Genomic DNA, 144,179 nt, shown 5'->3' with positions numbered 1-144,179 from the left:
CCCATTCTTGCATAATCAATGCTTGGAGTTTGTCAGAATTTGTGGGTTTTTGTTTGTACACTTGAGGATTGACCGCTGGAAAAGGCATTGTTCGTCACAAACTGTTCCTGGATGGTTGGGAGAAGTTGCTCTCTGAGGATGTGTTGGTACCATTCTTTATTCCTGGCTGTGTTCTTAGGCAAAATTGTGAGCGAGCCCACTCCCTTGGCTGAGAAGCAACACAACACATGAATGGTTTCAGGATGCTTTACTGTTGGCATGACACAGGACTGATGGTAGTGCTCACCTTGTCTTCTCCGGACAAGCTTTTTTCCGGATGCCCCAAACAATCGTAAAGGGGATTCATCAGTGAAAACGACTTTACCCCCGTCCTCAGCAGTCCAATCCCTGTACCTTTTGCAGTATATCAGTCTGTCCCTGATGTTTTTCCTGGAGAGAAGTGGCTTCTTTGATGCCCTTCTTGACACCAGGCCATCCTCCAAAAGTTTTCGCCTCACTGTGCGTGAAGATGCACTCACACCTGCCTGCTGCCATTCCTGAGCAAGCTGTACTGGTGGTGCCCCGATCCCACAGCTGAATCAACTTTAGGAGACGGTCCTGGCGCTTGCTGGACTTTTTTTGGGTGCCCTGAAGCCTTCTTCACAACAATTGAACCTCCTTGAACTTCTTATTAATGAGCCGATAAATGGTTGATTTAGGTGCAATCTTACTGGCAGAAATATTCTTGCCTGTGAAGCCCTTTTTGTGCAAAGCAATGATGACGGCACATGTTTCCTTGCAGGTGACCATATTTGACAGAGGAAGAACAATGATTCCAAGCACCACCCGCCTTTTGAAGCTTCCAGTATGTTATTCAAACTCAATCAGCATGACAGAGTGATTTCCAGCCTTGTACTTGTCAACACTCACACCTGTGTTAACGAGAGAATCACTGACGTGATGTCAGCTGGTCCTTTTGTGGCAGGGCTGAAATATAGTGGAAATGTTTTTTGGGGATTCAGTTAATTTGCATGGGAAAGAGGGACTTTGCAATTCATCTGATCACTCTTCATAACATTCTGCAGTATATGCAAATTGCCATCATACAAACTGAGGCAGCAGACTTTGTGAAAATTCATATTTGTGCCATTCTCAAAACTTTTGGCCATGACTGTGCAGTATGATGTGATCAGGTTTGTCTGTCTGACATTCCAGGTGGCGGTATTGAGTCAGTCATGTAAGGTCCGCAACAGTGGAGGAAGATCCCAGACCATTCTCCAGCTAAATACTGCCAGCAACAATAGGAGTCAGATTCACATAACCTCTGAAGATCATGAGCTGGAGAAATTCAGGTATATCCCTAAATAATTAATTTAGGATCCCTTGAATATGATTGATCACATAATTAACTTTTCTTTCACATCTTTCCGTCTAACAGTGCAACATACAGAAATCAACATTGTTTCAACAGTCATCCTCAACATAAGCTTTTTTTGAAGATCCTTACCTCTTTGGTCAAGAACAGACTGTGCAGGTAGTCTCATGTGGTATCAACAATTTTTGTGCAGCTGATGAAGGTCTTGAAAGTTGCTCAGTTGTGTGTGTACTTCCTTTGTAGTGACTGGGTCGACCATGCACCACCTGAGTCTGTCCTTAGAGTACTCATCTGTCTACGATTGCTCGTAAGAGAACCACTTTATCAGGTAAAATGAATGATGTGCCTTTTCTTCCTTCAACTTCATATGATGTAAAATAGATATGACTCGTGCTGCCTTTCTCTTTTGACTTGTTGACAAAACCTGACAAGCAAGCAGGACAATTCAACACTCTGATTTCAGGTATCTTTTTAATTCTCGTCATACCCTGTCTTTTCAGAGAGTTTTTCATCAACTCCAAGGTGTTGATCTTCTCGCAAGGGTAAATGTACTTTAAATCTATTTTCAAAAACATTCTAGTCTGACAGTCCTGTGTTGCTTTTTATAGCTGTCACTTTCTATCCCTTTCCCTCCTCTTTTAGTACATGGAGTTGGTGTACAGCAGTTATCTGGGGTGTGGAGAGCAGACATTTGCCATGGAGAAGTTGGTCACCATGATGTGTGAGTTATCAAATCCCCCCAAAAAGTAGCCTGTATTTCCCTCAATGTCCTTCCTTATTGTCCCTTGTCTCTTCATTCCCGAATAGATATGCTTCAGAAACTGTCTGCAGTGGAGGACCAAAGGCAGTGGGTTATTGAGAGTGGCGCTCATAAGGTAAACAACTGTACAAATGTCACTGCCTCATACAATGTACTGTAGGATTGTGTTAAATGAAGAACTGTACTCCTAACTGACTGTTAGTCCAATGTCTGTTCCCCATTACTTGTGGATAGGTTTTTGTTTTTTTCTGTCTTGGAAAGTAGTAACTAATGAGCATATAATGATGTAAGATTTCATGCTCATGCTCAGACCCTGGTAAAGCTCCTATCAACACGTGACAGCAGTGTATTACTAGGTGCCCTCCTAGCACTCACCTCATTGGCTGAGAGGTAACTTCTCTTATAAAGGGACCTTGGGACATCATGCATACCTTTAGTAAAAGTATACACTGTAGCCAACACTTAAATACATCACTTGATCTATCCCCTAGTTCAGAATGCAAGAAGACGATAGGAGAGTTGTCAATCGTGGAGAATCTTCTTGTGATACTACAAGATTATGACTTACTGTCCAAAAGGTACAGTACCTACCTCCCTCGTCAGTTACACTCTATGCGTTCATCTTTGCACAACAAAGTTGCCTCAAAATAACAGTTTGCCTTACACCCCCCATCAACAGCATGACTATATCACTGGCAATAACATGCATCTTCCAATGTCTTGCTTTGATATGTGTTTTGCATATCCATTTTTCTTTGTGTCCCTTTCAGGATGAGTGCAGAGTTGCTGCGGCTGCTTTCCCCGGTGTGGCAGGTGCGGGAGCAGGTGAGGGAGTGCGAGGGCCTGCCGGTGCTGCTCAGCCTGCTGCACGGGGAGCACCTGAAGCTGCTGTGGAGCATAGTGTGGGTCCTGGTCCAGCTGTGTGAGGAGCCAGACACCAGCGCCGAGATACGCACCTGGGGAGGGGTGCAACAGTTGCTCCACATCCTCGACAGGTGAGAGGCTACCTGGATAGACTAAAGAAGTATCATACAAGTTCATGGAGAGCATAGACTACTCAGGAGTTCACTGGGTCAAATGCAGTATATTGGGTGAGGCCTAGGTTAGTGCATATTATGACCTTGAGAAAATTGTGATTATGGGAAAATGGTATGCAACCTCTGGTTAAGCTAATATAGTATTGTCAAGAGTTACTCGAGAGTTTAGTGGGTCAAAGACAGTGGTTGAAACATTGGTTAATGATTATTATGACCATGAGGAAATTCAGATGATGAGAAAGTGGTATGCAACCCAGACCCGTAGGGTTCCGTAATGTACTGTATGCTGTCTGTTCCAGTGAGCGGGCGTACGTTTCGGACCGCTCCTCTATCGAGGCCCTCTGCAGCGCTAATGCAGCGGGACGCATCCAGAGACAGCACGTCAGTGAGGAGCTCAGTCCACAGGAGGATGTGGACGACACCATGTCTCTACAGTCAGGTAGGAACATACACTGGACATGTTGGATATTTAGACTATAGATCATATAGATTGATCTACGTTCAACATGATCTTGTGTAAATGTCTGTCTTTATTGCAGCATGCTGTGCGGCTCTGACTGAGCTCGTTTTGGATGACACCACGGCACATCAGGTGGTTCAGGTAAGGGCGCCTAGCCACAAACAGAAACAGAGTGTTGGCTTACATGAGAACAATCAATGAACTGGACAATATATAGGACTATGATATTGATTCAGAATTGTGTTAGTGGAAAGGGCATTTTTGAAATGCATTCTCTTTGCTTCGTCAGGAGAATGGGGTCTATGTAATTGCGAAATTGATTCTGCCACAAAGCTTTCGCAATGGACCAAAAGCAATATCCCTACAGGTATTACACATTACATAATGGTGTAATTACAATTATCATGTCATGTTTGTCCTTATATTACAATGACAGTCATTATGTTATTGTTGATGTTGACAGTGCTATGCATTTCGGACCCTACGTTTCCTCTTCAGCATGGAATGTAACCGACATCTATTTAAAAGGTAATGACATAAGACATTGTTTCTTAAAGTCAATGTACATATTTTTGTCTTTCAGAAAATGTATTTAAAAAAATATATATATTTTTCAGGCTCTTTCCTACAGATTTATTTGAGCTGTTCATTGATGTTGGACATTATGTGAGAGACATCACTGTCTATGAAGCACTTCAAGCAAAAGTTTCTCTCTACACTGTGAGAACTGCTATACTGTAAAAACGTCTATACGTAACATATAGGTAACTGCCAAAATAAAGGAAACACCAACATATAGTGTCTTAAAAGGGTGTTGGGCCACCAGGAGCCAAAACAGCTTCAATGCATCTTGGCATAGATTCTACAAGTGTCTGGAACTCTATTGTGGAAGCACCTGCTTTCAATATAGTTTTTATACCTCATTTACTCAAGTGTTTTCCATTATTTTGTACGTTCAAGGGCCCTGTCCTGTCTCCTTTTAGATTGTAATGTAAAGCCCCGTATAATCAGAATAATGATTCATTTACTATTTTCATGAACTATTCTCTGCCGTCATTACTACTCTACTCCACTCTGTGAAGATTGTTTACTGGCGTGTTGGCTTACATTTAGCAGGAGGAATTGGACAGCCTGAGGGAGAATATTGAGACTGTCGACCACAACCGCCCTCCTCTGAGAGTGATCAATGGCTACTCCATACTGGACCATCTAGGCACTGGGGCATTCGGCAGTGTGTTCAAGGTAGAGCCTCCCACTGAGCCATTCATCAGTGCCAACCTTAATGTGCCTGTATGAGTGGACACATGACAATTACAATGTGGTTGCGATGTGGTTACAATGTGGTTGTGATTGATGTGGCATGTCTGATTGTGCTTTGATTTCAAGGACTCATGATCACTAGAATTTTGCTACCTCTACATGCTTGAGTTTGAATTTGTACCATTTGGCATGACTATGGAGTGGTTTTAGTGCCAAAAGAAATTGAATCCGAAGTGTATTTTGGCACTAATATCACTCTACACATGTCTTTAACATTCTTTCTGGTATATTTTCTACCTGTTTGGTTTTGATTGTTGTGTGCGGTTGTGCTGAGAGGTGAGGAAACAGAGTGGTCAGAACCTTCTGGCTCTGAAGGAAGTGAATCTCCACAACCCTGCCTTCGGTAAAGATAAGAAATCCAGAGACAGCAACGTGGAGAAGATAGTGTCTGAGCTCACCATCATTAAGGAACAGGTTAGCATTGGTTTACTATCGGCCAGATACAGTAGTTTATGTCTCACACGTTGCTTTTGTTTGTTGATATTCTACCATGTGGTTATATATAATATTACCTACAACACACCAGTCAGTACCTCTTTTTGAATGATGAGCACTCATGCTTTTTTTTCTCTGTTCCCTGAAGATGATCCATCCAAATGTTGTGAAATATTACAAGACATTCTTGAAAGGTAAGTATCAGACACACACCACTATTTTTTAAATTTAATTTCTGTATTTTTTATTTAACATTTATTTAACTTAGGCAAGTCAGTTAAGAACAAATTGTTTTTTATAATGAGGGCCTACCAAAAGGCCTCCTGTGGGGACGGTGGCCTGGGATTAAAAATACAAATAAATACAATATAAATATAGGACAAAACACACATCACAACAAGAGAGACAACACTACATAAAGAGAGACCTAAGATGACAACATAGCAAGGCAGCAACACATGACAACACAGCATGGTAGCAACACAACATGGTAGCAGAGCAAAACACGGTACAAACATTATTGGGCACGGACAACAGCACAAAGGGCAAGAAGGTAGAGACAACAATACATCACACAAAGCATCGAGTTAACATTATTAAGATATCAGCTTTTGAAATGGCTATGAACACTGTTTCAGGTGACAGGCTATACATTGTCATGGAGTTGATAGAAGGTGTTCCCCTCTGGGACCATTTCAACTCTCTGAAAGAGAAGGAGCAGCAATTCACAGAGGAGAGACTTTGGAACATATTCATCCAGGTAAGTATCGGCCTCCATTGCTTTGCACTGACAACAAAGCTACTGTAACTGTGAATTCTCTCTTGGATAATTGCTATGAATGAATGAATGAATCGTTCAATGCCATGATGTTGTTTACTAAAGAATGCATATCCCTGTTTTTTTTTTCTCCCGATGAAATTCCTCAGATGTGTCTGGCTTTAAGGTACCTGCACAAGGAGAAGAGGATCGTCCACCGAGATCTCACTCCTAATAACGTCATGCTGGGAGAGAGGGACAAAGTCACTATCAGTCAGTCAATCACAGTTGTCCTTTTCATGCTCTATTTCTCTCCCCTCATGGCATCTTCTACTAAAACCAGAGGCACACGTAAACATGAATGAGTCCTTCCGCAAACCACTTACCATTCGTTTTACGTACATCATGTCATTATGCCTGAGGGTATACGTGTCGGTAAAACATTTGACCTGAATCCATTTCAGCTGACTTTGGGCTGGCTAAACAGAAACAGGAGAACAGCAAGCTAACATCAGTGGTTGGGACCATACTGTACTCCTGGTGAGTTATGTGTATAGTTGTTACTCATACTCGGGGGAGATTTCAGGTAGATCTGTCCTGATGATGAAGTAGGTCGTTTCTTAAGGTACGACTGCCTTTATCAAGCTTCATTACTGACACTCCAATATCATTTGAATGATCTCTACAACTACCATTTTGCGTGTGTGTGTGTGTGTGTGTGTGTATAGTCCAGAGATAGTGAAGAGTGAGCCATATGGGGAGAAGGCTGATGTCTGGGCTAGCGGATGTATCCTCTACCAGATGGCCACACTGAGGCCTCCATTCTACAGCAGCAACATGCTCTCCCTCGCCACCAAGGTAACATGCAAACGCACATATGCACACACACTACTCACATAGGTTCTCTATGTATCTAGGGCTATTGTTGCTAAACTGTGGTTTGTGTTAGTAGATTGTGGAGGCAGTCTATGAACCAGTGGAGGAAGGCATTTTCTCAGAGAGAGTCACAGACATGATTAAATGGTAAGTATAAATATAGTATAAAAGTATTCAAATATGATGAAGTTAATTCATTTATGTTTCACTTAAAGATCTTTGATGTGGATAGCAAAGAGCTCCCATTGTATCACACAAATCAATGATGGACAATGCTTGATAAGATGCTACATTATCTGATTACTACCTAAATAACTCCCATAATACCCCTCAGCTGCCTGACAACAGACGCAGACTTGCGTCCAGACATTGTGGAAGTCAGCTCCAAGATCTCTGACATCATGATGAGGTTCATGGACAGTTTGTATACTTCCCAGAATGCTTTGGAGAGGAGGGCAGAGCGAGACAGGAAGCGAGCACAGAAGTACTTCCTGGAGAGCCATCGGGGCAGGGTCAGCTGCTGCCACTCCTCTAAAGACCAGGAGAAAACCAGTACTAGGACTGACTCTGATGAGTCCATGGTACCATATTCCTCTTTAGGCCACAGCTCAAATCAAAGCAAAAAAATACCCAGCCAAGGTAAATCTTTCTTGGATTATATGGCGATAATTAATGTTTCTCATAACATTTGCTACCGTCTTGATTATGATCTATGTGTTTATATAGATAATGTCTCAGATAAAGATCTAGATCCCTCTCATACCAACATCTCCACTGTCTCGGGGTATAAAGACGCTGGTGAGCACTTGAATCCAAAATGCTCACTTGAATTTAGATCATTCAATTACTAGGAGTATTTCCAAGTGTAATGTTTGGATTGGAATCAATGTATGTTTTTTTATTGTTAAAGGGCCGATACAGAGTAGTGTCAGTGCTTCTGTGGTAGATGAACCAAAATTAGCTGGGTGAGTCTATATACGATCATACTCTGATATATTAAATGTTGTTGAATGTTACCCATATCATCATTTCATCTGAAGAGTGCCTGTACTGTTTGTGTCATGACAACAGTTTGTCAGTCAAGTGATAAAATAACCATCCTGTTTTCCTCAGTGGTGAGTTTGCTGTTCCGAAGCCAAAACCTCGACCAGGTAAATTGGATCATTTTGAAGGATGTTCTTCTTTCCTCCTTCAACTTTGGTTAAGTGGGTTCAACTCAACTGATAAACATGTGGGTTTCATAGTGTCAGCAGGAATCTGTGTGTCTCAGAGGAAGGTTCGGCAGATCGATGATCCCGTCCAAAGACTCCTGGTACAACTGCATAAGATCATTTACATCACTCAGGTAAGTCTATATGTACTTTAGATTTTTATTTGATTTAGAGTTCCGGTAATAATAATGAGAGCTATGTACCAGTTGGTTGGTGTATACAGTATGTCTAGCTAGACATTTGAGCCATTATACTTTAAATCGTACTGTTTCTAACCATTTTATGTTCAGCTTCCCCCAGCTCTTCAGCACAGTGTCAAACGGCGGGCGATTGAGAGATTCAAAAAGTCCCTGTTCCACTACGAAAGCAGTCCCTACTATCTCAAGGTGGAGCTTAACAAGGTAAGTACAAGACACCAGGAACTTACAGCAACGTTAGAGCGGTCTGCCTCAACTATGGATTTGCGCTGCGGTAGTCAGCGTGGCATTGTAAGCCTATATACCAGTCTAGTTCATCTAACAGGTCAAACCCGTATGTGTTGTTCTCCATTTTGTTTCCAGCTGCTTCAGGGGTCTCCAGAGCTAATGGAGTCAGGCTCTGCCAGCTCAGACTGGTTGTCTCTGGTCCAGTCTTTTGGAGGAGACCATCTAGGTGCTGCCAAGCAAGCAGGGTTGGGTAGGTTACTTTCTAAATGTAATCCGTTACAGTTACTAGTTACCTGTCCCAAATTGTAATCGGTAACGTAATCTGATTACATTCGGTTAATTTTAGATTACTTTCCCCTTAAGAGGCATTAGAAGAAGGCAAAAATGTATGTTACCAATTGAACAACGTCTATTGCAGGATAAATCAATGTTAAAGTTTACATAGCTGGCCATATTGTTACATTTTACTCTATGGGTTGGTTATGTAGGCTTCTTCTAACCCATCGCTCTCTAGTACATATAATAATACCATTAAATTATATCTTTACATTAAAAACCAAAGTCTATCAGAGTTCCAGTCATTCCAATAAATGTTTTACACCCTGGATCTTCAAAAATAGGACATGGAAATGTGGAAGTATAGATTAGCCAAATTGTTTTACCTGAGCGTGACCCCAAAACTAACGACTTATTAGCCAGCCCCACTCTGTTGTTTATGATTTATGATTGTTATCATGGTGGACTGATTGGGCTGATTGATTCGAGTTGAAAAGTAAATTCTGCTCTCATGGAATGGCATGTTTTGAGAACTACTGGAAAGTGCTATTTACATGTGAAAAAGGAATGCCATATGCTACATTTGCTATAGGCCTATTGTTTACCTTTTTGTTTGTGACACTTTGATATCTTGATAATATGCAGCTGCTTAAATCCACAGATGAAACAATAACAAAATGGTCGCCCTGCCTCTTTTGGTAAAAACCACTCTCAGATTAATAGACAGAGCTATGGATCCATAGACTGACCATCCATGATATCAAGAATATTGTTTTAACCATGTTATGAGACCATACAGTGTTTGTTTATAAACATTGGAGTAAAACAAGATTATATTTTGGGTTCTCATGGAGTGTGACAGTTGAACTTAAGCTCATGAGGTATTTATACGTTTTTTCACTGGCTGTCCACTGGTTTCAAAAATAATGAATGATGGGCATCTTCCTAAATTCAAACATTATTGGGTTCAAATACACATTTAGGTTTGTGAACAGCCATCCACAACAACCACAATCCGTACGGCACAAATAGCTAAATGAGAGAGCAGCAGTGTGATTCACATCAATGCGCGATGTAGATAACAACAATAGTAAGTGATATCCGTATCCACGTAGATGACACAACTACTGTCATCCTTTCCTTCAAGTTGGATAATCTTTGGATGCCGACAGCAGTCGCACCATTGGAAAACATAGCTTGGACTGTAACCTACAAAAGCTTATTCCTGCTCTTTTCCCGCGATCCATCAAACACATTTGGCGTGTCATCATAGTGTTCTCTGAGTTGTGGTCAGACTCGCTCAGGTGGAACAAACTTAAACGTCATTGAGAAAACAGAGAAGTGTCAAATATTTTTTTTCTCACAAACATCCTTTCTGAATTTAAAAGTAATCCTTCAAGTAATTATCTAGTTTTTCCAAAGTATTTGTAATCTGATTAATCTTTTTGCTGGTAACGGATTAGTTACTTTATTTTATTCCGTACATTTCTCCCTAACCTCATTACTACCCTAACCTCAGTGCTAGTGCATACTTGTTAACGTAGTGTCACGATCATTATAATGAGTGGACCAAGATGCAGCGTGGTATGGTTCAATCCTCTTTATTTTGAAGAGAAACTCAAAGAAAACAATAAATCATGAAACGTGACGCTACAATAGTGCTCACAGGCAACTATACATAGTCAAGATCCCACAAAGGGGAAATGGCTGCCTAAATATGATCCCCAATCAGAGACAACAATAAACAGCTGCCTCTGATTGGGAACCAGACCAGGCCAACATAGAAATATAATCACCTAGATGACCCACCCTAGTCACACCCTGACCTAACCAACAGAGAATTAAAAGCTCTCTATGGTCAGGGTGTGACACGTAGCAACCTAACAGAATACTGAGCCAAGAACCAAAGCTACGTGATGAATGTTGTGTTCTCATGTTGTCTCCCATGGGGGTTGCTATAACCCTTGTCTAGGTGTTTAGAAGCCTAAAATGTAACTTTTTGCTACAGGTGATATGGAAAATGGTGATCTCAAGGAGGGAATTAGCTATGAGCAGATGCAGGTTAATATCAGTTTTTTTTATTGTATAGAAATAAATACAATAGGATAGCCTGTTGTAGTTGACATATTTCTAGACATGTGGATGTCTATGTCTGGCTGAAACTGTGAATCTGGTTAGGAAATATGAATGCTATAAGTGATCTTTCATTTCAGGCCATTATAGAGGAGGTTCTGGAGGAGAATGGATACTACAACGCAATGAGGATTGACCAGGGTGCAACAGGGACAAACAAGTGACCTTCATCCTTAGAAATCATATCTTCATTGACATGCTAGTGTTTTCCAGTCACACTCGAAATGGGCTAGCACTACATTTCTTTGAGAGGCTGATAACCTTGAGAAGGAAGTAGATCAATGATACACAGTCTGCATAAAGGGGAAGTGTTTCACGACAGGCTCAAACAGACAAATAGTACTGATTTCGGATCAAAGAAAGCAGTCATACGTCTTCAACACATATGCAGATTAGACTATTTATGGCCTATGGAGTTTTTCCTCTTTGAGTTTGCACTGAGCTAATGTACTCATGCATTGATCATATGTACAAATCTATACAGATTCTAGGGTCTTTCTCAGTGTTGTGTGAAGTTTGTGTGGTTATTTTGTGATCTCTCTCTCTCTCTCTCAGGTTACACTTTCTTTAACTCTAAGTAGACTCAGGATAGGGATATTACTGCTTTATCTCTGGTATTGTCTGACCTGCATCAGATGGCATGTTCCTAATGTCGCTATACACTGACTTGTTTGTTGTTGTTGTTGTTGAGGACATTTGCACAGTTAAATAGTCTACTTCCAGATGATATTCTATGTTAAATGTTATTAATTGTACATTTTCATTTGTTTCTAAACAGCTATGCTTTGAGGAAATCTCAGGTGAAGCGAGATGCACTTTCTACCTATGTTTAACTTTCTTCAGACAGGTATCCATGTCCTCAGGTGTGTTAATAGAAACTATTGCATGTATTTCCATTACATGGGAAATAAATCTATTGCTGTGGAGAATTCTGTTTGTATGTCTGGCTTTAGATTATTCAATTAAATGTATTTATAAAGCCCTTCTTACATCTGCTGATGTCACAAAGTGCCGTACAGAAACCCAGCCTAAAACCCCAAACAGCAAGCAATGCAGGTGTAGAAGCACGGTGACTAGGAAAAACTCCCTAGAAAGGTCCGAACCAAGGAAAACCTAGAAAGGAATCAGGCTATGAGGGTGGCCAGTCCCCTTCTGGCTGTGCCGGGTGGAGATTATAACAGAACATGGCAAAGATGTTCAAATGTTCATAGATGACCAGCAGTGTCAAATAATAATAATCACATTGGTTGTCGAGGGTGCAACAAGTCAGCACCTCAGTAGTAAATGTCAGTTGGCTTTTCATAGCTGAACATTCAGAGTATCTCTACCGCTCCTGCTGTCTCTAGTGAGTTGAAAACAGCAGGTCTGGGACAGGTAGCACATCCAGTGAACAGGTCAGGGTTCCATAGCCGCAGGCAGAACAGTAAAAACTGGAGCAGCAGCGCGTCCAGTTGGACTGGGGACAGCAAGGAGTCATCTGGCCAGGTAGCCCTGAGGCATTTTCACAGGACATCGGATAAGACAGGAGAAATACTCCAGATATAACAGACTGACCCTAGCCCCCGACACATAAACTACTGCAGCATAAATACTGGAAGATGAGACAGGAGGGGTCGGGAGACACTGTGGCCCCATCCGACGATACCCCCGGACAGGGCCAAACAGGCAGGATATAACCCCACCCACTTTGCCAAAGCACAGCCCCCACACCACTAGAGGAATATCTTCAACCACCAACTTACCATCCTGAGACAAGGCCGAGTATAGCCCGCAAAGATCTCTGCCACGGCACAACCCATGGGGGGGCGCCAACCCGGAAAAGAAGATCACGTCAGTCACTCAACCCACTCAAGTGACGCGCCCCTCCTAGGAACGGCATGGAAGAGCACCAGTAAGCCAGTGACTCTAGCCCCTCTAGCCCCTGTAATAGGGTTAGAGGCAGAGAATCCCAGAGGAGAGATGGGAACAGGCCAGGCAGAGACAGCAAGGGAGGTTTGTTTGCTCCAGTACCTTTCCGTTAACCTTCACACTCCTGGGCCAGACTACACTCAATCATAGGACCTATTGACGAGATGAGTCTTCATTAAAGACTTAAAGGTTGGGACCTGCCTCTAGTCTTACTGGTCTCCCTGGAGGGGCGTCACATGGGTACTGATGTGGTCATCAGCCCAATCCATAAAAATGGAGCTCTATGGTGTGGGGGCTGTGGAGAAAGCCCTGCCTCCAGCTGTTTGCTTAGAAATTCTAGGGACAGTAAGGAGGCCTGCATCTTGTGACCATAGCGTGCGTGTAGGTATGACCTGGCAGGACCAAATCGGAGAGATAGGTTATAATAGGAGCAAGCCCATGTAATGCTTTGTAGGTGAGCAGTAAAACCTTGAAATCAGCCCTTGCCTTAACAGGAAGCCAGTGTAGAGAGGCTAGCACTGGAATAATATGATTTTTTTTAAATGGTTCTAGTCAAGATTCTAGCAGCCGTGTTTAGCACTAACTGAAGTTTATTTGGTGCCGGTTCCCCTCTTTCCACTGGGATTCTCTGCCTCTAACCCTATTACAGGGGCCACTGGCTTACTGGGGCTCTCTCAAATGTACAGCGTCCCTGGAGGGGTTTCGTCATCCTGTGAAAACAATGGGTTGATTCACTGATGTGGTCATCCTGTCTTTCCCGACAGATAAGATCTAAACTAGGCCAGAACTTGTCCGTGTAGACCAATTTGGGTTTCCAATTTCTCCAAAAGAATGGATTTTGCCGTGACGGAGATCTTTGTGGGCTATAAAAGGTCTCAGCCTTGTCTCAGGATGGGGTAAGTCGGAGTTTGTCTTCAAAAAGGCCTTTTAATTTAAAAATTGAGCCCTAGGACCATGCCTCAGGACTACCTGACATATTTATTATGTTCAACATATGAGGGCCAAGCACAGGAAGCAGCTCTTTCAGTAGTTTAGTTGGAATAGGGTCCAGTATGCAGCTTGAAGGTTTAGAGGCCATGATTATTTTCATCAATGTGTCAAGAGATATAGTACAAAACAACTTGTCTCCCTTGATCCTAGGTCTTGTGCAGACTCGGGACAACTGAGCTTTGGAGCTCTGAAGTGAAAGCCATCCTCTCTTGGGGAATGCTGCTTTTTAGTTAGCTTTGCGACAGTATCAAAAATACATTTTGGATTGTTCTTATTTTCCTCAATTAAATTGGAAAAATAGGATGATCGAGCAGCAGTGAGGGCTCTTCAATACTGCGCAGTACTATCCTTCCAAGCTAGTCGGTAGACTTCCAGTTTGGTGTAGCGCCAATTCCGTTCCAATTTTCTGGAAGCTTGCTTCAGAACTCGGATATTTTCTGTATACCAGGGAGCTAGTTTCTTATGACAAATGTTTTTTGTTTTTAGGGGTGCGACTGCATCTATGGTATTGCTCAAGGTTAAATTGAGTTCCTCAGTTAGGTGGTTAACTGATTTTTGTACTCTGACGTCCTTGGATAGGCGGAGGGAGTCTGGAAGGGCATCTAGGAGTCTTTGGGTTGTCAGAGAATTATTAGCACGGCTTTTGATGATCCTTGGTTGGTCTGAGCAGATTATTTGTTGCGATTCCAAACGTAAAAAAATGGTGGTCCAATAGTCCACGATTATGAGGAAAAACATTGAGCTCCACAACATTTATTCCACGGGACAAAACTAGGTCCAGAGTATGACTGTGGCAGTGAGTATGTCCAGAGACATGTTGGACAAAACCCACTGAGTCGATGATGGCTCCAAAAACCTTTTGGAATGGGTATTAAAGTCACCAAAAATGTTAATATTATCTGCCATGACTACAAGGTCCGATAGGAATTCAGGGAACTCAGTGAAGAACGCTGTATATGGCCCAGGAGGCCTGTAAAACAGTAGCTATAAAAAGTGATTGAGTAGGCTGCATAGATTTCATGACTAGAAGCTCAAAAGACGAAATCATTGTTTTTTGGTTGTTGTAAATTGAAATTTGCTATCATAAATGTTAGCAACACCTCCGCCTTTGCGGGATGCTCGGGGGATATGGTCACTGGTGTAACCAGGAGGTGAGGCCTCATTTAACACAGTAAATTCATCAGGCTTAAGCTATGTTTCAGTCAGGCCAATAACATCAAGATTGTGATCAGTGATGAGTTCATTGACTATAACTGCCTTGGAAGTGAGGGATCTAACATTAAGTAGCCCTATTTGGAGATGTGAGGTATCACAATCTTTTTCAATAATGACAAGAATGGAGGAGGTCTTTATTCCAGTGAGATTGCTAAGGCGAACACCGCCATGTTTAGTTTTGCCCAACCTAGGTCGAGGCACAGACATGGTCTCAATGGGAATAGCTGAGCTGACTACACTGACTGTGCTAGTGGCAGACTCCACTAAGCTGGCAGGCTGGCTAACAGCCTGCTACCTGGCCTGCACCCTATCCTATTGTGGAGCTAGGGGAGTTAGAGCCCTGTCTATTTCGTAGATAAGATGAGAGCAACCCTCCAGCTAGGATGGAGTCCGTCACTCCTCAACAGGCCAGGCTTGGTCCTGTTTGTGGGTGAGTCCCAGAAAGAGAGCCAATTATCTACAAATTCTATCTTTTGGGAGGGGCAGAAAACAGTTTTCAATCAGCAATTGAGTTGTGAGACTCTGCTGTAGAGCTCATCACTCCCCCTAAATGGGAGGGGGCCAGAGACAATTACTCGACGCCGACACATCTTTCTAGCTGATTTACACGCTGAAGCTGTTGCGCCACTCTTGAATCTTTGATATTATTGTGTTTATACAGTAGTTTTTCCACTGAGGCAATGAGTGTAATTCTCAACAAAGACCACAGGGGGGCAGTATCAGCCTTTGTATGGAGCACTTGGTTGTGTAAATATTTTTTTGTTTTTGTTTAAATGAGTCAGACACACCTAGGGTATATATAGTTTCAAGACTTTAATAGACCAATAACTATCTGAAATATGATCATAATCAATATCACAAAAAAAGCACCATGCCGTTCACCATAGAGATAAACATAACCATACAACGGTATGTAGAATACATGTTGACATGGTGAGAGTAATAGCACTTACTTAACAAAGCCAATCATGCAAGACTTGAAATAATGGAAACGGGAAGCCCCTTACTTTAGAATAGGAAACCTGTTTTAAAATCTCTCGTACATTTGTGACACACACACACCTAGTAATGACCTCTGAAAAATGCATTGTCATGCCCTTGCCCCTGTGTCGCACCACAATGGAATGTCTAGTCGCAATTCACGCGAATTCCACTCCCGTCCGTATAGAAAGGCTCTGTGTGAGGTTAATACGTTAAGCTACTCTCTAGTACTGCAATGCACTGTATGTATTCAAACCATCTTCTAAACACCTTATGATACTGACCAACACACAGGCTCGTCCTGTTATATCTCCAGTCACATCCAGTTATGAGTATTCTCTTTTTCTCTTTGTATGTACATCACAACTAAGTACTGCAGCATGATTCTATTTACAATTCCCTTTATATATTCAACTCTGAATACACTGTTTTCACTGGTATTGTTCACGTTTGACCATCCTCATCATTTCCTTTCCGGGACATCCCATTGGAGGTATATATTTTCTTTCTCGTAAGGTTTTCAAGCAATCAGGCCAGTGTCTATGTACTGTGTGGACATGGTGTGTGTGTGTGTGTGGGTGTGATGTTCTTGTCTGCTCTCTGCTCCTCCTCTGACTGCTTCTGCAGGTTCTCCATCTCCTCCAGCATCTCCTGGATAAGAGGAGGCATGGAACCTGGGATCTCCATCTTCAACGTCACCACGCGCTCAGCTCCTGTGTAATTGGAAGGGAAAATGTCAATGACACTTTATAGAGTGTTCGAAGTGTCTCTTAACTATATCGCTTAACCTTAACACTTCCATCAGAGGCAGATTTCCTTTCTTTTCCCTATTTAACCTCCACCCTGCATGTCTGAAGGGGTTTTACACTGACTAGACTTGTTGTCCACACTGACCTCCACAGGTCACCCGATTTTCTACTTTTCTCTTTACTCTACATCCTTAAATTAGCCTTGGATGTGGTTGGATGTTCACTGGTGTTGTAAAATCACAGTATGCCATAACACCTGGTTATAACAGTCATGAAGCCAAGCCAAGAGGTTTGTAGTTCAGGCCAAAGTAAGTGACATGGCCAATAGGGAGTTGACCTCTAACCTTTGGCGCTGATGCTGCGCAGGTCGGTTATCTTCATGAGGACCTTGGGGAACATGAGGGGCATGCTGGGCCGGCGTTTACGGGAGTAGATCTTCAAGGCCTCCAGTAAGGGCTCTTGCAGGACCTCCACCTTAGACGGCTCCTCCAGGTCCTGGCGGTCTGACACAGGAGAAACATTGTCCGTGTTACACCGACACATCATTCATCTGCTAATTCAGCTCATCTATTTTGTTTGTGTGACTCCTCTACGTGGCCTATATGTATCGATAAACAAAAACGACAATGCGGTTCATTTATTGGAGTAAATACTAAAAGTACATTCATTCATAAAATAACAAAAAAGATTGTTTTATATGGAACGTGAACTTTCTGCCTGTACTGAAGCTATGGCTAGTTGCAGTACCTCCAGACACCAGGCAGATGGCGCTGAGTAGGCCACTTTCTGTGTCATCCATCTCCAAGGGCAGCAGCTGCCCGGCGAAGGTGAACACCTGGTCTGTGAGCGGGCCAAAGCCAGCGTTGTGGATCTGTGTACGGGTCAAGGTCAGCCCGTCTGAGAAGGTCATAGTGTCCTGGTCAGGTGTGTACCTCGTACAGATCCGTAGAATCTACAGGAGACAGAGGGGACATGAGGGGTAGTACAGAAAGTATAGAAAGAGACAGTATACTCAGTATAGAAAAAGGTAATGGTGAGATGCATGTTCAAGAAGAGGGGGATGGAAATTAAAATACTAAACGACATGAAAGACAGTTCAGGCAAAGAGAAAAAGAGAGCGAAAGAGAGAGAGGGAAGTATAGAGGTAAAACACATACCTATATGGAGTCTGCATAAGAAAAAATAGAGAGAGAGATCAGGTTGAAAGAGATAGAGATAGACATACCAGGTAGAGAAAGATGGAGATCAGGTCGAGAGAGATTGAGAAAGAGATAGGGATCAGGTCAAGAGAGAGAGAGAGAGACAGAGAGAAAGAGATAGACAGATCAGGTTGAAAGAGATAAAGAGATATGAAGAGCAGGTCAAAAGAGATAGAAAAAGAGAGACAGATTATGTCGAGAGAGAAATAGAGAAAGAGGGATCCGGTAGAGAGAGATAGAGAAAGAGATAAAGGGATCAGGTAGAGAGAGATAGAGAAAGACATAGCGTGATCAGGTAGAGAGAGATAGAGAAAGAGATAGACAGATAAGGTCGAGAGAGAGATAGAGAAAGACAGAGGGATCAGGTAGAGAGAGATAGAGAAAGAGATAGACAGATCAGGTCGAGAGAGAGATAGATCAGGTAGTGAGTGTCATGACGTTGGCCTGGGGGGTAGGTTTATGACAGTCATAAATACCTCTTCCCCCCTTTTTCCTCTCTCTACCCTACTGAGGTTACATTTGCAAAACCCTTGGTTAACATAGAGTTTCTGAGAACGTCAGAAGGTGGGGGGAAATTAACTATATTCTGGTAATCCGACCAATGGAACATATGCGGTGGTACTTAATATGATGTCAGTTCGGTTGCCATCTGAGTTGGTTGTCATCAATGATCAGATGACATAAACTCTACAGTGGAAAGTCTACACATCAGAGTTATCGGATTCACATGGAATTGTTGTTCAATTTAAATGTTTGAATATGAAATTATTTGTGATGGGATGAAATGTGATGTTAGCTTCTAAAATGAGAGATTTGGGTTTTCATAAGATAGGGCTGCTCAGTCAGTGGCCCGCCCCTGTGAAGGGATATGGGCTATAAAACTTTTCAAACACGTCCTCCTCTCCCTTCCTATATAAGCCCTTGACAACAATATAACTTCCTGTTCTTAGGATGTAGGACGACGGTCCTATGTTAGAATGGTTCAGATAATAACTACAGAACGAAGCCAACATCAGCGTGAGTTTTGGTTGCGAATGGTATGAACTTTGAACTCTTATTCACTACCAAAGTGATACCTCCTAGCCGTTGAGTTAGCAACAGCAGATGCAACGAGGGTTAGGAAGGAACAGACAGAGTATCCCGTCTATCACCGAATGACGTTTCTACAATGTATCCAATTGACAACCAGAGACATTCTTCAAAGGACTCTTTGGCAACACGGCCTTCCATCTACCACCAACCTACCAAAGCGCAGCTCAGAGTAAATATTTATTGCATTTTCCTTTTCCAAATGGGCGGTAATTTAGAAAGCATAAGATACTGCATTTACGATAGCACAGCTTCTTCCCTTTGTTCCTCAGTCTTCCCGCTCTTTCACTCAAACCCAGCCACTTTTATTTTGTGTAACCAGCTGTCATATCTGTTCCGCCCGCTAGGGACATTTTCCTTTATGATGTCATTTGTAATCAAGTTATGATTTAATTATGTATATGTGTAATTCTGTGTGATTACTTAGGTGTTTAGTAAATAAATAATGAAACCCAATTTTGTATTGCTGATTCAACTTGTGAGCCAGGGTTTGTGCAGATAACCAAGAATTTACAACTTTCAGGTGAGACTGAATTAAGGTGAGGATTAATGTTGACTGCTATTGATGTAAAATATTACTAGATCTTTTAAGAGTTTATTCGGAAGATAACAACTCTATATGTTATTTTGCGGTGCCGACTCTCTAGTTAATTACATTTACATGATTAGCTCAATCAGGTAATAGTAATTACAGAGAAATTAATTCATATAGTAAATTATATTACTTAATCCGGCATAGCCAAAGACACGACAAGAGAGATAGAGAAAGAGATAGACAGATCAGGTCGAGAGAGATAGAGGGATCAGGTCGAGAGAGATAGAGGGATCAGGTAGAGAGAGATAGAGAAAGAAATAGAGGGATCATGTCACGAGAGAGATAGAGGGATCAGGTAGAGAGAGATAGAGAGAAAGATCAGGGAGAGAGAGATATAGAAAGAGAGAGGGATCATGTAGAGTGAGATAGAGAGAGATAGACAGATCAGGTTGAGAGAGATACAGATAGAGGGATCAGATAGAGAGAGATAGAGATCAATCTGCACAGTAATTATCCCTGCACGCCTCATTAGAAACCACCTCAGTAATGTAAAATAAACAGGATAACGCTTTGATTTCAGATTAAAGAGTTCCCATCGAGAAAATAAAGCCATGAGTGAATCACCATGGTGCAGCTAGTGAGAATCTACCAACCTTTGATGGTGCACAGAGTTGACAATGAAAACCAGAAGATATCGGGAGATGAAAGAGAATAAAACATGCCTTCAGCGGTAACACTCTGTCTGAACCCACCACCACTGTGTCTGTCTTCAGCATAAACGTATGCTGAGACAATGGAACAGCAGATCCATAGTGTCTGCACCAAACAGCACACTGTGGCAGAACCCTTCTAACACCACACAGCCCAGTTGATGAGGTGCGAGATGTGCTTTGGAGATGTGGACGTACACACACATATATATCCTCTCACGCATACAGTATATACACACAAACGTACAGTACACACACACACACACACACACACACACACACACACACACACACACACACACACACACACACACACACACACACACACACACACACACACACACCGCTCACCAGAATGTCCAGACAGGCCGCTTTGAGGAGGGTGATCTGGTCAGTTATAGTCAGGCCGGTGAAGCCAGGAACCCGTTTGGCAAACTCCACAACCTTGATGATACATTTGGTGGCCAGCTCACTGAACTTATCCCACAGCCCCAGGTCCAACTGGATCCTAGTGTCTGAGCTTGAGTTCTACAGAGAGAGGGGGGGGGTAAAGGAGAGATGAGAGATAGAGAATAGGGGGGATAGATAGAGGGAGGGAGAGAGAGAGAAGGGGGGCAGAGAGAGGAGGGGAAGGGTAAAGGAGAGATGAGAGATAGAGAATAGGGGGATAGATAGAGGGATAGAGAGAGGGAGGGGGCAGAGAGAGGAGGGGAAGGGTAAAGGAGAGATGAGAGATAGAGAGAGGGAGAGAGGAGGGGACGGGTAAAGGAGAGATGAGAGATAGAGAGAGGGAGAGAGGAGGGGAAGGGTAAAGGAGAGATGGGAGATAGAGAATAGGGGGGATAGATAGAGGGAGGGAGAGAGAAGGGGGTGGGCAGAGAGAGAGGAATGGGATGAAGAGAGAAAATCACGAGAAAACAAAAAGAGAATTACTTGACACATTGGAAAGAATTTACAAAAACAAATGCGCAAACTAGAATGCTATTTGGCCCTAAACAGAGAGTGCACAGTGGCAGAATTCCTGACCACTGTGACTGACCAAAAATGAAGGCAATCTTTGACTATGTACAGACTCAGTGAGCATAGCCTTGCTATTGAGAAAGGCTGCCGAAGGCAGACCTCGCTCTCAAGAGAAGACAGGCTAAGTGCACACTGCCAACCAAATGAGGTGGAAACTGAGCTGCACTTCCTGACCTCCTGCCCAATGTATGACCATATTAGAGACACATTTTTACCTCAGATTACACAGACCCACATAGAACTCAAAAACAAATCAAATGTTGATAAACTCCCATATGTGTTGGGTGAAATACCACCGTGTGCCATCACAGCAGCAAGATGTATGACCTGTTGCCACAAGAAAACGGATAGAACAAACACCATTGTAAATACAACCTATATTTACATTGATTTATTTTCCCTTTTGTACATTTAACTGTTTGCATATCATTACAACACTGTATATAGACATATTATGACATTTCAAATGTCTTTATTATTTTGGAACTTTGTGAGTGTAATGTTTACTGTTCATTTTTTATTGTTTATTTCACTTTTGTTTATTGTCTATTTCACTTGCTCCGGCAATGTAAACATACGTTTCCCATGCCAATAAATTGAATTGAAAAGAAAGACAGGAAAATAAATATATATATATAATATATATATATATATATATCTATCTATCTATCTATCTATCTATCTATCTATCTATCTATCTATCTATCTATATATATATATATATATATATATAGAGAGAGAGAGAGAGAGAGAGAGAGAGAGAGAGAGAGAGAGAGAGAGAGCAATTAGTTCCGAGTATTATCTCAACAATACAACCAGTATGATTCATTTCGATGAATGGACTTCGGTCCAGGGATAGTGCTTCTGAGCGTCAACAGAGACAGGCTTAAATGGAACACTATCCATGACGCATGTCATTTGTATCTATGGTGCCAACCCGGCAGTGGCTGATACTCACTGTAGTGTATTTGCCCAACTGGCAGAGGGAAGGGAATGTCTCTTTATGAGCCCTACAGATATTCTCCACTACACCGCCCAGTTCCGCTGTCAGCTCATATGTCTCGATGATGGTCATCTTGGGAGTCTCCTTCTTCTCCTTCTTCTTGCTCCGGTCATTCCTGACAGCTGGGAAGAGAGGATGAAACATGAACGGAGATAACTCCAGAAGAAAATGAAAATGAAATTGAATTGGTTGCAATAGCTAAGTTGGTTGGATCGTGGCGCTTGTAACACAATACCTCTGGTGTGATTTCCCTTGTGGGCAACACCTGCAGAATATATAGTAGGTGTTAACAGCAAAGAGTCTGTTAAATGACCATATTTCTTCTAAACAAGCCGTGCACATTTACCAATGAGTGTGTAAGTCATGTAAAAAAAATAATCACGTTGCCTTCCAACTGATCTATAAATCACATCAACGTACTTCGACCATTGGTTTTCAACACAGGCCACTCGTTTCACTGAGATGGATCTCAGGGAGAGATACATCTTTATGCACCTGGTCTCCTCAGACAAGACGCACGCCTCGGACAGATCTGTGCAGTCAATGGATAATCTACTCTAGTCTGCCCTACTTCCTGCAATCACTGTGTAAACCCTTCACTCTGGGCTGCATTTACACACCAATCAGTGACAGCGGCAGACGATGGAGCAGCAGCAGTAGTAGTAGCCGTTACATACTAGCCACATGGCCACAAGGCTGATACATGTGCTGATGGATTTATGTAATGCTGACATGCTGGGTAGAAGGGATGAATGACATTCAGAATAGCAGGCATCCATCACCATGACACCATCCCCCTACCCACAACAGAGATTGTATCTGGGTCAGTGCTCCTTCTAGGAAATGGTGTTTGAAGTGCTGTCATGTGTTGGACAGCGGAGGTGGAATTCATTTTCTTAGAAAACGTTCGGACAGCAGAAGCATTGACATGATTAGACAGGTTTTTAGGTACAGTGCCTTCAGAAACCTTTCACACCCTTTGACATTTTCCACATTTTGTTGAGTTAAAACGAACTCTGTGTGCAATAATGGTGTTTGACATGATTTTTTGAATGACTACCCCATCTCTTTACCCAACACATTACAATTATCTGTAAGGTCCCTTAGTCGAGCACTGAATTTCAAGCACAGATTCAACCACAAAGACCAGGGAGGTTTTCCAATGCCTTGCAAAGGGAACCTATTGGGAGATGGGTAAAAACAAAAAGAAGCAGACATTGAATATCCCTTTGAGCATAGTGAAGTTATGCATTACACTTTGGATGAATCAATACACCCAGTCACTGCAAAGATACAGGCGTCCTTGACGGAGTTGACGGAGAGGAAGGAAAGCGCTCAGGGATTTCACCGTGAAGCTTATGGGGATTTTAAACCAGGTACAGAGTTAAATGGCGCTGCTTGGAGAAAACTGAGGATGGATCAACAACATTGTAGTTACTCCAAAATACTAACCTAAATGACGGAGTCAAAAGAAGGAAGCCTGTACAGAATACAAATATTTCAAAACAGTCTCTAAGAGCTTTGCAAACCTGGACTGTACAATATTTTCACATTATTTTTTAAATTCTTCAAGCTCTGTCAAGTTGGATGTTGATCATTGTCAGACAGACATTTTCAAGTCTTGCCATAGATCTTCAAGCCAATTTAAGTCAAATTACCCAGAAAGACTCTGTAATCGCTGCCAAAGGTGATTCTAACATGTATTGACACTGGGGGTTGAATACTTATCTAATCAAAATATATGAGCGTTTTATTTTCCATTAAGTTAAAAAATATATCTATAATTTTTCTTCCACTTCAACATTTCACTGTATTTTGTGTAGATCGTTGACAAAAAAGGGACATTTAAAGGTGCACTATGCAGAACTCTAATAATAAATTTCAGTTTATGTGACAAAATAAGATAGTATAGCATAGAGAATCATTGTACCATCTAAACCACTGTGAAATATATTTTCCCATGACCCAAAATATTTTTTGTTCAGCTGTCTGATGCTGGTGTACAAAACGAAAGTAAAAGACAAACAAACAAAACTTAAGAACGGGACGCATAGAAATAGCACACATAGAACAGATCTACCACTCTTAGAATTGATTTCAAGTGGAATGATAGATCTAGAACCCATATTTCTATGTGAATTTGGTTGGCTCGCCCAAAAGTTACATATTGTCACAATCAATTTTAATCCCAATTTGTATCACACCAAAACGTGGAAAAAGTCAAGGGGTGTGAACACTTTCTGAAGGCACTGAGTATTTTGGGTAAGAGTTTTATGAAAAAATGTGGGAATGTTGCATAGCAGTGTTTTGCAGTTTTGGCGTATATCACAGAGGAGTTGGACGTTGTTTAGAAATGTTGCTCTTCAGTGGTTGAATGGAGACACTCTGAAATATTATTGACACTTACACTCCTTGGACATGCCCGCGGCGAAGCACCTCTGTAGCCGGCAGTACTGACAGCGGTTCCTGGTGATCTTATTGATGATGCAGTTACTGTCCCGGTGGCACGTGTAAACCATGTTCTTCTGGACACTTCTACGGAAGAAACCCTGGGAGGCACCAACGGAAAGAATAATATGTTTTCAACAGAGAAGACATCTCCCTTGTATTTTCAGCTACCAGCAGTTAACATTCTACAGACGTCTGAAAGGAGCTCGAATGACTTTGGAGGTGGTAGTGTTATTACATCACCCTCCGAATACATATATCCTTCTAAAATGAGGACGTTATAAAGGGACACTTCGGGAATTTTGGTATCCACGATTTCATCTGACTCTGGGGATGTAGGTAAAGGGCCTCATTGCCAAAATCCCCAAGTATCCCTTTAACATCAACATGTGTTTTCCATATGCAAAGAAGAAGAAAAAAAACTTGTAAATACCTCATACCTAATGAATGACTGTTATCACACAATCACAATGACATTAGAGGAAGAAAAAAAACACAGGCCAAATGGAACCGGAATCATGTCGTGAAACACATCAATAGTGTAGGGTGGAGCAGGGTAACGCCACACGTGTTGTGTCTGACGCCTGTCCATAGTCAGTCGATAGTATTGACTGGTGCTGTGTGATCCCGACACATGAGCTGTTTTATCAGGGCCAAGATTCAGGCCCTTTAGTGATACTCGTGTTTGCTCTGGGTAAACACGGCAGTCAAACAGTTCCTAGTGGTCTTGAGTCTACTCTTTAGGGTTAAATACAGTAGGTTGAGTAACGTTACATAGTTATATTGTAATTTGGGGTTACTTCTGGATCCCAGGCCCCCGTCCCCGCAGGAGGCCTTTTGCCTTTTGGTAGGCCGTCATTGTAAATAAGAATTTGTTCTTAGCTGACTTGCCTAGTTTTATAAAGGTTAAGTAAAAATGTAAATATATCTATACACTTTATTTCTTTTAGAGTTAAAAAATATTATATATTTTTTTTTTACATTTGAACATCTAAATAGATATGCCAGGTCAGATCGGCACGTGTATCAACAGACACCAACTGATATTTCTAAAGTATGCCATTTCCACTTTCGACCTGCTACGGTTGAGAAGACGAACAATCGACAAATCTCTTTCATGCTGCTCCAGGGGCAGGTTTGTGAAGGTGATGAGAGAGATGAGCTCCATGCTCACTTTCTGCACTAAACAGTCAGCGAGACGACTCTGTAACTAACGCCACTTCTCATCTCTAACACAGATGTGATCTCACACTTAATCTATAATTAGGACCATTGCCTTTCATCTTGTTCTGAAAGACGCTGAGGAGAGAATGTCATCTGTAGTCATGGTCTCCTCCACGCTCTTGGTCTTGTTCACTGTGCTGCCCATCAATTATTTACCTTCTCTTTGTGGAGCCTTCTGTTGCCCGAGCGTTCAGCGAAAGCGGAGGGCCAATCGGCCTAACTTTCATGAACAATTGTGTTACACCTACTCACTATAGCTCACTGCCAAGGACCATCAAAGAGTGGTAGAGGGGGGGACATTTAAGAACCCCAGAGAATAGTGAGAATTGTGTGTGTGTGTGTGTGTGTGTGTGTGTGTGCGTGCGTGCGTGTGTGTGTGTGTGTGTGTGTGTGTGTGTGTGTGTGTGTGTGTGTGTGTGTGTGTGTGTGTGTGTGTGTGTGTGTGTGTGTGTGTGTGTGTGTGTGCGCGTGTGTGTGTGTGTGTGTGGTGCTTGTTGCAGTTCCTGGCTTTACATATCCATTATCCATATCACAGGTAATTCGATCTGGGATTGAACTCCAAAGTAGAAATGAACATGGTGAACACGTTGAAACCGCTGATGAAAAAAAGGTGGAATTATGCCTCATTTGAGCAGTCAGATGTGTTTCTTGGGTTATGTACATGATCAGTCTGGCCCCTTACCTTACAGCCCTCACAAGCACTGACGCCATAGTGGTAGCCTGAAGACTTGTCTTGGCACACAAAGCAGGGTTTGTAGGTGCGAGGAGGGGGCGGAGGTGAGAGAGGACTGGCGAACAGGTCCTCTGAGCTGGAGCTCTGGGATTCCACAGCTGCTGACACACAGGAGGGATAAAGGGGGAGAGGGAGAGAGGGAGGGAGGAAGGAAGAGAGGGAGAGAGGGATGATGAGGCACTGGGAAGAAAGACAGGCACTGAGTGTTGGGAGTGAGATGAGGGCTGCCACTGTATAAACTCTGAAATGGCCTCCTTTCCTTATTGTCTTTCTATCATAAGCTGTGTCTGAGTTTTCATCATTTTTCTGTCACTTTAATTCGCAAAATTCTCTAACGTGAAGACAAGGAGGAGAGAAAAGTAATATTCGGACAAAGCTGGGAGAAGGAGAAAATTCCAATGCAGCTGCTGGAAATGCAGTCATACAACAAATTTATGTAGCTTCATGTTCTTCAAACAGTAATGTGATGAAGTAAAACAGTATTAAATCCCTAAAAACTGTTGAAATGTCAAACATATTGGATTATGTCTTTGGTCCTCTTCTTTTATTCGAGGACCAATAGTTATTTCTATGGTCAGTAAACATTCTGCAAAGCGACTACGCAACATAGCGTTCAATCTTTCTTCTTTTTTTTTTACCAAACAGAAAATTACTTGGGCATCTTTCATCGGAGAACAAGTACTAATTTTCTATGGCCAGTAAACATTGTACTGAGTGACTCAGCAGTAGAACTATCTCTATGGAAATTGTTTCACAAATGTAATGTAGATGAGTTGAAAACATATGTAATGTCAGCCCATGGTTCCAAGTCCACTTGTGTTCCCAAGGACATGTTGAGGCCTTGTGTTGATCGGCGTATCTGACTGAGATAATGTTCCGCTATTCTTTTAAGATTGCTGTGTTGTCCTTTTCACAGAGAGTGCAAGGGTGAAGAAGAGGCAAGATACAGTCATACTATTCCAATGCCATAGACTTTGTGGGAAAATGACGACAGCAGACACTCTTAAGACATCTCTTCAGTTTTATAGAGAGTCTCCACTGCCACAGGGCAAGCATCCCCGCTGGCTTCTTATTGCCTCCACTGCCACAGGGCAAGCATCCCCGCTGGCTTCTTATCGCCTCCACTGCCACAGGGCAAGCATCCCCGCTGGCTTCTTATCGCCTCCACTGCCACATGGCAATCATCACTGCTGGCTTCTTATCGCCTCCACTGCCACAGGGCAAGCATCCCCGCTGGCTTCTTATCGCCTCCACTGCCACAGGGCAATCATCCCCGCTGGCTTCTTATCGCCTCCACTGCCACAGGGCAAGCATCCCCGCTGGCTTCTTATCGCCTCCACTGCCACAGGGCAAGCATCCCTGCTGGCTTCTTATCGCCTCCACTGCCACAGGGCAATCATCCCCGCATCGCCTCCACTGCCACAGGGCAAGCATCCCCACTGGCTTCTTATCGCCTCCACTGCCACAGGGCAAGCATCCCTGCTGGCTTCTTATCGCCTCCACTGCCACAGGGCAAGCATCCCCGCTGGCTTCTTATTGCCTCCACTGCCACAGGGCAAGCATCCCTGCTGGCTTCTTATCGCCTCCACTGCCACCGGGCAAGCATCCCTGCTGGCTTCTTATCGCCTCCACTGCCACAGGGCAAGCATCCCCGCTGGCTTCTTATCGCCTCCACTGCCACAGGGCAAGCATCCCTGCTGGCTTCTTATTGCCTCCACTGCCACAGGGCAAGCATCCCTGCTGGCTTCTTATCGCCACCACTGCCACAGGGCAAGCATCCCCGCTGGTTTCTTATTGCCTCCACTGCCACAGGGCAAGCATCCCTGCTGGCTTCTTATCGCCTCCACTGCCACAGGGCAAGCATCCCTGCTGGCTTCTTATCGCCTCCACTGCCACAGGGCAAGCATCCCCGCTGGCTTCTTATTGCCTCCACTGCCACAGGGCAAGCATCCCTGCTGGCTTCTTATCGCCTCCACTGCCACAGGGCAAGCATCCCTGCTGGCTTCTTATCGCCTCCACTGCCACAGGGCAAGCATCCCCGCTGGCTTCTTATCGCCTCCACTGCCACAGGGCAAGCATCCCTGCTGGCTTCTTATCGCCTCCACCGTTAAAGCACACAGGGCCAGTGACAGATAACTTAAAAAAGCCAAATTGAGGGGACACAAATAGAAAAAGTTCTTATATCCATCCCCTTGAACCCATGACCTCCAGTTGAACCTACCCTCGCCGGGTCAAACAAGAGAACACACCCATTAGCAAGTATTCTCTCCACTGCAAAACAATGGCGGAGGATGCCACAAGATCAACTGACTGAGGATGAAGCAGTGGAATATTAAGCTAGACCAAGTGGTTTGGAATGGGGAGGGAGGCGCTCACCAACATTTAAGAGAAAAACTGGTAAAGAGTAAGGTTTTAAGATGTGTGCCACGATCTGCTTCCACTATGTCAAAGGAAAGTCACTTTCTCTGCACGCTATCACAATACTATCACAATGCTATCACAATACTATCACAATGCTGTCACACTCTCAACTGAGGTCTTTTGGGGGACTTTTGGGGCTAGATGTTGAAAGTAAAGGCAATCTGTGGTGAGGAAATGTCTGTGGTTCTGAGTAGGCTACTCAACATGTAAACAGGAACAATAATTATAGTTATTAGGCTCATACAACATTAATGTGCTTATAAAATAGCCTAAGTGATGCATAAGGTAAATATATTATTAGGCTTTGCTTGCAGAGTTTCCCAACAACTACTATGCTGTGAGGGAGACAAGCCAAGCAGTCTGGGTCTCGTCTGACCTCCTGTTGGTGACCGTCCAACGAACCCTCGGTGACCGTCCTGACCACTGACCACATTGGCTGGGCTTCGGTCGACATGCTCCTCCATCTCAAAACACTGAGCGCTGCCAGAGAAGGTCTAATGTTGTAACAGGCTTTGGTGCTGCCTTCAATACGCCTTTGATATGGCATATAATTTATAGGGAACATAAATGTCCTGTGAAGCCCTTGAGGTTGACTGTCAGAAGCAGACTGGTGTTGGGCTAAATGAAAACCTCAGAAGAAACAGCTAGATCAACCAACAGATAGAGGAAACCAAAGGTATCTGAATGGAATTTGACATCCTAATCTGATCTGCAAATATCAAAAACAAGTTGAGGAAATGAGCTCCCGAGTGGCGCAGGGGCCTAAGGCACTGCTTCTCAGTGCTAGAGGCGTCACTACAGACCCTGGTTCGGATCCTGGCTGTATCACAACTGGCCGTGATTAGGAGTCCCATAGGGTGTGGCAGATTTGGCCCAGCGTCGTACGGGTTTGGCCGGGGTAGGCCGTCATTGTAAGTAAGAATTTGTTCTTGACTGACACGCCTAGTTAAACAAAGAATAGAATCAAGAGGAACAGTGAGTGTGGTAGGTGACAACAGAGGTGTGTAGAGTCAAATAAGAGTGCAGATTTTATGGCCAATTCATTATCAATGGGTTCACAGTAATAATCCATGTATTATTGATTTAGGATAACAAGTAAGTATACTGATTGATTGTACAACGGTGAATTCATTCCATAAACAAGGAGGTAGGCTTACGAATACTAAATAAATGCAATCAATAGTTGCAGCAAAGCAAACAATGTGCACATGTAAAATAACAATATTGACCCTATTCCAAAGCTTTAAAGACACAATCTGTCATTCCCTTTTCAGCCAAATGGCAGCCCTGTCACTTGGTTTGCTATAAAGCTGAGGGATCGGGCTGTAGAAAAGTAACCACAGTCCAATTATCAATGAAGCTATGGATGCAAGGACTAACAGTTATATCAACATTATAGTTTGAAACATATTTTGAAGCTATATATCGTTTACAAAGGCATTATTTACAAACGTAAAAGTAAAAAAAATAAACCTTATATTTTGTGTTATAGTGGTGTAATACACTTGTACTAAATGCATTAGGCATTTGTAAGTTATTCTTCAAGATTCAATGGGTATCATTAACTGAAATTACCATAAAAAACAGTAATATTGAAGATTGCGCCTTTAACATAAACTTTCATGTGTAGGCCTACATAAATGCTGTTGTGTGTTATTTTTTAGTTTAAGCTTGATTTTACTGTGCGGGCATATATATTGAATTTGATGTAAGCCCTATATCTGAAATCATATTATAATTTTTGTTCATTTGAACTAGATATATGACATCAATTACATATTCAGAAAGATTTATGAAGAAATGCCTTCGAACTACAGCCTCTGAAAAAAAAGATGGTAGCCTGCATTCAACATGACCTAAATAAATATGTTTACATTGTCTTTGGATTAAATATGCAATGATGACACAGGACTGCACAGGGAACAGTTCAGGCTACAATGTACGAACAATTGACGCAAGGAATAGGCTATATTATAAACAGTGCATCAAATGTGTGAGAAGAAGATACAACTGGATGTATCATGTCAAGTCCCACGTTCAGTATTTCCTGGTGTAACATGATCACAACAAATATTTCGATTTAGTGTAGAGTAAAACAGTTGGCAAGTGAGGGATAATTACTTCAATCCTCAAATAGACCAAATAAAAATAAAGCTTCACCTACATTGCGCGATCCGATGAATTTGCCAATCCGTTTCTGTTAGTCCAGTGAAGCATGCGGTTACAGATGGTTCCTGGAGCATATAAGGACTTGCAGTATAGACGTCCAGCGTTTCTCCTGGACCAATTGCGAGAAAATCCATATAGTCAAACATGTTTTTTTAATAACATAGGCGTAAGGCCGAGTCCTTATCAAGATGCGTCAGGATCTAATGACATGTAAAAATGGAACCAATGGAATGCAACTGTCCTTAATTCGCACACCCGAGTGGGATTCTGTTTTCCCTCTCAGTCAAGCGTATGATGGACATTTTTGTTAAAAGTTTGGAAATTGACCAAAATTATATTTTATTAATTTGAGTCGATGCAAAAAAAAAATTCTGCAGCTGTATGCGGGAGAAGATTTCCATCGACGCATTTATCAAAAAATATTTGCGTCCATCTCGCGCAGGGAGCATAGTAAAATAGCCCGTCCTTGTGAAAACCCGTTAAAACAGAATAGTAGGCTATTTTACATAACAACGTTTGTTTTGGAGTTCTTAGCTCCCATTTATTGACGAATGGGTTACGCTTTCTCTACACAACCACTTCATACTAGTTATGTCACAGGGACCGATTGAATTACCTAATATATGCTGGTGAACTTTCCATGAACCTTTTTGGCGGCCGCTAACCTTCAAATGACCCAACCACTGTCTGACATCACCAAGTACAAGGATTCCCTCACCAGACGTGATGGACGTCAATATTTTGTGCGCGCTTGGGTAGAATGTTGGGTAGAATGTTAGGTCAGATGGTGGTACAAATACAGTGTGCGAGCAAGTTGTAGGATTCTGACTTTCTTCTTTGATTTCACACTTATAACTGACAATAGAAATTACATGTATTTTATACGTCTGATAAGATAGAACACAATGAAATAGAACAGAACAGAAACTAATCAAATAAAATAGATACTTGGAAAAACATACTTTTCAAAATGTAAGCTATCTAGCAACCATCTGCAATCATCTACATCTCAGCCTGTGAATAAGTGGAAGTTAGGCTGTCTTTCATATCTGGAAAGTAGGCCTAATATTAATGACCTAGGCCCTACTCTTTTCTCCACAGTAAAGCCAATATTGTCATCTATACCTAAAAATGGAACTACAATGTAAATCTTGGGTGGGTGAGATAGATAAGCAGTTCAAATAATGTACAGTGTTATAACAAAGACTTCAAAGGCTTTTCTCTAAGCTCTCACATCAGCAGGAAATATATGATAAGACAATGATAGAGCTTTGAGCTAAAGATAGCGATGGAATGAAATAGAAAGGAAAGGTCTGTATAGGTATGTTGATTCTAATTTGAAACATGTAGAATTCCTCTGCTTTAAGTAAAACCTAAAATAACAAGGCATTCTCAGATAAGGAACCTTAAAGCCCCAGTCTGTAAGATTTCCATTCATTTAAACTGAAGAATTATACCCCTTGATTTCAAAGGACAGATATGACACATTAAACAGTTCAATGAGAGGAGCATAACTGCCTTTCCTAACCAAGAAGACTGCACACCTTTGGCAAAACCGTAACATTATTATGCATCTCACAGTGTGTGACTTTAAAGCTGATTTGCGTAGTTGTTTTGAACTTTTTAAATATATTTCCCTGACAATGTGTGTTTTTTTAATGCAAAAAGGTGGTTAAAGCAAATTTAGAACCTGTAACTGTCAGAAAAGGCCACTTCAACTGTCGCTTTTAAAGGGACGCTCGGAATTCAATAAAATGTCAGGAGTCTAAAATTAAACTAATAAGGAGGATGTCACAGTATTAGCATTTTGTTACCTAAACTACCATGTCTCTGGAAAATCGATACTCTTTCGCTTCCGTTTTTCTTAATCCATGTCTTCTTCCATTTCTCATTCCTGACATAAGGAAGACAAAATCACTGAGAAAGAGCACCATAATTAAATTTAGTGCAGGAGAGATAAAGTAGGCCATCAAGATGGGAGGGGGGGGGGGGTCTGATAAATTTCAACATAACAGCACCAACTGCTGCGTACATCAACTGGAGATGAAACCAAAGAAAGAAGGAGGAGTGGGGGATTAAGTCAGAAATATCAACTGGGAATGTATATAAACCTAATGGGGGGGTTGACTGAGAGAATAAATATTAAAATATTAGAATGAGTTTTTTACACGGTAAATACACTTAATAGTTTCCCTCAATGCCACTGCTAACCCCATTCACAGGACCATAGCTCCAGTGTTAAAGGAAGCTAATTACCCAGTATCTCCCACACTCCAGGGAGGAGGGGTCATTCAGAGGACAGGCATGCAGAGCATTCCTGCAGCCTGCTGGCCCCCATCACCCAGCCCAGGCAGCCTCACTCCCTCTCCCTTTACAGTATCTCTCTTTCTCTCTCTCTCTCTCTCTCGAAGTTTCAAGTTTCCCTTTATTTTACCAGGTAAATTGACTGAGAACATATCTTTTACAGCAACAACTGGGCTCCCGACTGTCGCAGTGGTCTAAGGCATTGCATCTCAGTGCAAAAGGCGTCACTACAGTCCCTAGTTTGAATCCAGGCTGTATCACATCCGGCCGTGATTGGGAGTCCCATAGGGCGGCACACAATTGGCCCAGCGTCGTCCAGGTTTGACCGGGGTAGGCCATCATTGTAAATAAGAATTTATTCTTAACTGACTTGCCTAGTTAAATAAAAAATAATTAAAAAAATAATAAAATAACCTGGGGAAGAGTTACAGTGGGAGGAGAGGGGATGGAGCCAATTGGAAGCTGGGGATGGTTAGGTGGCAATGTTGGTATGAGGACCAGATTGGGAATTTAGCCAGGACACCAGGGTTAACACCCCTACTCTTACAGTAAGTGCCATGGGATCTTTAATGACCTCAGAGAGTCAGGACACCAGGGTTAACACCCCTACTCTTACAGTAAGTGCCATGGGATCTTTAATGACCTCAGAGAGTCAGGACACCAGGGTTAACACCCCTACTCTTACAGTAAGTGCCATGGGATCTTTATTGACAACAGATTCAGGACACCAGGGTTAACACCCCTACTCTTACAGTAAGTGCCATGGGATCTTTAATGACCTCAGAGAGTCAGGACACCAGTTAACACCCCTACTCTTACAGTAAGTGCCATGGGATCTTTAATGACCAGAGGGACACCAGGGTTAACACCCCTACTCTTACAGTAAGTGCCATGGGATCTTTAATGACCTCAGAGAGTCAGGACACCAGGGTTAACACCCCTACTCTTACAGTAAGTGCCATGGGATCTTTAATGACCTCAGAGAGTCAGGACACCAGGGTTAACACCCCTACTCTTACAGTAAGTGCCATGGGATCTTTATTGACAACAGATTCAGGACACCCGTTTTAACGTCCCATCCGAAAGACAGCACCTGCCCTATGGCATTGTATGTGACAATAAAACATCTATTATTTGTATATTTTTAAATTAGACCTGAAGAAACAGTGCCCCCTACTGGACCTCCAACACCAATTCCAGCAGCATCTGGTCTCCCATCCAGGGAAAGTCTCAGGACGGACCCTGCTTAGCTTCAGAGACCAACAGTGGGATGCAGGGTGGTATGCTGCTGGTATGTACTCCCTCGCTTTCAATCTGTTAATTTCCATCATACATCCCCATTCACTCTCTTTCTCTGTAAAAAATGTTTCAGTGCCACTGAACCACGGACATGGTACAGGACCTGAGCTCTGTCTGTCTGTTGGTCATTCAGACTACCCGTCGGTCTGCCTGTCTGTTCATCTATTCATCACTTATATATTAAAATGCCATATGTTTTTGTGTCATGTTATCTACCAATGGATGAACGTAAAAAAACAAATGTAATTTCTTTCTACCAAGATAAGCACTGTCTTCCCACGCATGTGAAATTTCATCTCAAAGGAGTGCAGTAGTGCAGATTACTAGCAAATCCGCACTGATTAGATAAGGATGCCCTAATATGGGAAGCAGCTTTCTATACCTTAACACCATAGTTCGATTGTCACAATGCACCCTCCCCCAGTGCTACTCAGATCCCAGTGAAACGTTGATACCACAGTACATTTATTTGTGATGAATCAGTTATTATTGTTGTATAACTATGGTCTTGTATATGGCACTGTGACTGTCCTCTTTCTCTTCCCACATTATCCAATATATCTGTTCCAATTACACAAACTCATTACCCACATAAACTACATCATCAATGAACTAGTATAATTGACTAAATATTGGCATGTTATTGCTGTTCAACATCAGACTACATTACACCCATCCAGTGGCGATTTTAGCATGTAAATCTTGGTGGGGCAAACTCAAAAGCCACTACACAACACGACACTAAACAATACATTAATTGCACTATAACGGCGACAAGCGGTGCCCACAAACTGTTAGGGCCTACATATAGCTGTCCCAACAGCAGAGCTTTCTCTCCAGCACAATGGAGTGAATCCTTACCACTGCTACACCTGGCTATCAGCGGAGCCTTGTCTGGCAGTGGAACAATTCATTCAGCCTCATTTACTGCCTTTTTCAAAAACATAGCTGATATGGCTGACTTAAACAAATGTGGTTTCTACTGACAATCGGGATGTACAACCTATGGCATAAGGGAACGATGATGGGATAAGAGGCATTCCGTAATTCTGATTAAGACATTAATGAGCGAGCTAAGACTATAACTGTGTGTTCAGCACTTTTGAAATGTACAGCGACAGAATGCAGAACATGGGCTGCTCTTAAAGTATTTTCCCTGTACACCAAGTCAGAACCGTAGGATAAATAAAGGGGGCATATAAGAAGACAATGAAAACTCGTACAATGTTAGATGATGATATTTCTCAAAAACAGGTTATAGGCTACATGTGCACCACTGAGTCAGAACAGTAACGTTAGGCGAAATTAAGAGGTGAAAATAGACCAAATTATTAGGATGAGACACATGGGCAACTAACAGTTTACTACATAACATACACTTAGTATTACTTTCTTATGTACAGTATATATATCTTCCTGGCATATTACATCATTTATGCAACAGCATATAAGACATGGACTCACCTTGTTGTGCTGTGCTCACTTGAACAGGAAGGTGGTGCGGTGGTCCAATTCCGAGTTGGATGACCGTTCAAAATGTATTTTAGCAGTCTGAGCTCGTTTATTCCCGACTTCCCAATTGCAATGCTTGCGGTTAGCCACTGTCACGATTCCTTCCAAACCACTCATTGTTGAATTTGCGATTTCAACTTGTTGTGTAATGTTTATGGCCGATGAGCACTGATACGTTTTATCTATCATTTCTCTTCATCATTTCTCTTCATATGACAAGGATTAAAAAGGATTTGCCAATAGATTGTCGACTTGATTCATGATGATGACTACCAGCTAAGACTTTGAAAGTAAGATGTTGACATGATCAGTCCAATCAAAGCTACTGTACATTTGATTTGACATCATTTTATCTGTGGCCAATGACCTTGAGCCTTCTTGGAAGGGCACTTGTAATATAACTCTATGGCAGGACCCAAAGGGCTGAAATTGTGGATGTCTACCCTTACTAAGGACTTAAACTTCGCGATGACATAGTGTTGAGTGACAGAACACTGAGCCAATCATGGCACAATGCTCCTATACTCAGCAAAAAAAGAAATGTCCCTTTTTCAGGACCCTGTCTTTCAAAGATAATTTGTAAAAATCTAAATAACTTCACAGATCTTCATTGTAAAGGGTTTAAACACTGTTTCCCATGCTTGTTCAATGAACCATAAACAATTAATGAACATGCACCTGTGGAACGGTCGTTAAGTCACTAACAGCTTACAGATGGTAGGCAATTAAGGTCACAGTTATGAAAACTTAGGACACTAAAGAGGCCTTTCTACTGACTCTGAAAAACACCAAAAGAAAGACGGCCCCTGCTCATCTGCGTAAACTTGCCTTAGGCATGCTGCAAGGAGGCATGAGGACTGTAGATGTGGCCAGGGCAATAAATTGCAACATCCGTACTGTGAGACGCCTAAGACAGGGAGACAGGACGGACAGCTGTTCGTCCTCGCAGTGGCAGACCACGTGTAACAACACCTGCAGAGGATCGGTACATCCGTACATCACACCTGCGGGACAGGTACAGGATGGCAACAACAACAGCCCGAGTTACACCAGGAATGCACAATCCCTCCATCAGTGCTACACTGTCCACAATAGGCTGAGAGAGGCTGGACTGAGGGCTTGTAGGCCTGTTGTAAGGCAGGTCCTCACCAGACAGGACTGGCAAAAATTGCTCTTCACTGACGAGTCGCGGTTTTGTCTCACCAGGGGTGATGGTCGGAATGAGCATTACACCGAGGCCTGTACTCTGGAGCGGGAGCGATTTGGAGGTGGAGGGTCCGGCATGATCTGGGGAGGTGTGTCACAGCATCATCGAACTGAACTTGTTGTCATTGCAGGCAATCTCAATACGGTGCGTTACAGGGAAGACATCCTCCTCCCTCATTTGGTACCCTTCCAGCAGGCTCATCTTAACATGACCCTCCAGCATGACAATGCCACCAGCCATACTGCTCATCCTGTGCGTGATTTCCTGCAAGACAGGAATGTCAGTGTTCTGCCATGGCCAGTGAAGAGCCCGGATCTCCCACTGAGCACATCTGGGACCTGTTGGATCGGAGGGTGAGGGCTAGGGTCATTCCCCCCCATAAATGTCCGGGAACTTGCAGGTGCCTTGGTGGAAGAGTGGGGTAACATCTCACAGCAAGAACTGCCAAATCTAGTGCAGTCCATGAGGAGGAGATGCACTGCAGTACTTAATGCAGCTGGTGGCCACACCAGATAGTGACTGTTACTTTGATTTTGATCCCCCCTTTGTTCAGGGACACATTATTCAATTTCTGTTAGTCACATGTCTGTTGAACTTGTTCAGTTTATCTCTCAGTTGTTGAATCTTGTTATGTTCATACAAATATTTACACATGTTAAGTTTGCTGAAAATAAACCCAGTTGACAATGAGAGGACGTTTCTTTTTTTTGCTGAGTTTATTTTCTGATGGCTTACTCCACCACCACAGAAAGCACTGAGCTAGGCTAAAACACCTGCATATTAGAACTGTCTTACTCAATAAAACATGTTTGTATGGGGCTTTATGTTAACTCAATGATATGCTGTATATATTTGTTTACATTGTTTGCAAACTGATATGTGACACGTATTAATGCCAAAATACATGCAATAACATGCAAGCTCAAAGAAATATATATATTTATATATGTTATTATTATTTTTGCTAAAAATGTGGGGCTCAAAATGTGAGGCTCTGTTGGACTCTGCCCCACTTGCCCTGAATGATGGTTCGTAGCACCCATCCCATTCCAAAGCCTAGGGAATATCCTTGTAGCTTAGTTCTGGAAGGAATGACAGATACTCTTCTTCCCACCCTTAAAAAGGGAAGAATTGGAAAAGATATACTACGAGTGAAGGCAACATTTTCTTTAACATTAGCTTTGCTTTTTAGCTGTTTACAGCCTGTTGTTAGCCCTCACTCAGCTCATCACATCTTTAAAGAGTTATTTATTGGAGTTATATATCTTTTATACGGGCTGTTACACAACCAGCAACATGATGATAGGGACAAAGTGGCTTTAAAACTGCCGACGTTCAATCAAACTCTTTTGAAATGGGTGTTTGATTTTCTAAAGGGAAAGTGTCAGGCCTATTAAGAAGCAAACAAAGGAAAACCACCTTCTTGATTGATGTATGGTTGCCATGGTTATTCAAAATGGGGCATCTATGGCCAATGGGGATTGAGGACATCCATACTGTCTCTGTTTTGGGACCATGTTGTAACTAATCTATGTGGAATTAAGACTGGAAGCTGACATTCATCTGCGCTTGCCCCATATTTGTAAAAGACAATTAATTCAGTTGTAGGATCTAAATTTGACTGGTATTGCCACGGCAAAATAATTCTGCAGCAACTGGATTTGAGCGTTTAGTCCATAATGTTGGTTGATGGGTGGTTAGGCTATTAGTAACCAAAAAAGTGCAATACTGTTAATATAACCATGTGTTAGTGCAGGTTTTCAGTGAATTTATGTAAATTATGAAGCCCATCTGCATTTCCTGTGGTGCAGGAAAGTAAAAAACTGATCAAATGAAGATCCTTCACCAGTAGATAGATGAGTTGCATGGATTATACCATGGGTCATGTGACACAGAACAGAGTATTCAAAGGATGACACAATTGTTTCATTGAAAATGGCTGAGCTATATTAACATTGTCCAAAATTGTAATGAACCAGAAACATTTAAAAAAAAAAAAACATTTACTCAAAATATTAAGTATCTTCAAAACAGCTGAACAAACTACATAATTGCTTACACAAATTATTAAATGCAACACAAATTAACAACAATTTGCAGATTACACTTGAGAAACCACTGCGCACATCAATTTTAGTATTTTGATTTTGTTACCAAACCTCTGCACACATTTTGCTTGTTTTATGTATACAGTGAGAAAAACATCATACTCTTACTGTAAAACGAACAATAAAATGAAATTCCTTAAATGTCACACTAGGACATTCAAACCCACCACAATCCTCTCAAGTCCCAATACAATGTATAATTTCCATAGTGGAAACCATTCCACAGTTGCTGTTGATTTGACGGAACCGTATGTGTATGGCTCTGACCATCATAGCAGACAAAGGATTTTAGATCACAACAGGGCACATCATTCCAGTCTCTACTATCCCCATTTTCCTCTCTGTCGTTACACAGTGCTGATCGCTATGCTTATTATTCGGTTGACCGGTCCACCAGTTTAGAAACCTTGTATCTTTCTCACCAGTGCTATTAGCCAATGACCATGTCCAGTTGGTAATGTTATCATACAGTCCTATCCAGGCCAAGTCAGTATAATCAGCTGTAATGTTATTCAGTGGAGACATATCCCACATGTTGTCTATGGTGGCCAGGTCAATATACTTCTCTCTGCTGTAGCTCTGTGCTTAGGCCAAGGTCAATGGTTATTTCCTCTTTTAGTGATAATTAAAATGTAGAAGCGTCTCATTGTAATATTTTGGGGCGTGGTTTGTTCACAGCTCTTTTTGTGCGACCGTGAGTGAGTGTCATTCCAGTTGATCTAATCTGTTGTTTTATGCTAGTACATGTTATTTATGACTACGTTCAGTGACGGTGTCTCCTGAAATATTCATGTATGGCCTTGTGCCATTTGAGAACGGTTGACTTTCCAGAGCGAGCACACCCGATTCAACTTGTTAATTAACACAATATTAAAACCTACAGAAGTTTTACAATATAATATGGCTATTAAACCAGAATAAAAACCCTATCTGCTTCTACAAAGAACCTTAAAGGTTCTATAAATAACCATAAAAAGGGTTCTATATACAGTTGAAGTCGGAAGTTTACAAACACCTTAGCCAAATGCATGTAAACTCAGTTTTTCACAATTCCTGACATTTAATCCTAGTACAAATTCCCTGTTTCAGGTCAGTTAGGATCACCACTTTATTTTAAGAATGTGAAATGTCAGAATAATAGGAGAGAGAATTATTTATTTCAGCTTTAATTTCTTTCATCACATTCCTAGTGGGTCAGAAGTTTACATACACTCAATTAGTATTTGGTAGCATTGCCTTTAAAATTGTTTAACTTGGGTCAAACGTTTCGGGTAGCCTTCTACAAGCTTCCCACAATAAGTTGGGTGAATTATGGCCCATTCCTCCTGACAGAGCTGGTGTAACTGAGTCAGGTTTGTAGGCCTCCTTGCTCGCACATGCTTTTTCAGTTCTGCCCACAACATTTCTATGGGATTGAGGTCAGGGCTTTGTGATGGCCACTCCAATACCTTGACTTTGTTGTCCTTAAGCCATTTTGCCACAACTTTGGAAGTATGCTTGGGGTCATTGTCCATATGGAAGACACATTTGCGACCAATCTTTAACTTCCTGACTGATGTCTTGAGATGTTGTTTCAATATATCCACATACCTTCCCCCCCTCATGATGCCATCTATTTTGTGAAATGCACCAGTCCCTCCTGCAGCAAAGCACCCCCACAATATGATGCTTCCACCCCTGTGCTTCACGGTTGGGATGGTGTTCTTCGGCTTGCAAGCCTCCCCCTTTTTCCTCCAAACATATAGATGGTCATTATGGCCAAACAGTTCCATTTTGTTTCATCAGACCAGAGGACATTTCTCCAAAAAGTACGATCTTTGTCCCCGTGTGCAGTTGCAAACCGTAGTCTGGCTTTTTATGGCGGTTTTGGAGTAGTGGCTTCTTCCTTGCTGAGCGGTCCGATGTCGCGATAGGACTGGTTTTACTGTGGATATAGATACTTTTGTACCTGTTTCCTCCAGCATCTTCACAAGGCTTTGCTGTTGTTCTGGGATTGATTTGTACGTTCATCTCTAGGAGACAGAATGCATCTCCTTCCTGAGCGGTATGATGGCTGCGTGGTCCCATGGTGTTTATACTTGTGTACTATTGTTTGTGCAGATGAATGTGATACCTTTAGGTGTTTGGAAATAGCTCCCAAGGATGAACCAGACTTGTGGAGGTCTACTATTTATTTTCTGAGGTCTTGGCTGATTTATTTTGATTTCCCCATGATGTCAAGCAAAGAGGCACTGAGTTTGAAGGTAGGCCTTGAAATACATCCACAGGTACACCTCCAATTGACTCAAATGATGTCAATTAGCCTATCAGAAGCTTCTAAAGCCATGACAACATTTTTGTCTGTCTGTAAACAATTGTTGGAAAAATGACTTGTGTCATGAACACAATAGATGTCTTAAATGACTTGCCAAAACTATAGTTCGTTAACAAGAAATTTGTGAAGTGGTTGAAAAACGAGTTTTAATGACTCCAACCTAAGTGTATGTAAACTTCCGGCTTCAACTGTTGCCCCAAAAAGTGTTAGACCCATAGCGGAACCCTTTTTTGGTGCTTTAAAGAACCTTTATTATGTTTCTTTATAGAACCATAGAAGCAGGTTCTTTATAGCACCATACAGGTTCCATTGAGAATCTGATGAATATGGTACTTTATAGAACCTTCAAAAAATGTTCCATATAGCACCAAAATGGATTCCGTTTGGTGACAAGCTAAAGAACCCTTGTTAGGCACTTTATAGAACCATTTGTTTTTAGTGTGTAGAAGGTGAGGTGAGGTTATTGCAGGTCACGTCAGGTCAGGGGTAGTCTCTTCCTCCAGCCGGCTCTAGCAATTAGCCTGGGGACGAGGTTTAGTTCAGTTTATTAGGACACTCAGTAGCTACTCTTCCTGGGGTCCACATAAAACTCACAAATACATGAAAAAGTACAGAACTGTTATAGACAAGAACAACATAAGATATTACTTTATTTTAAGACACCAACAAAATACTATTTACACACTATTCATATATAAATATTTATATTCTTAGATACAATTTAGTTAAATTAGATCTTTAGAAGAGGAGAGGTTCTGTGATACAATATGTTTTTTTAATCAGATGTATTTGCTTTTTGCAGTAACTTCTGGTTGCAGAATATTCCATGCTGACATGGCTCTGTACATAACTGAGCGACGCATTAAGTCTGTTTTTGGTTGGGTACCAGACAGGTGAGGTGAGGAATGAGGATGGGTGGAGTGCATTATGGGAAAGCATTGTTAGAAGAGTTCTTTGAAAACCAGCATTCTACATAGTGCCAAATAAGGGTTATTTGTCTTGTAACCATAGCAGATCCTTTTTGTGCTATGTATAACCTTTTTTTAAAGGTTCTATGAAGAACTTTGTTCATTTAGTATTTAGCAGGATCTCCATTAGCTGCCGCCAAGGCAGCAGCTAACCTTCCTGGGATCCCAACAGGGTTAAAACAGTTACAGCTCAACAAAACACAACAACCGCCATATATAAAACAATACATCATACAATACAGTATTACTCTCTTATTACACATTTACAATATAAAATCCACAATACCACAATAGAATGCATGTTAGAGTGTGAGTGCGTTTGTGTGTGTGTGTGTGTGTGTGTGTGTGTGTGTGTGTGTGTGTGTCTTCACAGTCCACGTTGTGCCGTGAGGTGTTGTTTGATCTGTTTTTACTGCTCACATGAGTTACTTTATGAGGAAGAGAGTTCCATGTAGTCATGGCTCTATGTAGTACTGTGTGTTTCCCAGAGTCTTTTTCGGACTTGGGGGGCTGTGAAGAGACCCCTGGTGGCATGTCTTGTGGGGTATGTATGGGTGTCTGAGCTGTGTGTTAGCTGTTTGAACATGTGCTTTCAACATGTCAATGCCTCTCACAAAGACAAGTCGTGATGCAGTCAATGTCTCCTCTACTTTGTGCCGGGAGAGATTGACATGCATGTTATTGATATTTAGCCTTGTACATTTAAGGGCCAGTCATGCTGCTCTGTTCTAGGTCAACTGTAATTTGCCTGTGTTCTTCTTTGTGGCACTTCACCATGCAACTACAATGTTTCAAGATACTTTGAGGTTGTAACATACATTGTTTTAGCCCAATAATGCCAATGCCGGTATTTGTTTTTCTTTAAGTAACCCTTTAATTCAACAGTGGTGAGGGGAAACTCTAGGAAGGCCTGTATGTCCATGATCTAGCTAGCTGGTACTGGACAACTATTCAGGACACCAAACAAATGAAAAACCAAAGTCAACCAATAGCGCTCTAGAATTTGGTAGACCTTTACACTAAAAACTGTATGGAGTCTTTCAGCACTTGCCTTTTGTTTGATCAGACAGTGTTTGTTTAATCTTTATTTGATAAGGCAAGTCAATTAAGTACACATTCATACTTACAATGGCAGCCTGACTGACGGTGTGTGTGTGGGGGGGGGGTCTGGCGTAATGGTTGGCCTCCCAGACTCCGAAACACATACAGTGCCTTGCGAAAGTATTCGGCCCCCTTGAACTTTGCGACCCTTTGCCACATTTCAGGCTTCAAACATAAAGATATAAAACTGTATTTTTTTGTGAAGAATCAACAACAAGTGGGACACAATCATGAAGTGGAACGACATTTATTGGATATTTCAAACTTTTTTAACAAATCAAAAACTGAAAAATTGGGCGTGCAAAATTATTCAGCCCCTTTACTTTCAGAGATGCAGTCAAGAGGCCCATGATCACTCTGGATGAACTGCAGAGATCTACAGCTGAGGTGGGAGACTCTGTCCATAGGACAACAATCAGTCGTATATTGCACAAATCTGGCCTTTATGGAATAGTGGCAAGAAGAAAGCCATTTCTGAAAGATATCCATAAAAAGTGTTGTTTAAAGTTTGCCACAAGCCACCTGGGAGACACACCAAACATGTGGAAGAAGGTGCTCTGGTCAGATTAAACCAAAATTGAACTTTTTGGCAACAATGCAAAACGTTATGTTTGGCGTAAAAGCAACACAGCGCATCACCCTGACCACACCATCCCCACTGTCAAACATGGTGGTGGCAGCATCATGGTTTGGGCCTGCTTTTTTCAGCAGGGACAGGGAAGATGGTTAAAATTGATGGGAAGATGGATGGAGCCAAATACAGGACCATTCTGGAAGAAAACCTGATGGAGTCTGCAAAAGACCTGAGACTGGGACGGAGATTTGTCTTCCAACAAGACAATGATCCAAAACATAAAGCAAAATCTACAATGGAATGGTTCAAAAATAAACATATCCAGGTGTTAGAAGTCCAGACCTGAATCCAATCGAGAATCTGTGGAAAGAACTGAAAACTGCTGTTCACAAATGCTCTCCATCCAACCTCACTGAGCTCGAGCTGTTTTGCAAGGAGGAATGGGAAAAAATTTCAGTCTCTCGATGTGCAAAACTGATAGAGACATACCCCAAGCAACTTACAGCTGTAATCGCAGCAAAAGGTGGCGCTACAAAGTATTAACTTAAGGGGGCTGAATAATTTTGCACAATTTTTCAGTTTTTGATTTGTTAAAAAAGTTTGAAATATCCAATAGAAGTCGTTCCACTTCATGATTGTGTCCCACTTGTTGTTGATTCTTCACAAAAAAATACAGTTTTATATCTTTATGTTTGAAGCCTGAAATGTGGCAAAAGGTCGCAAAGTTCAAGGGGGCCGAATACTTTCGCAAGGCACTGTATATCCTCGGCGACTTGGGTATGAATTCCATCTCAGCTCTTCCTGTCTCCCTTCTACATTCTAACTATCACTGTCCATAAAACTAAACAAATATTAAATATAAAAAAAATATTTATGCTCAATATTGCTTCTTCATTTTAATGCAAGGTCTTACATCCATTAAGATACAAGCTATAACTTATTCATAAATCAGAACTGTATTGAATTGAGTGTACTTTGCTACTTACACCCAGGCATCCGTTAACCTGGCGAGCGTATAAACCAGCTACAAAGACTCCACTTCTGTCGGTCTCTGGGCAGCTCCTCTGCTGAAATAAACATCTGCACATTTCTACACTGTATTAAAATCAGTTTCCACCATGGAAATAGTGGTACGACATAAAAATGTGGACAGCGCGCCCTTGTGGAGGAACCCTAGTCATTGCATTTCAGGTCCACATTTTGGTTACAGAGTTGGGTGGTCACTTTAAGTGAGGGTTGTTAAACTCATTCCATAGAGGGCCTAGTGTCTGCAGGTTTTTGGTTCTTTCTTTCAATTAAGCCCTAGACAAATAGATGTGTAGAGTTCCTTACTAATTAGTGACCTTAATTCATCAATCACCCGCAGACACTCGGCCCTCCTTGGAATGAGTTTGACACCTGTGCTTTAAGCCACTTAATTGGACCTGATTTGTAATATGGAAAATCACTGTACAATACAGTACCCCCTACAAATGATATCGCAATGTAACTAACCACAAACCTACAGTTCTTAATGCTTTACCCCTCATAGACGCTCATATTAGATCACCAAATGAGTTCAAACATATTGCACACAAAAAACTCAAGACCGTAAATCATTTGACTTGTATTTATTTATACTACTTATATATATATATATATATATGATAGATATAGCATAACTATTTATTTACAAACTGTAATCTTGTCCGTAAAAGGAGACAAATACAGACATTCCCAAAAAAACAACAGATGGGAAACAATATCAGTTTTAAAAGTCAGTGCTGTGCTGAAATGCCAGGAGGTAAAGTCAAAACCACCCAGTAACTCCTCACTGTGAGGAAGGTGGGGAATCAGTGAAGGAACACTTTAGTATCATCGTGTTCACATCATGCACACATGATGTGGGTTTGTGGTGGCATGTGAGATTTTGGAGGTTGACAGTCCACAACACAATGTGCAAAGTTGTGTTGCTGAAAAAGTGTACTATCAACAAGTCCCCAGAAGGAGGTGTGGTAGAGGCAGCTGAGACAAAGACAGGCAAAAAATAAAATATTCAAAATATTCAGACAAATGAAATACCCTATGTACACAAAGGATAGTAAACATGACAATCCAGTTGAACAATTCAAAAATAAAGAAATTACTCCTTCCTCGGAGGGTTGGGAGCGACAACGTCAAGTTGTTCACCTAAGGATAGCCATGCAATTGCAGCAATTATCTGATTAATCAAGCATCATTTTTGATATAGATGTTTACATTGAGTCTTGAGGGCTTTTATCAAACATATTGGGTCGAAAACAGTGACCAATTGATATTGCGCGTCGTTTGAAACATCCAAAAGACAGCATAATCATCACATTCACATTGCTCATGAGCAATACACTTTGGAATTAAACGGCTTCAACAAACAAAACCAAGTAGTTCTGCACTTCATCATTTCCAGGACCAAGGTCTCCCCTCGGTCCTGGTATAGGAGTGGCAGAGGAAGTCAGTCCTGGTTTTATAGTGTGGAAGGAGGGTATTCGGAGTCAGATTAGCCCTATTGTGAGTGCCCCACTACGAGTGCACTTTGAAGGATAGCAGTTCTTCAGAGTGTATGTTGTTAAGGGAGCGCAGCTCGGGCAGCTTCAGCAGCAGCTTGGTGAAAGTGGTAGTCTCGTTGGCGTGGTTCGTCATGATCAGACTCCGCAGCGCTCGGATCAGCGTGTCCTGCAGCGCCTCCACTGACTTCAAGTCCTGGATCCCCGAACGATCTGATCACAGAACAGAGCATAAGAACAGTCAGTATCAAAGAAGGCTTTAATTTTAATCGTACACATAAGTATTGTGTGTTAACACCAGTGGTTGAATGGTATGTACAGGACTGCGATTTAAATGGCACTTTTGACCAACGTAGTGCACTATATAGGTAATAGGGTGCCATTTTAGACACAGAACCATAATACAGTCAGCTAACCAGCCAACCAGTCAGACAGAGGACAGCCAGCCAGCTAGAAGACAGCCAGCCAACCAGTCAGCTAGAGGACAGCCAGCCAGCCAACCAGTGTGTTTACAATTACAGTGTGTTAAAAAGGACACTGTGTTTTACAAGGACACTGTGTTTTACAAGGACACTGTTTACAGGGACAGTGTTATTTACCGGCGGAGACAAGGACGACAGCAATGAAGAGGCTCATCTCATCCTTGTCCAGCTGCAAGCGGCCAGCTTCTCGCTGAAGTCACACATGGAGGTGAGCAGCTGCCCGGCCCGCAGCGAGCGCAGCAGCTCCAAGCTGTAACACTTCCCCGTCAGGAAGGTCACGGTGCGCTCGGCCACGTCGAACAGAGAAGCGAAGCGCACCATAAGCACCTGGAGAGAGAGGTGGGAGAGAGGGTGTGTTAGAACAGGGGTTTATGGTGACTAGCACCGGGCAACATACTGGCAGAATTCAACAGTGATAATGCAGAGAATTCAATGTTGAGTTCAAATACACTGATACTCTGTCATAACATATCTACAGACTGTAATATATTTAGCCAATTCAACACTCAGAGTTAAAGAGAGTGCAATGTTCAGTTGGAACACGACAGCCAGAAAATATCTATTTTTGGTATGAGAGAGTCCGGGGATTCTTACCTCAAATGTTCCGTTTTTGAGTAGGCTGACTTGGTCGTACTCGGAGAGGTCTCGGAAGCCCGGGATCCTCTTGGCAAACCCCACCACCTCGTGCACGGCCGGGATGAAACTCAGGGAGAACTCCTCCCAGATCTCCTGGCTGTGCTGGCTGGGGTCCACATAGAGACGAGGAGTGACCTGGGGTGACAAGAGTCGAGAACAGGGCCCCCAGTTATGGAAAACAGAATACTGGAGTAATAATGCAGAAGAAACTAAATGGAAGGGATTTAGAGGATAGGCCTTTTTAGGTCTTTTCCATGTGTGCTTTAGGCATGGTTATGGGGTAATTTCAGGTGTGCAGTATACAATGCATTTCTGCTGTAACATTTTGTAAAGAGACCTTCAATCCCCTCAATGTTTCAACGAAGGCTAATTAAATGATAAACGGACACTCACCATGTTTGTCTTGTGGTCCTGTAGGCTGTTTGATGGTCTACTGTAACCATTGGAGACGGTCTGTATGTCGTGCATTATGTTGTGGCTCCTGTGATGGAGGCTGTAGGAATCTTCTGGCATTCTACCACTGGGGGCGCCGTTTAGCTGCGCAGGCTGCCGCTGGTAAACAACTCTCTCTTCCCGGTAGGGACCGTTGGTGACGTGTTGATGGCTGTTGCAACTAGGTTGGTAACCCCTGGCATCGTCGTGGCAGCGTTTCCAGCTCTCCTGCAGATCCTCCATGCGGCTGTCTCTCCTGTCTTTTACAGTTTCCCTGGCGACCGGCGAAGGTGACTCCTCCGGTTCCTCTTTGATAGACTGTTGCTGCTCACGGCGGTACGTGAATGTGCCCTGTTGACACACCCTGGAAGGAGGAACCTCGTCATCGCCACTATCCGATGAACAGGAAGAGGCGGAGCTAGAGCTGGTCTCCATGGACTCTTGAGCGGAACAGGGTGAGGAAGGGTTGGAGCCTGATGAAGACGAGATAGAGGAGGAAGAAGAGGCGGATGAAGAGGAGCTGCCGTCATTGGGGAGCCCTTCCATGGGGCAGGGTGGACTCTGGGTGCCGTGGAGCATACTGTGGAGCTGGCTGTTGTTGTTCATCATCATGTTGTTCATGGCGTTCTGCATCTCCAGCAGCATGCGCTGCTTCTCTCTCTTTGGGATGCGGCCAAACCTAACAGCTGGAGAAGGAAATCAAATATAACACACATGAGTACCTATATCACTAATATGGGCTCAGATATCCCTACAGTCAGTCAATCCATCCAACTTGTAAAAGGAAACCCCTCACACCATTAACCATTGTATTTCCCTATGGGAAAAATGCCGTTATTATTTTCTATGTACATTTAAAAGTGTAGACTCACAGTCTCTAGACATGCCCACAGCCAGACACTTCTTGAAGCGGCATTGCTGACAGCGGTTCCTGTTGATCCTTATGACGGTGCAGTTCTCCATCTTCAGGCACTTCTTATACCGGATGCTATGCTGGATGCTCCTCCTGAAGAAACCCTGAGAACAATCACAGAGAACATTGTTTGTGCGCGGTTATTACCTAGTTAAAACACGAACGACACTGTCAAAACACTTACAGAGCCATTGAACAACATGAATGAAACCTTGGACTGGCAGTGTGGCATTCCGTAAGAAGCAGTCAGGACTAGTCTTACCTTACAGCCCTCACAGGCGTGGACGCCATAGTGGAACCCCGAGGCCACGTCGCCGCACACCTTACACAACAACACCATGCCGTTGATCTCTGTAAGGAGAAACGCACAGCAATGTTACTACTAATGCACACCTCTCTAACCAATGTGCTATTCCACCTGTACACGATGATGACTCATGTAGACTTGAGAATACGAAATGCACCTATTACCTGGATTAGTGTGGCAACTCATACAATGCATTTTCTATCCTTTGTCATTCTGAATAAATCTAGTATCCTTGCCATACTGAATGTATTTCCAGGGCTGAAATGCACTCACTGGTGATGCTGCTCTTGGTGGAGGTGGATCGCCCAGTCTTGTCTGTGCCGTGGCTACGTGGGTGCTTGGCTGTGGTAGTGCTGGCGATGTCCACCATGATTCCTACTGCCCGGCTTGGCAGTGAGGGATGAGGCGGAGCGGAGCACAGGTAGCCACTGCTGCAGCTGTCACTCAAACAGCACTCCGGGCTGGAGGCAGAGCCAGAAGAGATGTAGGCTATTACACCACCTGAGGGGAGAAGGGGAAAAAAGACAAAAGGTTAGTGGAATATAAGTCAAATATACGTCATATCAAAAACATAATATTGACGTCATAATCTTGATGTCGTAATATTTTGTTACAACTAAGAGGGACACAAAATACTAATAATGTTTTTACCCCATTGTAAGTCAGAGTAAGGTTATAATAGTGATGGAAACTAGGTCAAAGGTAAATAATAAACCATATATAAACATAATATAAGCCATACAATCTGATAAAACATCTGCCTGTTTGCCCTTGCCACACCCAATAAAGAGCAGGACTTATGCCAGACCGTTTCCCCCCTTCGTTCATTCATCCTGGTGTTTGACCTGTTTTTACTACCTCATTCAGGTGGCATTTGAATAACACAACTGTTACATAACAAGTTGGCTCTATGGGTGTGTACAGTTATACCAAAAAGTACAGCAAAGCCTGCAGTCCAAGTCAGGGTCATACATGTCACCACTATTGAAGAAAACGTTTGAACAAAAACACTAATAATCACAAAAATACTTGATTTAAAGAGTTTTGGGCACAGGGTGATAAGATGTGTTACATGATACCCCGAAACCTAATCAAAATCGCAAATATCTTCCATTTGACCTAAATTACTTAATGGTGTACCTTCAAAACATGACACTTTGCAGTGTAATGTGAAAACTAATGTGTTTCTGGAATCATTTGTATGCACTTTAACATTTATTTTCCATCTAGGTTGGGGTTGGGTTTCTAAGTTCTTCTATACTATATTATATTAAATAATACTGCCATATACAAAACAAAAGAGCAGTAACTGCACTCTTGGTCAAAAACGTGTTGACATTTTTTATACATTAAATACATGGTTTATCATTTGGACAAAATGTGTTTCAGATAAAATGGGATGTCATGTTTGCAGTAGTTGGAAAAAGTTAGTGAAGCCAAGGAAAAAAGCAGTAAATGCATTCGCTCACCTCATTTATTGCTTTTAAAAAAAAAAACCTTGAATCACTAAGCTTTGGGCTGCAGTTACTGTGGTTTAACATGGCATTATTTATTGTTGTTTGTTGAAACAAGTATCAAACTATATGACACTGACAGCCACATACAAATAAATGTATGAACACAAGTTTGTGTTAAAAAGAAACGGTAATTCCAGTGGGAGTACCAAGCAAGAAGGCAGTAACTGCCATCAGGGTCAATTTCAAGATAGGGCTGATTTCAAGGTTTTACTGCTAACCTACAACGCATTTCATGGGCTTGCTCGTACCTATCTTTCCGATTTGGTCCTGCTGTACATACCTACACGTATGCTACGGTCACAAGACGCAGGCCACCTTACTGTCCCTAGAATTTCTAAGCAAACAGAGGCAGGGCTTTCTCCTTTAGAGCTCCATTTTTATGGAATGGTCTATCTATCCATGTGAAAGATGCAGACTCGGTCTCGACATTTAAGTCTTTATTGAAGACGCATCTCTTCAGTAGGTCCTATGATTGAGTGTAGTTTAGCCCAGGAGTGTGAAGGTGAACAGAAAGGCACTGGAGCAATGAGCCACCCTTGCTGTCTCTGCCTGGCCGGTTCCCCTCTCTCCACTGGGATTATCTGCCTCTAACTCTATTCTCTATTACAGGGGCTGAGTCACTGGCTTACTGGTTCTCTTCCATGCCGTCCCTAGGAGGGGTGCGTCACTTGAGTGGGTTGAGTCACCAACGTGATCTTCCTGTACAGGTTGGTGGCCCCCCTTGGGTTCGTGCCGTGGAGATCTTCGTGGGCTATACTCGGCCTTGTCTCAGGATAGTAAGTTGGTGGTTGAAGATATCCCTCTAGTGGTGTGGGGGCTGTGCTTTGGCAAAGTGGGTGGGGTTACATCCTGCCTGTTTGGCCTTGTCCGGGGGTATCGTCGGACGGGGCCACAGTGTCTCCCGACCCCTCCTGTCTCAGCCTCCAGTATTTATGCTGCAATAGTTTGTGTCGGGGGGCTAGGGTCAGTCTGTATATCTGGAGTATTTATCCTGCCTGTGAGAATTTAAGTATGCTCTCTCTAATTTTCTCTCTCTTTATTTCTTTCTCTTGGAGGACTTGAACCCTAGGACCATGCCTCAGGGCTACCTGGCCAGATGACTCCTTGCTGTCCCCAGTCCACCTGGTTGTGCTGCTGCTCCAGTTTCAACTGTTCTGCCTACGGCTATGGAACCTTGACCTGTTCACCGGACGTGCTACCTTGTGCCAGACCTACTGTTTTCAACTCACTAGAGACAGCAGGATTGGTAGAGATACTCTGAATGCTTGGCTATGAAAAGCCAACTGACATTTACTCCTGAGGTGCTGACTTGTTGCACCCTCTACAACCACTGTGATTATTATTATTTGACCCTGCTGGTCACCTATGAACATTTGAACATCTTGGCCATGTTCTGTTATAATCTCCATCCGGCACAGCCAGAAGAGGACTAGCCACACCTCATAGCCTGGATTCTCTCTAGGTTTCTTCCTGGGTTCCGGCCTTTCTAGGGAGTTTTTCCTAGCCACCGTGCTTCTACACCTGCATTGCTTGCTGTTTGGGGTTTTAGGCTGTGTCACGCCCTGACCTTAGTATTCTTTGTTTTCTTTATTGTTTTGGTTAAGTCAGGGTGTGACATGGGTGATGTATGTGTTTTTGTACTGTCTAGGGGTTTTGTAGGTTTATGGGGTCGTTTACTATCTAGATGTTTATGTTTGTCTATGGTTGCCTAGATTGGTTCTCAATTAGAGGCAGCTGTTTATCGTTGTCTCTAATTGGGGACCATATTTAGGCGGCCATCTTCTTTGGGTATTTCGTGGGTTATTGTCTATGTCTAGTTGCCTGTGTATGCACATTTATAGTATAGCGTCACGGTCGTTTTGTTATTTTGTATAGTTTGTTTAAGTGTTCTTCATTAAATATAGAAGATGTATTCATATCACGCTGCGCCTTGGTCTCCTCTTTACGACGAACGTGACAGGCTGGGTTTCTGTTCAGCACTTCGTGACATCAGCTGATGTAAGAAGGGCTTTATAAATAAATGTGATTGATATGAATACAAAATAAATATCTCCAATGATCTGACTACAATTAATTTGTCTCGACAATTAAACGCTGATGTCATTTTTCAACGTTTCCATTTATGAGCAATTACTGCTATTTTGCTTGAAAGGGCAGAATAATATTGTCTTTTAGTTTCTGTCAAAAGCAAAGTTATTCTTGTAGTCATTTGGTGTTAAATCACATTATTCCATAAGAATTTTGACATTATTAAACCAAATGCTTAAATATGGGCTAAATTAACCCAGCTTGGAAAATAATTCACCTGTTGCTTGGTGTCCAGAACGCTCAGACACAAAATCAACATAAATTAATATATTATACTATACTATGTAGCCCTAAATGTAGTTAATGCTCTCGAAGACATGGCCATGATTACCTAACCAGCTATGACAATTCGCTTCCAAAACCCACCCACATGTGGACCTGTCATGTCTAAGAGAGCAAATCTAGGTCACCAAAATTGTTTCCTTCAGTTTCACGTGGACCTGCATACAGCCCTCGAGCTTGGACCCAGAGCAGAATTATGCAATGATTGCGTCACAGCCTATTCTCGGCCAATGAGCAGTGAGAGTCGAGAAGCATTGGCACATGGCTAGGCAGCTTGGTCCATGTGAGGTGAAGCAAAGCAGAACATTGTAGTGTCAAAACAAAAAACCCCGGAGCACAGTTGCATTCCTAATCAACATACATGGCTTGACAATAAGCAGACCAGAAAATCTAAATAATCTATTAGGTTTCTAATTGTGGTCCATATATAACTTGTAAAAATCACACAACTAAATAAAATGTGAACAGATATTAGCCAGATTTTACTAGCTATTTCTAGAACAGATGCTTAGAACGACACATTAATTATTGACAGCAACAGTAACACCAGATTTGTAACAAAGTAACACATTTGCAACAAAGTAACTGGTCAATGTAGCGAGAGGTGGACACTTTAAATTACATGACAAGATGCATTGTAACATTGTAATAGCATGGATAATAAAGCCGGTCTTACCAGGCTTGATTGAGCCCATGTCTGCAGGCACCTCGATTCTGAGAATCTTTAGAGAAAGCAACCTATGCTGACTAAATGTCTTGTCAATAACTCGCCTGTTTCACAATGTCAACTGGATGTTTTCTGTAAGGATTGCAAGGTGCTATTATCCTTAGTAGCACAGCGGTGAAACTCAAATTCAAAGCGTCGGTCATCTAAAACTCAACACTGTTTCTTATTTTAATCTCAACTACATTACTGTAGTAAATATTCGTGGCATTAATATAATTATCTGCACTCCACTGTCAGTATCCTGAACAAAACAAATTCTGCTCTTCTTTCAGGCAAAATGTTCCCGCGACTTTTCAATGGCATCTAATACAACCCGAATAGTTTTTGTATATTTAAAGATCTGTAACAAGAGGAGAAACGCTGGACGAACTCCCTTGTTGGATGACTATTCTGTACGATGACTCTTCTGTACTCAATGTTCTAAATAGTGTGTTAACCATGTGACCCAGTTGTCAGCCACTCCCACTTGCGTGGGCGCTTGAAAGTCACTTTAACCCAGTGACACACTTTTACAGACCAGAGGCAAACTTAAAGGCTCAGTGCAATCAAAAACGTGAATTGCCTGTGTTATACACACAAACATTGTATATCCACACTATGAGCATGGAATAATACTGTGAAAATGATAATGCCCTTTTAGTGTAAGAGCTGTTTGAAAAGACCACCTGACATTTCAGCCTGTTTTGGTGGGATAGACGTTTGGCCTGCCTGGTGACATCACCAGGCGGTAAATTAGTTAATATACAAATAAGAGTTTCAAATCTCGCCAATAACAACTAGTTTTCCATTTTCATCTCCCCACTTAGACCACACCTAAACAGTCCTAGCAAAATTACTGCTTGAGAAATTGCGATTTTCTGAGAAGTTGTTTGTTTTTCATTTGTAATGGACAAAAACAATCTCAGTAAGGTACTTAATTGTTACCCAGAAATGATTTGATAGAGACAAACCAATAATGGCTGCATTGGACCTTTAACACAATGATAAACATAATTGTGACTGCTCCAAGCCAATCTCTGGACTGCTCTCACATTGACTGCCTCGCAATAACGTGAATCCATAGGCAGTGCATTGTGATATATCCATTGGATTACATTGAGGTTGTACAGAAGGAATGCAACATGTAGTTCAGAAATATAACTGAAACACTATACAAACTCATAACTGTACATAGTGGGTCTACTATTAAGGTCTTATGTCAATAATTAACAATATGCTAGAAAGCTTTGTCCCTATTGGAAAGTTACAATCTGTGTGTGTACAAATTTGAGCACTGATGTCATTAACATTAAAAAGCCTGTATCATTCCTATCATAGACCTACTGCTCTAGTAGTTAAGTACCACACTGCAGGTAAAAGTCTGTCAACCTCAAATACCAGATGTATTTTGACAGGCAAGAGCTCATTTGATTAAAGTCATGTGGCTTATACTACTGATGAGTGAGTGTACTTGGACTTTAAATGACTGTCTAGGGTCCATGTGAGACGGAAATATATATGTTGTTATTATTGGAATTACTTGCATTAGTGGTAATATTTTGGTAAATATACATTTTTATGTATATTCATGCAGCTTAAAATCATTGTCCAAAAGAGCATCTAAAACACTGTCCAACAGAGATAGCTTCTATTACGTCCATTTTGAACAAAAATAATAAATACAAAACCTAGAGTTATTCCTAATCAGATATTGCCATACCTGTTATTCATTTCATGGTTTAAACCTCAGGGCCCAAGTTAGTGTAGTTTCCTTCAAATCATTTCACGTCCATTTAGAACAGCTGTCCTTTGTAAAGGGTAAAACAGACACTTATTGGACTGCTGCAAAGCCACATTGGCATGTTGTAAATACAGTGCATTCGGAAAGTATTCAGACCCCTTCACTTTTTCAACATTGTTACATTACAGCCTTATTCTATAATGGATTTTTTTTTGAAATCCTCAAATCTACACACAATACCCCATAATGACAATGTGAAAACAGGTTAAATTCTTGCAAATTTATACAAAAGAAAAAACAAATACCTAAGTATTCAGTCCCTTTTCTATGACTCAAGTGCATCCTGTTGCCATTGATCATCCTTGAGATAATTCTACAACCTGTGAGTCCACCTGTAATAAATTAAATTGATTGGACATGATTTGGAAAGGCACACACCTGTCTATACAAAAGATCCCACAGTTGACAGTGCATGTCAGAGCAAAAACCAAGCCATGAGGTCGAAGGAATTGTCTGACGAGGTCCGAGACAGGATTGTGTCAAGGCACAGATCTGGGGAAGGGTACCAAAAAATGTCTGCAGCATTGAAGGTCCCCAAGAACACAGTGGACTCCATCATTCTTAAATGTAATTAGATTGGAACCACCAAGACTCTTCCTAGAGCTGGCCCGCCCGGCCAAACTGAGCAATCTGGGGAGAAGGGCCTTGGTCAGGTAGGTGACCAAGAGCCCGATTGTCACTGACAGAGTTCCAGAGATCCTCTGTGGAGCTGGTTGTTCTTCTGGAATGTTCTCCAATCTGCAGCACTCCAGCAATAAGTACTTTATGGTAGAGTGGCCAGACAGAAACCACTCCTGAGTAAAAGGCACATGACAGCCCGCTTGGAGTATGCCAAAAGGATCCTGAAGGACTCTCAGACCATGACAAACAAGATTCTCTGGTCTAATGAAACCAAGATTGAACTCTTTGGCCTGAATGCCAAGCTTTACGTCTGGAGGAAACCTGGCTCCCTATGGTGAAGCATGGTGGTGGGAGCATCATGCTGTGGGGATGTTTTTCAGGGGCAAGGACTGGGAGACTAGTCAGGATTGAGGGAAAGATGAGCGGCACAAAGTAGAGAGGTCCTTGATGAAAACCTGCTCAGGACCTCACACTGGGTTGAAAGTTCCCCTAACAGGACAACTCTAAGAAAACAGCCAAGACAATGCAGGAGTGGCTTCAGAACAGGTCTCTGAATGTCCTTCAGTTGCCCAGCCAGAGCCCGGACTTGAACCCGATCGAACATCTCTGGAGAGACCTGAAAATAGCTGTGCAGTGATGCTCCCCATCCAATCTGACTGAGATTGAGAGGATCTGCAGAGAATGGGAGAAACTCCCCATAAACATGTGCCAAGCTTGTAGCGTCATACCCAAGAAGAACCGAGGCTGTAATCACTGCCAAAAGGTACTTCAACAAAGTACTGAGTAAAGGGTCTCAATACTGATATGTGTTTTATTTTTTTAAAGTTTTAAATGTCTAGAAACCTGTTTTTACTTTGACAATATGGGGTATTATGTATAGATCGATGAGGGTGGGGAAAAAAACATTGTAATCCATTTTAGAATAAGGCTGTAACTTAACAAAATGGGGGAAAAGTCAAGGGGGTCTGAAGACTTTCTGAATGCACTGTAGTAGAGGCAATTTATCACAAATCCTTCATCTGACCATAACCAAGCACCCTCGACATGTATATGAGCTTGCACTGTTCCTTTAGCACCAAATTCCATTGGTTTTTCAAATGAGAGGTTATTGCAAAATAACATGGTAAACGCTATTTGAAGTATAAGCATGGACAACAGAACTGTGTAAAAAAGTACTTCGATTTGTAGCTATTGTGGTACAACTGTACTGTAATTCCATATTAAAAGTTGAATTGGCAAAAGGTGAAATCCATGTTTTTATGGTACTGTTTATGCATTATATTTGAGGGATAGCCTACTAAATTTCAGGAGATTAGCTAAGCAGTGGAGAATCCCACAGAGTAATAAAATAGATGACATTACATATTGTTTCATAGTTTTTCTTTATTTTCATATTTGCACAGATCACTTAATCAGGAACCCCAAAAAATATACCAGACAATAAAGTACTAAAAATCTGAAATAGAAATCCCCCCCCCCCACACGGCTGTGCTCTATGGGCCTATGTGGCGTACCGCTTCGTCCACTGTTTGGCTGTTCTATCATGCTCGGCTCTGTTTGTCGTGTACTGGGTGGCGATGCTTCCAACCAGGGGATCAGCTGAAAGTGAAAAACAACATGAGGGAAATAACAGTTAGAGGGTGGTGAATTTTGAAACAATTACTCTGCTACAAGTGATGAATTCTAAGTCTTTTATAACTACTTATGAGTTATGCCAACTTAGTGGTATCATAAGGAATTATAAATGCAATATAAAGGCATTGTGTGTGGGCCTTAAAGTGATACCCATAATAAAAAGTAATCCACATCTGAGCACAAAATTACACCAAAGAAATGGACCGGTATCTGTTATTTTCCATGTTACCTGCAGATTTAATTTGACCCTTCTCAGGAGTCATGAATACTAATATTTGTTCTGGTATCATATTTCCAGTCTGGGACAGGTGCAGATCTGAAGAGAAACAAGTAAAAGGGGACAAAAGCCTGTTAGGCTCCCTGATGGATATCTTACCTGGGTTACAGTCTGTGAGCAGAGAGCAGATGGACAGCAGGACCTTGGAGATGGTGAGGGCGGGGCTCCAGTTGTCCTTCAGGATGTCCAGACAGATCACCCCCTGACTGTTGATGTTACAGTGGTAGATCCTCGTCCGAAACGTTACCTTGAGGAAAAACAAAAGTAGAAAATGTACATGCTATAGGCATATTTAACATATCAAGGCTAGAGACTATATCAAAATCTATACTGAACATAAATATAAAAGCAACATGTAAGGGGTGAAATAAAAGATCCCAGACATTCTCCACAGGCACAAAAGCTTATTTTGTTGATAATCAATCCACCTGACAGGTGTGGCATATCAAGAAGCTGACTAAACAGCATGATCATTATTACACAGGTGCACCTTGTGCTGGGGACAATAAAAGGCTTATAAAATTTGCAGTTGTCACAATACCACAAATACGTTTTGAGGGAGTGTGCAATTGGCATACTGACTGCAGGAATGTTCACCAGAGCTGTTGCCAGAGAATTGAATGGTAATTTCTCTACCATAAACTGTATCCAACGTCGTTTTAGAGAATTTGGTAGTACGTCCAACCGGGCCTCACAACCACAGACCACATGTAACGATGCCAGCCCAGGGCCACCACATCCTGCTTCTTAAAAATAAAACATGTACTTAACCACTCGGGAGCCCTGTGGGATCATCTGAGACTAGCCACCAGGACAGCTGATGAAACTGAGAAGTATCTCTAATGAGGCCCTTTGTGGGGAAAAACTTATTCCGATTGGCTGCGCCCCTGCCAGGTCATGTGAAATTCATAGATTTAAGCTCTAATGATTTTATTTCAATTGACTGATTTCCTTACATGAACTGTAACTCACTAAAATCATTGAAGTTGTTGCATGTTGAGTTTATATTTTTGTTCAGTATAACTATTTATTAAAGTGGATCAACATTTATTGGGGCAGAAGACAAAGCATGTAGGGCCCGGGATGATACCAGTATTGCAATACTTGTTAGTATCGTGGCAAGGAAACAAAACACGAAGCAGATTTTTACTTCTTGAGGAAAACAGCTCTAATGTTGGAAACAAACATTATGTTGTCCTCCAGAGTCACATGTATTTATTTTCCATGCTATATCACACAACATTTTACATACAGCAGGTTTATTGGTTACATTTTCTGTTTTGTAATCAAGATATTACGATCTTGCCTCATCGCTGCAACTCTCTAACGGGCTCGGGAGAGGTGAAGGTCGAGTCATGCGTCCTCCGAAACATGACCCACCAAACCTCGCTTCTTAACACCCGCCTACTTAACTGGGAAGCCAGACGCACCAACGTGTCGCAAGGAAACACCATTCAACTGACAACTGAGTGTCAGCCTGCAGGCACACTGCCTGCCACAAGGAATTGCTGGAGTGCGATGAGCCAAGTGGAGGTGTCAAATGCCCTCTGTTGGTTAATGAGAGTACTTCAACATGTTAACAGGGAAATCCTGGCAAAACGCAGGGATTGTAAATACTGTACATATGCTGTCTGCTGTGTTCTAGAAACACATCCTCATTTCACCATTCTCAAAAAGAAATTCCATATTGTAATGAAATTGTCAACTGTGACAAAACAATCCAAAGATAATAGAATTTCATTTGAGCACATTTTTATGAAACGTTTGGATTTTTTTTTAGCACGTGGAATTAAACTAGCACACTAATTAGTGAGCTAACTAGACAAGCTACAAGCTGTATTTCAAATTGGATATTTAGTTAGTGTTGTTATGGATGAAATTGCATAGGCTACCTTACGGTCCCTTCTCTGGCAATGACCCGACTCGCTCACACACACACAAAACAGAGGCACACATGTAAATAGCTCTCTAGCATCTGGAAAGCAAGTTTCGTTTTTTGTTTTCTTTTTTGCTGTGGTGGCAACAATTTAGCAGCAGCACAATATAATAAACACTGATCATCGCCGGTTGCATTTTTTGCTGTGTATACCCTGAAGAACACGAAAATGAACACAAAGTAAATCTGTCCCATTTATTGCAAAGGACTAAACCAAGATGACTGTTTTATAGTGTAGAGGGTAAAAAGTGACTGGTAGCTGACGATTGCCCAGTACCTTGGGTGGTTTGAAGGGGTAGTCAGGTGTGAAGGCGATGTCGAGGAAAAAGACCCCTCCCTCGTAAACAGAGCCCGGTGGTCCCAGGATGGTTGACCTCCACTCGTAAATGTTGTCTCCTTTTGGACCAGCGCTGGAATTAAATGAGATAAAGTTACAGATTATGTTATACTATTAGGCTGGCCACAGATCTGTACTTTAGCCAACTCCTTTGTCATTACCCACCTGGAAAACCAAAGGAGAACAGTCTCCCTAATTGGTGTTAACTGGACCATGTTCTTTGTTATTGTTATGGCTCAGGTCACTTGTGTGTGTACTTCGTCTCATTGCCACAAGGGACAAATACCTTAAAGCATTCTCCTCACCCGTTTCGATAAAAAGCTGAGGGATAGGGCTAGAGAAATGTAACCACTTAAATTCATAGACCATCCATGATTTAAAAAAATTTGTTTTAACCATGTTTTGAGGCTATATAGTGCTTGTTAACATTTACTTTGTTTACAAACGGAGAGAAACAAGCTTATATATTATTTATTTTTTGGGGGGTGGGGGTTATGATGGGGTACAACAGTTGAACTAATATATATATATATATATATATATATATATATCCCATTTAGCAGACGCTTTTGTCCAAAGCGACTTACAAGTCGGCTGGGGCCACTACTTTTACATATGGGTGGCCCCAGCGGGAATCGAACCCACGACGCTTGGCGTTGCAAGCGCCATTCTCTACCGACTGAGCCACACAGGACCCAACTAAGCTCATAAGGTTATAGAATAAGTTATGGGTACATTTATTTAATTTATAAGTCCTAAAATGGATGAATCGATTGTCCTTTTAAAGCTTACTGCACCTGCAAAAAACTTGTCTGAAACTGTTTAGAGCCTATTATCCCTTGGTTTGGTACCCACTTGGTGAACACACAGCTTTATATTGCTTGAGAGAACAGTACATTCTCTTTCAAGCTTCAACGAAGCCTCCATTCGCAACCAATCCCTGATGACGTGCCTCGGTATTGCGACCTATATTGACTTCCTCAGAGCAGATCAGCCTTCATCCTTGGTACATGCTGAACACGTAGTGGAAATTATCTAGAGTGATGACTACAAGGCTGATCCAACAATGTGGGAGATGTAAAATTATGCTTCATGTAGACTTCTAAACACCACCAGCAGTCAAAACACTGATCAAAATAGGTGCAGCTTTATTTTATCAGCATATGGGACAACATGAGAAATCAGAAAGTAACGCAATCCTTTATGAATAAGTGGTAAAATAATTATTGTTTGGAGAGTCGCCTGTAGGTATTGACCTTGGCAATACGCAAAACACTGGGGGCGGATTGGAAAAGAGAAGATGAGCTCAAATAAAACCAACCTGCAGTTTGGCGGAGGGTCCAGCGTGATATCTGCCAGCTCTTTCTGAATCCTGCAGAAACAAACATGCCTTCAGATCAATCATTGATTGCCCAGCCATACCTTACACATCTTTGTTTTCTCAGCCATGAACTTCCAAAGGTAAAGAAATGGCACAGATATTGTGGTCCAATACAGTGAGGCTAGAATAATTTTAAACAAATAAAGTACAAAGAACATTTTAGTGCTCGCTACAATCATCTAGGAGATTAACCCACCCCTCTGACTAAATGTCACATTGTTGGTGTTGTGAGACAACCAGCCAATATTTAATGAGGTTTGGGTGTGTTACCTCTTTGCGCTGGTGGATAGCAGCTTGGAGGTCTTGCTCATACTGGCTTTGCTCTCCCTTTTCTTGCAAGGTGTGTCCTTCGGTTTGTTTTGATTGGAGGAGGAAGAAGACGAAGAGCTGGTGCTGACACACGAATCCTTATCCGACATACCGGTTTGGACAAGAAATTAGAAGGAACCTACAATGCGATTGTGATGCAGCAGTTGAAGAAAAAAAGCAGTAGCTTTGACAAATGAAATTGCTTTCAAGCCATTGCAAAATTAAGTAACGTTACAGTTATGACAGAGCACCTGACATTCTAGGAAAAATGGCTACCTCAACATAGCTTGCTGAGATGACCTAAAAACAAGCCACTTCAACACAGCTATGACTGGAAGTGACTTTTTCGTAGTAGGTTAGGAGAATTAACATATCTGGTTAGGAGAAATAGGTTACGGTTAGGAAAAGGTTTAGTAAAAATGCTCTCCTAACTTGCTAGGAAGACTTACTTCCGGTCGTAGCTGTATCGAAGTGGCATGTTTTTGGGGAGTCCCTAGGCTTAGCGGCGATGCCAACAACCTGATGCATCTGGTTTACGGGGATACAGCTTATTCAACCTAGCTTCCTTTTCTGCTGAAAACTCGATGTGGGAAGTGCACTCAGGTGTTTTCTTTTACACCTGCTACGTTAGGTTATGGCAGAGGTTTCCAACAATTTTCAGTTACTGTACCACCGACGGAATTTTGCTCTGCCCAGAGTACCCCCTCATGTACATTTCACCAGTAGGCCTACAGTCTCATGAGTCTTCAAGTACCCTCTGTGGATAGGCCAAGCATCCCTGGTTGGGAACCACTGGGTTAGGGAGTCCCATACAGCTTGCTGATTGGCTAGTGCTCAGTTGAAATAAAGGTAATTGGCTAGTTGCCACCCACATCTGACAATAATGTTGTGATTATGGACGGTTGAGCAAACAATGTTTGACAGCCCTGATATGGCAAGCCTCCATTATTCCCCAAATGTAATAGATCATGAATGATGTGAAATTGTAGATAACTTACCGTCAGCTAATACTAAAGGCGACCAGAAGGAACAAATGGTGGTGAACAACAGCTTGTTAGTTAGTCTTTGTGGCCAACCATTTGATGGGAACATTCTCGGGCCTTCTTCACAGTAATTAATGTTAGCTTCCTAGCTAATATCTCTGGTCTGGAGTTACTTGCTATGGCCTCTTCGCTCCTGGAGTCCTGAAACGTTAAGACAATGATCTAACACATTAATTTGCGTGTAAATTACAGGTCTCCTGGAGCAAGGAGGCTATAGCAGTTTGCTAGCGAGTTCTCCTACAGTAGTTTACGTTTGCAACTGCTTGTGCCAAGTCAAGCTGGTTGGACTAGGTTTGGTTAACTAAGTGGACATTAACAGCTGGCTAGCATAACCATCTAGCTAGCTAGTTAACGCTAGTCACAAACGTCCGACCTGCTGATTTTCTCGCCCCCCGTTATTAGCCGACCGTTTGACTGCCCAGACCTTAGCCAACGTTAAGCTAGAAAGTTCGGAAAAATACTGTAGTTACACCAACGTTTACGCCCACCTCAACCTTTCAACATTCTGAGATATTTAACTTAGCTAACGTTAGTTGGCAAACAAGGTTACACCATAGTGAAACTAGTTTAGTTACTAACGTTACTAGCTTGAGCTAGCTAACGTTAATATTTATTTCCTGAGCAAGGCAGTGTCACCACAAATGTGTCTGTTGAGTCGTTAACTAGCCGTCTTTTCCAATACAAAACAAGTTGAATACACTCAGATAACTTCAATATATTTTATAACTCATGAGGCATATTCAATATTAAAAGTAACGTCAGCCAAGTAGCAAATCACCTCCTTTGTGTCTGGATCTCTCCACTGCCTGTGCTCGTGCAAATCGCCTTCTGTGGAACGGAAGTGCCGCGGGTGCAGTGGATTCATATCGCGCACTCACAATAATGAAGGCAAATCGGCGCACAGGGATCATTCAACATTAGGTCTTCGTAGACTGATCTGACATTTTGATATCAAACATTAAACAAAAGATGCACGAAAAAGCAATGTCGGATGAGGGCCAAAATAAAATTTGGAGCATCACTGAATATGGTGTCACCAAGTCAAGATGAAAGAGAGGTTCGTCTATGGTTCATGCCCACCTCTAACCTAGACCTGTGATGCAGTTTCTTCTGCTGTCGTCTATCTGACCCTGGTTTCACTGATTCCCTTGGTTTCCCAGTTCATTATATGCTCAGGCACAGGTGTGTGTGTCAGTCATGAGGCAGAAGGCTGATAGGTCCAGATATTAACATCTTAACACCTGTCACAGAGGGTTCACAGTTACAGAAGAGTATCTCACAAGCCAACCAGTGTTTTATTGGGTGCTTCATTAATACAAGTCATAACAAACCACCCTGCCATGCCAGAGTAGCCAGTAAATGTACAAGTCCTGCCTCTTTCACAAGCAGACCTATATTTCTGTGGTCTGCCTCAAAAGCGTTTGAAAAAATACATACAGTACAAACAAAACCAGAAAGCGTAGAAGAGCATGACATGTCATTTGATGCAAATCTTCATCCTGTTCCATGCAGATACCATTGATGACTGGAATAGGAAATTAAAAAATACACAAGAACCTAGAGTAAAGTAAAAAGAGTATATAATCTGCATTTTGTTCCTGAAGCCACTATGAAAACAAGGATACATACTGTATAGTTGAGGGACAATGCTTATTAGAATAATTGTCTTTTTTCAATACATTAATTCCAACATTCAGATATTGGAAAATAAAATCCCAATCTACTCTTTGTATAAAAAAAGAAGCTTTCAAGTCAACAAGGAACAAAGGACAGTTCTTTACAAAGAAAAGGTAGATACAAAGTTTGGGGGGGGGGGGGATTACAGGTATAACATTGCACTTAGTGAGTGTGCTTTGAAAGGCTGGGGAGAGAGGTAGAGAAGTACAGTGGGGGTGGGGGGGGAGGACAGTGGAAAAGTCAGACGGGGATCTATGTGGCGTATCTCTTCGTCCACTGCTTGGCTATTCTGTCATGTTCCGTTCTGTTTGTCAGGTATTGTGTGGCAATGCTCCCCACCAGAGGGTCCGCTGCAATGACCAAAAAAAAGGATGCAGATCAGATCATGCATTAATGAATAGCATTTCACCGGTGTATGTTTCTTTTGAGTTTAGAGCATATTATTATTATATTACATATATTATTGTATTAAAATATGAATAAGATCATTTAAATTCCATCAACAGGTTCAACAGCAACAGAGCTACTGTCCCTGGGGAAGGGAATGCTGGAACACCACTAGAAGAGCTGCAGACAGTTATCAAAGTATGAAACATTATCACCATCTCTGTGTGTAGATGTTTCCTGCTGAGAGTTTACATTATCTACACACAGAGATGGTGATAATCCTTCATGCTGTGAGTCTACATTATCTACACAGAGATGGTGATAATTCGTCATGCGGTGAGTTTACACTACCGCCATCTGTGTGTGTAGATAGTGTCAACTCAAATGTAATTTAAAATCAGTCATGAATTACCAACTGAAATGAGAACACTGCAGCTCATGATGTGGACATTGACAGGTCTCTTACCTGGGTTACAGTCTGTGAGCAGAGAGCAGATGGACAGCAGCACCTTGGAGATGGTGAGGGCGGGGCTCCAGTTGTCCTTCAGGATGTCCAGACAGATCACCCCCTGACTGTTGATGTTACAGTGGTAGATCCTCGTCCGAAATGTTACCTGGCGATTACAGGAAAAGAAAGCATTTATAGTTTAGAAACATGCTTCAGCGACAATACTGGCAGTGGAATAGTCTAAATTGGACAAAATAAAAATGTAAGAAACAGAATTATGTAATTTCTTTGTTGAGAAGATGGTGACAACCCTTATAACACAGCTGCAGAGTTTTGATATACCATAAAAAATACCAGAATTTTAATTTGCCTTCTAATTTCCTTAGGATTTGATATAGCCAACAGGGGGCAGCATGGTGCATTTATCAATATGCAGAAAACCTTTATAAATGTCATGAAATTCCCAAGAAAAAAACCCCCATGCCTATCTCTAATCTCACTATAACCATTACATATTAGTTTGAGAGGAAAACAATCATTCCTATAAGACTTTCACAGGGAATCAAATAATGGGTCAAAATTACTTTATTTGGTTTCATATGTGCTTTGGTCAAACCTTTGTACAACAAAACATCCACAATTACGTCCCTGTTAAGTTTACTACCGTGTTTCTGATTGACAGCGAGTCAGACCTAAATAGATGTCAGACACCTGACACCGGCCCAGTACTCCAATCACCAACATCTGGACAGACTGACCCTGACCTTGCAGAGGAAACTTCTAATGAGCCTTGGCATTTTGAACACACCGAGAATAAGACATGATAAATAACCCCACAATGGTGCACTCTCTGCCCCACTAACCCTAACAACCAAATCTTATACTTCCAATCTGTCCAACAAGCTTGAAAAAAAGCTCTGGTAAGAGTCTACAGTATACAGAAAAAGTCCAATGGAGCATGTATTGTGCGCTACAGTGACGGAAGAACTGGCTACAGATCACAGTGGGACAAAACACTTGAGCCCTCTGGCTACACTGAGCAGAGCTTGAGCCTGTGGATTTGTTTGAGTCTGCTGTCAAACAGTAGAGCCGGTTCTTACACAGCTCAGAGAGAAACAGATACAAAAAGAGAGAATGAAAGAATGGGGGGAGGAAACAGACAAAATGAGAGAGAGAGTCAGAACTCAAAATGAAAGCAAGTGAGAGGAAAATTGGGTTCTAAGAAGCACAAAGAGATATCCAAAAGCACATTTCATACACTTGATAATGACATCCACTCAACAACCAAAAATACTCCACAGGGTACATTTCATGAAAAGGCTAATAAAGAATGAATTGAAAATATGGACAGTGAACTGGTAAAGGCTTGAAGGAGCACACCAGATTTCCAGAAAATCATGTTAGCTGTTGAAATTACATTAAAGCAAGAGTTTTCCACAGAGGAAGAGAGCAGCACAATGGCACTAAAGCTATAAAACATTTGTGGTCAGTGTGGCAAGGGGTGCTGACCTTGGGTGGTTTGAAGGGGTAGTCGGGTGTGAAGGCGATGTCCAGGAAAAAGACCCCTCCCTCGTAAACAGAGCCCGGTGGTCCCAGGATGGTTGACCTCCACTCATAGATGTTGTCTCCTTTGGGGCCGGCGCTGAAACAGAAACATGTCAATATGTTTAGCAACTCGGGGCATTGGAATTGACAACCAGCTACTGACAGGGTAGCCTAAAGTAGACAAAGTCTGAGTCCAAGTGAGCAAGAGAGTGAGGAGGAAATGCTTGTTTCTGACAAGTTAAAGAAGCAGAGATTGGAGATTCTCAGTCTGCTCTTTTTAGCCCGAGGTTTAGTTCTGTTCAATGATTATCACTCAAGCCATCTAGGTTGTGCTGCCAAAGCAAATCTGAAACATTATTAAACCACCCCAAAATGTGCAACATTCAATGGCTAATATCACCATCCATCCATTGAAATAAACAGTTTGTCAGTTGGATTGAGGAATCTCATTTCACAAATAGAGAACAATAAAACAAATGGTCAATTCATACACAAAAATATAATTGTCTCTTGAAGGTCCTTTATTAGATGAGTAGTTATGTTGAATGGGGTGAGGGTCGCATCTGTTGGATAGTCTGGTAATTAATGTAATTTCCATATTAAGTCTCCACCCTCCCCCAACAGAAGACTGTCTGGAACACCGACCAGATCTGAAAGCCCAGGACAATGAGGAATTCCTCAGATTTCATGGCATTTCTGTACATGAACTTTAACATCGACTAAACCCACAGGCGTACACAAATGACTACACACACAGACGACTGCTCACAGACACTTACACATACTTAGAGATTGGGAGCAGGTTTGCAGTGGCACAGAAAATGCTTGACTATCAAAGTCACCAATAGCTTTGCTCATGTTGACAAGCTCCAATAATCTGTGACTGATGTTTCCAAATGGCTATGTCAGAATGAAATGACTAGCAAGTTATGCTTTCTCCGCAACATAATGACCTCAAATAGCACAACTTGAGTATCAAACAAGTGTCTGGCTCAATGCATGCCCATGAGAATGGATCAGTCTCCACAAATAGAATGAAAGGACTAGACACTTCCTCTTTCCTGTAGTGTCAACACATGCAGATTTCACTTATCTTGTTCGAAGCCTTCTTTAATTAGTTCATTATGATCCATTCTTCTCCAGGGACTTGAATATTTTTCAATAGCTGTTTTGTGCCCATAAGAGCAATGCGAATCTGGACTTATCTTGATGAGGCACAAAGGAAATCTGTTTTATACTGGTATGATTTGGAAATTACCTAAGCATAGCATCTGGAGACCATGTTGGGCAATATTCAGTGTCAGTGCATTGCAACAGGCCAGATGTGGCCTATTAATAGCTAGCTGTAAAAAATCTAAGAAATATTCTGATGTTGCTTAGGTGGGTGAGGTAACCCCTGCACTGTTCATGGAGAAAATCAGTTGCAACCAGACAGGGAGAACTGTTTTTATGTGGGTGGGGGAATAAGTTATTTACTCATCAACACATCCCTGCACCAGAGGTAATCAGCAGAATTAATGTGTCATGTTCATAAGGCCCGAAACGGAAGAAAGATAAGTAAAATGGGAAGGTTGTATGTGCAATTATCCAATGAGAACTCCTTGTTTTCATTTTCCGTTGAAAATGGTTTTGCCACAGCGTGCCATTTTGAACACCACACTTTGGCTGTAGGCAATTTCCTTTTCAATACTTACGGAAAAATGCAAATTTAATCAAGCGTCTACATTCAACATGATTCAAGGTGAAAAACTCAATGTAGCTTGATGCAATATAAAAATATATATTTTTCCTCCCACTGTGCCAGATGTGTGATCCTTTTCAAAGCAGCACAGATACAGGGACTCTTTCATGTCCTTTGAGGCCAATCACTTTTGAGCTCAGAAGAGATAGATGAGACGGCATGGCAGAGGATCCACTCTACACAACCTCTGTGTAGATCTGACAACACACGGACCTCTGGGTAAAGGCTAGGTCAATAGTTTAAAGTACATGCCACGACTGGAGGTTGCCCGGCAACCCCCACCCCACCAGCAGCAGGGGTTGTGGTGCTTTGTGACGGCTGCCTGAGCGCTGGCTGGGCATTCAGGACTTGACTGACAGTCTCTCATTAGACCAGTGGAGTGGGAGAGCAGGGGAGCACGGTCGAGGCCACAGCATCGGACTGAGACGGCGAGAGGCTGTCTAGGTTTAGGATATCGACTGAATCAGCATCCTGAATGGCTGTGAGGGAAAGGGAGATACTGCTCATCCTTACATCCTGCTTTGGTCATGGGATGAATAGGGATGTTTTATAGCAGATCCTATTCACCTAGCAAGGGGTATGATCATTACTGAGCAACTTTAAAATGCACAATGATTGTAATGCTAGTCAGAGGATTGCAATTTAGGATGCTTAAACATTTATAGGAAAATAAAGTGCCTGCTCAAAATCTTACGTCAAGTCGCTAGACGTTAGGAGACTGACAATGCACCCAAAATATCTGTTTTTGTCAGTAGCATAATCTAACCCCAGACAGTACTTTCACTGCACCTAGGCCTATAGCTGAATACTGCGATTTCGCAACAGTAATAGAGCTCTCCTCGCTCTACTATGGGAAAACTCTTAATTAATGCAGACATATCTAGTTAAGTTCAATACACATGACATTAAACATGAATTCGCTACGGTTTGCAATAATATCCTCTGTGTGACTTGAGAGTTATAATAAATCTGTTGTACATCGGTAGATTTCTTTGAGTCACTGAGTATTTGGGTAATTTCTTCCAAGAATCTGGGATACATTAGTGTGCGGGTGTCCGTGAGAATCTACCACTAGCCATCCTCTGCGATTACGCTCATGTGGGAATGGCTCCAACAGCTGGAGTGCTGCCTCTGCAACAGAATGCAACCAAACAGAATCCCCAAATAAAACCCTTCAGGCCCGATTTACTCTGCTTTCAAACCGCTGTGGAACTCACTTATCTTGATCGAATCCAAATAAAAAAACAATGCCAAGCTAAAACATGTCATGCTCGTCAGTTAGCTAGGTATGGTCAATTCCTTTTTAACATGATACAACACGTATCTGATGTGTTATCCTTTGACCATGCAATATTCTAAATGGAATAATACACTGGCAAATCTGGCATACATATGGAAACTGTCAATTCACGGAAGATGGCTATTCATATGACCGCAGACACCAAACCACTGACAAGATCGTCTACATGATGTTGAACGACGACATGGACAAACCACATACATATCATAATGAACCATGTTCATTTCATGTATGCTCTTACATGCACAGAGGACAAAGAATCTATTCTGAAATACGTCTCATTACTGCCTTCATCTTGTTCGACCCCAGAAAGAGGACCTGCTGCCAAGGCAGCAGCTAATGGGGATCCATAATAAATACAAATGACGCCATTACAATATAAAATATGCTAGGCTTGCTGACACAAAGAAACCCTTAGAAAATGTCATTTTTATGGCGGCCGTGTACTGCACGCCTTCTCAATGTATACACCGTTACACACACACACCAAAGTTGTAGTTACTAGAAACTATCCATGTAACAAGCTGTGATCCACAAAGTAACGGAGACCAGACATAATTTCCATATATTATTGAATAGCCTTTCCTTGCAGTGGCTGTGAGAGACTAGTGCACCCTGTGCCCCATTTACCTTGGTCAATATTACATGATTCCAGACAATCTAGAGATTGTGCCAACATGCCATAACCTTTATCATATGGTATGGCGATTACAGTAATCTCTGGCAAATCGGCGACCTTCCCTCCCCGGGCTATCGCCAGCTCTGGTAGAATCAACAGCTCTGGTAATTCTCCCTGACATTAGGGAAGAGGTTGAGTTGACAAGCTGATGCAGACAGGTGATCAGCCTGTGTCATTTATCTTACTCATGATGACAGAGACAAGCCCATGACAGTGTTCTACCGCTGCGGACCTCAGTTACAGGTAACATTGCTTGATTGCGTGTGAAAATCCCTCAACTCAGACCATTCTGGGAAGGCCCATGCCTCTCACTTTCAATATTTATGGAATTTAGTGGGGTGTTTTCTGGCAAGCACTCGCTGTGTGTAGGAGTGTGTCTGTTCAGCAGAATGTCTAAAATGTTCTCTCTATTCCACCTTTGACATCCGCTGTGCAGCCAGAGACAAGAGAGCACAAAAGGTTATGGGAGTGTAATTTATTCCTCATCTTATTAGCTTGTTGACACAAGCTAATAACGGCAGAAGACAGACAGAATCAAGCACAGAGACAGAAACTATGCCAGCATTTGTAGTTCAGTTCAAGGTCAAACAAACTGTCAATGGGTACAAAATAATAATTCAAATATATGTTGCCAGAATCCAAAGTATCAACAACCATATTAAAATCAAAAATGAAAAGGCATTTGGGAACATGTTCATGTGTTGAGTTGTTAACATACAAGGCCAGGGAACCTTATGGATGTAGAGTTTAGAGAATGTACCTTCTTTTGCAGGACCAATTGAACATGTGCTTGGTGCAAGCGGCCCAATCCTCCAGAACTACAATTCCTTAAAATAATTGAGCAAAAACCTTTTACACTTCAAGCTGTTCAGGATGTTGCTGTATAAAAATGGTCTCAAAATTGACCGCCACAGCAAAGGTGTTATATAAAAGACTAACGGAACCCGTAATTGAATGTGATTCAGTCTTTTTAATGCTGCCATGTGCAAATAGAGCTATTATATTAATTATTCACCATTCCAGTTCATTTCCCTTAGGCACTTTTCTTTACTAATGGCATAGCCATTCAGTTAAGATCTTCTGTTCCATTGGTGCGGCGGCTGTGGCGGTTATCAGAAAGGGAACTTAATGAAGCAATCTTCGTTTCCCCTGACCGTGAAAGCAAAGCCCTGACAACCAATTACCATGTAGCTCAGCAGCAGAGGTGACACCTCCCTCCCCGGCCTTTCGTCTTTATTTGCACAAATGACATGGTTTGTTTTTAAATCAAGCCTTTTTATTGTTCCTCCTTACTATGAATACTGTAATTATTTGCCTGTGATTTATCCTGAAACAAGCATTTATGGCAGAAATGGTTGAATATGTGCACGGTTTCCTCGAGTCCAAGTGAACCACATACCAATATTTACCCCTAACAGACCATTTCACATGCTGGTTCAATCAATTTAAACTACCTTCCATTTGGTCTTGATGAGAATGTGTACTTCGGAAGGTACTTCAGATACTTTTATGACATCAATAGGTAATCAAATATTTTCTATTCCCATTCCTCCATTCTAATTTCTGAAGATTTTTCTGAAAAACAGGGACTTTGGTAGGTAAGCATTATCTCCTCTCAGCATTGCTGGTGGGTCCCTGAAGCAAGCTTCTTATGCATTGCAAATGTTTGTCTCAGGACTCAATAAATAATGTAGAGCATATATCATTATCATAATACACAGGCTTCGCATACATTAATGACTCAAAAATGATGAGTCATTAAAATGTTTTTTTTAAATCACTTAATCCACAGAGTTTGTGTGTACTGAACTGAAGTATGTCACAACAAACAAAAGAGGCCATACTTGAAGCAGCTACATCAGAAAAGCACTGCTGCTCTCACTCCAAACCCTTAACCATTCAGCCACGACCAGAGTATTTTTCAGTACACATAACCCCCCCACAAAGCTTCAGTACCCGGGGCAGTTGCTTGGCCTTGTGGCCAAGGAAATGGACTCGTTACCAGAAGGTTACTGGCAGAGATGAGTGGTGCGGTGTTATTTGTTGGTGAAGCACGATATGTAGCCTGGCTCCCATCTCTATTCAGCTGTTACATTCCACTCCTTCGGCAATTCTATCATTAAAGAGCTTGAGAAGATCAAAGGATTTGATCCAGATTCGTTAACCCTCACAGCTATCATCCAATCACAGCGTTTATGCAAATGCAACTGATAGCAAAAGGTTCCAATTTACTTCATAAATTTGATTGGAAACATTCTAACATTGGGTATTCTGATGAAATACATTTCATTGTAAACATAAACATTGGGTGTTGGAAGAACAGAGGATTCCCCATTTAATGTATTTTTACCACCAGCCAATGTGATCACATAACATCAGAGAAGCTGAACAACAACACAAACGCAACATGCAACAATTTCAAAGATTTTACTGAGTTACAGTAAGGAAATCAGTCAATATAAATTAATTAGACCCAAATCTATGGATTTCACATGTTGGTCACAGATACCTTAAAAAAAAAAGTAGGGGCGTGGATCATAAAACCAGTTAGTATCTGGTGTGACCATTATTTCCCATTTCTCCTTCACATAGACTTGATCAGGCTGTTGATTGTGGCCTGTGGAATGTTGTCCCACTCCCCATCAATGGCTGTGCGAAGTTGCTGGATATTGGCAGTAACTGGAACACGCTGTCGTACACGTTGATCCAGAGCATCCAAAACATGCTCTATGGGTGCCATTACTGGTGGGTATGCAGGCCATGGAAGAACTGGGTCATTTTCAGCTTCCAGGAATTGTATACAGATCTTTGCAGCATGGGGTCATACATTATCATGCTCAAACGACAGCGGATGAATGCCACAACAATGGGCATCAGGATCTCATCACAGTATCTCTATGCACTCAAATTGCAATCGATAAAATGTAATTGTGTTCATTGTCTGTAGTTTATGACTGTCCATACCATAACCCCACAGCCACCATGGGGCATTCTATTCACAATGCGGACATCAGCAAATCACTCACCCATAAGACCGGTACATTTGAAACCGGGATTCATCCACCAAGAGCACACTTTTTCAACATGCCAGTGGCCATTGAAGGTGAGCATTTGCCCACTGAAGTCGGTTACGACACCGAACTGCAGTCAGGTCAAGACCCTGTTGAGGACAACGAGCACACAAATGAGCTTCCCGAGGTGGTTTCTGAAAGTTACTGCAGAAATGGTTTGGTTGTGCAACCCCACAGTTTCATCAATGTCCAAGGTGATTCGCCTCAGACCATCCAGCAGGTAAAGAAGCTGAATGTGGAGGTCCTGGGCTGGCGTGGTTACACGTGGTCTGCGGTTGTTGTGAGGCAGTTGGACATATTCTCAAAAATGACATTGAGGCAACTTATGGTAGAGAAATTAACATTAAATTATCTTGCAACAGCTCTGGTTGACATTCCTGCAGTCAGCATGCCAATTGCACGCATCTGTGGCATTGTGTTGTGCGACAAAACTGCACATTTTAGAGTGGCCTTTTATAGTCTCCAGTACAAGGTGCACCTGTGTAATGAAAATTTTGTTTAATCAACTTCTTGATATGCCACACCTATAAGGTCAATGGATTATCTTGACAAGGAGAAATGCTCACTAACAGGGATATAAACACATTTGTGCACAAAATTTGGGAGAAACATGTTTTTAGTGCGCATGAAACATTCCCGGGATCTTTAATTTCAGCTCATGAAACCAACACTTTACATGTTGCGTTTATATTTTTGTGAAGTATGTTTTTTAATTACTCAAAATAAGTTACCAAAATATATATTTCTACTTCTGGAAAACGCATTGGGCTAGGCTACTGGTTCGGGAGTTATAAGAGACATACAGAGAGGATGGAAGAGAGAGGTCAGTGGAGATGCCAACAGAGATGCATGCATTGCACAAAAATTGAACAGTGAAGACAGAGAAGTTAGAAGTTAATTCACAGGCTGGGGCATTAACAGTGGTGGGGAAAAAAGTACCCAATTGTCATACTTGAGTAAACGTAAAAGATACCTTAATAGAAAATTACTCAAGTAAAAGTCACCAAGTAAAACACTACTTGAGTACAAATCTAAAAGTATTGGGTTTCAAACTTAAGCATAAAAAATAAAAGTATTCATAATGTTTTATTCCTTATTTTGAGCAAACCAGATGCCACCATTTTTTAAATTTTATTTACTGATAGCCGGGGCGGGGGGACGACGACGACACACTACAACACTCAGACATCATTTACAAACAACGTTTGTGTGCAGTGAGTCCGTCAGATCAGAGGCAGTAGTGATGACTAGGGATGTTCTCTTGATAAGTGCATGAATTTGACAAATTTTCCTGTCCTGCTAAGCATTCAAAAATGTAACGAGTACTTTTGGGTGTCAGGGAAAATGTATGGAGTAAAAATACATTATTTTCTTGAAATAAAAGTAAAAGCTGTCAGAAATGTAAATAGTAAACTAAAGTAGAGATACTTAAGTATTTTTACTTAATTACTTTACAAAACTAGGCATTAATCTACCATTTGTATTCTAGTCTACATATTAGGCCTTGCCTATTGTAGTGAATTTAGGTGATGTGATGAAACGTTGTTGCCCTTTGCTTAAACATGAATAGAATGGGCTGGTAATTTGACTAGTAAATTCATGGGTACACTCGCAATGGCCGTCTGGTGTTGTGATGCAATAATTTCCATAGTAATGTAGAATGTTCATTCAAATGACGTTAACTGATGATGCTCATGCATTGGAATATAATTTTGGCTCTCTCAGTTGAGTTAAATCAATAAATCACAGCACATATTGATGGGCTCTAGGGATTCAAACTGACCCTCATTAAAACCAGTCAACAACCGGTTACATTTTTTTATAAACAATAAAATGACTGACCAACAGAAAATATTATCAGAAATTTGTATACAATGACGAGATGCTTATGTTTCTGCCCTAACAATGGTAGTCGACCCAAGGCGGGAAGGTAGTCGACTAGCTTAGGCCCAAAATAAGCCCATAGAAACGCAATGGGCTTATTTTGGACACTTCGCCTCTTCCTCTCTGATACTATGTAAGCATACAAGGACCGGACATGTTTCATTAAGCGCATGGAAACATGCAGCAATAGCAAGCCTAAGGCTATATATAGCCTATTATTGAACATGCAACTCATGTAATGAAGCAGCTAACAAAACATCCTTTTCAAACATTTGCCCAACTGCAATTAGCGGAAAACAGTTCTAAACTGTGCACTTAATGCGAGCAGTTCCATATGTGACAGATGAAAATATCAGGTAGAAACTTAGAAAGAGGGGGAATCTAATAGCAACTACTATGATGGGTTGCTAAAATGACTAGGATTGTGTTTTTGGCTTCTGGACAACGATATAAAGTTTATATGAAAACCAATTTTATCTGTCGGCCTCGTTGCCTAGTCAATGCCATTTTACCTGCTGTTGTTATGCTAGCTGATTAGCTGTTGTTTCACCCACTGTTTTAGCTAGCTTTCCAAGTTCAACACCTGTGATTACTGTATGCCTCGCTGTATGTCTCTCTCAATTGTCAATATGCCTTGTATACTGTTGCTCAGGTTAGTTATCATTGTTTTAGTTCACAATGGAGCCCCTTGTCCCACTCCTCATACCCCTGATACCTCCTTTGTCCCACCTCCCACATATGCGGTGACCTCACCCATTACAACCAGCATGTCTAGAGATAAAACCTCTCTCATCATCACCCAGTGCCTGGGCTTACCTCCGCCGTACCCGCACCCCACCATACCCCTGTCTGCACATTATGCCCTGAATATATTCTACCATGCACAGATACCTGCTCCTCTTATTCTCTGTCCCCAACGCTCTAGGCGACCAGTTTTGATAGCCTTTAGCCGCACCCTCATACTACTCCTTCTCTGTTCCGCGGGTGATGTGGAGGTAAACCCAGGCCCTGCATGTCCCCAGGCACCCTCATTTGTTGACTTCTGTGATCGAAAAAGCCTTGGTTTCATGCATGTCAACATCAGAAGCCTTCTCCCTAAGTTTGTTTTACTCACTGCTTTAGCACACTCTGCTAACCCTGATGTCCTTGCCGTGTCTGAATCCTGGCTCAGGAAGGCCACCAAAAATTCAGAGATTTCCATACCCAACTATAACATCTTCCGTCAAGATAGAACTGCCAAAGGGGGAGGAGTTGCAGTCTACTGCAGAGATAGCCTGCAAAGTAATGTCATACTTTCCAGGTCCATACCCAAACAGTTCGAACTACTAATTCTGAAAATTACTCTCTCCAGAAATAAGTCGCTCAGTTGCCGCCTGCTACCGACCCCCCTCAGCTCCCAGCTGTGCCCTGGACACCATTTGTGAATTGATTGCCCCCCACCTAGCTTCAGAGTTTGTTCTGTTAGGTGACCTAAACTGGGATATGCTTAACACCCCGGCAGTCCTACAATCTAAGCTAGATGCCCTCAATCTCACACAAATCATCAAGGAACCCACCAGGTACAACACTAACTCTGTAAGCAAGGGCACCCTCATAGACGTCATCCTGACCAACTGGCCCTCCAAATACACCTCCGCTGTCTTCAATCAGGATCTCAGCAACCACTGCCTCATTGCTTGTATCCGCTATGGTGCCGCAGTCAAACGACCACCCCTCATCACTGTCAAACGCTCCCTAAAACACTTCTGTGAGCAGGCCTTTCTAATCGACCTGGCCCGGGTACCCTGGAAGGACATTGACCTCATCCCGTCAGTTGAGGATGCCTGGTCATTCTTTAAGAGTAACTTTCTCACCATTTTAGATAAGCATGCTCCGTTCAAAAAAATGCAGAACTAAGAACAGATACAGCCCTTGGTTCACTCCAGACCTGACTGCCCTCGACCAGCACAAAAACATCCTGTGGCGGACTGCAATAGCATCGAACAGTCCCCGCGATATGCAACTGTTCAGGGAAGTCAGGAACCAATACACGCAGTCCGTCAGGAAAGCTAAGGCCAGCTTCTTCAGGCAGAAGTTTGCATCCTGTAGCTCCAACTCCAAAAAGTTCTGGGACACTGTGAAGTCCATGGAGAACAAGAGCACCTCCTCCCAGCTGCCCACTGCACTGAGGCTAGGGAACACGGTCACCACCGACAAATCCATGATTATTGAAAACTTCAACAAGCATTACTAACGGCTGGCCATGCCTTCCGCCTGGCTACTCCAACCTCGACCAACAGCTCCGGCCCCCCCGCAGCTCCTCGCCCAAGCCTCTCCAGGTTCTCCTTTACCCAAATCCAGATAGCAGATGTTCTGAAAGAGCTGCAAAACCTGGACCCGTCTAAATCAGCTGGGCTTGACAATCTGGACCCTCTATTTCTGAAACTATCCGCCGCCATTGTCGCAACCCCTATTACCAGCCTGTTCAACCTCTCTTTCATATCGTCTGAGATCCCCAAGGATTGGAAAGCTGCCGCAGTCATCCCCCTCTTCAAAGGGGGAGACACCCTGGACCCAAACTGTTACAGACCTATATCCATTCTGCCTTGCCTATCTAAGGTCTTCGAAAGCCAAGTCAACAAACAGGTCACTGACCATCTCGAATCCCACCGTACCTTCTCCGCTATGCAATCTGGTTTCCGAGCCGGTCACGGGTGCACCTCAGCCACACTCAAGGTACTAAACGACATCATAACCGCCATCGATAAAAGACAGTACTGTGCAGCCGTCTTCATCGACCTCGCCAAGGCTTTCGACTCTGTCAATCACCATATTCTTATCGGCAGACTCAGTAGCCTCGGTTTTTCGGATGACTGCCTTGCCTGGTTCACCAATTACTTTGCAGACAGAGTTCAGTGTGTCAAATCGGAGGGCATGCTGTCCGGTCCTCTGGCAGTCTCTATGGGGGTGCCACAGGGTTCAATTCTCGGGCCGACTCTTTTCTCTGTATATATCAATGATGTTGCTCTTGCTGCGGGCGATTCCCTGATCCACCTCTACGCAGACGACACCATTCTATATACTTTCGGCCCGTCATTGGACACTGTGCTATCTAACCTCCAAACGAGCTTCAATGCCATACAACACTCCTTCCGTGGCCTCCAACTGCTCTTAAACGCTAGTAAAACCAAATGCATGCTTTTCAACCGATCGCTGCCTGCACCCGCATGCCCGACTAGCATCACCACACTGGATGGTTCCGACCTTGAATATGTGGACACCTATAAGTACCTAGGTCTCTGGCTAGACTGCAAACTCTCCTTCCAGACCCATATCAAACATCTCCAATCGAAAATCAAATCAAGAGTCGGCTTTCTATTCCGTAACAAAGCCTCCTTCACTCACGCTGCCAAGCTTACCGTAGTAAAACTGACTATCCTACTGATCCTCGACTTTGGCGATGTCATCTACAAAATTGCTTCCAACACTCTTCTCAGCAAACTGGATGCAGTTTATCACAGTGCCATCCGTTTTGTCACTAAAGCACCTTATACTACCCACCACTGCGACTTGTATGCTCTAGTCGGCTGGCCCTCGCTACATATTCGTCGCAAGACCCACTGGCTCCAGGTCGTCTACAAGGCCATGCTAGGTAAAGCTCCGCCTTATCTCAGTTCACTGGTCACGATGGCAACACCCATCCGTAGCACGCGCTCCAGCAGGTGTATCTCACTGATCATCCCTAAAGCCAACACCTCATTCGGCCGCCTTTCGTTCCAGTACTCTGCTGCCTGTGGCTGGAACGAATTGCAAAAATCGCTGAAGTTGGAGACCTTTATCTCCCTCACCAACTTCAAACATCAGCTATCTGAGCAGCTAACCGATCGCTGCAGCTGTACATAATCTATTGGTAAATAGCCCACTCATTTTCACCTACCTCATCCCCACAGTTTTTATTTATTTACTTTTCTGCTCTTTTGCACACCAATATCTCTACCTGTACATGATCATTTATCAATCCAGTGTTAATCTGCAATATTGTAATTATTCGCCTACCTCCTCATGCCTTTTGCACACATTGTATATAGACTCTCCTTTTTTTCTACTGTATTATTGACTTGTTAATTGTTTACTCCATGTGTAACTCTGTGTTGTCTGTTCACACTGCTATGCTTTATCTTGGCCAGGTCGCAGTTGTAAATGAGAACTTGTTCTCAACTAGCCTACCAGGTTAAATAAAGGTGGAAAAAAATATAAAAAAATAAAAAAAATAGAACAAGAGATAAATGCTGGTTAATGGCATGAGGAAGTCTATAAAATAATTGCCTCCACGGCTTGATTTTCACATGCCTCATTATTTGAAGTAATGTAAAACGTTCAGGTTTCAAACAATTATACCACCTCAAGCTCACATGGCAAAGTAGTGGGTGACCTTTGATAGTCAACGGTAGGCAGGCTATAACATATGCGTCCGAATTACGAGTTGAGATTGAGAAATAAAAATAGCTACTTTTCATTTAATCGTGGCCACCAAAGTTATCACGCGATTGCATTTGGAATTGTTATTTGTGCCGCAATGACTGCGCTTACAAAAGCAGGTTTCACTCCAGTAGCCTACAGGCTTTTGAGGAGAAACTCTTACGCTGTCTGATAGGTGGTTGGCTGTTCCGCTCCTCAAACTAGGCTCTGTATGCTGTGCGCGTGTGATAAACTGCATGACGATTTACGAAAATACACACGCACCAATTAAAATTACACAAAATTATGCAAATCCACCTATAGACCAATAAGCATGACGGGTCAAATGTATTTTCCGGCAGCTAGCCAACTAACAGTTAACATCCCTAAAGTGTTCAATTCCTGCTTTTACCCTAGGGGTACACTTGCAATGGCCGCCAGTCTTCCCATGCAATCATTGATTTGAATGGGGATGCCTGTTCTATTCATTCTATTTCTATGGCAGCACATGCAGTCCGGAGCCGGGAACGGAGAAAATGTGGAAAGGAAAAATGTGCCCCCCCAAACAAATATATAAATTTATTTTTGTTTTATTACAGAGACCGCGTCATTTGGCTGGCCAATTACCAGCATCCAAAATTCCATGACTGTCACAGCCTTATCGGTATCCTGTATTACCTCATTAAAACGTTTTTCCAGCTGATTAAATATTTTAGGCCTAAGCCACATTTGTGCCAACATGGCAGAAGTTATTATTCATTTACATACGTTCTCAGGTTATTACTCATCTAATAATGACACTTAATTTACAAGTTGTCACCACCAGAAATCTCAGTCGATTATGATGAACACATTGTACATTTGTGTCTGTACAATAGAAATAACTGAGATGGTAAAATAGAGCCTAATTCCTCTTGGAACGAACGGTCTATTGTTTGTAATTCGTTGAAACCCATTAAACTTTGAGATGGTATCCCTGCCAAAATGGTAATGGAATCGAAGAGCAACTGTTTACTTTGGAGTTATTTGTTCCTTTGTCAATATTTCACTGTTTGCTTACTGTGGATTACCATCCTGTCCGTCTCAATGTCCTGAACAGCTTCGGTGAACCAATTGTGTAATGGCTAGACTTCACCATAGAGTGGCCACGTGATGTGTCACACTTGCTGTCCCCTAGAAAACATTAATAACATTTGGGACAAATGTTTGTGGGAAGCGCTGCACAAACGAGGACATTGAGAATCCAATGATACGCATGAATCAAGACAGGCGGAGTTAGCTTTCAAACAAGTGCCTTGGTGAAGGGCAATAAGGATACATTAACATGAGATGATGTCTGAGGTCTGGAACAGAGCATGCTACCTTTAGTCACAAAACAACATGACCCCACTTCATTAGAACATGCCTAGTTCAACAGATGCTATACTATTGTCAATAGCAGATGAGGTGAAACATTTGAAATCATGTACTGCATGTACAGGTGTAGGATCTCAGTTTGACCTATATTGTCACAGCAAAATAATCCTGCTGCAAAAGGATTTGAACGTTTAGTACATAATGTTGCTTGATGAGTGGTTAGGCTATTAGCTGGCCAAAAGTAGGCTACATGAAAAAGTGCAATACTGTTAATATAACCATGTGTTCGTTTATGTAAATCAATTCTCAGCAACAAAAGACTGATCAAATTAAGATCCTGTATTTGTACTAGGGTTTAATATGTTCCCTGTATTTTACAAAATGTTCCATCCCAAGATTAAATCACTTTTCTCCCGAGTAACCCGGAATTTCCCGCCAAAAGTAGAAGTATCATTATAAAGCATATAAATATGTCTGGATTTGATTAAAGCTTAAAAATTCAAACCTGATGCTACCTGAGCCAGATGATGAGCTCTACATTAAACATATTTTAGGAGCCCTAACCCCAAAAAGCACCAATGATTGTGCCGTTATCCAATAGGTGTACATATGATAGGCTGCAGCACATTACGCACGACAGAAAAACATAAAAGCCCATAGATGTTTGCTCTCTTGGGTAAACAAATGAAACAAGCTCCAGTAATCTTGGACTGTATTACTGTACTGTATTATATGGACTGGAACTATGCACCTCGTTCGAACCATGAAGCTGGGAGAGAACACGCAATGTTGGTGGAAGACATGCACGCAGAAACCCCAAAATAAAATAAAACAAATCCCACCCCAGACATTGGTCATGATAGTGAAACTGATCAGCGATGTGTTTATGTTGTAATGCCATGGATGTTTATCACTAAACCACCAAAACACACCAGGCCACACCCACATTGTAAAAACCAAACCCAGACATTATGATAGGGAATTTGATCATTGATGTTTATGTTGTAATCCTACAGATGTTGGGCCATCAGGACATGCCAGTTTTACACTAAAAGGATTTTGATTTTGAAATATAATAGGGTCCATTTACAATTTGTATAATTAGCCGTGCTTGACTGGGATGAAAGAATGCAGGCGCTGTCTTTTCCCAAGTTGGTCCATTAGACGTTTTTCATCTAAAATCACAAAATGACATTATGCTATTGAGACCTCCGATTGTTCTCCGTTAAGGGTTTATACACTTTTAACCAAATTTCCATTACTATAGCCTACATGAAAAAGTAAGCATTATTGACTGGAAGGCAGCCGTGTCTGATCCCATGTTGACCTACCATATCCTGCCGTTGTGCCCATGATCAAGGCGCTTAACCCCTCACAAAGTAGAACTCCACTGTCAGTCAAGTTGTCAACACGTGGTCAACCTTTCTTCTGGAGAGCTCCTGGGTGTGCAGGCTTGGCTTTTGATTCAGCCCTGAACCACCCAAGTCTACTTATCAAGATCATGTTGAGCAGTCGATGTGGCATTTAGGCCTGGGCTTGAACAAAAAGCCTGCACACCCAGTAGCTATCCTGGAGGATGGTTGCCAATATTTCAACATTACAAACCAATATCTTTGTCATCTAACTAGACATGTTTATATTCGGCTAAAATATTAATGTTTCAGGGGAGATAGATGCACATTATTTGTCGCAATTATATGGCTACTGTTAAATAGAGGGCAATTCCAGCAGTTTTATTTTAGGCTATCCACAGTGCCTGTGGAAAGGCAACAATGACAATAAAGCTTAGTTAGTTAACTTGCGAGATAGCCAATTTAAAACATAACTGCTACAAGTTATGTAATATGTCTGTCATGTTATACCTGCTGCTGGAATCTCTATCCTTGGGAAACGGCCCACTCGCACTGGCATACACACACTGAAGGGTCATTCCAATGATGGTTGATATGTCGATTTTTAAGTGAGTGATTGATAATATTTAAACGCGTGCCTTGAGGAATTACATTAACAAAACATTCTGAAACAAATTTTCATGACCTTACAAACCCTCATTTGATCATTTGGAGCAGCGCATGTGCATTTATGTCGGCGCATTTTCAATCTGCGCAATCTCAAAACAGCCCACTGTCACCCAGAGATTCACAGACAAGCAGCAAATAAACTTGAACAAAGCAGAATCAGAAAGGAATGCCCATTCTCCATTGCTATTCAATGCAGATCCCGCAGTCATTCCACTTTGATTAGCCTCGATGTGTGAATCTGGGCCAGCGATAGGATACTTTGTTTTAAAGAGGAGCTGGTATGCAATTCCTCCAAAAATGACAGGTGCATGTACATTGCTCCGTACAGCCCCAGCCCAAGTCAAGCACTGATCATTTGTAAACTGATGCATTAGCCTACCTTTCATAATATTTCCCCTAATGTTGTATTACCTTCTCTTTCACGCTCAATTGTTCCTTTATTCCTTCGTCACTCTCAACAGTTAAATGAAATACGCTTGGTTCTCCCCTCATCATCATTGTAATGACATGCTTGAACAATGACTAAGATGCAGACGGCGTTCGCTTCTCTTCACAAACATAGAATGGTTATGAAGAAATAACCGCTAAAGCCTATCGCCATCAAGAGTGCTCTTTCTCCTTTTAAACTCCCCAGAAGTTATTTTGGCTGCTGTATTTAACTTTCAGCAAAACAAGCTATTCTAGTCTAGCTTTTCGTGGGGCTCCACAAAAGCTAAGGAGAAGCCATTGGAGAGCTAATACTCCATTGAATGTATTACCTAAAAGAGGCAGGCTATGACATCATATACCGTGCCTTGCAAAAGTATTCATCACCCTTGGCGTTTTTCGCATTTGGTTGCCTTACAACCTGTAATTTAAATGGATTTTATTTGTATTTCATGTACATACACAAAATAGTCCAAATTGGTGAAGGTAAAAAAAAAAAAAAACAGAAAAGAGGTGCCTGCATATGTATTCACCCCATTTGAAATGAAGCCCCTAAATAAGACCTGGTGCAACCAATTACCTTCAGAAGTCACTTAATTAGTTAAATAAAGTCAACCTGTGTGCAAAGTATATATATATACACTTGTCACTCACCTTTCAGAACAAATTAGGCCCCAGAGTCTGCAACACCACTAAGCAGGGGGCACCACAAAGCCCAAGGAGCTCTCCAAACAGGTCAGGGTGGGGTTATAAATAATATGAAACTTTGAACATTCCACTGAGCAGCATTAAAACCATTATTTAAAAAATGGAAAGAATATGGCACCACAACAAACCTGCCAAGAGAGGGCCACCCACCAAAACTCACAGACCAGGCAAGGAGGGCATTAATCAGAGAGGCAACAAAGAGGCCAAAGATAACCTTAAAGGATCTGCAAAGCTCCACAGCGGAGATTGGAGTATCTGTCCATAGGACCATTTTAAGGCATACACTCTACAGAGCTGGGCTTTATGGAAGAGTAGCCAGAAAAAAAGCCATTGCTTAAAGAAAAAAATAAGCAAACGCTTTTGGTGTGTGCCAAAAGGCATGTTTTTATTTTTATTTTACCCTTATTTAACCAGGCAAGTCAGTTAAGAACAAATTTTTATTTTCAATGACAGCCTAGGAACAGTGGGTTAACTGCCTGTTCAGGGGCAGAATGACAGATTTGTACATTGTCAGCTCGGGGGTTTGAACTTGCAACCTTCCGGTTACTAGACCAACGCTCTAACCACTAGGCTACCCTGCCGCCCCAGGGAAACTGTGGGAAACTCTCCAAACATATGGAAAAAGGTGCTCTGGTCAGATGAGACTAAAATTGAGCTTTTTGGCCATCAAGGAGAACACTATGTCTGGCACAAACCCAACACCTCCCATCACCCTGAGAACACATCCCCACAGTGAAGCATGGTGGTGATAGCATGTTGTAGAGATGTTTTTCATCAGTAGGGACTGGGAAACTGGTCAGAATTGAAGGAATGGATGGCACTAAATACAGGGAAATTCTTGTGGGAATCCAGAGATTTGAGACTGGGACGGAGGTTCACCTTCCAGCAGGACAATTACCCTAAGCATACTGCTAAAGCAACACTTGAGTGGTTTAAGGGGAAACATTTAAATGTCTTGGAATGGCCTAGTCAAAGCCCAGACCTCAATCCAATTGAGCATCTGTGGTGTGACTTAAAGATTGCTGTACACCAGCGGAACCCATCCAACTTGAAGGAGCTGGAACAGTTTTGTTTTGAAGAATGGGCAAAAATCCCAGTGGCTAGATGTGCCAAGTTTATGGAGACATACCCCAATAGACTTGTAAGGCAACAAAATAGAAAAATGCCAAGGAGGTGAATACTTTCCCAAGCCACTGAATATAATGTGATCTCAAAGTATTGGGAGAGTGACATTTTTGTTTTGCTTTGCCTCATTACTCCAGCACTCTCTATTTGAAATTAACAATGACTATGAGGTTAAAATGCAGACTGTCAGCTTTAATTTGAGGGTATTTTCATTCATATTGGGTGACCCATTTAGAGACTACAGCACTTTTGTACACCAGGTAAAAAAAATAAAAAAATATGTCATGACATTTTTCGGTGACAAAACCAAATATGCTAGACAAGGTGAGATCTTTTGTGTCTGTAAAATGAATTGTGCGACAAATGTCGGTGGAAATGCTTTTCTGCTCAAAAATTGATATAAACCTTCATATCGACGTAAACTTGGAGTAATGCGATGACGTGTGGTACTCCCACTACGACTTGTTGGGAAAGCATGCAATTTATTAGGCTACAGATGGCTGATGAAATAAATTATGATGAACTTCACATGGTGGTGAAAGTGCAAGGTAATGAGCTTGATGATCCTTTCCAATAAACGTCTAGGGTCTTATTCTGGTGACATGATGATCACTGCTTGGCTGCGGTTTGAAAAATAAAATGATCTTGCCCCTTTGTCTATAATAATCTCACCATGTCTATACAGTGCGTTCGGAAACTATTCAGACCCCTTCACTTTTTTCACATTCTTATGTTAGCACCTTATACTAAAACTGATAAAATACCCCCCCTCATTCTGCACACAATACCCCATAATGATGAAGCAAAAACAGGTTTTTAGAAATGTTTGTAAATGTATTACAAATGAAAAACAGAAATAGCTTATTTACATTAGTATTCAGACCCTTTACCATGAGACTTGAAATTGAGTTCAGGTGCATCCTGTTTCCATTGATCATCCTTGAGAGGTTTCTACAACATGATTAGAGTCCACCTGTGGTAAATTCAATTGATTGGACATGATTTGGAAAGACGCACACCTGTCTATATAAGGTCCCACAGTTGGCAGTGCATGTCAGTGCAAAAATCAAGCCATGAGGTCGAAGGAATTGTCCGTAGAGGCCCGAGACAGGATTGTGCCGAGGCACAGATCTGGGGAAGGGTACCAAAAAATGTCTGCAGCATTGAAGGTCCCCAAGAACACAGTGGCCTCCACCATTCTTAAATGGAAGATGTTTGGAACCACCAAGACTCTTCCTAGAGCTGGCCTCCCGGCCAAACTGAGGAGTCGGGGGAGAAGGGCCTAGGCCAGGGAGGTGACCAAGGACCCGATTGTCACGCTGACAGAGCTCCATAGTTCCTCTGTGGAGATAGAACCTTCCAGAAAGAAAACCATCTCTGCAGCACTCCACCAATCAAGCCTATATGGTAGAGTGGCCAGACAGATGCTACTCCTCAGTAAAAGGCAGATAACAGCTTGCTTGGAGTTTGCCAAAAAGGCACCTAAAAGACCCTCTCAGACCATGAGAAACTAGATTCTCTGGATTGAAGAAACCAAGATTGAACTCTTGGCCTGAATGGCAAGCGTCACGTCTGGAGGAAACCTGGCACCATCCCTACAGTAAAGCTTGTTGGTGGCAGCAGCATAATGCTGTGGGGATGTTTTTCAGTGGCAGGGACTAGGAGACAAGTCAAGAGAGGGAAAGATGAACGGAGCTAAGTACAGAGCGATCCTTGATGAAAACCTGCACATTTACAGACGTATTCTGCCCCTTTACTCAGTACGTTGTTGAAGTACATTTGGCAGTGATTATTTATATTATACACACACACACACACACACACACACACACACATTTGCAAAACAAACAAAAAAGTTTTGCTTCGTCATTATGGGGTATTGTGTGTAGATCGATGAGGGGGGGGGGGAATGATTTAGTCAATAGCATACAGATAGCGATGTTGGCTAGAGCGCACCTCTAGAGAAAACCATCAAAGTTAAATGCAATTATTATTATTTTTTTGTACATGGGAATTTCACTGTAAAATGTTTTTTTTTTTATGTGCACTAAGTCACTATGCACAGCCTTTTATCTGAAATAAGTCAATTTGATGGAAACTAATCTCTGGTGGGAAATTGCACATATTGCTTTTATGATTTTCTTTTGAATATTTGCATGAAAACTTGTCACCAATTGGAAAGAAACTCAGCTATTGTCCCAATACTTTTGGAGCTCACTGTAGATATCAATTGAGAACAGGATTATTTATGTTGGATTCAATTTGAATGGAACCCTAACCCTAGGCTATTAATCTTTACAATAAAAAAATAAAAGTGACCCCCAAAAGCCTGATGGAGATGTGTAAATTAGACAATCAGATATTAGGTCTAATATTTACTGTAGAACAGGTTATGTATGAGACGCATGGTCTGTCCCTACCCTGAGCATTGACGATTGATCATGCAGATAGCAGAACAGAGAAAGCCGTAGAGAATACAGATTTAGACATTGCATATCATTTAAAGGAGCTGCATCTGATGTCTGCATTGGTCGTGCAGCATTTAGGGTGATAAGTCCTATGCAGAAGTCAGGCATTCATACTTCTTGCGCTTCGTGGAGCAGCGCAGAGCTGTTGTGAAGGAATTGAGTTTGTTTTATTACAGGACCTCCCGCCAACCAACCATGTCAATGCAGAGCTATACGGGGCCCTCCGCATTGTTACACCATTTGGCCGGCGCACAGAGATGCAGTAAGGAGCTCAATGGCCTCTGGCATGTCTCTGGGGGCTCCGCAATTGCGTCACACCATCCATATGGCGTCTCCGACCACATTTTCGGATCAAGCATAAATTAGCTTTTAGGCCGTAGCTATGGATACGGAGTCTTCGCCCATGCCCCGCTCCAGCAAACCCTCTTTCTCAAAGCTAAGGAGCCTGATCATGTTTTGCGCATGTGTTATTTTACACAAACATTTGTTTTTCTAACGTAGCTGTTCACACTACCCCCTCCCTTGATGTTTCGCTCTTTACTCACCCTCTTCTTAGCCATGTTGATGTAGCCCGTCTCTACCTCATATTTCTGAACAGTTGAAATAAAAACCCTGCTGCGATTTGAACAAACATTCGAAAACATATATGATGAAGGCTATAACCTTCTGTCTGTCGGAACGGATATTGCAGTTGCACAAGCAGGAAGCAGTCCCTATACTTTGGAAAAAAACTATCAGCGCTGTGTGTGACGATGGCTAATCTTTAACTGCTGCCATATTGTAGTTCCTGTCTGCCTCCTGGTGACTTTAGCATTGTTTCCACTGCAGTCATTAAGCTGTGGCACTGAGGCCACGGCAAAGAAATATGGAAAATGAAAAAAAAGATTCTACCGAGGTGCACTTTGAACATGATAGAACAGTCCTCTGCAAACAAAAAATGTAATGAATAAAAAATGTCAGACAACCCCATAGTAGAATGGTTTCTATTTACCTAGTCGGCTTGTTGTTGTGTGTTCTATGCAAGATAAATATTCCTCTCGAGGCACATTCAAATTATGGGGAAACATGCATTTTGACAAGTAGTCAATGCACAACAATTCTTGCAATAGCTGGGAAAAGAGCAGCTTTAATGGCATTTGTTAAATAGAGGGGGATCCCAGCCTTCCATTCCTACTTGTATTTCTCAACTTATAAATATGCAAACTGCACCATTTAAAAAAAGTTCAGCACATGAATGCTAAATGTAACTCTGGTAATAATAATAATAATAATAATAATGTTTGGGGAGTGACTGTGTGATAATGGTGATAATGCTTTTTGCTAATAGCATACCTGATAATATGGACATTCCCTCACAACATTTCCCCCCCACTTCACATTTTTGCAGAGGAAACACTGCAGCTTAGCCAATATCCACAATGATGAAAAAATAACATGAAATTGCTAATTAGACTGCGTGTCGGTGTCTTGCTGCGTTCCACCTCTGGGAAGCCGAGCATGTATCTGGACCGGTGAAAATAGTCTGACAATGGGAGAGTTTGTTTATGCTGATATCATGGCGTGACTAACTAGCTGCATGCAACTCAGCAGATAACTGGCTAGCCTGACTGTTGGTGTCGTGCTCGCCTGACAGTTGTGTACAACATGAAGTTTGTAGGCTACACCAGTGACCAGACAAAGGCGATCAAGGGGGGGGAGTGGCAGCGGAGCACCCAGCACAGCAACTACGTAGGAAGCGGAGTGGCTACATTCAAAATTATCTTGCACATGGGCAGAAATATCTGTATTTTTAGCCTGGGCAAATTGGGATACAGAAACTCTGTATCCATAACCACTGTATAATTTAACAGTTCTATTTCACATCATGCTGTTCATTCATTATAATTGATCACAGTTATTTATCCCGGGAAACGGGAGTGGGTTTGAACGGGAAATCCTGATAACTTGGTTCCTGTTATTAAACCCTAATATGTAAACATACAGTATTTTGCACTACTGGGAAACAACCATTATCAGAAGGTCATGAACAGGCTGCATGAGAACAAATGTCGTAAACCATCAACGATCTACACAAATTCGCAAATAAATGTTCTGTTCCAGAGTCTTTCTCAAATCTTGGTTCAAATCTGTTCAGAAAATGATCAAGTTATTTCACAAAATAAGAATTTGTTCTTAAACTAGTTAAATAAAGGTAAATTAAAAAAATCATTGAAAATAAGAATTTGTTCTTAACCGACTTGCCTAGTTAAATAAAGGTAAATTAAAAAATAAAAGTCCCCTGGTAAAGCCTGTGAAAAATGGCTCTGAGTTTGTCACTCCCACAGAACCCCAGAGGGACCCAACGCAACAGTAATAAGCAGCAGTCACTCAGTCACAGTAGTGGAGATGATCCCATCGTTTAAAGGGGGATGGAGATAAGTGTGGGTATTATTGGTCCACAATGTCATGTTATAAATCCTGCTGAGTGCAGACACTTCCTATTGGGCCTGTCTGCCTGACATCATCAAAAAGTGACACGGTTTGGTTTGGGCATCTTTAAGGGCATTACATCATGCCATTTGGATTCAGAGGCCAGCAGAAGCTATTTGTGCTGAAGACTGACAGTGTTAATCAACCAAATTAGTGTGCATCTGGCCTCAAGAGAGACATGTCCAGTGCTACAGTAGGCTATACATCAATGGCAACATTCAGTCAGAATAAATGCTATTCTGTTCCAGACCCCTTTCATTGTTTCATCACATAAACATTGCTGTTTGCAATACTTGAAATATCTACAGCAATACTTGAAATATCTGACAGAGAAATCACAATGCCCAAAGCCTATTTGGTTAAAACTGGTTTCACATCACCACCCTGGACGGTTCTGACCTAGAATATGTGGACAACTATAAATACCTAGGTGCCTGGCTAGACTGTAAACTCTCCTTTCAGACTCATATCACACATCTCCAATCCAAAATCAAATCTAGAATCGGCTTTCTATTTCGCAAAAAAGCCTCCTTCACTCACGCTGCCAAACTTACCCTAGTAAAACTGACTATCCTACAGATCTGACTTCGGTGATCTCATCTACAAAATAGCTTCCAATACTCTACTCAGCAAACTGGATGCAGTCTATCACAGTGCTATCCGTTTTGTTACCGAACCACCTTATATCACCCACCACTGTGACCTGTATGCTCTAGTCAGCTGGCCCTCGCTACATATTCGTCGCCAGACCCACTGGCTCCAGGTCATCTATAAGTCTATGCTAGGTAAAGCTCCGCCTTATCTCAGTTCACGGTTCACGATAACAACACCCACCCGTAGCACACGTTCCAGCAGGTATATCTCACTGATCATCCCCAAAGCAAACACCTCATTTGGCCGCCTTTTCTTCCAGTTCTCTGCTGTCAGTGACTGGAACGAATTGCAGCTGAAGCTGGAGACTTATATTTCCCTCACCAACTTTAAACATCAGCTATCTGAGCAGCTAACCGATCGCTGCAGCTGTACATAGTCCATCTGTAAATAGCCCACCCAATCTACCTCTCTCATCACCATACTGTTTTTATTTACTTTTCTGCTCTGTTACACACCAGTAGCTCTTTTGCACACCAGTATCTCTACTTGCACATCACACATCATCATTTATCACTCCAGTGTTAATCTGCTCAATTGTAACTCTTCGCTGCTTTGGCCTATTTATTGCCTAACTCCTCATGCTTTTTGGACACACTGTATATAGACTTAATTTTTTTCTACTGTGACTTGTTTGTGTTATTGGCTTGTTCATTGTTTATTCCATGTTATTCCATGTGTAACTCATTGTTGTTGTCTGTGTCACACTGCTTTGCTTTATCTTGGCCAGGTCGCAGTTGTAAATGAGAATTTGTTCTCAACTAGCCTACCCGGTTAAATAAAGGTGAAATAAAAAATTTAATAAAAAAAACTTGTTTGATGAGTGACAATGACAAGGTGAGAGAGCTGTCACAATAATGACAGTAAACTGGAGCTGGGAATAACATCGTACTGCCCTCGTGTTCACATGCTGAAAAAACCCACAAAAAACAGGCTCCAAAACGCTTGGAACAAATACAATTTCTAACAAATATTTAGTAACAGCACTGATAAAAGACAATGTCATATCATGGATGCTTAGGACTGTTATAAAGCAGAGTACTAGAAAGTGATTAGACAGTAGCCAACGACACATCAACCATTACTTTCAACCTTCTACGATCACCTCATGATTCAATTTGCAGGCCATCTCCAGAGATGTTCTTTTACAGGATGATAAGGCTGGGAGACTCTCCCCTGCTTAAACAAAGGGGATGTCTGACTGCAGGCCTCTCAGTGGGGTGAGCGACGAGAGGAAATAAATCTGCCGGCCCCGGCTCTGTGTGTAATGTGCCGAGCGAGGTGATCTTTTCAATACAACACACACTGTCTTCTGAAGGGGCCAATAGACAGTGACACCACTTGCAGTGTGAAATAAAATGAATAACCTTTGAGACTAACTTGGTCGGTAGTGAGCGATGCGTAAGGCAGAAATGATGACATTGACTTTGTCAAGCCTCTTTCATGCAAAGCAAAAAGTTTTTTAGCCCTTATCGACGTTCACTTTTTAAAAAGTGTGTGTGGGGGTGATCTACTAAGCTTAAATATGGAATAATTTTAAGATGGTCATACCATGGATCATTTAGCTATTTGATTTGTAATTTTAGGAACCCTTGAGGCACCAAATATATCCCTAAAATTTATTTGATAATATATTGAATTTGACCCTAACTACCAGAAACCATAGAAATACACTGTATAACACATTCATAAATGGCAAAAAATCTTACGGAATAAGGTCCAAGCGTCTGTCCTATATCTAGGAGATATAAGAAAGCTCAGGAAATATTTTAGTTGGACACATATTTAAACCCTTATTTTTGTTTTCACTAAACTACCTCCATTCATTTGTATGGGTTAGCGTCAGACAAGTCCCACGATAGAACCAAACCTTCGTAGAACAAAACCGCTTTTGTGAGAAGACCGATTTTCTGGATGCCTCATGGTCTGACAAACAATGCTATAGCTCGGCCACCCTCTACCGCAGATACGGAAGAACATCAATAGACTCTTAAGGATTATTGAAATTGTCTGTTATACATATTCTATAACCCTAATAAGACCATTATAACAGTGGAAGAACATTTTAATTAGGATGTGTTATAAAAGTCATTTTATTTTAGTTGTTATTGGGGCTGGGACGATACCAGTATCGCGATACTCATTAGTATCGTGGCAAGGAAACAAAACACAAATGGGATTGAACTTCTTTAGGAAAACAGCCCTGATGTTGAAATTTAGTCACATGTATTTACTTTCAAGCTATAGCACATAATATTTTACATACAGCAGTTTTTTTTTTTAAAGGACCAAAGAGTCTGGTCTGCTTCGTTTTTTCATTTTTTTGTGCAGAAAAACATATTATTGCTATACTGGTATCGTCCCGGCCCTAGTTGTTATGGGATTAGCATGAATATGCAGCCCCGGGATACACAGAGAGGATAATCTTTAAAACACCTAATTGTTTTCCAGACAACTAGTTATTTTTATGGCTGCGTACATTTCTGTTAGTGATTGTTTTACTTTAAAATTATGCCGCCTTTAATCACTCTGCCTATGTAGCCCCAAGCAAAATAATTTCCAACGTGACAACCTCATTTTTCAAAGTCCAATTTAACAAATTATTTGAAGTACTTGAGTAAAGAGCCAATACTCAATATCTCGTTTACCCTTCAGTAACTACATTTTGAATTAGAATGAAAAGGTTACATATATATATATATATATACACATATACACACACACACACACAAACACATATATATATATATTCACCATTTCAGCAAGGGTGTTACATGAAACTCAGTTAAAGTGATAAGTTCAAAGCACCACACACACAACTGTCTGTTTAGCACTGGATGAGTCAGTCAGGGCCATCTCTCTTTGCCGTTTTATCAGGTGCATATAAAATGAACACAACCAATCTAAAATGGCCAAAAAGCAGCAGTTGCCTTGTGCCTGGCCTCCATTTTCTCTGGTAATTTGCATTTGAATGCTGAGACTGAGGTAATTACCGTGCTGTTATAAACAGGGGAGGATAATCAATGACAACGTCACTTTGTGTTCTTTAAGTTAATAAGGCCTCTGCACAACATCCCCCAGGGATGCCTTTTGTCATCCAGCGGCTGATGCACGTGGTCGGTCTGCCACTCGCTAGCTGGCCGCCATATCTCTCCCTTTAAGGACAGGCAGCACAACACAATAACCATTGTCACAAACAGACAATCAAAACTTTTTAAAATCACATGTTCTCTTTTAAAATTTAAACTGAAATCGTATGATCTAAAATGGTACGTTTCCTATACGGTTACATCTACATTTAAGTCATTTAGCAGACGCTCTTATCCAGAGCGACTTACAAATTGGTGAATTCACCTTCTGACATCCAGTGGAACAGCCACTTTACAATAGTGCAATAGAACAAACTATAGATAGAACAAACTATAGAAATGTTGTGAAAAGTGCTAGCGTAAATCACTCTTCCGTGTATGATTAACATCTTTATCATAACAAGGATATACCACTGTAATACCTGGCCGCCTATGTAAAACCAGAAAGACTGAAGTCCATCCTTCATTCTTAGAACCAACAATCCTTAACAGAAATACAGTATATCCTGAAATCCCAAGGCCACAACATGAGCAAGGTGAATACACATAAATGCTGGTAGAGAGCAATCTTTCCTTACCTGCAGTTTGGAGGTGGGTCAAGTGTAATTTCTGCAAGTTCTTTCTGAATCCTGAAAAACAATGATACTCTGTTTTAATCTTTGCGGCAATGAATATCTCTAATCACATAACTGAAAGAGCTCCCAGAATGCATTTGACCCCATGTGATAATGAAATGCACAAATATCATGTTGTTAATAAATCCATAGAACATGATGATACAGGTAGACCAGACCACAAATTGCAGTCATGAGTTAACATATAAAAATCTCAATTTACCAAAGGCAATCAAGGCAATCCATTGTAGGCTTACTATGTCTAGGGTTGGGCCGAAATATGATTCAATCAAAAATTGTGATATTTGACATTGACGATATATTGTGACATGCCAGACGATATCGTGATGTGCAAGACTAGAAAACTGTGCAGTTATATCAGTTTGGCTGTATCAATGTGTTTAAAATGTCTAAATAAATTAACTAAGCCCCCCCCCACAAAATAAATGCTAAGGTTATTTAATGAGAATGTCACTATATTGTAAATATGCACAAACATTATACAGTCTGAAATTATTTAGTAATTAATGGCGCAAAACTATTATATCAGATATCACGATATTTAGATTAGCATATCGTATAAGAGGTCTCCCCAAATATCACCCAACTCTAATGGTGTCACACAGTGCCATACTGTTGTTAAACTGACTTTTCCATGAGGAAGCAGCATCAGGCACATTACAAACATGATGAGGCAACCTCTGTTTATCAGCGTGTGTGTGTTATTACAATAGGCCTGTACAAATGTCAACATCTCTCAATTACTCTTTCAAATTCAACCCTGCAGCAGTCACCTGCGGAGGGAAGGGTTAATAACATCATATAAACATCTTCGTATAAAAAGGATGACATGTAATGATTCACACACAACAGTGCAATTTAACCCATCAGTCATAATGTTGTGTCACATCCATCTGTGTTGAACCAGGCATGGGGGAAAACGCCATGGAAACATATTATACCATCACTGACATAACTGCAGCCCATTTAATCAACAGAGACCTGTGGTGTCCAGTGTTGCGGTCGTAACACTAAAACCCTGGGTTTGAGCACAGCGGACTGTCTTATAAGTGTGCTACACATCAGGAAGATGTTCCAAATATCAGGGGTAGTTATAAAAAAGTGCTGTTGTCTCAGCCAATCCCTGGCTCGGCTGGTTGCATAATTCTATCATCACCTCGCATCAATCTGTGTTTCCACTGGCAAGACTAGGTGGGCGGAAGTGGGAATGCTGTTTGTGACAACACTAACCACACAGATATGTGTGATGAATGAAAGTATGGTCATCATCGTTACGGCTCAGGCCACCTGACCTTGTTAAGGAAAGCGCTATGAAAATGCTATAACCAAGGATAACCAGGGCAAGTCCAGACTGCTTCCTGGTCCGCTCTTATCATCACACGGCCAGGAAAGACTCAAGGGCATAGTCATCATAGTAATCTGCCTGTCAGATGAATGACAGGCATTACAGTGTCATGATGCGATAGATGCAACAGGGTGACCTTTCATTGCATATGTTGTATGGATTAAATCTAATGGATATATTAATAGCATGAGTGTGACTATAATACTAATGTCCATTGGACCGGTTAGTGTTATATACAATGAGCCTACAAAACGTTAGGAACACCTGCTCTGTCCATGACAGACTGACCAGGTAAATCCAGGTGAAAGCTATGATCCCTTATTGATGTCACTTGTTAAATACACTTCAATCAGCATAGATGAAGGGGAGGAGACCGGTTAAAGAAAGATTTTTAAGCCTTGAGACAATTGAGACATGGATTGTGTACCATTCAGACAGTGAATGGGCAAGACAAAAGATTTTAAGTGCCTTTGAACGGGGTATGGTAGTAGGTGCCAGGCACACCGGCTTGAGTGCATCAAGAAATGCAACGTTGCTGGGTTTTTCACACTCAACAGTTTCTTAGGTGTATCAAGAATGGTCCACCACCCAAAGGACATCCAGCTTGACAACTGTGGGAAGCACTGGTGTCAACATGGGCCAGCATCCCTGTGGAATGCTTTCCACACCTTGTACAGTCCATGCCCTGTCGAATTGAGGCTGTTCTGGGGGCAAAAGGGTTGCAACTCAATATCAGGATGGTGTTACTAATGTTTTGTACACTCAGTGTAACGCACCACCCTGAGGATAGGAAGGTGCTCAAACTTGCCCCACTTAAATACCACTGAACTGAGCCAGATTCAAGGTTTACCTCTTGGCACTGGTTGAGAGTTTGGCAGCTGTTTTACTGGAGATCTTGGTCTCCTTCTTTTTGGGCTGCGCTTGTTCCCGCTCCTGTTCTGGGGGCACTGATGATTCTCTTTGTTCGATATCCGAGCTCCCCCCACTGGTGCTGGGGCTGTCGTCCGGTCTCTGCACCTCACTGGACATCCTGGCCCTGGGAAACAGACACCAAACAGCACAGCTTTATCTTTCATTATGTTTTTTATGCAAAATAAACAAGTGGTGTAACGGTATGTTAGCCTTCCCAGGCCTTTTCAAATAAATTACTTTGGGGGGACTGCCAGGGTTCCAAGGTTGCACAGTCTATCATTTTATTAGTCATTGTGCTGTTTTGCAGGTTAAGATTAAGATGCCATTGTGCCCTTGAGCAAGGCACTTTGGTCAGTTGACTGTATTGGTTAATTGCACACAAGGTCCAACCGAAATTTGATTTCCGCTTTTAACCCAACCCCTCCGAAAGACACACATACAGGTTTTTGGGGGGAGAGGTGTGGGGGGCTGCCACACTGGGCGCCCAGGGTGCTGTTGTTGTGGGGGTTAAATGCCTTGCTCAAGGGCACAACAGCAGGCAATGGCATCTAGGATTTGATACCAGCAACACACCGGTTGCCAGCTCACTTCCCGCCGGACCCCAGATACAAACTGGTAACCCCCAGTTTCTGGCTCATCTCTCTAACCACACAACAGCAGTTACCTGCCTCCATGGTGTGGTTGAGTACAACAGAATACTTGATTGCCCTAGCAGGGAGACATTTTCTCAACGGGGTAATTATATAGGTCTCATCAATATTTCGACAAACTACTAAGATCTCAAACTCATTCATGAAGATCCAATATTACTGTGTTAACAAACCACCTACACATTTTTGTAGTATGAAAGAACAATGCGTTTAAGATGTCTTGACTGGAAGAGTCAAGTGTCACAGGCCTACTGATAATATAGTCGTATGTAAAACAATTCATTCAATATCACCACATGAACCTTTTGAGTAGTTGACCACATCGATTGATTGAACATAAACCGAAAGAGACACTAGCCGATAAAACTCAACTAATCAGGGAGTTGAGTTCAGTAGGCTAAAGAGACACTAGAACAGTAGGCCTGTGCCTCGACAAAGGGCATCAGATGACTGAGATATCGCCTTAGGCTTTGATGACAATAATGTGAGGTAAGTTTTTTTTATCTGTCACGGTCAGTGATATCGGTTTATATTGTTTCGAATAAAAGCCTGGGGAATAGGATTTAACGTTACGGTGAAAGATGCAACCCGTTAGTAGTGCTTTACCACCATCTTTCCCCGGGGTGTTATGATAAGGACATCAACGCTATTTGTGTATCCACTCGCCTAACATGTATCAACTTGCAAAACAGGTGTGAGCTGGCAACGTTGGGGAAATTATACCAATTCTGAAAATTGATAGTTAGATTTATCAAATATGACGCGCATGGTGACTATGGGCCTCAATAAATAGGACACAACAATGTATCACTTTCTTCTGTCGTTGTTTCGGACCCAGCTGAGCAATTGGTCAAACACAATTTGAAAGCCTCCCCCGGTCGACTGAAAAGAAAATAAACAAATAGCATGTGCCCGCGACACAAATAAGGCTGTCAAAAAAACAATGCATAACAAACATCAATAACACTGCAGGGGAAAAAAGTAACACCCGCTGTGTCATGTTCTGCCATGGGGAATTTAAATGAAGAGGCCTGCGCGTTTAAAACTCGGAAAAATATGCAGAGAACATCACGTATTAGAGATTCTTCGACATGGCATCAAGGGCTCGTCAAGGCCAGTCGACGCGAGGGCCAAATGAACAGCTTGGAAATGTGTGAATCCAACGTTTCTCAAGTGTCCACAATAAGCTTTGAGCTGCTCAGGCACAAAGAGAGGCACGTCCCACACCCCCTCATCGGAAAATGCCACTTTCACGGGACATTTACTTAGTTTCTGTACACATACCATGGACAGTAACATGCGTGCAAAAATATTACCTGGCAGCTGACCGTCGATGCAGTATTTAGAATTAAAATCCCAGGTGAAAAGTATATCCACACACACGACCGTCTGCTCGCACTCGTGTCCTTGCTATTTAACTGAAGGTAGCAACCGAAAAACGATTACAGAAAACTGAAGAAGCCGGACCGCCTCCACGCGCGCTCTCATATTGCGCGCGCCGCTCGTGCACGTATGATGGTCCCAGTCGCCCGAGATGAAACAAATCTGTATGCTTTATCACAAAACAGTTGTAATATTCAAAACAGCAAATGTAGAATTGAACTTGTCAAACTACTCAATGTTAGATGTCGGCTATTTGAAAATGATGGACCCTGCAGGTCGAATGAGCAAGGTAGGCTATGACAACGTGAGTGTACTAAAGGGAAACTCAACAAGGCATGGCATAACACCCTGGGCTGGGTTTTCCAAAAGCATCTTAGCACTAAGATCATCTTAATTCTATTGAAACTAAATGGACGAAAGATGATCAGTGGGTCTCTTCAGTGGGTCATATGATTGAGTGTGGTCTGGCCCAGGAGTGGGAAGGTGAACGGAAAGGCTCTGGAGCAACGAACCACCCTTGCTGTCTCTGCCTGGCCGGTTCCCCTCTTTCCACTGGGATTCTCTGCCTCTAACCCTGTTACAGGGGCTGAGTCACTGGCTTACTGGGGCTCTCTCATACCGCCCCTGGGAGGTGTGTGTCACCTGAGTGGGTTGAGTCACTGATGTGATCATCCTGTCTTGGTTGGCCCCCCTCCCCCCCTTGGGTTGTGCCGTGGCGGAGATCTTTGTGGGCTATACTCAGCCTTGTCTCAGGATGGTAAGTTGGTGGTTGAAGATATCCCTCTAGTGGTGTGGGGGCTGTGCTTTGGCAACCTGGGTGGGGTTATATCCTTCCTGTTTGGCCCTGTCCGGGGGTGTCCTCGGATGGGGCCACAGTGTCTCCTGACCCCTCCTGTCTCAGCCTCCAGTATTTATGCTGCAGTAGTTTATGTGTCGGGGGGCTAGGGTCAGTTTGTTATATCTGGAGTACTTCTCCTGTCCTATTCGGTGTCCTGTGTGAATTTAAGTGTGCTCTCTCTAATTCTCTCTTTCTCTCTTTCTTTCTCTCTCTCCGAGGACTTGAGCCCTAGGACCATGCCTCAGGACTACCTGACATGATGACTCCTTGCTGTCCCCAGTCCACCGGACCGTGCCAAACAGTTTCAACTGTTCTGCCTTATTATTATTGGACCATGCTGGTCATTTATGAACATCTGAACATCTTGGCCATGTTCTGTTATAATCTCCAGCCGGCACAGCCAGAAGAGGACTGGCCACCCCACATAGTCTGGTTCCTCTCTAGGTTTCTTCCTATATTTTGGCCTTTCTAGGGAGTTTTTCCTAGCCACCATGCTTATACACCTGCATTGCTTGCTGTTTGGGGTTTTTGGCTGGGTTTCTGTACAGCACTTTGAGATATCAGCTGATGTAGGAAGGGCTATATAAATACATTTGATTTGATTTTAGTGTTATGATGCTTTTGGGAAACCCAGACTTGCTCCATGCATAGTTGTCCATGGGCAACATAACTTAAGTGTAATGGGATGAATAGTGTATGTGTATATCAGTGGAGGCTCCTCAGAGGAGGAAGGGCAGGAACATCCTCCTCATTGAATTTCAAAATAAATAAATAGTAAAACTATACTAAATATATTCACATCACAAAATAATTTATTAAAACACACTGTTTTGCAATGAATGTCAACAGTAGCTTCAGCAGCACTCTGTAGGGTAGCACCATGGTGTAGGCGGAGGACAGCAAGTTTCCGTCCTCCTCTGGGTACATAGACTTCAATACAAAACCTAGGAGGCTCATGGTTCTCACCCCCTTCCATAGATTTACATAGTAATTATGACAACTTCTGGAGTACGTCCTCAAACCTATCAGAGTTTTTACAGCATGAACTGACATGTTGTCCACTTAATCAAAGGATCAAAGAGTGAATCTAGTACTGAAAGCATAAGCTACAGCTAGCTCGCACTGCAGTGCAAAAAAATGTGCTGAGTAGTTGACTCAAAGAAAGAAATTACAATAGTTTAACAGTTTTGAACAAATTAATTTCTTCCAAAATTAAGGAGAAGTTAGAGAGAGAGTGAGCGAGAGAGAGAGTGAGCTAACTATATTTTGTAGTATATCACTTTTACTTACTGAGCTAGTGTAGAATGCAGCTAGTTAGTTTAGCCTACTCAAACAGAAAGTGATCCTATGTTATCTATGGCTATCCAACATTGGAACTCTTCCAAGTCAAGGTAAGCTTTTGTTTTTATAAATGTATTGCCGCCGGGTAACTGCTAAACTGCTTGCTGCTGACTGTACACTGTACTGCATGATTGTAGCTGGTTTACTAACACAATTTAAATTCAATGTGTCTAGTGCAGGCCTGAATCACTTTATTGAATATATCTATTGTTCCCTGGACGGCAGATAGATGGCAGTATAGCGCAGCTGTTGAACAGAAAGGCCGAAATAGAACATTTACCAAAATAGAATGCAACTGCTCAGCTACAGCGAGCTAACGTTCCAAGAGATGGACAGACGAGTATTTTTTTGTACTGCATGATGGGACTAGCTCACTTTGTCTTATTTGCCAGAAGGCAGTCAATTGTTTTAAACGAGCAAATTTAGAGCAACATTTCCAGTCACACCATGCCCACTTTGACTAAACATATCTGCCACATAGCAACTTCAGAAACAACAAAATAGCGCAACTCAAAGGACAGCTCATAGGACAACAACAAATGATGGACAGATCTAGCACTGTTGCAGAGAAAACGAGAGGCCTTTTGGATTACCCTTCAACATATGAGATTGCTTGGATACTCGCGAGAAATAAGAAGGCCTTCACAGATGCGGAGATTGTCAAATAATGTTTTTTTTTGCCGAAATATTGTATGCTGATTTCACAAATAAGGAAGCTATTTTAAAGCAAATTAACGCATAGAAGACATTGGCGAGGACACCGGTAAGCAACTGATTACTGACATATACGTGGCTCCGTGTTTTACTATTGCGCTTGACAAAAGCACTGATGTAAGTGACATTGCCCAATTTTATGTTTGGGTCCGCTTCCCTCAAAACGAGTCGTTCAGAGAGGAACTTTTATGTTTACTGCCCCTTCAGGGACAAACATGAGGAGAGTATTTTCTGAAAGTCCTTGTTACATTTTTTGCTGATAATTATATTGACTGGCATCTGTGTGCACTGACGGCGCACCAAACATGCGAGGGAAGAAGAAGGGACTCAAAGGCCGGTTGAGAAAGAGAGAGGATTCATAGGCCGGTTGAGAAAGAGAGAGGATTCATAGGCCGGTTGAGAAAGAGAGAGGATTCATAGGCCGGTTGAGAAAGAGAGAGGATTCATAGGCCGGTTGAGAAAGAGAGAGGATTCATAGGCCGGTTGAGAAAGAGAGAGGATTCATAGGCCGGTTGAGAAAGAGAGAGGATTCATAGGCCTGATAAGAAAGAGACAGGATATTCCCGAATTTGTTACATTTCATTGTATCATTAATCAGGAAGCAATTGTGACTAAACTCAAAGACTGTAAACTTACAGAATGTGATGCAGCAAGTCATGCGCGTGGTGAACATTACTGTTGCGAAGCACTGAATCACCGTCAATTCCGCGAGTTGCTGGAGGAATACCAGACAGAATACTGCGACTTAATATTTCACAATGAGGTGAGGTGGCTGTCTTGTGGCAGAGTTTGGAAAGATTTCTCTCCCTCAAATCCTTGAATTTGTTGCAAGCAAGGGGAGAGAGGAGCCAGAGCTGGATGATCAACAGTGGATATTAATTAAAACTGGCTTTTTTAACTGACGTGACCTGCCACCCGAACACGGTGAATCTCCAGCTCCAAGGGAAAGCTAAAACTCCAGGCAAAATGCTGCGTGTGGTCACAGCATTTCAAAATAAAATCACCACACTGTTCATACCTGATAGACAGTTTGTTCATTTCCCAAAACTCAGTCACCACATCCAACCCAGACATACTGCAACATTTTAGATATGATGCATTTGTGCGTGTGTTGGAAGAGTTTAAGTTGGAGTTTGAGTCAAGATTCAAGGATATCATGGAGTACAAGGAGATTTTCAACTTCATTGAGAACCCCTTTCATGTGCCAGTGTCATCTCTGACCCCAGTCATCACAGCCCGGTGTCCTGACCACGCTGGATTAGAAAGTGAGATAGTGAAGCTGCAGGCAAATGACACATTGCAAGGTGAACTAAGATCAGGTGTTACCTATTTCTGGAGCCTTGTGTCAGACACAGAGTATCCACTTCTGAAGCAGTGTGTGTAAAAGATGACATCCTTTTTTGTCAGCTCATATTCATGTGAAGCAGCATTTTCAACAATGTACATTGTGAAACAAAAACAGAGAAACAGACTGACCAATGCACACCTGGATTGCCTCACTGGGATAGCAACAACAGACTTTACATTTAGAATGTTTTCAGTCAAGGAGAAGAAGGGGACATTTTTGCTCATCCAACTACTGAGGTAACCCTTAAATGGGTCTTATACATGTGAGGTAGCCTATTTGATGTGTGTATGTACAGTTGAAGTCGGAAGTTTACATACACCTTAGCCAAATACATTTCAACTCAGTTTTTCACAATTCCTGTCATTTAATCCAAGTAAAAATTCCCTGTTTTAGGTCAGTTAGGATCACCACTTTATTTTAAGAATGTGAAATGTCAGAGAGAATAGTAGAGATAATGATTTATTTCAGCTTTTATTTCTTTCATCACATTCCCAGTGGGTCAGAAGTTTAAATACACTCAATTAGTATTTGGTAGCATTGCCTTTAAATGGTTTAACTTGGGTCAAACGTTTCATTGGGCCAATTCTGTTGAGAAAAAAAACTTCAACGGAAGCAAACTGAACAAAACAGGGATAAACATACCTGAATTTGTCCAGTAGAATCTCGCTTGCAACTGTTGGACTAATGATTATACCCTAGATCAGCTAAATGGATGCAAGAGTGTGCAAGGCGTTATCGGATGTGTCACTCAACTTGATTACAAAGAATGATCTCTCCATGTGCACCTACATTATAAACTGTCATTCATAGGCTAGGTTGTAGCAACCTTGTGATGGGTACAAGGGAAGTTGTATCCTCAACCTATCGATTTTTACATTGAGCTGGGTGAATGGAATATGAATGACAGTCGTCCAATATGATGTAATAGAAGCAAGGCCATGTTCTTTCAAATGTTTATGGTTTGAATTCAAGCAAAGTCTTTCCATGCAAAAATAGTCCAATACAACACACACTGTCATACAGGGTAAGCTTCAAATAATTCACGGCAGCCCTCCCATGCAACGCCTCCATGTTCCTCCCTCATTGAATGTTTATGAATTCCAATATTCATTCTAATGAAGGCCTTTTGGATTACCCTTCACAGCCATTAGATCAACATAACAATAGCCTTCGTGCCGTGGAAGGTCCTGACAGCAACCTACGGGCCAGCGTGTGAATAGAGTTGGCTGCAGCACAAGCACTTCCTGAGTCTCCCCCTGAAAGGGCTCAAGGTCAGCTCTGCACTGTGCTGAGGGCCTTTGTGATGGAAATTGCAGTGTATAAGTTTAAACCCAGAACAAGTGGGAACTTGGTCTTCCATGTTCCTCAGGTCCAATCTCCTCCCCGAAACCAATGGAGAAGGAATGCTGAATGCTCCTGGGGCAGTTCACTGTTAGGGCCTACTAGGCTTGTCTTCAGATTGGCTGGCTCTTGAGTTCGTGGCTGGTGCGTTTTTGTGTGCGTTGAGCAGTTGAGTGGAGTGGAGTGGCATTAGATTCAACAAATTCAACACAGATGTTGTGCTGCTTGAGAGAAACTCATTCAATTAGGTCCATCTGGGCAAATGTGTCAATGGATTGGATGGGGTGTAAGTAGTATTTAACGACTAAAACTGTTGAGCAAATGTAGGCTAGGCCTATTTGGAAGTAGAATCAAAATGTGATATATTGAATTGTAGTTTGTTATAGGCTACAGGTCCACTGATAACACAAACACTAAATTAAATAAAAACAACATAATATCTTTATAGAGAGTTATTAAAGCGACAACATATTCAACATAGCATTAGCTACAGCATATTCAATACCTTCCGCAGCCAAGCATGAGGAATAAGTAAGTATTGTGTCATCAATTGTCCAAGATTTGACCTGAGAGCTGCCTCAATTAAGCACTATGCATATGGGTGTATTATAAATGCTTTATGTTGATGGTGCGCACGTCAGTTGTTATCCAACATTTCTATGTTGAATCTATATGAAGGCCCTATCCCATGGCAGACACAGTGATCAGATCCTGGCTGACATAAAAGGCATTGAAATGGCTCAGCATCCTGAGATTCAGGGTGTATTAATCCTTGGCTGGTGTTGAACACTGGCTATGACACCTGCCACTTGGGCCTAATCAACTCTCCTCTCTTGCACTTTCTCGCTGTCTTTTGTACTGTTCTCCTCATGCCTGTCTATCCCCATGTTATTCTGTGGTCTGATGCCACACTGACATCCGTGTCATTTTAATGTCATGGTGATGACAAGGGGAGAGGAGGTCAGGGGGGTCTGTCTGTCTGTCTGTCTGTCTGTCTGTCTGTCTGTCTGTCTGTCTGTCTGTCTGCTACTCCTCCATCCCAGAGACTGGCAGCAATTCAGGCTGAGAGACACTGATTGGACAGGGGCAACACTGGGACAGGAAGCCAGGGACATGCCAAGGTCACTCAAGCACACATCATCTTCTTCTCTCAGAGGGTGACTATAAATAGGAGCTTCGAGGCGTTTCTATTATCAAAGGACCTGTAAGCAGATAGTCCAAGGTGTTTTGGTGTTTTGTTTATTGATTATAATCAGGGGTTGAATTTGGACTCCACCAGAAATCTATTCAATGGCATCTGTTTTGACCATCCAAAGGAAATTAAATGTAGTCTTATTATCTTATTATGGGAACCCAGACCAAGAGTAAAGTGTTTTGAGAGTCTCCTTTAACTCTTATAGAAGGGAATGACATGACTATTATCCACATGTTGATTGATCAATTCTCCTATAGTATTACAATGCCAACATTGGTCTTACAGATTCAGCACTTTTGTTCACATCAGGCACCACTATAACCCTATTTGACCTAATCCTAATCCTGATTAAGTCAGTGTAGATAGATTCTCGTTCTTGTTCAGGAGATTGACTGAAGCCGGGGGTTTAGTCCTATACCTGACCAGTAAGCCTGCAGACATCACAGCCTTCTCATTTCAGAGTTGGCTGCTCCTGTTGTGAGAGCCACAAAGAATTCCTTTCAAAAAAACTTTCACCAAGCACTCCTACCCTATCACACCCAAGCCCACTGAAACCAAGAAGAGCCTCTCCGAGACAGACTTGAAACTTTTCCAATAATCACATAAGGCCTTGGACTGTGTAGAAATCATCCAAGTGTGCAAGAGTGCTCTTTTGTGGTTGTCTTGTCCTATTTCAGGGCGAATTGTGTGAAACCAATTCTCTTCTCAGCCACAAAATGGAGCTGGACACCTGCCAGTTTGTTCCTTTTGCACTCAGCTCTTAAGACTGATTGCCTCTGTTCAGAAGAAGAAAAACAATCGACAAACATTTTCAGGGGTTTGTACTTGTGTATCTGACCCAATACATATTTTTGGTTGCTTTTCTATTATCTAAGCATCAATCCAACCATGGGAATTCCATAAAACACTTCTTATCTCTAATGAGGTTTAGCACAACAAAAATGTGCATCATTCAAGGCATCCATACTTTGAACTGTCCAATAATCTTGATTTTAGATATCCACAATTATTATTGAATGTTAAATGAGCAGCTAAATCTATGTATGGACATTTCCATCTAAAAGGACCCATGAGCACCAACATGTGAAGTACATAGGAGTATATCAAATTGGGTGTCAAATGAAAGGGTAGAGTATATTTTTGGGAAATGAAAGCATACAGTGCCTTCGGAAAGTACTCAGACCCCTTGACCTTTTTCACATTTTGTTACATTACAGCCTTATTCTAAAATTGATTTATTTCTTATCCTCATTAATCTACACACAATACCCATGAAAACAGTGTTTTAGAAATGATTGCAAATGTATTAAACATTTAAAACAGAAATACCTTATTCAGACCTGAAATTGAGCTCAGGTGCATCCTGTATCCATTGATCATCCATGAGATGTTTCTACAACTTGATTGGAGACCACCTGTGGTAAATTTGATTGATTGGACATGATTTGGAAAGGCACACACCTGTCTATATAAGGTCCCACAGTTGACAGTGCATCTCAGAGCAAAAACCAAGCCATGAGGTTGTAGGAATTGTCCGTAGAGCTCTGAGACAGGATTGTGTCGAGGCACAAATCTGGGGAAAGGTACCAAAACATTTCTGCAGAGTTGAAGGTCCCCAAGAACACAGTGGCCTCCATCATTCTTAAATGGAAGAAGTTTGGAACCACCAAGACTCTTCTTAGAGCTGGCCGCCCGGCCAAACTTAGCAATCGGGGGAGAAGGTAGTGCACTGGGCCTATACTAGTCCTGTATTAGCGGACCAATGTAGCCGTCTGAAGAGTGGGCAAAACATTATTTTATGCGCCCACATCAGCAGCTGGCAGCATATAATGTACAACTTGGCAGTGGTCACATATCAATCACTAACTATTCAAACACAACCAACAGTGTTTTGTTTTGGAATGACAACCACACAAATTACTAATACAATCACAGCTGATTGGTGCAGTGTATGTTGGTCAGAATCCAAAGAGTTCAAGTTCCCATTGGCACTGACACGGTTTCGGTTCCTCCAAAGAAAGGAGAGAGAAATGTTGAAATAGAACACCTGTTCCACAATCTTTTAAGTGATAACAGGGTATCAAATGTAAAGATGCATCAATATGGATTTGCTACGGAACGTAAATATTACTGTATGTATTGATAATGGAATCAGTTCTCAATAAATGGTCCTTAATAAATGATCGAAATGCACGATAGGACATTAACTCTATTCCTTGAAAAGCAGAGTATTGGTTTTCCGGGACCTTGTGGCAGTCGTACGGGTGGAAATGTTGCAGGATGCAGGCAGGATCAGCCACAGTAGTTATGCTTTCATTTGTTGAAAATTAGGGTCCATAGATGCAATTGGCAATATGATTGAATTTTTTTACGTGTATTTATATACTTCTCAATTTGACATAGATTTTGGAAATAAAATGCAGAGAGCAGGCATACCTGTCTATACCATAAGACTCAGGTTGGGGTATACCAGGTTCATGTCAGCCACAATTTCCAAGATGAATCTGCCAAAGAGAACCCCAAACAGGGATTTACATTCCACTAGCCTTTCCCTGGGACATACACACACACGAATAATCTAACAATTTCACAACAACTACCTTATACCTTAGAATATGTGGACAATTACAAATACCTAGGTGTCTGGTTAGACTGTAAACTCTCCTTCCAGACTCACATTAAGCATCTCCAATCCAAAATTAAATTGAGAATCGGCTTCCTATATCGCAACAAAGCATCCTTCACTCATGCTGCCAAACATACCCTAGTAAAACTGACTATCCTACCGATCCTTCGGCGATGTCATTTACAAAATAGCCTCCAACACTCTACTCAGCAAATTGGATGCAGTCTATCACAGTGCCATCCGTTTTGTCACCAAAGCCACATATACTACCCACCACTGTGACCTGTATGCTCTCGTTGGCTGGCCCTCGCTTCATATCCGTTGCCAAACCCACTGGCTCCAGGTAATCTATAAGTCGTTGCTAGGTAAAATCTGCCTTATCTCAGCTCACTGGTCACCATAGCAGCAACCACCCACAGCACACGCTCCAGCAGGTGATCACTGATCACCCCCAAAGCCAATTCCTCCTTCGGCAGCCTTTCCTTCATGTTCTCTGCTGCCAATGACTGGAACAAACTGCAAAAATCACTGAAGCTGGAGACTCATATCACCCTCACTAGCTTTAAGCACTAGCTGTCAGAGCAGCTCACAGATCACTGCACCTGTACATAGACAATCGGTAAATAGCCCATCTATCTACCTACCTCATCCCCAAACTGGTATTTATTTATTTATTTTGCTCCTTTGGACCCCAGTATCTCTAACTTAAAACTTCCCACCTTCTCCACTACTGTCCCATCAATGTGGATGGGGGGTGCTCTCTCTGCTGTTTCCTGAAGTCCACGTTCATCTCCTTTGTGTTGTTGACTTTGAGGTTATTTTCCTGACACCACACTCCGAGGGCCCTCACCTCCTCCCTGTAGGCCGTCTCGTTGTTGGTAATCACACCTACCTAGTGTCGTCTGCAAACTTGATGATTGAGTTGGAGGCGTGCAAAGCCACGCAGTCATGGGTGAACAGGGAGTACAGGAGAGGGCTGAGAACACACCCTTGTGGGACCCCAGTTTTGAGGATCAGCAGGGTGGAGATGTTGTTTCCTACCCTCACCACCTGGGGGCAGCCCGTCAGAAATTCCAGGACCCAGTTGCACAGGGCGTGGTCGAGACCCAGGGTCTTAATCACGAGTTTGGAGGTTACTATGGTGTTAATTGCTGAGCTGTAATCAATGTTTTTATTTTATTTTTTATTTAACCAGGCAAGTCAGTTAAGAACAAATTCTTATTTTCAATGACGGCCTAGGAACACTAGGAACAGTTAACTGCCTGTTCAGGGGCAGAACGACAGATTTGTACCTTGTCAGCTCGGGGGTTTTGAACTCGCAACCTTCCGGTTACTAGTCCAACGCTCTAACCACCAGGCTACCCTGCCACCCCAATGAACGGCATTCTTACGTAGGTATTCCTCTTGTCATGATTAGAGGTTGGCCGATTATGATTTTTCAACGCCGATACCGATTATTGGAGAACCAAAAAAGCTTATACCGATTAATCAAAAATGTATATGTAATAATGACAATTACAACAATACTGAATGAACACTTATTTTAACTTAATATACTACATCAATAAAATCAATTTAGCCTCAAGTAAATAATGAAACATATTCAATTTGGTTTAAATAATGCAAAAACAAAGTGTTGGAGAAGAAAGTAAAAGTGTAATATGTGCTATGTAAGAAAGCTAACGTTTCAGTTCCTTGCTCAGAACATGAAAACTGGTGGTTCCTTTTAACATGAGTCTTCAATATTCCCAGGTAAGAAATTTTAGGTTGTAGTTATTATAGAAATTATAGGACTATTTCCCTCTATACCATTTGTATTTCATTAACCTTTGACTATTGGATGTTCTTATATATGCACTTTAGTGTTGCCAGTGTAACAGTATAGCTTCCGTCCCTCTCCTTGCTCCTCCCTGGGCTCGAACCAGCAACACAACGACAACAGCCATCATCGAAGCAGTGTTACCCATGCAGAGCAAGGGGAACAACTACTAGAAGGCTCAGAGCGAGTGACGTCTGAAACGCTATTAGAGCGAGCTAACTAGCTAGCCATTTCACATCGGTTACACCAGCCTCATCTCGGGAGTTGATAGGCTTGAAGTCATAAACAGCGCAATGCTTGACGCACAACGAAGAGCTGCTGGCAAAACGCACGAAAGTGCTGTTTGAATGAATGTTTACACACCTGCTTCTGCCTACCACCGCTCAGTCAGATACTTAGATACTTGTATGCTCAGTCAGATTATATGCAATGCAGGACATGCTAGATAATATCTAGTAATATCATCAACCATGTGTAGTTAACTAGTGATTATGATTGATTGTTTTTTTATAAGATAAGTTTAATGCTTGCTAGCAACTTACCTTGGCTTACTGAATTCTCGTAACAGGCAGTCTCCTTGTGGAGTGCAACGAGAGAGAGGCAGGTTGTTATTGCGTTGAACTAGTTAACTGTAAGGTTGCAAGATTGGATCCCCCGAGCTGACAAGGTGAAAATCTGTCATTCTGCCACTGAACAAGGCAGTTAACCCACCGTTCCTAGGCCGTCATTGAAAATAAGAATGTGTTCTTAACTGACTTGCCTAGTTAAATAAAGGTATAAAAAATTAAAAAATCGGCGCCCAAAAATACAGATTTTCAATTTTAATGAAAACTAGTTTTGATGAACATTTAGTTGAGTTGTCAACTAACATGAATTCAACAAAAAATGTCACATTGATTACATTTTTCAAATCAAATCAGTTTTCCACGTTGATTCACTTCATCACATAGATTTCAAATTACGTGTTTAATGTGGTTAATGTTGATTCAACCAGTTTGTGTCCAGTGGGGTAGGCCTATCAAAATGAAACCAAAGTGTCTACAATGTTTTAATAAACAGTAAGTGAATAAAATGGTGTAACGCTAAACATTATTGTAAAATAATATGGAATATAGAATTATCAGAAAATTTGTTTCACTTGAAACCACAACATCAGACACTTTCAATGGGGAATGCTCTCTAAAATGGCAGGAGTTTGGAGAGTGGAGGCCCAGTTTTTTTAAGACTGGTCTTCAGTGGTTTCTTAAAATCTTTACCACCTGCAATTTGTGACGTCTCAGCAGAGTGTTTACATTGATGGAAAAATCTGTTTAGAAATGGTTTTGCCCCACCTTATCTCAGCTCACTGGTCACCATAGCAGCACCCACTCGTAGCACGCGCTCCAGCAGGTATATTTCACTGATCACCCCCAAAGCCAATTCCTCCTTCGGCCGCCTTTCCTTCAAGTTCTCTGCTGCCAATGACTGGAACAAACTGCAAAAATCATTGAAGCTGGAGACTCACACCTCCCTCACTAGCTTTAAGCACCAGCTGTCAGAGCAGTTTACAGATCACTGCACCTGTACTTAGCCTATCTGTAAACAGCCCATCTATCTACCTACCTCATCCCCATACTGGTATTTATTTATTTATTTTGCTCCTTTGCACCCCAGTATCTCTACCTGCACATTCATCTTCTGCCAATCTACCATTCCAGTGTTTAACTGCTATATTATAATTACTTCGCCACCATGGCCTATTTATTTCCTTAACTTACCTCATTTGCACTCACTGTATATAGACTTTTTGTTTTCTTTTGTATTATTGACTGTATGTTTTGTTTATTCCATGTGTAACTCTGTGTTGTTGTTTGTGTCGAATTGCTATGCTTTATCTTGGCCAGGTCGCAGTTGCAAGTGATAACTTGTTCTCAACTAGCCTACCTGGTTAAATAAAGGTGAAATTTAAAAAAATATATATATATATATAAAAAATAAAAAACTTGTGTTGGTCTATGGGCATAATGCTACTTTCTGTGGGTCCAGAGTAATGATTTTTGTTGCATTCGCTGTGCATTATGAGACGATTTTGCACACAGAGTTTAATTTAAATCAGGACTAGGCTAATTCTACTTAAATAAATTCAGATTTTAAAAATGGCTTCATGCTTAACTTCAGATTAATTAGCTCCAGATGAGGGCGTCCCAGACTACGATAATTAAGGACTAACCAGTTAATCTTTGTAAAGCCTGATTAGATGAACGATGTGCACTTGGTGCTGACCTGAGGATGCTTCAAAAACCAGAGATGGGACACTAATACATAAGCATTGTGTGGAATTGGAGCAAGTCACCTAAACAAAACAATGAATGGAGGTAAAAGAAAACATTCAAAGAATTTCAATGACTTCGACGAAAAATTTGCTTCAAGAGGTTATCTAGAACAAACAGCATGATTCATCAACAAAACACAAAAAAAATAAATGCCTGGACTACCATTTGTAATGAATTAAACTCAAATAAAAAAAGTTTCACAAAAGGACGCTACAACAACTTCAGGTAAAATACTGTATTTATTGTTGGCCCGCTTCTTGTGTAACACAACATAGTGGGGCCTAAATGTATTTCTGTGACAGAAATGTAACACAAACAATACCATACATAATTACTAACATAATTACTATATGGTCATGTCGTTCTAAGGTCCTGTGGAAAAATATAAAAATCAACTTAAAGAAGACATGCTGTTGCTCTCAGGGAGCGTTTCAAGACTGGTAAGACCAGCGACCGATGAGGTGAGCTACTTGCTGACCGGGATTATTGATAGCCAACAACCCCTGGAAGGTATCCCCGATGATGACCATTTGGACAGTTAAGATGGGGGACCGTTCCAATCCTCATTTGGTAGGACACATTCATTCAGCATGTGCCATCCCTGGACTGCAGGGAATATGTCATGTTGTCAGTCATGTCTTGCACTCCCATAATATAAATTATGCAATGAACTCAACTCTTGAAATGTTCTCTAATGCAGCAATGTCATTATTTTCTTGAGGCAGATCACCGTAGCTTGGAGGGGACTTGTCTTACGGGATGGTCAGCTCGCTACATCTGCAGCAGCCAGGAGGGAAGATTGTGTCATTAATCCGGTGCCGGAGGACAAAGACAAAGAGGCTGTGCATGCATGAGAAACTGCCCATGGAATTTCATGAGCTCAAACTAATGTATTTAAAAGAGCACGATGGGAAGATACAAACCCTTCATGTTGAGTCGGCTATGAAGGAGGAGGAGAGAAACAGGAAGCAGCAACAGTACCAATGTTATTCTTGATTCAGCACCAGTTCGGGGTCCCGACATTTCCATTTGTGAATTAAATACCTTTTTGTTATCAATACATGGGTGTTGCTGTCTTTGTTGTGAGAAGTGCTGCATAGCAAAATCGTCTCTGCAGGCTTGTCCATTTCTGTTATTGTCTGCCTCAACTATTGGAACATCTGGGTCATCCTCATCTTCAATGCGAGAATCTGGGCAGCCATGTTTGAGGTAATTGTGAAGCACTGCTGTTGCAATTATGACAATGCAGCGTCTTTGTTGAAAGCGCAAATGTGTTTCTGAGACACTGGAAACGGCTCTTCCATACACTAAACATGCGCTCCGCTACGTCTCTGGTGTGCATATGAGCTTGAATGTACTGTTCTTCCTCAGGTCCTTTTGTGTGAAGATAGTTGGTTTGTGCATACCCACTGTCACCAAGTATGATTCAACTCTGTTGGCCTCCTTCAAGCTGAGCATACAAAGAGGATCCTTGAGTCATTAGATGCACCTTTTCAACAGGCAATGTCGGAGAACTGAAAATTGGATTGGAAGTGCACACACTTTGTACATTTATTGAGAACCAGTTTTTAAGATTCCTGTACTCCTCAGCATCAGCTGTCGAGGGACACTTGATGGGAATGTGACATCCATCTATACCTTGTAGTTGGCTTGGGCAGCAGCATCAGGGAACTTTATGTTATTGTCTTTTAGTTCACATTTAGCGTTGCAGACTTTGGACTATTCCGCATAGAGTCGGTTCACTTACACCACACATTTTCTGTTTCATGATAGAAGGTTCCAGATGCCCGAAACCTCAAGGTGATCAGTACTTGTAGGGAAGGAGGGATGGGACTTCCCCGAAGAGATTCAGATGAAAGCCTTGGCTCAAGCAAAAAAATGTCAGCTGCATTTTCTTTGTACATACAGAAATGGTCACGGAAATGGATTTAATCAAAATCATTCTGTGGGTTGCTCCTGTCTATAACTGTCATTCTGTCTGGCCTTGGTGGTGCTCTTTGATCATCGTTGAAATAGTCCAGCTAATCCATTTTCCTCCATTGCCAAGGTCAACCTGGGGACCACATCCATTTAATCTGAAGTTAAATCTGCCTCTGGCAAGGTTTCATTTAAGCCTTCACTTAAACTGAACAAAAATATAAACGCAACATGCAACAATTTCTAAGATTTTACTGAGTTACAGTTCATATAAGGAAATCAGTCAACTTAAATGAATTTGTTAAACCATAATCTATGGATTTCACATGATTGGGAATACAGATAATCATCTGTTGGTCACAGATACCTTTAAAAAAAGTAGGGGCATGGGTCAGAAAACCTGGTGTGACCACCAATGAGGTAAATACCTCATGCACCACGACACATCTCCTTCAAATAGAGTTGATCAGGCTGTTGATTGTGGCCTGTGGAATGTTGTCCCACTAGTCTTCAATGGCTGTGTGATGTTGCTGGGAACTGGAACTCGCTGTCATACACGTCGGTTCAGAGCATCCCAAAAATGCTAAATTGGTGACATGCCTGGTGAGTATGAAGGCCATGTAAGAACTGTGACATTTTCAGCAATTGTGTACAGATCCTTGCCACACATTATCATGCTGAAACCTTTCTTATCTGTATTTAACTAGGCAAGTCAGTTAAGAACAAATTATTATTTACAATGATGGTCTAGGAACAGTGGGTCAACTGCCTGTGGGTTAACTGCAGAATGACAGATTTGTATCTTGTCAGCTCGGGGATTTGAACTTGCAACCTTTCAGTTACTATGCCGATGCTCTAACAACTAGGCTACCCTGCCACCCCAAACCACTTGGGACCTGGGCAGACGAAAGGCACAACAATGGGCCTCAGGATCTCGTCACGGTATCTATGGGCATTCAAATTGCCATCGATAAAATGCAATTGTGTTCGTTGTCCGTAGCTTATGCCTGCCCATACCGTAACCCCACCGCCACCATGGGGCTCTCTATTCACAACTTTGACATCAGCAAACCACTCGCCCACATGACGCCATACACATTGTCTACGGTTGTGATGCCTGTTGGATGTACTGCCAAATTCTCTAAAACTATGTTGGAGGTGGCTTATAGTAGAGAGATTAACATGCAATACTCTGGCAACAGCTCTGGTGGACATTCCTGTAGTCAGCATGCCAATTGCAGGCTCCCTCAGCTTGAGACATCTGTGGCATTATGTTGTGTGACAAAACTGCACATTTTAGAGTGGCCCTTTATTGTCAACTTCTTGATATGCCGCACCAGTCAGGTGGATGGATTATCTTGGCAAAGAAGAAATGCTCACTAAAAGGGTTGTAAACAAATTTGTGAACAATATTTGAGAGAAATATGCTTTTTGTGTGTATGTAACATTTCTGGGATATTTGATTTCAGCTCATGAAACATGTGACCAACATTTTACATGTTGCGTTTATATTTTTGTTCAGTGTAGATCTAGATTAACTCTAATCGTCCTTCTCAAAACCAGACTTTTTAAGTCAAGACTAGGGCAAATCTGAAACTATTTTAAACCATGTCTGAGAAATGCAATTTCAGTTAGTCCAGTTTAAAAGTGCAATTTAGACTCGGATTAGGCTCAATTTGTGTCCGCAAACCCGCCCCTCAGAGTCCTTAGAAGTTTCAAGTGACTAAAGTGAGTGTTGCCAATGAAGTGATATGGATTGTGCAGTCTTCTTTCTTTGTAGTCCCGTCAGTTATTGCACAACTCTCTTCAAAATGAAACATTTTCATCTATAATTCACTCAACGTCTTTATAATCTATTTATAATAGAACACCATATGTCAGTGGCAATGTCTAGCAGACTGGTAGCCCAGAAATGTCTAGCAGGTTCAATTAAAACATTATATATTACCTCATACTGTACCTTAAAATACACCTTACCATTTAACCATAAAAAATCTACTTGAATGAATCTGCCTCCCCCCCAACATGAGAGAAGATCCAACGAGGGCTGTATTCATGTCAGTTGTGTGTCCCTAAGCTTGTCTCCCCAGGTACCCCAGTGTCCCACAGGGATATGTCTCACGTTAGGAGAACCCAATGGAGAAACACTCAGCAGGTAGGACAACTGTAAGCTGTTCTCAATGTGTGATGCTGAAATGCATTGTCACAAAGTTATTTGCTATAAGAGTAGAAATACTCTTCATAGCAGGGTTTCCCAAACCAAGGGGTGCACATGTTGGTTATTGCCCGTACACTACACAGCTGATTCAAATGATCAAAGCTTGATGATTAATTGACCATTTGAATCTTTGTAGTGCCAGGGCAAAAACCAAAACGTGCACCCCTTGGAGTCCCGAGGGCCGAGTTTAGGAAACCCAGCTTTATAGGGACATAATTGATAGTTCACTGGAAACATCATTACACGAGGGAGGAGAGGATGGTTTATGCAGTTCCATGTGTGACCTGCAGATGACAGCAACTGCATGCTCGTAACATAACGGTAGGCCAGTTAGCCAAGTAAAACTCAACTCCACGATGTACTTCACATCAACAGAGTTCAGAGGCGACTAGTGTGGGGGAACTGGAGCTCCAGCATCACATAAAATTTTGCTTTTTTTATCAAAAAGCAGCAGCCACAGAATAGCCCGCAATTAAAAGGAACAATGTCGGAGCTCTAGTCAGCCCACACTAGTCGCCGCTCTACTCCGTGGATGTGAAGTACATTGTGGAGTTTTTCTTGGCTATAGGCCAGTATACTGCTAGGCATTGGTTCATAATCTGAAACATGCTCTGAAAAACCATACCCTCAGAGAGCAAAAACACTGATAATGTATCAAGAAGGGCATTTGCTCCAATTTAATCAAATTTTTCTTAATCTCTCCTGAAATTCTCCTGAATTTGTTTAGCCTTTTTGTGGTTAATTAAAAGGAAGCTCAAAAGACTTCCCTTACCTGCACTGCAGTCTACGATAACACGTTTTATTTGATTAATGTTCCCTCACTAGCAAAAGGAAGGTTTCACACATACCTACTCATTCTCAGTGCAATATGTCCCCTTACTTTCAAACAGTGGTATGAGGTCTTTTTTTCTTGAGGAGCAGTCCGTCTCCAAAAGGGAAGCTATCAGCAGATCTGCACTCAAGTGAAAAATGGATTAGATTTTTTTTTTTTCATTTAGTTCAAAGTGGGGACATTTATTTCACAGTTCTGTACAATTCCAATAATGTCTCAGTGTGGTTTGAACTGCTGAGCGGGCCAATTCAGAATTGACTGGAGCGTTTTTTTCCTTCAGTTTTTACCTCACTCCCAAAACTTTTTAACACGTCCACTAAGAGAAGGAAATGGCTTTGCTGACTATTCACTTCAGTATTTAAAACGGTGACATAGTGTTTTCTTTTATTTATACACAAAGCAGACATTTTCATGACAAGTTTATATGGACTTAAAAACTACTCTCACATTGAACTGCTGGACGTCATCATGCTGCGTGTGAGGGAGTCACTGTGTTAATTAGAGTTAAGACACAGGAAAGTACTGCAGCATGACAACAACACAACAAATTAGGGACAGATGAGGTGAGTGTTTTGGGGGATGCACTTTTTGCATTGAACCTTTTCACACAAACTTTTTGTACTCATCACACACGCTGCTGCTACTGTTTCTTATCTGTCACTTTATTACTAGCTATATGTACATATCTACCTCAATGACCTCGTACCCCTGCACAACTAGTACAACAAGTTATAGTTACTCATTGTGTATCTTTTTTGGGGGCAGCAGGGTAGCCTAGTGGTTAGAGAGTTGGACTAGTAACTGGAAGATTGCAAGTTCAAACCCCCGAGCTGACAAGGTACAAATCTGTCATACTGCCCCTGAACAGGCAGTTAACCCACTGTTCCCAGGCTGTCATTGAAAATAAGAATTTGTTCTTAACTGACTTGCCTGGTTAAATAAAGGTAAAAAAATTAAATAAATCTATTATTTCTCAATTTTCTTTCACTCTACATTGTTGGGAATGCCCCGTAATCATTTCACTGTTAGTCCACACCGGTTGTTGACGAAGCACGTGACAAATAAAATGTGATTTTGATTTATTGTTCCTGCCAGACAGGGTAGTACAAGAGGAGGCGCCTGTACAGACACTATACTTAGAGATGTACTCTACGCTATCCAAGGGGGTTGGATCACTTTAATAAACAATGAGCTGACATACAGCTGTTCAAACTATAGCAGAGAGCTTTGCAGGACGTCCAATTAAATGCCAGTCACAGTCCTGGAATAGCAAGGGGCCAAATACATCACTCATTTTGGCTGGATTTTATTGGTCTGTCTTGGAAGTCGAGGGCTTCTCATAAAGTCACTTAATATGACTTCAAAGTACTCCACATGGCAGTGCACGAGTCTGAGAAAGGATTCGCAGAGCATTACCTCAAGGCTAATAGCTAGAGAATCTGACAATGGATGTCTGCTGCAAAATGCTAATCATAGTCAACAAAGTGATGTCGTTGGCAAGAGATTTAGCCTCGTACACCCCAGTGCCAATCGCTGTTAGCATGTGTTATGGTAGCTGCATCTACAACCTCCATAAAGGACATGCTACACATGGGGGACGTCAAGGGGGTTCTGTGTTTTGGGAAGGGAGGTGAAATGAAGTGGGAGAGACGTGGGTGAAGTCTATTATGTAGAGGACAGGATCAGCTGGCGGAGAGAGATGTTTGTTTTGTTCCCAGGCACGATGAGGAAATGGCCTGGAGTTGCCCGCTGGCTCGGCTCTGTCACTACTCCTGATTACCAGGGGAAAGAAACCATGGGGGTCACAGAGGATATCGCAATGGTGCTTATCACCAAATAGCTGTAATAATGTCATTGTTGTCAGTTCTAATAAACTGCGTTTCTTTGTAGTGCTCTGTAATCCATGGGGGACCGTAAGTGGTGTAGACATTGCATTCAACATGAGAGCTTGTGATGTGGAAGAGATGCTTTGATGTTCACACACTCACAAACACATGCGCATGCAAGCACATACACACACACACTTTTCAAGCACTCTCTGTTGTCTTCTATTCAAACTAATGTGATCACCCTCAGTGAAAACCCTGCATTTTCCACATTCAATTCAGTGGATTGTGCTTGTTTTTGGGGACAGGCATTTGGGAGATAAAGTGGATGATAACTCTCAGGCAACAGTGCTCTTTTCCCCAACCAAATTGCATTGGAGAGCACAGAGGAATTCTAAAAGACACATTTATCTGCTCCCGACAAGACCTTCATGCAGTGAATAATTAATGCAGTGGGCATGATGTGTCTTCTAGCTCTGTCCTTGAAGGCTGTTGTCTTGGGGGAAGTTGAGTGTTGAGTTGAGCGTCCAGAGGTTGTTTGAATGGGAGTCTTATGATACCTGCTCTGGGCCATACATTCGTGTCTAATAGTAGATTTACATAGGGGTTTGCTTCACTGGCCAAAGAAAATGGTGCTATGAATTACCAGAGTTGTAGCTAGGGTACGTTATTTTTGTAGTTGTTTTTCAATCTGAGAAATAAATTCAGAGCAATAAAAGGCTGAGCTGCGATAGTAAAAGCCATTACTGATAGTGAGGAGAGGCTAAATGGATTGTAATGGCTGTGTGGGGTATGATGAGAGAGCGGAGATGACACTTTTTCTTGCTAACTCCCTGATGAAATGTAGACATTATATGACATTATGTGTTATTGTACTTTTTATTAGTTTTAGGCCAATATGAAAGGATATTTCAGCTAGAAAGACACTTTCAATATGCAGTGTTACACTGTGATATAAAAAACAGTTGTCTCAAATGCTCACCTATGTAGCCATATGCAGACAGTATAATTTTGGTTTAGGTGACAACAGTGTGATGCTGGTTTTATACTGTGGTATGGATTGTCAATGTAAAGGTCAAGTATCTAGCGGAGCATTGTAACTCGTTGCCTTATTCAACACGAGGTGAGATTAAGCTCTGGCATACTAGGTTTCCAAATCCCGTGGCTTCACATTTTACACATATTTCTCATATTTCTAAGTGTAATACAATAACTTTTATCCTCTCTTCCCTTGCCTAAGGCTATAGTTCTAGTACCTCTCCGTCTCTGCACTCCCACTGTCGTTTAGATACTTACTTTTCTGTGGCATTGATTACGGGTTGAGTGCGGATGTAGAGGATTTAAATGGAATTAAGACAGGCTGTTGCACGCCAATGAGGTTTCCCCCAAATCCTTGGAGACTTGATTTTGTTTTTCCGATGTTCACAGCTGTGGGGTCAGCTAATCGTCTTCTTTCACAGCCCTCAATTTATCTGGATTTCTATTGAACGGAAATAAGGTCTTAGTGAACAGTTTTATTTGTTTGCTTACAACACAACATGTATACTTTTTTTCCTGTGTTATCTGACTGGGATTAGGCAATAGGGACACAGTATCATTTTATCATGGATTTCAATGGATATCAATGTCTTTTCACTTTCATAGATTCACTTTAATGTGTAGATGTGAGCTTTCCCTTGTCTTTGTGTGTGATCTCAGTAAGAGATACGACGATTTCCATGTGTCTGGATAATACTTGCTTAACATACTGGGAATGAACTGCAAGGCCGTCTCATTGACATGATAAAACATGGGCAGGATTAGGTTAAATAATCAAATCATAACTGTTTCAGGGATGTGCAGCCGGTCTCTAAAGCTGAGGTTATTCTGGTCCTTAAAGCCTGCGATCGAGATTGCTCAGGTTGACAGCTAGGAACATTGATTATCTTTCCCAGAAGTCATCTGTGAAATAATCTGTGCTCTGAGGCGCTGGGGTTTACTGCGGATAATTGACCTCAACGTTTCCAAGGTGTTATGTTCTTTTAAAGGCAGTGGCCAATGTCTCAGAGTGATGGAGGGCTATTACGGCTCCTTTTGGAATATGAACTCATTTATCTCGGATTCTGTTCAGTTTATGACCGTTCACCACAGAGGAATCTATATAGGAATCTATGTATTGTCAATATGAGTAGTTCTATTCTATGACAAAAACACTAGTCAGAGATAACAGCGTCTGCTAAATGACTTAAATGTAATGTAAATGTAACATGCATTCTTAGATTTTCTCTATGAATCATAGACAAAAACATACAAGACAGAGCTATTTATTCATCATAAGAGAATACATTATATTCTGCCATAATGAAGAAATAGCTTTATCTTGTATGTTTTTGTCTATGATTTATAGAGAGAGCCTAAGAATGCATGTTATCTCAGACTAGTGTTTTTTTTGTTATACAGTAGAACTACTCTCATCTCTTCACTTGCCATATTGGTTCTTCTCAACTCCACCCTACTCCCTTTCACATTCTTAGCTATCTCCTTTCTAAAACAAATTCTATATGCTATATGACATGTATTGAAACACTGATATTATTTTCTTGACAAAATTACACCTTTATGCTATGGCAAACCATGAGGGCCATTTGACTTATTAGCCTTTGCATAGCTGAGTGTTTACCGAGGCAGTAGTGGTTAAGTGCCTTACTCAAGGACAGCTGTATCCTCTCACGGGAAACACATTACTGCAGTGATGATCTCTCTGCCAAACCACAGGCCATAGAACGAGGCTGGCTATTGGAGCTAATGCATGAACTGTGTACAAACACATGCCGTAGTGCTAATACAGTAGAGTGCTATGTGGACTGTAAGCATGCTTTACTGTTAAGCAATGTGACCACCAGATTATTATATACTGGCTATACCAGATTAACTATGGTGAAATAATCTTAAATGACTTCAATTGCACCATAAACCCCTATATAAAGTAGAACATGAATTGTGGTCATATGTAACAACATGGCACCAACATACTATAGGTTATGCCACTATAGTTCCTTGATTGTAATACATAAATCCCATGCAATAAGACTATCTTCCGTTTCCCATCATGCACTGAGACAGCTAGGATAATTAGTTATTGATAGAGGGCCGGTAATTAATGATGATGAGTCTCGGTGCAATATTAGCTGCCCATGATTGCATCTGAGTGGCCGCTGTGATTGGTTCAGAGAGTCACAAAGATATGGACACTCGTTTGTCAAGTCCCTTGAACTGAATCTGGGGTAATGGGATGGAGTCACACAGTGATGGAAGGGGACCATATTCACTGCACCCCGGTCAATAGTTCTGAAATGGTCAGTGATAGTGATAACCTCCAAGCCATTTAGGGTATGGTGTAATTCAGGCAATGGTTATGGATTGTAGAGCAGTCAGTGCTCTTGTCCCTTCTCTCATTTTGTCTCTGTAAGTTCTTATGAACCAGGTCATATTGTGTTATTTTAAAGCTCTCGATATTTATGGACATATTTTGATGATGACAATAGGGGGTTATGATATTGAGCTCAAATCTAATTGGGATTCATTAAGTGTTTATGAGTTGGTAAGAGATATTTATGGTTTCATGTTAATGTTTATTAACATGCATGAAACCAAAAGTCTTGGGTTCATGCATGTTAACATTAGAAGCCTCCGCCCTAAGTTTGTTTTATTCACTGCTTTAGCACACTCTGCCAACCCGGATGTCCTAGCCGTGCCGAATCCTGGTTTAGGAAGGCCATCAAAAATCCTGAAATGTCCATCACTAACTATAACATTTTCCGACAAGATAGAACTGCCAAAGGGGGCAGAGTTGCAATCTCCTGCAGAGAACTGAGTTCTGTCATACTATCCAGGTCTGAGCTTCTATTTTTAAAAATCCACCTTTCCAGAAACAACTCTTTCACCGTTGCCACTTGTTATAGACCCCCTTCAGCCCCCAGTTGTGCCCTTGACACCATACAGTATGTGAATTGATCGCCCCCCATCTATCTTCAGAGTTCGTATTGTTAGGTGATCTAAACTGGGACATGCTTAACACCCCGACCGTCCTACAATCTAAGCTAGATGCCCTCAATCTCGCACAAATGATCAAGAAATCTACCAGGTACAACCCTAAATCCGTAACCATGGGCACCCTCTTAGATATCATCCTGACCAACTTGCACTCTAAATACACCTCTGCTGTCTTCAACCAGGATCTCAGCGATCACTGCCTCATTACCTGTGTGCGTAATGGGTCCGCGGTCAAAGAAACAGCCCTCATCATTGTCAAAACGCTCCCTAAAACACTTCAGCGAGCAGGCCTTTCTAATTGACCTAATCCGGGTATCCTGGAAGGATATTGACCTCATCCCATCAGTAGAGGATGCCTGGTTGCTCTTCAAAAGTGCTTTCCTCACCATCTTAAATAAGCATGCCCCATTCAAAAAATGTAGAACTAAGAACAGATATAGCCCTTGGTTCATCCTAGACTTGACAGCCCTTGACCAGCACAAAAACATCCTGTGACCGTTCTGCATTAGCATTGAATAGCCCCAGTGATATGTAACTTTTCAGGGAAGTCAGGAACCAATATACTAAGGCTAGCTTTTTAGGAAACACAGGATAGGAAACACTGTCACCACTGATAAATCTACGATAATCGATCATTTCAAGAAGCATTTTGCTATGGCTGACCATGCTTTCCACCTGGCTACCCCTACCCCGGCCAACAACTCAGCATCAGCATCTGCAGCAACTTGCCCAAGCCCCCCCCGCTTCTCCTTCACCCAAATCCAGACAGCTGATGTTCTGAAAGAGCTGCAAAATCTGGATCCCTACAAAATCAGCTGGGCTAGACCATCTGGACCCTCTCTTTCTACAATTATCTGCCGAAATTGTTGCAACCCCTATTACTAGCCTATTCAACCTCTTTCGTATTGTATGAGATCCCCAAAGATTGGAAAGCTGCTGTCGCGGTCATCCGCCTCTCCAAAGGGGGAGACACTCTAGACCCAAACTGTTATAGACCTATATCCATCTTGCCCTGCTTTTCTAAAATGTTCGGAAGCCAAGTTAACAAACAGATCATCTACCATTTCGAAGCCCACCGTACCTTCTCCACTATGCAATCTGGTTTCCGAGCTGGTCATGGGTGCACCTCAGCCACGCTCAAGGTCCTAAATGATATCATAACCGCCATCGATAAAAGACAGTACTGTGCAGCCGTCTTCATCGACCTGGCCAAGGCTTTCGACTCTGTCAATCACCACAATCTTATCAGCAGACTATAGGCTTGGCTTCTAAAATGACTGCCTCGCCTGGTTCACCAACTTCTTCTCAGATAGAGTTCGGTGTGTCAAATCAGAGGGCCTGTTGTCCGGACCTCTGGCAGTCTCTATGTGGGTGCCAAAGGGTTAAATTCTCAGGAAGACTCTTTTTTCTGTATACATCAATGATGTCGCTCTTGCAACTGGTGATTCTCTGATCCACCTCCATGCAGATTACACCATTCTGTATACATCTGTCCCTTCTTTCGACACTGTGCTAACAAACCTCCAAACGAGGTTCAACGCCATACAACACTCCTTCCATGGCCTCCAACTGCTTCTAAATGCTCGTAAAACTAAGTGCATGCTCTTCAACCGATTGCTGCCTGCTTCTTCCCGCCCGACTAGCATCACTAATCTGGACGGTTCTGATATGTGGACAACTACAAATGCCTAGGTGTCTGGTTAGACTGTAAACTCTCCTTCCAGTCTCACATTAAGCATCTCCAATCCAAAATGAAATCTAGAATCAGCTTCCTATTTCGCAACAAAGCCTCCTTCACTCATGCTGCCAAACACACCCTCGTAAAACTGACTATCCTACCGATCCTTGACTCGATGTCATTTACAAAATAGCCTCCAACACTCTTCTCAGCAAACCGGATGTAGTCTATCACAGTGCCATCCGTTTTGTCACCAAAGCCCCATATACTACCCACCACTGCGACCTGTATGCTCTCGTTGGCTGGCCCTCGCTACATATTCATCGCCAAACCCACTGGCTCCAGGTCATCTATAAGTCTTTGCTAGGTAAAGCCCCGCCTTATCTCAGCTCACTGGTCACCATAGCAACACCCACCCGTAGCACGCGCTCCAGCAGATATATTTCACTGGTCATCCCCAAAGCCAACACCTCCTTTGGCCGCCTTTCCTTCCAGTTTTCTGCTGCCAATGACTGGAACGAACTGCAGAAATCACTGAAGCTGAAGTCTTATATCTCCCTCTCTAAATGTAAGCATCAGCTCTCAGAGCAGCTTACCAATCACTGTACCTGTACACAGCCAATCTGTAAATAGCACACCCAACTACCTCATCCCCATATTATTACTTACCCTCTTGCTTTTGCACCCCAGTATCTCTACTTACACATCATCATCTGTACATCTATCACTCCAGTGTTAATGATACATTGTAATTATTTTGCCTCTATGGCCTATTTATTGCCTTACCGCCCTACTCTTCTACATTTGCACACACTGTACCTAGATCTTTCTATTGTGTTATTGACTGTACATTTGTTTATGTGTAACTCTGTGTTGTTGTTTATGTCGCACTGCTTTGCTTTGTCTTGGCCTGGTTAAAGGTGAAATAAAAATGCTTAAATAAAAAATTATTTATAGTATTCAATTTGGCATAATTTTGATAGAAACACACAGAGAAATTCCCTGTTTTATAATATGTAGAACTACTCTGAATAATCTTAAGAGGTCCAGTGCAAACTTCTAGCCGTTGAGATAATTGAGCTATGAAATGCAATAAAGAACAGTTGATTTGCTTGAAATATCTGAGAAATCCCTTAGGAGTAGAGAAAGTGAGGACTGGAGCCTCTTGAAGGTCCTGCCTTGTGCTTGTGTGTCTGTATGTGTCTTTATGTGTGTGTGTGTGTGTGTGTGTGTGTGTGTGTGTGTGTGTGTGTGTGTGTGTGTGTGTGTGTGTGTGTGTGTGTGTGTGTGTGTGTGCATGTGTGTGTACTGACATGTGCATGTGTGTGTACGTGAGTGCATGTGTGTGCAGCCTACGTGTGGATGTGTCTGTGTCCCGGCTCCCCCTGTGGGGACGTGTGTGAGTGATGGCTCTGTGTCTGAGATGCCGTTGTGTGTGAGCAGCAGAGCGTGTAATGAACGTTACCGTCACCCCCACTCCCCCCTCATTCTCCTTCATCCCTCACTCTGCTACAGCAGATCTTGTACCGGGCCATTTCCATCACACACATCGCAGTACATCCCTCCTAATCACTCGAAGTTATCAGACCACACACACTCCAGGGTGTACAGTATGCTGGTCCCCACGGTCAGCACTGATGACAATGTTTGAACACAGATGCATAGGCTACATGGAAGTGTGATCATCTCATTCACTCCTTGACAATGGGATGCAGTGTGATATTCTGTGCGCATAATTTTTTTTTGTATGTCTGACCTATGATAGATGATGTTTGTGAAAGGTCAATGTGTCTACATCTAACTAGCTCATTTGAACACAGTTGATTTCATTCTGTGAAATTTAGGGGAAATATGCTATGTAATGGAGACTGGATGACGTCCTCAGATCAATCTCTATGACAATGACAGAGTTATACTGTTGGCTACATGCGACAGAAAATGAGCTCTGTCAGGTTGGATGGGGAGCGTCGCTGCACAGCTATTTTCAGGTCTCTCCAGAGATATTCGATTGGGTTCAAGTCCGGGCTCTGGCTTGGCCACTCAAGGACATTCAGAGACTTGTCCCGAAGCCACTGCTGTGTTGTCTTGGCTATATGCTTAGGGTTGTTTTCGTGTTAGAAGGTGAACCTTCGCCCTAGTCCGAGTTCCTGAGCATTCTGGAGCAGGTTTCCATCAAGGATCTCTCTGTACTTTGCTCCATTCATCTTTCCTTTGATCCTGACTCTCCTCCCAGTCACTGCCGCTGAAAAACATCCCCACCAGCATGATGCTGCCACCACCATGCTTCACCGTAGGGATGGTGCCAGGTGACGCTTGTCATTCAGGTCAAAGAGTTCAATGTTGGTTTCATCAGATCAGAGAATATTGTTTCTCATGGTCTGAGAGTCCTTTAGATGCCTTTTGGCAAACTCCAAGCGGGCTGTCCTGTGCTTTTTACTGAAGAGTGGCTTCCGTCTGGCCACTCTACCATAAATACCTGATTGGTGGAGGGCTGCAGAGTAGGTTGTCCTTCTGGAAAGTTCTCCCATCTCCATAGAGGAACTCTGGAGCTCTGTCAGAGTGACCATTGGGTTCTTGGTCACCTCCCTGACCAAGGCCCTTCTCCCCCAATTGCTCAGTTTGGCTGGGCGGCCAGCTCTAGGAAGAGTCTTGGTGGTCCCAAACTTCTTCCATTTAAGAATGGCAGAGGCCACTGTGTTCTTGGGGACCTTCAATGCTGCAGACATTTTTGGTACCCTTCCCCAGATCTGTGCCTCGACACAATCCTGTCTCGGACCTCATTGGTCAAGGATGATCAATGGAAACAGGATGCGCCTGAGCTCATCTTCGAATCTCATAGCAAAGGTTCTGAATACTTACAGTATGTGAAAAACCTGTTTTTGCTTTGTCATTATGGGGTATTGTTTGTAGATTGACAAATATTTTTATTTATTTAATCCATTTTAGAATAAGGCTGTAACGTTCCAAAATGTGGAAAAAGTCAAGGGGTCTGAATTCTTTCCAAATGCACTGTATACCCAGATAAGCACACCCATTCCTAGACAACCGTTAGTAGCGTCGGCACACCTGAATGCTCCAAATATACATTATGCTTTGTGACACACATTCTGCTTATGAATCAGTACTGTTATAGGCAAACAGTTTGACTTCAAATGCTCCACAAAAGGCTATGTTGACCAATTCCCAGCAGCTCCACTGTTAAACCATGACCCACTTGATCATAATTCTTTGGTGCCCTGGTGCATGACAACCCAGTTCTGGCTAGTGTTAACCCCTTCAGTGCAGGCAAATCAGCTCTCACTGCGTTTGGATACCATATGGGTTACAGCCACATCCTTCTTTTACATATCAACATATTTCCTGAGATGGTTTAGAGGTCCTGATTGGGTGAAATTTCAAAATCACCACTACATACCGGCATTCCATTACCACAGCTGCAGAGGGAGAGTCAGGCTTCTTTCCAAATGGCCCCCTATTCCCTACACTGTGCCCTACTTTTGACAGGGCTCTAGTCAAAAGTAGTGCACTAAATAGGTAATATGGTGTCATTTTGGATGCAACCTGACTCTCCCTCTATAGCTGTCTTAATGGAATGCCTCTATGTAGTGGTGATTTTGAAATTTCACCCAATCAGGACCTCTAAACCATCTCAGGAAATATGTTGATACATAAAAGAAAGATGTGGCTGTAGGCTTTAAGGCTGACAGGTCACAGTTTGACGTCGAGGTGTTACCTGTTCTGAGGAGATTGGGTTTGTGATGAATTGTTCGATGCTTGTCGTCGCCTGCAGTGTATGCTCTTTTCTCTTCCCTCCACTTAGTTGAAATGCAGCCGGGGCCAGAGGTCCTTCCCATTCATCAGGCAACTGATGCCATCATCTGGCAAACTGCTGCATATGAGAGAAAATGTGGAAGGAAGGAAAATATTGTGTGTAGGAGGATTGATCCAAACATGTGATCTGTGATCAGTAGAACTGTCAAGAACCCGAGGGATCAAAATAGATAAAATGCTGACTGGATTCAATCTATGAAACATCCAAATATGCATGGATGGATGCTGGGGGGATTTTGATTGGACGGGTCAAGAATAATAGGAATGAATTCCTTGTTGTTTACATTTCTGCTGGGTATACAGATCTGCGACCTGATATGTGTTCTGAGAGTAACATTAGTTACAGAGGCAAAAACATCACACGCACGCACGCACACACGCACGCACACACACACACACACACACACACACACACACACACACACACACACACACACACACACACACACACACACACACACACACACACACACACAAAGAGAGCATTCCATCTGCTGGAAATATTAAAGCTCATAATTTTCTCTGACCAAAAAGAAAAACGAGCAAACATATTGCCGATAACATTTGTTGGAAAAGGTTTGACGAAGGCAGAGAATACAAAGATCTGGGACGTGTGTTACTTTCCACAGCTTTTGCAATTTATCCTTATTGTTGCCATTATTGTCAATTAGTTGAACACATGGCTCATGGAACATGACTAATGATGGTGAGTTATGTAAGCATCATAAAGACCAGAAGGTTGTCAGAGATTACTGATGTGGTGGGGAAGGATTTTTGTGGCTTTCTCGCTGGGCACTGCTATTATCAAAGAGAGCTATCTTCTCCAACAGATGCTAATTGATACCAGCTCTGGCTTCTGGGAAATGTTGGAGACCGTTTTTTCCCCGCTCCGTTAAAGAATCCATATGTTATGCAGAGGTTATGACGTCACGACTTTAAAGGGTCTGAATCTCATTTTCGGTGATTGATACCACCCTTGTTTTTGAAGAATTTGCATAGACTTTAATAGGTACAGTTCTAGCATTAGAGAGATCAAGAAAGGTATTATAGTTATAAACAGTGTGTGTGTGTGTGTGTGTGTGTGTGTGTGTGTGCGTGCGTGCGTGCGTGCGTGCGTGCATATCTCCAAGCATTTGTTTGTGTATGTGAGCGTGTCTGATTTTTTTTAAATTAAAAAATACAACCTTTATTTTACTAGGCAAGTCAGTTAAGAACAAATTGTTATTTACAAGGACAACCTCCTGGGGAACAGTGGGTTAACTGCCTTGTTCAGGGGCAGACAAACAGATTATTACTTTGTCAGCTCAGTGATTCGATCCAGCAACTGTTCAGTTACTGGCCCAACACTCTAACCACTAGGCATACCTGCCACCCCAAATACACTGATACACTGACAGGTTTGGAATGTTCTATCTCTGATGAGACAAGAGGCATTGCTCTCTCTTGTCAACATCATTTCCAAGCAGGGCAAAAAGGAAAACACGCCCTTTCTTCTCTGTCATATTGAACAATGGCTTTCATTCGTTAATGGTTTCAAATGTTTATGAATAATTCTCTAAGAGCTGAGGACCATAGCTTTATATATGAATTCCCGTAATCATACATCTATTATGTTGATTGATGTATATATACTGTATGTATGATAAGAGCTATATCTGTATCCTTACCATATATGGTTATCCTTGTTATGTCTTTCTATGTCTCATTATCTTGCCTTTGCTGCAGAGTTCGTTACGTGAAGGACTTGCTTATCAGAATTGCTTATTTCATTTAAAATCTCAGCATTCTTCCACATCCCACTCTGCTAACTCATCTGCAGATTATCTGTACTTGCATGATTGTAATCTCAAGAAATACTGCCACCCTCCATCGGCTCCTTCAGGGCAGCTCCTTGATCGTCATTGGCCAGGAGCAGGTGATGTGCAGATCAAACCATGGAGACGTTACTAAGAGGTTTGAATAATGGACGAATCATCATTCAAATGTAATGCCAAACGTAGGGCAAAAAGGACCGGTGCATCGGTTTTACTACTTCCTGTATTAGTTGTTAACGAACCAGGCACCCATACTCAACAGATGTCAGTCTCACTGCAGCACTCACACACAAGGTGACAGAGGCCAGGTAGATCATTGTGGGAGCTTCCATCATCCATGCAGAAAGGACAGGGAACCTTTCAGTCACCAGGCCCCATTGTTCAATGAAGGTCAGTGGCAAGGGGGGGGGAATTAAATAGGGTGACACAGCAGAGAGATAACACATAATGGAGACATAATAACACATATGCCAACATAAAACATATTCATAACCACTATACATCACTTAGCAGCAGCGTTGCCTGCTACTAGCCATCACCGATCCATTTTTCCTTTTCCATTTGTTTTGTCTTTGGTTCTTTCACACCTGGTTCCATTTTCTTTCATTTCTGCGTGTGCAATTACCCCTGTTGCCTGCTTAGGTTAGTGCGGGATTATTCTGGCCATGTTGCTCGTTGAGGTTGTGCCTCAGTTATTTTCACGTATATACCGATTGTTTATAAGTTTAAGGAGCGTTGTTTTTCCTCCTTCCGTGAGTAGCTCTCTTCTCTTTTGTCGTGGGCGTTTATTTGGTATTGTACCTGACCTTATTGTTGTGGTCTTGCCTATTAAAAGACACTACTTGGACATCTCTGCTCTCCTGCGCTTGACTCCTTCACCTACCTCTAAATACAATAACGCAACAAACATAGAACAATTATAGAAAGATACCAACACAAGGAATAAATACACAATCAGTAATGATAACATGGCTATACACACGGGGTTCCAGTGCCAAGTTGATGTGCAGGAGTCTGAGGTAATTGAGGTAGATATGTGCATATTTTTATTTAACTAGGCAAGTCAGTTAAGGACAAATTCTTATTTTACGATGACGGCCTACTCCGGCCAAACCCTAACCCGGATGACGCTGGGCCAATTGTGCGCCGCCCTATATGACTCCAGCTGGTTGTAATACAGCCCGGGATCGAACCAGGGTCTGTAGTGATGCCTCTATCACTGAAATGCAGTGCCTTAGACCGCTGCACAACTCAGGAGCCCACATATAGGTAGGGGTGACTAGGCAACAGGATAGATAATAAACAGTAGCAGCAGTGTATGTGACGAGTCAAAAGAGTTAGTGGGGGGTCAATGCAGATATATAATGTAGATACTGTACAGCCGAAAAACACGTTTATTGAGTAATATTTTGAATAAATCAAAAGACTGGTTGGAGGCATGGGCAAACTAATGGTAAACAACATGCTGCGTACAGTACTCTGGAGTCATAATTCTGTCTGGAAAGCTTCCCTGGCAAGTTGGGCTCAGCATGAGTCATTATGTACAGTCCTCTTTGAATGAGATCCCCTGGAATGATTAAACCTTTACAACCTATAGGGGTAAGTGAACAGCGCACAAGAGGGGATTTACCCCCCGTCCCCCCCAAGCAAATCAGAACCTCCTGTATACTTCACCAATAATGATTTAATCCCAAATAAAGACTTTCATATTTTTGGACACAGATATTATTAAGAGTCCTCTGCTCTGTAACGAGAGCTATTCTTTTAATAGGAAATGGCATCACTGGAAGCCCAAGGTGGGCCTGTTAAGGGACAAAACAACTGCACTGCCCATTGGCACAAACATGCTAGGGCCGGTTGTTTTTTTTCACAGATGAGGGAACTGAAATTAAGGGTATTTTGTTCACTCACGCTAGGGTCCGAAAAAGATTATGCTGGGACTTGCAGAGACAGCTGGATAGTAAAAAAAAAGAAAAGAGGAAAATCCCCAGAAAGAAGCCTGGTCTTAATTACAAAAGGCTGATGGGAATGGTTGAATAGAGGAGCTTTGGAGAACAGATATTTGCAGCGGGATCAAAGGAGAAATGAAGGATGACAAATGACCCCCGGCCCAAGTCTGCTGGAATCCAACTGGTAGACAGTCTAACCCCAGGGATAGGGAGAGAGAAGGAGAGAGAGCGTGGAAGGGGTGATGCGGATTGCATCCATCTATTTGAGTTTGCCCTTTTTGGCATTATTTATATTCAGAAAATAAGGAGCAGGTGGACCTTGCAAGGAATATCTTTTAAACAATTGCGATCCCCTCGAGTTGTACCAATACGGTACTGTTTTGCAACTTTTTACATCAACAAACGACTGCAGAGTAGGAGAATTTCTTTCAGCTCTTGTTGTGATGTGTATTCAATGTCCAGTTCAATGTTTCACCAGCGCTGTCAATGGAACTGTCACTTTAGGCAAGCTTTGGTGAATTGAGAGTGCGGGTTACAAAAACAGGAAATAAAGTCACCCGTCTTTCCTCTCATTCCGAACATCTCCTCCGGTATTGGGAGAATTCCCAGCTCAGCCACAGTATGAGTCCCGATTGTTTACACACTTCCTCTATTCAACACCAGGCCGACTTTATGAGAGGCTTTATTGTGTATTTGTAGGCTGTTCTTAGACCAAGAATAGGGATCAAGACTAAATGAAAGAAGATTGCCAATAATGTGACAAAGGGCAATCCTTTTTGTTTGACGTCGGTTTTCACTGCCGAGTGGTGTCTTGAGTCATAGTCGTGGGAAGTAGAGGTGCTGAGGACGCTGCAGCACCCCTGGAAAATCGGAATATTTTTTGTTGTTTCCCACGAAAGTAGTATACTTGGCCTTTAATAGTTCTGTATTAGTGGACTGACATAACCGTCTGTAGCGCAAACACAATTTAAAAGGATTCCACCTGACCATCTACTGTACATACTTGTGACATTACTGTAAGATGATTCAAGTACTGAGCTAACGCAGTATATTTTTATTCCTGTCCTGTTCATGTAACTAACTGAGCCCATTGCTTAAAAATCACCCATACAAAGGATTGCAAAACCGGTGTCAAATTGTTTCAAGGGGTTCGACAAGAAATCACATTAATTTATGGCATATCATTATTGTTACAGGTTTAAAATTGAACCAAAGTAATCTTCTTCTTCAATAATTCCAGATGTCAGTATGATGGTAGAAGACATACCCCAGTACCAACCCCATTCTAAAACACACCACAGGAAAGAGAAGAGTAGCATTTCAAGACGGTCCGTAGGGAACCTCAAGTTAGTCAAAATAAAATAAAGCCGTCTGGTAGGGGAAATGGGCGAGGAACCTGCATTAAGTTACCTAAGAAGTAATACCTTCCTCCAGTCCATTGATTTGAAGTGGTGGCTAGTGCTCTATGTTAGAGTAATTGGCTTTTTAGATAACAAAACAACTTTAATAGGTTTGTGCTGACTGGCTGAGCAAGCTTGTTGTTATCAGTAGTGCAGTGCACTTTGGATGATGGATTAAGTGAGTGGTCTCAGTCACAAGACAACCGGGCCTTTGAAAAATTGACCCTTATCTCGCTGATGTCATCAACGAGAGACTGTTGCCATGACTCATGATACAGCAATCATACATGTCTGGAATGTACAATCACAAGGGCAAAGTAATGACTTTTCCTGAGAGATATTCAGGACTATTTCCTTACTGATCTACTGGAGTAAAGATACTTAACATTGGTTATGAATTTGGAATTCAAATATGCCACTTGTGTTACTGGATAGCCATAGTCATTGGTCTTAATTTGGTGTAATTGGGAATAAAGTTGAAAGCACACAGAGCGATTTTAAGGTGCTAAAACATTAATTGCTGCGGTGAAGGAGAACTAATGAACGCTGGCCAAACAGTTTCCACCCTAGGAAAGAACATGGTTTATTGAATCTCTGTGTGCTCCACTGTATCTGAGGCAAATGAAATTCTATAAGCCCTGTAATGTATTGTGCTGTCTGTTATTGTATTGTGCTTTCAATATCCGCCTCAGCTGGGGCAATACAGCCCTTCTACTCAGTGCCAAAGTTGCCGTTAGCCCAGTGAAATTAGCCTGTTGCTTCCTTCCTCCCCCAGTTTTCTCTTTAAATTTGAATAAAGCCAAAGTTGTACAAGTTGCTTCAATAAGCTGACCCAAAACAACAGAGCAGTAATGGGAAGGCAAGTTTGTCAAAAACACATTGTTGTTTGTGTGATTTTCTTCATTTTGGGGCGTTTTGCGATCCAGATGCATGTAAAATGAATAACCACTAACCAGTTACGAATATCTATCGCACGTCAGATATTGCCTTGAGTTAATATTATGTCAAGTGCTTATTTAAAGCCCATGTTCCTCAGACACAAAGCAGACCCTTTAATTCAGAAAGTACAAAATGATGTCAAACTACACTTTTACAATCGCAGAGTCCTCATACATATTAGGACAAATCATTATCATTGTCTGCTTCATTTTTAATCAACCAGCCAGCGAAAAAGGATTATACATGAAACATACTAAATTGATGTGTGGTCAGGTTTTCAACCCCAGTCAATCCTTTGTGGCTTAGTTATGGAGAGTTTCAATTAACATTATAGGATAAGTAAATTACTTGCCTGTCATCTTTGCTACATCTTTGCCCAAAAAGAACATCAGTAAAATTAAAGAGATTCTCTGGTACTTTTGTTTACTTTTTAGCCAGTGGTCTTGAAAGTAGCACTCATATACAGGTATGTGCAGATATGTGCACCCTGTCATTGTTCTCATTCTCACTCTGCTGTGTGTGCAACTTGCTAGCTGTCACTCCAATGGTGAGGATATGAAGCTCATTGGCTCGAACTCAAATTGCTAGGGGGTGGCCCACTTGGGAGAAAATGTAAAAACAATGGCGCAGCACAGCTTACAGAAAACAGACACTTTCAAACTAGGGACTTTGTGGCTAATTGAGGTAATACAGTAATTCTGCTCATAGATTTTGCACGTATGAACTACATACACATTGACCCATCCAGCTCAAAACTGAATCCTTGAAAAAAAAAAATTTGTAGTCGCCAAAGTTCCAGAGCATTTCTTTAAGTGAAATCTGTGGAAAGGATCAAAATCTGTGGAAAGGATCAGGAAGTCAACACATTATAAGCCCTACAATAAGACATTATAAAGGTGCACACATGCTTATAACAAGTAATAGCATTATAAGCAGGTGTTAAAGTGGAACTGACAGCGTTTTAGCAACATGAAATTTAAATATTTTCCTATACACCCCCAGGAAGAATATGATGCCTTTTTTATTCTGAGAAGCAGGCACTTAGATATGACAGTGTTCACATTTTCATACTTTCATAGAATGGTTGGAAATGAAGTAGAGTAAGGGATTTGTGAAAGTTCTATAGTGTGAAAGCAGCCGTGTGTCTGGACAGTTGATAGACACTGCAGTAAATACACACAATACCCAATAATGACAAAGTGAAAACAAGTTTTTAGAAATGTTTGCAAATTTATTCAAAATAAAAAACACAAGTATTCAGACCCTTTGCTATGAGATTTAAAATTTAGCTCATGTGCATCTTGTTTCCATTGATCATCCTTGAGATGTTTCTGCAACTTGATTGGAGTCCATTTGTTTTACATTCAATTGATTGGACATGATTTGGTAAAGAACACATCTGTCTATGTAAGGTCCCACAGTTGGCAGTGCATCTCAGAGCAAAAACTAAGCCATGAGGTCGAAGGAATTGTCCTCGAGCTCTGAGACAGGATTGTGATGAGGCACAGATCTGGGGAAGGAAACCAAGAAATGTCTGCAGCATTGAAGGTCCCCAAGAACACAGTGGCCTACGTCATTCTTAAATGGAAGAAGTTTGGAACCACCAAGACTCTTCCAAGAGCTGGCCCGCCCGGCCAAACTGAGCAATCGGGGGAGAAGGGCCTTGGGCAGGGAGGTGACCACGAACCCGATGGTCTCTCTGACAGAGCTTTAGAGTCCCTCTGTGGAGATGGGAAAACCTTCCAGAAGGACAACCATCTCTGCAGCACGTCACCAATCAGGACTTTATGCTAGAGTGGCTAGACAGAAGCCGGTTTGGAATTTGCCAAAAGGCATCAGAAGGACTCTCAGACCATGAGAAACAAGATTCTCTGGTCCGATGAAACCAAGATTGAACTCTTTGGCCTGAATGCCAAGCGTCATGTCTGGAGGAAACCTGGCACCATCCCTATGGTAAAGCATGGTGGTGGCAGCATGATGCTGTGGGGATGGGGAACTATTAAGGATAGAGGGAAAGATGAATGGAACATTGTACAAAGAGATCCTTGATGAAAACCTGCTCCAGAGCGCTCAGGACCTCAGACTTGGGTGAAGGTTCACATTCCATCAGGACAATGACCCTAAGCACACAGCCAAGACAACGCAGGAGTAGATTTAGGACAAGTCTCTGAATGTCTTTGAGTGGTCCAGCCAGAGCTCGGTCTTGAACCCCATCTCTGGAGAGACCTGAAAATAGCAGTACAAGCAACACTCCAACTTGACAGAGCTTGAGTTGATCTGCAGAGAAGAATGGGAGAAACTCCCCAAATACACAAGACTCAAGGCTGTAATCGCTGCCAAAGGTGCTTCAAGAAAGTACTGAGTAAATGGTCTGAATACTTGGGGTATTGAGTGTAGATTGATGAGGGGAAAAAATGAGGGGAAAAAACTATTTAATCCATTTTAGAATAAGGCTGTAATTTAGCAAAATGTGGAAAAAGTCAAGTGGTCTGAATACATTGCGAATGCACTGTATATGAACAGATTTGAATACGATTTCATGTTGCTAAAATGCTGTCAGTTCCACTTTAAAGTGTGTTTTTATTTCACTTTGTATGGTTGTCAGTCTCTTTGGTCCAGTGGAAAAATAACCACCTTTTAACTTTGATTCTCACAGCTGGTGTCAGTTACATTTGTTAGGTGTGGTGTGAGCACGGCAACCGATACATATGTAAAAGTGGAATGCATTTGAAGTTTTACATGGTTCATATGCAAGCATTACTTAGGTATATATCAGGTTTCTGTTTGCGTATTCATTGGATGGACGTCACAGAGTCAACACTGAAGTAGCGATGGTGTTGTTATGCTCTGCTTCCTGTAGTCAGGGAAGTTGAGGGAACCATAGAGGCAATCAACTGAGAGACAGACATCATATTGAGTTCTGGATGCTGGTTGGATGATTGAAGATACTGAAGTCGAGCAACACTGTTTAGTGTATGTCACTGTGTTAGATAAGGTGTCAATGAAATGCTGGGTTCATCACATTGAAGTGGTTGAAATTAGATGTCTCATTGGCCTGCTGGTAAGTGCAGAAAGCAGAAAGGTCTGTGTTCTGAGAGCAGTTAGTCCTGGTTGCAGACATTTAAACATTTGTCTCCATGTTGGTTTTAGGATGGGAAAGGCCTGCATTTTGGTTCAACTGAAGTTGGTCAGACCCTAAATTATGCACTTAGTTCCTAGAAAGTAAATGTAGTATACTGTGTGTAGCCGTTTACAGTCTTCATACAGGTGCACTGTAAAAATGTTTTTATAAAAGAGTAGGATGCGCTGTTGTTCATCCGAAGTGCTTTTCTGATCGGTATGATCCAAAATTACATTTTGGTTCATTCAACATATTCTATTCAATTTGTCTGAAATCAAATAACGAATTTGACAGATCAATGTGATTTTTTGAATTGAATGAAAGCTTCTAAATTGCTTTCAACGCCTCATGCATATTCACATTGCATAGCAAAAATCTACTTGGTACAACGTGAAAAAATGGGTTGTACATATACAGTACCAGTCAAATGTTTGGTCACACCTACTCATTCAAGTGTTTTTCTTTATTTTTTACTATTTTCTACATTGTAGAATAATAGTGACAACATCACATCTATGAAATAACACATATGGAATCGTGTAGTAACCAAAAAAGTGTTAAACAAATCAAAATATGTTTTATATTTTATATTCTTCAAAGTTGCCACCCTTTGCCTTAATGACGGCAGGTAGCCTAGTGTTTAGAGTATTGGGCCAGCAACCAAAAGGTTGCTAGATCAAATCCCTGGGCTGATAAGTTAAAAAATCTGTCGTTCTGCTCCTGAACAAGGCAGTTAACCCACTGTTCCTAGGCTGTCATTGTAAATAAGAATGTGTTCTTAACTGACTTACCTGGCTAAATAAATACAAATAAAATGACAGCTTTGCAAACTCTTGGCATTATCTCAACCAGCTTTATGAGGAATGCTTTTCCAACAATCTTGAAGGAGTTCCCACATATGCTGAGCACTTGTTGGCTGCTTTTCCTTCACTCTGCCATCCAACTCATCCCAAACCATCTCCAGGCCAGGTCATTGGATGCAACACTCTATCACTATAATTCTTGGTAAAATAGCCCTTACACAGTCTGGAGGTGTGTTGGGACTTTGTCCTGTTGAAAAACAAATGATAGTCCCACTAAGCCCAACACAATGGGATGGCATATTGCTGCAGAATGCTGTGGTAGCCATGCTGGTTAAGTGTGGCTTGAATTCTAAATAAATCACTGACAGTGTCACCAGCAAAGCACCACCACACCATCACATCTTTTCCTCCATGCTTCACGGTGGGAACCACACATGTGAAAATCATCTGTTCACCTATGCGTCTCAAAAAGACATGGCGGATGGAACCAAAAATCTCAAATTTGGACTCATCAGACCAAGGGACTGATGTCCACCGGTCTAATGTCCATTGCTTGTGTTTCTTGGCCCAAGCAAGTCTCTTATTATTATTAGTGTTCTTTAGTAGTGGTTTCTTTGCAGCAATTCAATCATGAAGGCCTGATTCACGCAGTCTCCTCTGAACATTTGATGTTGAGATGTATCGGTTACTTGAACTCTGTAAACCATTTATTTGGGCTGCATTCTGAGGTGCAATTAATTGCCGATTTCTGAGGCTGGTAACTCTAATGAACTCATCCTCTGCAGAAGAGGTAACTCTGGTACTTCTTTTCCTGTGGCGGTCCTCATGAGAGCCAGTTTCATCATGGCACATGATGGTTTTTGCGACTGCACTTAAAGAAACTTTCAAAGTTCTTGAAACTGTTCGTACTGACTGACTTTCGTGTCTTAAAGTAATGATGGACTGTTGTTTCTCTTTGCTTATTTGAGCTGTTCTTGCCATAATATGGACTTGGTCTTTTACCAGATAGGGCTATCTTCTGTATACTGCCCCTACCCTTGTCACAGCACAACTGATTGGCTCAAACACATTAAGACGGAAAGAAATTCCACAAATTAACTTTTAACAAGGCACACCTGTTAATTGAAATGGATTCCAGGTGACTACCTCATGAAGTTGAGAGAATGCCAAGAGTGTGAAATGCTGTCATCAAGGAAAAGGTTGGCTACTTTGAAGAATCTATATATTTTGATTTGTTTAACACTTTTTTGGTTACTACATGATTCCATATGTGTTATTTTATAGTTTTGATGTCTTCACTATTCTTCTAAATTGTACAAAATAGTAAAAAATAAAGAAAACCCTTGAATTTTCAGCGCTGTAGACACATTTTTTCCTTCTCCTCTCTTCATCTGATGTGGAACTTATTTGTTTGCCTGATTGGACAGTCTTGGACCCGGGCTCACCTCAAAGCCAAGGTGTCAGCACTGTTTCCAACCCTATGGCATTACTCAACGACGGTTGAGTCAGTGTCGACAACAAGCTCTCCTCCATTCAGCTCCCTGACTGGTAATTACAGCATTGTGATCTGTGTGTCCACCTAACAAACAGCCCACCGCTCATGATTGGCCAGCTCAAGGGCGACCGGGCGGCCCACCCTGTCTGCTGCCATTGCTCAACTGTCGGTCCCGGTTCACCGCCGTTCACACACCCTCCCAGATTCCATGATTCGCCTTCCCTGTGCTATCCTCCTTCACCCTGCCAGGGACGACACATCAGGATGTTTCCACACAGATATCTTGGTGATCGAGTTGGCAATGGAAAATAAGTTTGAATATCCAATAAAGTGCATCTTTCCTCGCTAACCTTGACAGAGGACGGGGGATGCGTCCATTTATCTTCAGTGCCTTGGCGGGCCAGCACATTTATTAGGATTTACGTGTCACTCGCTGACAAGGTGCACATTCTTTCCGTGCATTATGGGCTGGATGATAGCGGTTCTATTTTATTGAGTTATATATTGTGTCGAATTTACGATTGGGACGAGGCCCACAGAGAAAACGACACAACTACAATGCCCAATGGAGTGTATAAGGATGTGTAGAAAAATATCTGTTTTCCAGGGGAGGGGTTCTCGTTTGGCCTGTATCATGTTATCATGTCAAATGTTATGAATAAATTCATGCCAATACCTGGACGTGTCAGAACAAATTCATTCTGAGTTCAATTATGTGCACACACACTGGATTGAAATAGCTACTGTATGTTCACGCTATCTATGAATACAATAGTAATGGTATAGCACATTTAGTGATGAGCCGTGCAGCTATGGGATGTGACAAGAACTCATCCTTTGTAAGGATATAAATTACCTCATGATTGAATGTTGCACTGGTGTCATCAGGTTAGACAAATAGGGTATAATTTTGGGGTGTTGCATTAGTTCTACATTGGTGCACTCAAATCCAGGAATGATTCAAATGGATTAAATAAGCACAACAACCATTGTCTCACATATTTTACAATAACAACCTTTACGGACCTGCCTGGAAAGTTTGTATTGGGCTAACAATATTGGGTGTCATCGATGACGTGTTTGACTGGAAAGACTGAATCCTTTAGTTTTGTACTTCCCTCAGCCAATCGGTGTTATGGAAAAATATCAACAGTGGGAGATTCAAGATGGAGATCGATTGTGCAAAGTCCTACTCACATCACAGTTTTTCATGAGTACGCAAAACTGGAATCAATGACTTGATTCTATTATAGTTGGCTCTGGTTTCTGATGGGAGGAGAAGTGTAAAGAAGTGTTCCCTGCAGGAGAAGCTTGATAACTCATGCTTGGTTAGGTGCTTCTGATCAAATCCACAATGTCTCTTAAATTACTTGCCTGCACACTCAGCAACCTCCTCGGAATACATCTGTACATTTCAGCTAAGATCCAACTCATTTCTGTGTGGCGCAAATCAAATCCATATTGACCCGGTGTCCTGAATGCTTGGTGAGCTGAGGAGGCTGCCAATCAATAACCCCCACAGCTCAGATCGGCTTTAGCACCGAGACGCCATCTGTCCGTCACCACACTACCCCTGTGATTCATAGCAGCTAAAACTCCCCACTCATGTCAGCAGCAATTAAGGTCTGGCTGTGTCAGCTGTAATAGAGAAAAATAGATGTTGAGATGAGATCCAATCACTTAAGGCGGGAGCTTTTTCTTGTAAGACACTTTCCCTGAGATGTCCTTCATGAAGCGACTGTCTGTGTCATTTGACACTGTCATGAGAATGACATAGCTTATGCTATAAGCAGCCATAAAACTGTAATCAGTGTGTGTAACAAATGATGTGGCATTGTTCTCCATTGCTGCAGTACGCAACTGATAACCATGATCAGGTGATTGGCTATATCCCTAGCCAATCATAATTCATCATGGGCAACCACACACAGGACCCATCCAACCAATTTGTTCTGTTTGCAGTACTTGTCCTGAGTAATGTAATGTAAATTTAATCATATTACTCCAGTGCTAGCCTCTCTACACTGCTGTTAAGGCTAGGACTGATTTCAAGGTTTTACTGCTAACCTACAAAGCATTACATGGGCTTGCTCCTACCTATCTCTCCGATTTGGTCCTGCCGTACATGCCCACGCGTACGCTACGGTCACAAGACCCAGGCCTCCTTACTGTCCCTAGAATTTGTAAGAAAATAGCTTGAGGCAGGGATTTCTCTTATAGAGCTCCATTTTTATGGAATGGTCTGCCTATCCATGTGAGAGACGCAGACTCGGTCTCGACCTTTAAGTCTTTATTGAAGACTCATCTCTTCAGTAGGTCCTATGATTGACTGT

The 144,179-nt window shown here is 41.9% G+C and overlaps 4 protein-coding genes and 1 pseudogene across 6 annotated transcripts in view; 1 reads left to right on the top strand and 4 right to left on the bottom strand.

Moving 5' to 3' along the window:
• The window catches only part of LOC135521606 (serine/threonine-protein kinase Nek10-like), a 13,526-nt gene extending 1,561 nt beyond the window's left edge, over nt 1-11,965 (top strand). Inside the window, exons 4-34 of the mRNA XM_064947321.1 lie at nt 1,195-1,331; nt 1,418-1,513; nt 1,598-1,682; nt 1,855-1,896; nt 1,997-2,075; nt 2,162-2,229; nt 2,425-2,504; nt 2,606-2,692; nt 2,885-3,109; nt 3,451-3,590; nt 3,691-3,752; nt 3,901-3,978; nt 4,075-4,139; nt 4,229-4,331; nt 4,725-4,853; nt 5,208-5,345; nt 5,515-5,560; nt 6,005-6,126; nt 6,294-6,396; nt 6,588-6,663; nt 6,852-6,981; nt 7,076-7,146; nt 7,334-7,638; nt 7,726-7,797; nt 7,910-7,964; nt 8,113-8,150; nt 8,244-8,344; nt 8,501-8,611; nt 8,771-8,873; nt 10,917-10,972; nt 11,125-11,965. Coding sequence (XP_064803393.1) covers nt 1,195-1,331; nt 1,418-1,513; nt 1,598-1,682; nt 1,855-1,896; nt 1,997-2,075; nt 2,162-2,229; nt 2,425-2,504; nt 2,606-2,692; nt 2,885-3,109; nt 3,451-3,590; nt 3,691-3,752; nt 3,901-3,978; nt 4,075-4,139; nt 4,229-4,331; nt 4,725-4,853; nt 5,208-5,345; nt 5,515-5,560; nt 6,005-6,126; nt 6,294-6,396; nt 6,588-6,663; nt 6,852-6,981; nt 7,076-7,146; nt 7,334-7,638; nt 7,726-7,797; nt 7,910-7,964; nt 8,113-8,150; nt 8,244-8,344; nt 8,501-8,611; nt 8,771-8,873; nt 10,917-10,972; nt 11,125-11,208 — 3,087 coding nt within the window. The 3' untranslated portion in view covers nt 11,209-11,965. The remainder of the gene's footprint in view (nt 1-1,194; nt 1,332-1,417; nt 1,514-1,597; nt 1,683-1,854; nt 1,897-1,996; nt 2,076-2,161; nt 2,230-2,424; nt 2,505-2,605; nt 2,693-2,884; nt 3,110-3,450; nt 3,591-3,690; nt 3,753-3,900; nt 3,979-4,074; nt 4,140-4,228; nt 4,332-4,724; nt 4,854-5,207; nt 5,346-5,514; nt 5,561-6,004; nt 6,127-6,293; nt 6,397-6,587; nt 6,664-6,851; nt 6,982-7,075; nt 7,147-7,333; nt 7,639-7,725; nt 7,798-7,909; nt 7,965-8,112; nt 8,151-8,243; nt 8,345-8,500; nt 8,612-8,770; nt 8,874-10,916; nt 10,973-11,124) is intronic.
• Nucleotides 11,966-15,955: 3,990 nt separating this feature from the next.
• LOC135523110 (retinoic acid receptor beta-like) lies at nt 15,956-31,584 on the bottom strand. 2 transcript variants are annotated; one of them, XM_064949837.1, is made up of 7 exons: nt 31,434-31,584; nt 26,798-26,946; nt 24,851-24,992; nt 22,399-22,565; nt 20,772-20,948; nt 17,635-17,839; nt 17,227-17,390 (listed from the first exon to the last, which is right to left on the bottom strand). In XM_064949837.1, the coding sequence occupies exons 1-7, from the start codon at nt 31,582-31,584 to the stop codon at nt 17,227-17,229; spliced, it is 1,155 nt and encodes a 384-aa protein (XP_064805909.1). The 2 variants fall into 2 exon arrangements, with proteins under 2 accessions (XP_064805908.1, XP_064805909.1); XM_064949836.1 differs by lacking the exons at nt 24,851-24,992; nt 26,798-26,946; nt 31,434-31,584 and adding an exon at nt 15,956-16,851 and having other exon boundaries at nt 17,232-17,390; nt 22,399-22,642.
• Nucleotides 31,585-46,420: 14,836 nt separating this feature from the next.
• LOC135522308 (nuclear receptor subfamily 1 group D member 2-like) lies at nt 46,421-55,146 on the bottom strand (annotated as a pseudogene).
• A 3,349-nt stretch (nt 55,147-58,495) lies between these two features.
• Nucleotides 58,496-64,930, bottom strand: LOC135522306 (ubiquitin-conjugating enzyme E2 E1). 2 transcript variants are annotated; one of them, XM_064948436.1, is made up of 6 exons: nt 64,829-64,930; nt 62,969-63,105; nt 62,639-62,689; nt 61,258-61,390; nt 59,144-59,291; nt 58,496-58,731 (listed from the first exon to the last, which is right to left on the bottom strand). In XM_064948436.1, exons 1-6 carry the CDS (start codon nt 64,913-64,915, stop codon nt 58,634-58,636), a joined length of 654 nt encoding a protein of 217 aa, XP_064804508.1. In that variant the 5' UTR covers nt 64,916-64,930; the 3' UTR covers nt 58,496-58,633. The 2 variants fall into 2 exon arrangements, with proteins under 2 accessions (XP_064804508.1, XP_064804509.1); XM_064948437.1 differs by having other exon boundaries at nt 62,969-63,146; nt 64,829-64,914.
• A 396-nt stretch (nt 64,931-65,326) lies between these two features.
• On the bottom strand, nt 65,327-100,542 carry LOC135522307 (ubiquitin-conjugating enzyme E2 E2). The gene is made up of 6 exons (XM_064948438.1): nt 100,391-100,542; nt 98,363-98,548; nt 96,111-96,161; nt 68,072-68,204; nt 66,581-66,728; nt 65,327-66,077 (listed from the first exon to the last, which is right to left on the bottom strand). Exons 2-6 carry the CDS (start codon nt 98,539-98,541, stop codon nt 65,980-65,982), a joined length of 609 nt encoding a protein of 202 aa, XP_064804510.1. The 5' UTR covers nt 98,542-98,548; nt 100,391-100,542; the 3' UTR covers nt 65,327-65,979.
• Between the last annotated feature and the right edge of the window lie 43,637 nt (nt 100,543-144,179).

The sequence above is a fragment of the Oncorhynchus masou genome, chromosome 30, assembly GCF_036934945.1.
Source record: "Oncorhynchus masou masou isolate Uvic2021 chromosome 30, UVic_Omas_1.1, whole genome shotgun sequence".
In the NCBI taxonomy this organism is placed as follows: Eukaryota; Metazoa; Chordata; class Actinopteri; order Salmoniformes; family Salmonidae; genus Oncorhynchus; species Oncorhynchus masou.
Note: the sequence above shows the minus strand (reverse complement) of the source record. Positions and strands in the feature narration are given on the sequence as shown.

Excerpts from the sequence above, each read along its gene's own strand:
- LOC135523110 (XM_064949837.1), bottom strand. The coding sequence starts at position 31,584 with ATGTTTGACTATATGGATTTTCTCGCAATTGGTCCAGGAGAAACGCTG. Across the intron at positions 17,840-20,771 it reads CGGCCTGTCTGGACATTCTG|ATTCTACGGATCTGTACGAG; the intron begins GTGAGCGGTGTG and ends TGTCTCCTGTAG. Across the intron at positions 17,391-17,634 it reads CATCTGCCTGGTGTCTGGAG|ACCGCCAGGACCTGGAGGAG; the intron begins GTACTGCAACTA and ends CTCCTGTGTCAG.
- LOC135522306 (XM_064948436.1), bottom strand. The coding sequence starts at position 64,915 with ATGAATCCACTGCACCCGCGGCACTTCCGTTCCACAGAAGGCGATTTG. Across the intron at positions 63,106-64,828 it reads GAGATCCAGACACAAAGGAG|GATTCGTGTGTCAGCACCAG; the intron begins GTGATTTGCTAC and ends ATGTCGGATAAG. Across the intron at positions 59,292-61,257 it reads ACCCCTTCAAACCACCCAAG|GTAACGTTTCGGACGAGGAT; the intron begins GTACTGGGCAAT and ends TTTTTCCTCAAG.
- LOC135522307 (XM_064948438.1), bottom strand. The coding sequence starts at position 98,541 with ATGTCCAGTGAGGTGCAGAGACCGGACGACAGCCCCAGCACCAGTGGG. Across the intron at positions 96,162-98,362 it reads CTCTCAACCAGTGCCAAGAG|GATTCAGAAAGAACTTGCAG; the intron begins GTAAACCTTGAA and ends ATTGTTTTTCAG. Across the intron at positions 68,205-96,110 it reads GACCCACCTCCAAACTGCAG|CGCCGGCCCCAAAGGAGACA; the intron begins GTAAGGAAAGAT and ends TTTCTGTTTCAG.